At 40.0% G+C, this 136699-nt stretch overlaps 1 protein-coding gene and 1 long non-coding RNA gene across 17 annotated transcripts; one reads left to right on the top strand and one right to left on the bottom strand.

Annotated features, from left to right (window-relative positions):
- Positions 1–16533: 16533 nt before the first annotated feature.
- IKZF1 (IKAROS family zinc finger 1) lies at positions 16534–89827 on the bottom strand. 16 transcript variants are annotated; one of them, XM_082753790.1, is made up of 9 exons: positions 89584–89824; positions 88912–89098; positions 76485–76538; positions 68853–68972; positions 39011–39271; positions 32672–32839; positions 30616–30741; positions 25294–25428; positions 16536–20928 (listed from the first exon to the last, which is right to left on the bottom strand). In XM_082753790.1, exons 3-9 carry the CDS (start codon positions 76522–76524, stop codon positions 20222–20224), a joined length of 1557 nt encoding a protein of 518 aa, XP_082609916.1. In that variant the 5' UTR covers positions 76525–76538; positions 88912–89098; positions 89584–89824; the 3' UTR covers positions 16536–20221. The 16 variants fall into 16 exon arrangements, with proteins under 16 accessions (XP_082609922.1, XP_082609921.1, XP_082609923.1 ...); XM_082753804.1 differs by having other exon boundaries at positions 25324–25428; XM_082753800.1 differs by having other exon boundaries at positions 89670–89815.
- Positions 89828–97958: 8131 nt separating this feature from the next.
- Positions 97959–112053, top strand: LOC309875648. The gene is made up of 3 exons (XR_014317064.1): positions 97959–98028; positions 99748–99839; positions 111935–112053. It is a non-coding gene; the product is annotated as an uncharacterized lncRNA (long non-coding RNA).
- Positions 112054–136699: the final 24646 nt, after the last annotated feature.

The following is a 136699-nucleotide window of genomic DNA, read 5'->3' as shown; positions in this document are numbered from 1 at the left end:
CCTCTGAATGAAAATGGACCACAAGCTCTCACCAGAATGCTTCTGGCAGCCTGGAAGGGCTGGCTGCACTGGAGTCCAGTTTGTCTCCAGTTCCTCTAAAGCACTTCTATTAGGGAACATGCAGAGCTTAAAAACTGGTCTTAGATTTTTCTGAAATTGGGTAAATTATAGATGCTGTTTAGCTAACGTTTTTTTTTAAAGCCATTTAAAAAGAGGCTGTGAGACTATAGTGAACCTGGACTTTGGGATGATTTAGGAGTTTTAGCATTTCTTAGATTCATCCTGATTTGAACACAAAAAGTCTGTTCTCCTAGTTTGAGGTATGGTCTGTATTAGAGATCGTTTTGCAGAGGCTTAAAAATTGAGGTATGTGAATTTACCTTAACTTTTGAAAGAGTGGAAATAGAATTATTAGATTATTTTGTAAGAATAAATGTGTCATAGTCCAAACTGATCAACTTTTGTGCCAGCTGGGTAAAGATGTTGTGGTTGAATCTGTGTCAGTGATGTTAGATGCAGTTTTCAAAGGAGACTCAGCTCCTACAACTTCAACATCACAGAGCTATAAATATACGTTAGCCACTGCTCTCTCCAAAGATCTTAAATCCTGATGAAAACATGTTCTTAAAATCTTTTCTCAGGCAAATGAATGAAAACCCTGGAGATTTTTAATTTTTCAGTAAAACTCCAGGGTAATAAAACTATGTGTGTTTAAAGAATTGCCATATTTATGCAGGGAATTAATCTGGTGTGCTCTGTAAGCGTGTATTTCATGTATTCATCTTAATATTTGTATTTTTTATGGAAACAGGACTCTACTGAAAGGACCAGCAAGACCGCACATGATGGTAGAGTAAAATGCCTCCTAAGATAACGAGGAGGGGGAGAGAAATGCTGTGCTGCTGCATTTATTTTCTGTAAAATGGAACTTGTGAAGGAGACAAAAGGTGGAACCGTAGCTCCAGATAGGAGTATTCATCCTCCAGCTTCTTGCATTATTCATTACTTTGTACTCTTGAATTACATGAATATGCTTCGGTGTTAGAAAACTTGCAGAGAAAGGAAACATTAGGTAAATTTTATTCTTTCTGTTGTTGTTTTGGTAATGATGCAGCTAATATGGCCATCTCTTCGGCCATCTTGCAATGGTCAGGCTTTGCTGCAGGCCTCAAGTCAGCAGGACTTCCGACATTAGCCCAATATATATTTCATAACCCAAAAATGCGAGATTAGATCGCCAGTAACATAATTTCACAAAATATAGAAAATTGCTCAGAAGTAAGGCATGATTGTAATTTAAGGGAAATGGTGCAGATAAATCCACTTTAATGGATCTGTTTAGTGTATGCAGAAACCTATGTACTTCATTATTTATTCTTTTTGGCTGGCTGAACTTAGAAATGCAGGACTCTCCTCTAGTTTTGTGGTTCAGTAACGTTTGGTGCACAATCTCTTAGTTTCTCTTAAATAAAGGTAAATAATTTCAGTCCTGGAAAGGTGAGCTCTTATTAATAATCAAGGCCATTCACACTCCTTTCATTTTCTCAGTGCATCTTGTATTTGAGTTAGCGAAATTGTCTCAGAGCATTCTGAAATCCCTAGATGAATTTTCATTTATAGAAAACTGTGCCAACACAGGTAGGTGAAAAGCTGATGAAGCAGCAATGATCATCATTTGCTAATGGCAAGCGGATGAGAAACAGGCTGGCCTCTAAGAGCATCAGTAAGATTGTCCTATTGAAATAAGGCAATATCTGTTTTTTCTAATGGAAATTACTACTCCAAACCAAAATGCCATTGGAGAAAAAAAAAAAAACACAAACAAACAGAAAAACATTGAACAAGCAAGCAGAAAACCTCTTCCTATTAAAATGATAATTTTGGTGGCAATAGGGTCTTGGTGAGCACTTTTACTAAGACTCAGCAGATGCTGAGAACTGTAGATGTACAAACAATGCTTAAAGTTGTCTTCAAACTCATTAGCACACATTCCTTTGAAATGAAGATGAAAGCTGAGGTTTGGGACGATTTTAAAAGAAGGCCTATGAGTAGTTCTCAACTGAAGAGTTGTTCTGGTGGGTTGCCTTGCCTAACAGCCAAACATCCCCCCTGCTGCTTGCTCAGTCCCCAGTGGGGTGGGGAGAAAGCAGGATGAGAGAGATTTGTGCTGAGATGAAGACAGGGAGATTACTTACCAGTTATTGTTGTAAGCACAACTGACTCCACTGGGGAAGAATAATTTAATTTATTGCCAATTAAAATAGATGTGGATAGTGAAAAACAAAGACAAATATTGTAATGACAGCTCTTTTTCCCTGCTGTCCTCCCAGACTCAGCTTCACTCCCACCTTCACTCTTCTCCCAGGCAGTGCACAGGAGATGGGGCGTTGAGGTCAGTATAGCAGCTTCTCTGCAGCTCCTTCCTGCTTAGGTTTTCCCTCTGCTCTGCCGTGGGCTCTCCATGGGCCACAGATATTCAGGAATATCCATCTGCTCCTGCATGGGCTTACCATGGGCAGCAGTGTGGATATCTACTCCACCACAGAGCAGCTCCTCCTGCTTTGAGCATTGTGGTCACTCCGTTGTTTCTCACCCTTTTGGTTCCCTCCTCCCTTGCTCTATCTTATATGTGTTTCCCCAGAGACCCCATACACGTGGCTGATGTGCTCAGCTGTGTCCCATGGTGGATTCATTGTGAAGATGGCCAGAACCAGTTGTGTCCAGCAAAGCTTTGACACCTAACACCCAATGTAGATGTCTTCAGGAGAGTAATTCACATAACTATAGTGATTAGTGAAAATACTGACATTGAATTCCCAAGGGCTAGATTTCTTAACCTTACGTTTTAATATTTTACTACTTTTCTTTACCTTACCTGCAGCAAAGCAGTCATGTACAGTGCTGTAGCTATAAGCAGATGCTGTAATCAATCAGTAAGAGCTGCTTTTGTCCTGTTAGGTCAAAAAGCTCCTATGTGAAGCCAAAATTGCATTATCATGAATTTATGGGTCTGGAAAATATTCTAAGAGTTCATCAAATTCTCATTTCATGTAGGATAAATTAGTTTTTTTGTGATGCCTGGTACAGGTTTTGCCTAGTTTATTCCTCAAAATACTCATTAATTCTAAAACTTTTGGTATCTTCTTGTACTTAAGCCATCTTTCCATACTTATATCCTCAACATATATAAGCCATACTTATATCCTCAACAGCGATTGTATGATGATATTTGAGACTTGCTCTGTACACTGTTTGCAAACACAACCTGATAAATACTTAATATTAACCATCCATAAAATGGTTTTGTTGCCTGGATTCTTCTTTAGCAAGATTAAAAAGGTAAAATTGTTCCCCAATGCCTCATCTTCATTAATATAACATATACATTCTGTATCTTATCATATCCTTATTGACAGGGGAAAGCTTTAATCATCACCTTTGTAGCCACAACACTTGAGATCTGTTGTGATTTGGCATTACAACGCTATCTAGATTAAACAGATGTCATTCTTTCACATCTTTTTAAAGATGTCCTGTTCATTAGACTGCTTCTGTGGGTTCATAATTCTCCTGCACTGTGATACCGCAGCCAGGACTGTGCTCATCAGTGGTAAGGGATGAAACTGGAGTAGAGTAGGAGGGCTGGACATAAGTGCCAATTTGTAAGACAGATGAAGTATTCACTGGAGTATGATGCTTGTTTTTTTTTTTTTTTTTTTTTTTTTTTTTTTTCCTCTTCAGTTAATAGGCCATCTTCAGCAAACTAGTTCAAAAGTTGCTGTATTTACTCACCTTTCCCGGCTTGCTGTCAACAGCAAAGTTATGCAGTGGAGCCTCTCTCCTCCATCACTGAAGTCACTAATGAAAATATTGACAGTGAGGCAGGAAAGACCTCTCTGACATCATCTTTGATGTAGTTAGTCTTGCAGTTTGGCTATAGCTGCACTTTAAAAATGGTTTTACAATTAACTGTGCACTGGTACTGCAACATTTTAATAATTTATTTGTAAGAGTTTTAAGGTAAGATATATCCTGTATTCTGATATTGCCAAGGCACATTACCTGTCCTAGAAGGATATTAGATTGTTCTGCTGTGGTGGAGGAAGGTGCAACAGCAAGCAAAAAGCAATATTGTCTTCTTTCAGGAGCCAAGCGTTGAGGAAAGTGAGTGACAGATGCAGGGATGTTGAAAAGAAATTGAATCTGCTTTTTGTCTGGTAGAGAGACGTTGCAGCACTTCCTCACTGTAGGTTAGTGGGGAAAGGGGGAACGATTGCCATTTCTCCATCTGGGCATGACTGGAGTCATTAGCAGGGCAGAGAGGAGGGCACCAGAAAAGGGGAACCGTCAGCTCTGCAGGCTTAAGCAGGGTAAGGCTGCTGCTATTTTGGATTTTGGTTGTAACATCAAAACCAAATAGTTCATCCTGACTCAGAGTAAGAGATGCGTGTGGTTTAGATGGTCTCATATTCTCTAACAGCACCAGAAACCTATGCACAGACAAGAGTGGGCCTTTTATCTGAGGTGAACTAGTTTGTGGACTTCAAGGTTAGCGTGGCATCCTGCACTGTGTAGTACTTCTGTAAATATAATGCATGCCTTTGGCTATCATTGTATGCAGGCATAACCAAACATCCAAGCAAGAAATACAGCTAGGCTCTTCTGAGGCTTTTCAGGAAAGCCATTTGAGAAAAAAATCCAGGAGCTGAGGCTGTCCTAAAGTGTAGAACTCCTTTTTTAAAAGAAGTTGATCAAAAAAAATCCCACCAGTGGCTTGTGAAAATTCCTACCATATTCTTATAGATTGAGTTCCATGCTGTGGGCTAAAATGTAACGAAAGATGAAATTTTCTAGGCTTCTGCTTTTCAACTTTGAATATGTTTTGTTATTTCTCTATTTACTGATACTAGTAAAAATTTCTTCTGATAACTTTTCAGAGGAAAGGATGTCTCTTTCATTTGGGGGTGATCCTCCACTTAAGCCTGTTACCCAGAATCATTTTGATTAATAAATGTCACCAGTTAGAAATATTACTCAGTAGAGACTAAGACCTACAAGTCTATTTTCTCCTATTCCAAGTAAGTGTTATTTGGTACCTCTTTCAGCTAGTAACTGCTTATCCTTGCAAATGTGATATAGCCAATGAAATTTCTTACAAGAACTTTCATGAAACAGCTTGTGCTCATGTATTTGATTCAATATTCTGAAGAAGAACTTTTGACCTTATTTATTTCATCTGTGTTTTTTCCCCAAATAAAATAAATAAGAGATGTGAGATTGCCACAGGGAGTTTGAATGCTCTCAATATATCGCATTTATTACATACCAGTTATTTACAAGATATAGTGATTAATGCCAGAAGAAATTATTGCCCACAAGAGCCCTCCCAGCCTTCATCTGGAGGGGTTTGCAGCACACAGTCAGATTGTAACAAGCAGTCACAGTCTTTAGCGCCTTGGGTTTTGAACTGTGGAGGCTGACAGCTCCCATTTGTGGTTAGTTAGATGGAGACATCCAGTGTGTGGCTAGCCCTAGTGAAGTTACTGCTCTCAGCCATCCCAGTAAACCCAACAGGGAAGGATGGCAATTGGAGGTACTGGTGTGTCTTGCCCACAGCAGGATGGATATAAATCGGTTGTAGTGAAGAATATAGCCATGTAAGTAGATTAAGTTCCCCCCAGAGAGGGTGTGAACTCTAGAAGCTGGTTTCTGCAAGCTATTCTGATGCCAGGTACTCCAAAGATGCCATAACTTGGCATCTAACTAGAAAAAAAAAAAAAAAAAGGAGAAAACTCAAATCAACAAGGAAAATTATAAAGTGTAGTGGGGGAACTAATCATATATATATATATATATATTCAAATAAACACATATAAGTTGAAGAGCAATGATGATATCTTTTCATTATCTGCTTAGCATCATACAAAAGCATGCGTTTAGCATTGATGGCATAAGATTAGGAAAAAGAAGAACTTACTTTCAAGAAGGCCACAGAAACTTTGGGCTGGTATATCTACACCTACAGTGAAGGAGGAGGTAGAAAATATGCCTGTAGTGATAAGGAAGGTAACAGGTAATTTGTTCTCACGTTCTGTGATTAGTCCGTTATTTTCAGAACATCCTCTAGTGTTTTTTTTCAACAATTATAAATTTAAAAGGCTCCACGTTGTTTAATCTGGTGCTCTACTATCAAATGACAGTCTTATAGTGGACTAAAAAAAAGTAAATATAATTTACACTGTGATACCGGAAGGTGCTCTAAAATGAGATGTTTTGCATGAAAACAATGGAAGCAAACTCAAGATCAAGTTTTCAGAAAGTTGTACTGTTACCTGCAAAAAGTACATGCTAATACTCTATCTGTAAATGTCACAGAGCTTGCAAATTCTGGGGCCTGCTCTATCATAACTTAATTCTATTGAAAGTATTTCTCACGTGCCTTTAAAAGTAGTGATAGTACAACTCCCTAAATAGGTAGGATAGCACAAATCAGCTCTTTAGTGACCCTGAGGTAGGGATAAGTTGTACCAGTGAAGGTAACATTTTATCTGTAGAATATTATCCCTCCACATTGTGGGGAGAAATATCTGTTAGGAGTCTTACATACCAATCTTCTCTGCTTTGCATGATCCACAAACGGGGGGATGTCTTTCCCACAGCACTGCCAGCAGGGAGAGTTCTGCTGTCAGAAACGTTAACCAGGTCAGCTCAAATGCTTTTGCTATTTATTCGAAGTAAAGCAGCTCAATGCCTAAAACTGGTTATGAGCTGTCTGAAGTCCTTCCTCCTGGAGAGTGGTGAAAGTGCTAGCAGAGCCTTATGGGTGTCCCCAGGTGGGACAGCCACTCTCAAGGTACACCTGTGTTCTAAAAAAATTAAGGTAAAAAGCCTGGAGGGAGACAGGTTATATTAGATTTGTTTCACCTGGCCCAGAAACTATACAGATTGTCCCAAATAATTCCAAGCACTAATGGTATTCACAGGTTTTACCACAAATTCTTGTCTGTTTTCCTCATTCCCTTACCCACCTGCTCTGGCTGGTTGGTTGTGTTAAATGTGTGGAGAGAGAGGAAGAATTTAACAGTGCTTAGCAGAGTGCCTTGTACGGGAGAGGATGAATATTTAATAGTAAGACACGCAACTAGGACAGGCTTGACAAGACTAAAAGGAGCCTTTCTCAGTGTATCCCATGTGAGGTTTAGAACTTCATGGAGAAAAATATATCCACAATAAATCCACTCCATTTCTAGTAACTTCAGTCTTTTCAAGGGAAAGTAATGCACCTGTAGTGTTGACTTGATCTTTTTATAGTCTGCCACCAGATGGAGATCTTTTCCCAAACAAGTCCACCCAGTTTCTTAAGGAAAGCCCAAGGGTAGTCAAAGTGGTTTCCTTCCTTTGTCACTTAAAATCATCTAATATTAATGACTTGGTACTGGCATTTTATTAAGGAAAACTGTTGATTCATTTGGTGGACTTTGATTTTTACAGTGTTTTTATTTATTTCTTTTTAACTGGGAGCTGTGAAAACCAGCCTGACACCTTTAGAACTACCTGACAACAAAGGCAGGATTTTTAAAAATTAATTTCAGCTTGTGTTAATTAATTATAGCCTGAGGGGTTTGGCAAAGAGGCGAGAATCCTGATACATTTTTGCGTTTGTGTTGAAACTCATGCTTGATCTTAGGACTTTAATAGTAGAACAAATGAACAGAAATGAGCAGCCTCCCAGGCTGGAGATCCTGAAGTGAATGCATTGAAGTTTAGATACATAACAGGTACATAGCAGGAGCTGAATCCAATTAATTCAACAGTCTCAATTCATTTGAGTTTTGGTTGATAGCAAGTGGCATTTGTTGCTCTCTTCATGTCTCGCAAGTGAAAATCATTAGTGCTATCGTAATAGGCTGACACTTCTGGCAACACCACTGCACCAGCAGCGCAGGGACCTTCTCTTGACCCACTTGACAGAAATCCCAGAAGGGCCAGCCCCTTCGTGTTGGGTAATTAATTAGCTTGCTGGATGATCCCTCCAATTAATGTATGATTGAGTTGTCTTGGCAGGGTAAGACGTGTCTGTTTGTGGTCGGCATTGTAGACCGTTTTCCTGACTAAAAAAACCACTTGTATGATTTGTGAGTGTTGGAATTGGGCAGGGTTCTCAGGAGCTGCTGAAAGTATCAGCCCCTTGAGCATATTTTAAGCTATCCACGCTGATGCAATCCAAGATCATTAATCAAAAAAATATATAAAGCATATATTTAAAAATAGGTGGCTAATATTGCTCTGTCTTCCAGAGTCCTGCAGTTTCTCACTTCCCTGCTTTGTGGGTCAGATGCTTTGCAGCCAATTTACATCAATTCCTGGCACTGTTTTTAAAGGAAGCAAGGGGGAACAGTGAGAAGTCTCACTTTCTGCCAACAACAGGAAGTGCATGCTCTTTGAGTCAGACAGCTTGTTTCAGCGATGCCTTTTGTTGAACCAACAAGTTACTGGACGGCGCATTCAATCTGAGGTGTAGTGCTGCTTGACAAATCCCTGGAAAGGCAACAGCAGAGGTGTGGGTGGTCAGGCGGAAGGCAGCACGCCATTGCAATGCTCCTTTTTTGAAGGCAGCATTCACTTTAAAGACCAGTCATCCGAGGGAAGAGAGGAAATGGTAACAATACCTCTCTCATGATATGTCCTATGGGTCTGAATGTGCAGTGACTGAACTCTTGCTAGGGGTGACCACTGGAGGTTAGCACCTGGAGGTAAGCAGACTTCCATAGGTAAACTTTTTTTCATGATACATAGTTAAAAATGAAATTAATATGGGGCCAGCTGTACAAAAGAAAAGGAAAAGGATCCCTTCTCCGTAATGTGCATCTTCACAGGACTCATTTCCAAGCCTACCTTTTGTATGCTGATTATACATTGCACTTGTTCCATGTTTTTTTGTTTGTTTTTTCCATAGAATCATGGAATGGTTTGAGTTGGAAGGGACCTTAAAATCACCCAGTTCCAATTCCAACCCCCTGCCGTGGGCAGGGACACCTTCCCCCAGACCAGGTTGCCCAAAGCCCCATCCCACCTGGCCTTGAACACCTCCAGGGGAGGGGACAACCACAGCTTCTCTGGGCAAAACAAAGGTTTTTCCTTATCACTGAAAAAACACTTTCTAAAAAGCTAACTGCAAAAGCCACTCTCTTGCAATTACCATTTACCTTCATTCCTTACAGTGTTTTCCAGATGCACAGGCAGGCTTAGTCTGAAGAAAACAAGAATGAGCAAAGTACATATCTGAAGACATTAGTTTTAGTATTTTACTGTCCCTAATTTATCTTTATATTGTGTAAATCTACCATCCTCTCTCCACTGCCACCAACCCTCTGTGTATGTGTTTCTCCTAGGTATATGTTTTGTAGCCACATGCTAGTGAACTTGCCAAGGAGTGCTGTGGAAGCACGTGCCCCATACATGAGGAAATGGGGTGTCCTGAGGCACGCGGTTGAGACTGGCAGCAGATGGATGGTGTGGTACCGAGCAGCAGAGACTTGGCCCTCCATTCCTGTGTGCCTTTTGGAGAGGCTCTTCTCAGAGCTGCTAAATGACATGATCCTGCCAGCAGCTTTAGCTTTCTAAAGATCAGTACAACCTACATATTGACTTCAGAGAAAAAGTAGGTTAAGGATATAATGTTCCAAATTGTCTAAGTGGCCAGAGGCTTAGTAGCAAATACATATGGCCAGTAGCATATAGAAAGGATGACTTTTTGACTCAAATATTTCTCTAATTACAAAGGAAATTAGGCAAGCAGTTTATTTAGGAGAAGCAGAAGCAAAAGGAAAGCTCTCAGCTTTCCCCATGTGTAGTACTGTTTCTCCAGAGAAGCTGTGGTGATCCTGCAAAATTTGACAAGGAGGGTGTAACAAGTCCTTCCCTATTTTCTGGAAATCCCACCCTCTTTCCACATCTTATCTGAAGTTTCTATTTTGCACGTTGGTATTTGTGCAAAGTTTCCAGCAAGACTTCTGTTTTCTGCTGTAAAACTAGCCTGCTAAACTAAATCCATCATTTGCTTCCTTTTGTTTGGAGCATGATATTTTTCTTCACTTGACTATTCCCCTGTTGGCTGTTTGTTGCTTTATTTGGCCTGAGATCATTGGGAGGCTAAATAGAGTGGTTTGGCTTTGTTTTTCCCCTTATTTATTTATTTATTTATTTATTTATTTATTTATTTCCTTAGCTTAGAAAAGCATCCCAACTGTTAAACTGGTTAATTGCTACAAATCTCTTTTTTGAGCAGCTCATTATAACTCTTTAGTAAAGTTCATTACGTGTCTATAGGAATGCTGAGAAGAGGTCTGAAGTTCCATATGTCAGGCAGAGAACCTCTTTTCCACTGTTGTTTTCCTCTTCATCTATGTATGCATCATTTAAAGACATTTGCAAAGCTGATGTTGTCTGACTTCAGCAGTTGATCACGGAAAGGATTATATATCTTTGTATATCTGGGCAAAATATTCTGTAAATGTAGGTAGTGTAAGAACTGTCAGTAACAGAGAAGTGGAAAGAAAACTGACCACTGTTGGTTAAAAATTAACTATTTTGAATTAGATGCACATACAGTACAGATATACACACACATTTTGACATAATTAACGCCTGATTTGGATTCTTAAATTTAGGTCCTTTTTACAGCTCTTAAGAGTTTAGTGCAAGGGCTTGCAAATACAGATTCCTGAATTTTCTACCCACGGAAAGGAAGCCTACTTTGTGGCTGGAGAATAAGCAAGTGATAGAAGACCTGGCTGCCAATCCTGATTTTGTCACTAACTCATTGCATGATCTTGCGTAAGGAATCTAGGCTTTCTTTGCCACAATTTCCCTTTCAGAAAAGGGGGAAGGATTTAATAGTTTTAGAGTAAAGCTTCCTTTTACCAACTTTTCATAAATTTTATCTTGGATTCTGGAAACTAGAGCATAAGCTTAAAGATAATAGGATGAAATGGTATTCCTTTTTGCTTCTGAGTCATTAAAGAAAACTCCACTTATTTTAATTCCCCCTTCCAGTAAATTGGGCTAAATACCTCCTTTATTTGAAGCAAAAATTGATATTCTCCGCAACTGCGTGTCTCCAGAGACCAGGATATTAAGAAATATCAATAGCAAATATTTTAAGGTTAATGACAAACTGAAAAGGATTGTTAAAAAGGATTTACACTATCTGACTCTCTGCTTTGTCAGGTATTGCAGAAAAAAAGGAAGTATGAATGTATTATGAGAACACCTGCATTGGCTGAGTGGATTTTTTTTTTTTATTTTTTTTTATTTTTTATTTTTTATTTTTACAAAGGGAGGTTGAGAAGTTGCTAATATCCAAACAAAATGTAATTTTACTTCACAAACTGATTTCACGTTTAAGAGTGATGAAGGCAAGAGGCCAACTGTTCCATAGTATAAAAGACGTGCAACTATTAAGTATGGTAGAATTTCCTGAAATGCACTGGTTTGGGCCTTTCTTAATTCTCTGGTAATAACCCTTATGGTAGAGAGTAATTTCTTTCTTCATCACTGCTGAACTAGATGTGTTAATTTTTCCACCTGATCTTCTACCACCCTTCATTTCCCTTCTGGTCTTCCTATCACTTCTGGTACATTTGTCCCTATCTTCAATGACCAAATTGTGATTCAGCCATCGAGAACTGTTATACAAAACTCAAACAGATGCCAACAGTCTCTTTTCTTCTGTCCTGGGCTTTGGGATTTTGTTGAAAATCCTCAATTTTACATTTCTCAGTCTATTGATAAGTGTATTTCATTTTCTTCCTAAAACCACATTAGCTTTTCTTGTCTGCTGATCTGTACTCTATGCTGATCAGGATCCAGTCTTTTTTTAAAGGTCAGTGCAGTGTAGTTGTGGCTTAGGGAGAAGCAGAAAGCTCAGATGCATGAACTGCAGGGTGTTTTAGTAGGGTGTACTCTGCATCAGCTTGATTATTTTCCCTTATTCAAGTTTACTACTCCGGCTACTTCAACAGAATTCTCTGACAGGTACTAGCATAATATTAGGCGGTTTAAAACTGTTTTGTATCTCAGAGAGCTCACAAAAGGCATGGTGAGACAGATGTTTCCAAAGCAGAAGTAATCATTCTAATTTGTACTAATATTTGATGAGTCCAAAAAAAAAAAACCCCACATACATGTGGAAGCGTGTCAAGTGCTTTTGCTACAGACTATGCAAATAAAATACCATACAGATTATTAGGCTCTGTGTCAGCCTCGTGACTGGATGCAGTGCAAAAATAGAGCTTGTTGGTGGTTCAGAGTAGGACTTCTGAGATGGAAAGGTGAATCTTTAATGTGCTGCCCTAAAAAAAATGTGAAATTCGTGTAACAGTGCATCTGTTAGCACCTGCAAGCATGTTTTTCAGCAAGTATTTACTTTGTCTTTTTCTCCAGCACAAAGGAGAAGGATCCTGTAGTCTTTCCTTTGGCTAAGCACAGGAATCTCTGTAAGATGATGAAGGTACTTTTCATTCTGCTGCTATCACTGAAACAAATCTGTAATGTTTGAATCCATATTTGAACATCCTTGAATTTTAAGAGCTCTTTGGATCTCTAATTTTGATGGTGTACAAAGACTGCAGTATTTAGTCTTTATCTATGCAACAGGAACACTAAAGTAAAAGCTGTGGTCAAATAGACATTACTGCAGCCTTTCAAAGAGAGGAAGAGGGGAAAAACATAAAAAAGAAAACCCTCCTTCAATTATAGTATATCATAGATATATGTTAAGCTGCCGCCCAAATATTTATGTTGTGTTCTGAGTTGTTTTGGCTGCCAGGAGGCAAGGAGAGGAGAGGAGCTCACACATCTGGGGCTCTGGGCTCCATTCTTCACAGTAAGGAGCTTGCAAAGCAGGGGCTGCACCTTGGGCTTGCACCATGCTCGCCTCTGGTCACGATGAAGTTCAGTGTGTGCAAAGAGGGGATGCCAGCTTGGGAGGTTTTACTCTTTGTTCGTGGGGTGGCGTGAAGTTTACAGGCTTTAAAGTGAAAACGGGAGCCCGCTGAAATTAGTCACTAAAATTTTCACTGACTTAAGAGAGATGAGTGTTTTGGCCCTGAAAGCTTCAGTACAGACTTGATGAGTCCCCCCTGCCCGCATCATAGTTTCCCTAGAAAATAGCTAAAAGCAACCTCGGGCAGACACTAGGTTCAAAATTAAAATTTAATCTGGTTGAACACTGAGTGGGAAACAAGAAGTGAAAACTGTCAACTGTGCCCAGATCCATTCAGATCACTTCTAGGGACAGTTTTGATACCAAATTATCCTTGTTATGCAAATTTCCTCACCAACCGGCTGGTTCCCAGTTATGCATGGGGAGAAGCGGTGGCCACATCTGCTTCCCGTTTTGCCGTTTCAGAGACGAGCCATCTGTTTGGCCTCATCCCGAACAGCCTGCTCGGTGCTGATTAACTTCCTCACCCTGCCAGCCCTGGGCTCACTGTCTGCTGCAAGGTGTAGATTTTTTTTATTTTTTTTTTCACTAACTGCTTATAAACCAGAACCTTCACTTCTCTCCCAAGGGACAGGAAGGCGTTGGTTTGTGTGATTTGCAGCCACCACCCGCGGCAGAAACAGCGGCAGCTGCCCTCTATCACTCACATGCTTCATACGTGTGGTCGGGACAGATAAAATGGGAATTGTTCTGTGACCTGGGACCTTCTTTAAAGCAGTGAGGCCTTACTTTAAATAAATTAACAACCTGTAATGCTAACGGCTGAATTCAGCCAAATTCTCACTGCAATTAATAGGAATCTCTCTGTTTTGGTGTGAGTGCAATTCCAGCCACACTCGCTGCAGTCCATCTTTCTGTTGAGATGTGATTAACTCCTCCTCTCTGAGGCCTGGCTTTGTAATTCTTACTGCCATCCACCTCATTTTTGGGGAAACTGCTAATTTTTTTTTTTTTTATACCCATCTTCTGGCAGCAGTGGCAGGATTTTAGGAACGCGCATGTGCACAGCCTTCAGTGATTTAGTTGAGAATTGTGCATTCAGCAGCCCTGAAATTTTGGAGAAAAATTGGAAAAAAAAAAAAAAAAAAAAGATGGGCCGAAAATTAAATCTGGGAAACTGTGATCATGGACCTCATTCAAAAATGAAGACTCCTATTGGCTTTTACAGGCCAGGTCTCATGGATTTGGGTCTTTCTTGATACATGAGAACAAGTCCTACGAGGAGCGGCTGAGGGAGCTGGGCTTGTTCAGCCTGGAGAAGAAGAGGCTCAGGGGTGACCTTATCGCTCTTTATAGGTACCTCAAGGGAGGCTGTAGCGAGGTGGGGGTTGGCCTGTTCTCCCACGTGCCTGGTGACAGGACGAGGGGGAATGGGCTTAAGTTGAGCCACGGGAGTTTTAGGTTAGATGTTAGGAAGAACTTCTTCACTGAAAGGGTTGTGAGGCACTGGAACAGGCTGCCCAGGGAAGTGGTGGAGTCACCATCCCTGGAAGTCTTCAAAAGAGGTTTAGATGTAGAGCTGAGGGAAATGGTTTAGTGGGGACTGTTAGCGTTAGCTCAGAGGTTGGACTCGATGACCTTGAGGTCTCTTCCAACCTAGAAAATTCTGTGATTCTGTGATTAGGACCACAAGGCGATCTCACGCACACCATTTTCCTTCCAGGCAGCAGATTGTGTTTCGTGATTGCGGATGCAACCCTGTTAGCTCGAGCAGGGGAGGATGCCCTTGAGCTTTGACCCACAAGGCACAGGGGAACAGATTTTTCAGAAATCAAACACTTTGGTTTTCCAGTCACAACACTTCCAGCTTTCAAATTGCTGCTGCTGAAAGTTTGAAGCTTTCAGTGGGAAACCTTCTCTCCTTCATTTTTGATCAGCTCTGTTCACAAGCTGGCAAAAATGGTGCAATACTTTCTGTCTGTTGGGAAAGTCAGGAGCATTTCTAAGCACTTTTCCTCAAATAAAGTTTTTTTTTTTTTTTTTTTTTTTTTCCTCCCTACCCCCCAAATAATTAGGAAATTGTTTCATTATCACATCTATGTGCTCCAGGTCTGGCTCTGAGTTCTCATTTTGACATCTATGGGAAAAACTTTGAATGTTTTTGTTTATTTCATGATTTTAAAGACTGACTAGAAAGCATTGGTGAGCGAGCACATTTGAACACTGTTTTGATGTTTAGATGTTTTTGATGTTTAGATGGATTGGGAAGCCTAGCTGGGGGCTCACAGCTGAAAATGTTCACCCCTGGTTGTTCTGTGTTTGGATCTGTGTAATACTTCATCTCTTTGCACCTACAGCAGTTACTGATGTAATCTAATCAAGCTACAGGAGTAAGAAAAATATAAGATGATTGGAAAGAGAGTCTTTGCAACATAATAGATAGTACGGATCTTTAGTTACACAAACTTTCATTTATCTGTGGATGTCTCTACTTAAGTTCAAAGATTTAGTCACTTTGATGGGAAATATTACATTTGGTTTATTTCTGTGATTTATTATTAACAGCCCCTGTTTAATTTGCCAGAGAGTTACCTGCTGAAACAGAAATTTGTAGTTCAGCTCATTTACTGAGAACTGGCTGTGGTGGTGAACAAAAGAATCAGAGCATCAGAAGCTTCCTTCTTGTAGAAAAGTAGTAGCAGTTTTTGATGAAAACCTATCACAGTAATTTGAAAAGTCTAGATTTTGGGAACCTGTAAAAGAGTACAATATCATTAGTTTTTTTTTTTTTAAATCTCATTTTGTTTATAATAATACAGTTTTACAAGTGGAAATATTTCTAAAACTTTATAAACTACACTTTTCCTAAACCAGCCAATGATTCTTGTTTGCATTAAATATGTGATGTGAAATTTACTGTGCTGGAATCCGAGGGAACCAGAGACACCCACAGAGAAATCACCTTTGTTATGGTAAATAGTAGAAATAATTCCTCAGTGTTTTATTTTGAATTACCATGGCTCTACATGCAGAAGTAATTGTGTTCGGTAATGGCTTAGCCTTGCTGATGGGAGGAAAGGGTGAGGGACAGCTGGAAGGGAAGAAACCTCCTTGAAGTCAGGCGCTCGAAGCAGCTGCCCAAGTTTTTGTGGCGGGGGGCACTGCAGGTAGGATGTAGCAAGTCTATGGGTTTGATCTTCAGCTGGAAGTGGCCTGATAGGGCTGCTTCAGGTGGCTTGGAGGAGGTGCAGGGTGGTTGAAACAGCGCCACTTTTTTGGCCACAGAGGATGGGTTGGGAGGGCAGCAAGGTCAGCCTCGCTGTGAGGTGAGCTGTGGGTGCAGCAGCAGAGGCTGAGGCTGTGCCTGATGCTTTCCCCTTTCAGCATCACATGGGACCACACGTTGCCCACGCATGCAGATGAGCACAACTACTTTGTCTCCTACCAGGACAGCAACAGAAATGTCCTGGGTTTTGGTGTTTTTTTCTTTTTTTTTTTTTTCTTTCCTTTTTTTTTTTTTTTTTAAACTACTTTCTCTTCTCTTACAAGATACATCTCACTTTGCAGACATAACTTAATAACATTTCAAATTTTTATGAAATTTGCTTTTTTTTTTTTTTTTTAAATACAATGTTCTCAAAGATAAAACAAAGTTACAATAGAAAAACACAGAAAAGAAGTGTGTAAATACAACGTTTCTGTTGGAAAAGGCAGTGCCTGGGGAGGGCTGGGAAGTGGTTCTTTTTCACTTTTTTCAAACAGGTCTAAACTTAAAGCCATTCACCATGTTTATTTTTTTAGGGTTCAGCTAAACCATCTTAGGCTATTGCACCAAAAGCAAAGGAGAGAAAAGGGAGATTATGCTAAACTAGTTTTCTGAGGGCACAGTTTGTTTAGATGTACACACACAACATCCTACTTTCATGTCTTCCCTGCATGTTCATCAATAAAATTATTGAAACACTTGGTTCTAAACAAATGGAAGGTGATTTTGTGCAAAATCCAAACAAAAAACAACCCCAAAAAGCCCCTTCATGAAAGGGAATGCTGTTTGCTCCTGCATTTTGACTATGCCCTCTGATACACTGTATCTTAATATTACTTACTTATACCACTGTACTTCTTAATATACAACATCAACATATTCTGTGATACTATAAATAAGAAAGCTCCAGACCCAGGAAACAAACCCACTGTGACTGACAGTGCATCGTCATGTGATACAAACCATTTTAGATGTATATATATATATACACACACTTATATATGTATATAAAATATTTATGTTACACAAAACTTTTGTTAGGGCATGTGCATGTTGAAGAGAAAAGCGACATGGAAAGTCATACACATGCATGTGAGCACACAAATGTTGCAAAGGCAATGAACCTTGCCAGAAATCAGAAATTGTATTTAAAAGTGGAGTCTGAGGCAGTTTTGAACTCGATTGGAACTATGCTTGCTTACAAGGTAGAGGAATGTGGCTTTATTTGTATTGTATTTTCATAAAAAGAAATAAACAAAATCACCTGAGTAAACTTTTGCCACCCCCTTCCCCTATTTTATAGATTTGTGTGTCTTAAAATGGAGCATTAAAAAAAAAAAAAAAAGATTATAGCATGGGGTGTATAGAGACCTAAGTCTAAGAACAGTGGAAAAGTGGTGGAAGAGTAATAAAAGCAGAGTGACTACACAAATGACATTGAAAAGGGGCTAAGAAACTACTTTGTCCCTTCTTGGTCTGAATCAATTGGAAATTGAGAGGGGTAAGGACAGGTGAACGTATTCCTACCAACTATGAAAAAATGAACTCACTTAAACTTTACTTAGAACACCCAAACAAAATTTTAAGCTCCTCCCTTGAAGATCTCTTCCAGGTCATCCCTCTACAGAGCAGTACTGCCTCATTGTCACATACAGGCTGTCCGGAAGCTGAATATGTAACAAACATCGCTGACCAAACCATAATTGCAGGCCTGTGAGGCAACAGAGCTAAAATGGGGGAGCAGGAGGAGCTCAGCTCTGGGTCTGTGGTGTGTTGTACCAATGTCTGGGGGTCTCTGGCCACTCCGTGTGCTCTGCCCTACCTGGTGTGTGTTACCGATCTGTTTTCACTAATGTAGTAGGTACATGAAGCAGTCTGCAGAGAAGTATGCAAGGCATCTGGTGACAAAGCTGCTCACCGTGCACGCCCACGTGCACTTGCAGGGTAACAGCACTGCTGTGCACACGTTTATCAAGTAAGTGTCCTGCCAGTGGCATAAAAAGCTAAGAAAGGTAAGACTGTAAAAGCTTCTATTCTGCACAGTTTTATAATTCACTATTTCATCAGTATCTTTCCTCTGACTTCCGTGTTGTTGCTCCTGGCTTACACCTGCAAAAGTGAAAGCAGAAGAAGGAACTGGGTGTCTGTACTAGAACTGTGCATTAAATATAACTACGCCTACCAAGCAGAATTGCCCTAGGTACAAGTGTTCGCGGTTCCCTCAAATCTCTTATAACACATATCTGTCCTTGCATGCACTAGGGGATGGAGAACATGTAACTGTATTACAAAACTGTTCCCCTTGTTGGTTACATGATCTTGTTTATTGGAGAACATCCATTTGTTATTCTGAGTGAAAGTATTTACTCATTAAGTTAATTGGGAGGCTTGTTTTTATGAATGCTGACCAGGAAATGCTGCAGCACCAATGAGAGTTTTTTTTGTGTAGCTGCAAGATTTCTTTTTAGACCCATCTTACACTATGGGGGTGTTCAGGGAAAGGAATGATCTATTTGGAAGAGGAAGTCAAGAAGAAGTTTTTAAAAAATACTTTTTTATATCAGATGTGTTTGGGGATAAAAAGTATGTGTCATAGAAGTTTTTATTCTAACCGAAGTTACAATATCTGCAGCAGAAGCTGCCATGGAGAAAGCTCTTGACAGATTTTACTGTGCTCTGCAAAGCACTGCATTCTCTGGTCTCTGTTCAGCAATACACCATTTTTTTTTAACCTTAAAATTAGCTCTGCTAAAATAAAATTAACTTAAAGTACATAGTAAGTGTTTTGTTGAATAGGAAGCCAGGGTGCTCAGCACCTTTGCCAAGGAACCCACCTTTGAGGGACTGGTCCCTCGTTAAATAGCAAGTGTAAGGAAAGAGGGAGAGGGCTACAGATTTTGACTGGGTGGTTTAATTCAGCTCGGTGTTTTACAAGTAATTAAGTGCAACACAAGTAGAGCCACAAAATCTACAAGAGGACATCTTCTGTGGAAGCAGAGTGAGAATTTCTCACAGACAAAATATAGGGATATTTGGGTATTTTCCAGGCAGTGTAAAAAGATGAGAAATGTGCATAAGGAGACTTTTGCCACACATATTTCTAGCTAGTGCTTTTCTCAACTGTACATCATACTTCTCTAACTAACTAAAACTTAAAAGAGAAAGAAAAATTAAATACACTGTAACTTGTTTATGCAGCAAGAGGAGGGGTTTCTTAATGAAAAGTGGGGTTTTATTGGATAGGGAGAGAAAACATTTATTTAAAGAAGAGCCATCGATACTCTTTTCTATACATTAAATGCAATCCGTACTTCACAGAGTATATTACAGGGGTGTGCCTTGTATCTGTCACACACCTGCTCGCTTGCCTAGAGACACAAACAAGGCATGCCATGATGTCAATCCCAGAAGCACCCTTGCACGTGGAAATACTCTACATATTACTGCCAAAGTAACCCTGGACCCTCTGGCTGGGTTCCAGTCCCACCCCAGCTGTCTGTGAAGTCATCTGCGATGGGCCCCTACAATCTTTAGTTGAGTTTAAATTCTTCCCAAATGAGTCAAATAATACCAGAAAGTCAAAAAATATGCATCTGGTGGAAGAGCCCTATGCTCAGGGTGTTAAGAGAGCAAGCTAGGCCATTCCTGTCTATCATGTTCTCATCACTGTTGCGCATTCTGCGCATGGTTAACAGTTTTGGCAAGGGAGGTTTGCAAGAAGCATCACTTAAGGGAAGGGCTTTCAGCTATCTGACTACAAAAGCTCCTACTTACATTACTAAAGGTTTTTGGTGATCAAATACTTTCAGTAAAAACTTTAATATTCACTTTAGAAAACTGAGTTGCAATGCATGCTACCAAAAGAAAACTCTTTTCTTGTGGGAGAAGATCTCTGGATTTTGGATTTTCTTGTTCCTTTTGCTGTCCAGTAGACTTGTGCTTTGCTGCTGTTGTTGCTCGTGCAGCTCCAGTAATGCAGCTGTTGAGGCTGGATCCGTGCCGGAGGAGTTTTAACTCATGTGGAAACGGTGCTCCCCTCGAGTTATGTGGGAAGAGAATTCATACCTGTCCTGGCTGTGGTAGCCACACATGTTGCACTCGAAAGGATCGCGGAACCCGTGGCAGCCCATATGGATTGTGTACATCACATGATCCAAGAAAAGGACTCGACAGTGTTCACACTTGTAAACTTTCACTTGCTCCCCATTGCTGCTGATCACTTTGAAAGCATCCTGGGAATTGTCAGTACCTGCCCTCAAGACGTCATATTGCCTGCTTTCTTCTTTTATGGATATGCCATTTCTTGCATGGGGACCTATGTGATTTGTCAGGTAAATTAAACCACTGCGTTCCTCGTTATTGCTCTCGGTATCTGTTGAGTCTTGGCAGCTGTTGCTGGGAGAGGCATCCCGTTCAGAGGAGACAGATTTGGCTTTGGAAAGCAGCAACAAGTTTTCCACTGCGCTGTCCTGAGCTGTGTGGTTGGAGCGAGCCTGATTGTCCCCGAGAGGTTTGTGGAGCTGATACATGGGGCTGATGACGGGCACCACTTCAGAGCCACCTGGCGGTGTCTGGACGAGGGGGCGCAAGGACTCTGCCCCCAGGTAGCTGATGGCATTGTTAATGGCCTGGTCTATGACGTGCGTCTGCATTATCTCATTCTCCTTCTCATAGTTGGTGGTGGCATCATATGGAAGATCAGACAGGCATTTCTCACCTGCGGTGGAAAACAGTCAGGAGTTAGACCATTCATTCCTACATAATTAAGGAGATGATTACCATGGACTAATCAAACAACAGAAAAGAACTGATCAAATCCACATGTGAAATTCACCTGTGGTATTCACAGATCTCTAATATAGCTGGTCAGAAAACTGGTAGCTTGGTGCTCTTTTAACCTGAAAAATAATCTGAGCTCTTTGGAAAACCAAAATGGAAGAAAACAGATTTTTTAAAATAATTCTGTGGGGACTTGTGGAAGCTATAGATTGAGTGCTTCATCCTTGCCTTATCCTGTCTAACTGAACTCCCTCATCTGACTGCTGCAGTGAACTGGGGCATACCTTTGTGGCTAGTGTACCAGCACAGTTACAGGGAGCCTGGGCTTTATACTTCAGAGAATGAAACACATTACCAATTTTTCCCTAAAACATTACACTTTTTTAATTGTAATTACAATGTTTTAGTTTTAAACTTTCGGTTTCTTACAACTAACCCATATCACTAACGTGGTCATATGTAATTTCTGAAAGAAACCAACAAAAACTTAACTTTCCATATTGCAACCTTCCTCCCACGCATTGTTTTTTAAACAAGCCATACATTAGACACTTTCTGAGAAGGTTCACATGCTCTTAGAAATTTTGTGTCAAAAACATTATAACCTACAAGAGCAGGGAAGAACCATATATTTTTCCTATCAGGTAGAAAGGCATGCACAGAGCAAGATTCTTACTGCTTCTAACCTTGACTCTGATTTGCAATGCCAAAGCTAAGGGGTACTCTTTATTTCTTAAAATCAGATTGCACTAATATATCTCTGGCTGGATCCCCGCATATTGAATGTTGAACGTCACTATAATTTCTCAAAATATGGTCTGAATTTTTGGGTAGACCTGTGTGGTGCTGGGAGTTGGACTTGGTGATCCTGGTGGGTCCCTTCCAACTCGGGATATTCTGTGATATACTATGATTCTATGATTGAAAATTTCTGGACAGAAAGGATTAAGAAAAACATAGAAGGTAAAAGTTAATAAGTGGGAGAAACTATTTAAAGGCACAGACACTGATTTTATGAACCTGAACAGTATTCTCAAATGGTGTTTGTAAACCATCAACGTTATTAGGCCCCTAACAAATCTGCACAGATAAAAAAGGATGAAAAATCCCAATATATTCCTAGGGACTACCAGTACCACATCATGTACCATCTGGATAGCTTTCCTAGCTCTGCAGGAAATCTTTGGAAATGCAATGAGAGCCACAAACATCTCTATGAAGTCTGTAGTGCTGTCACCATTTCCTAGTCAACATGACATTTAATTGCAGACCTTAGAAGATTCCCCTGTCCTTTTCCTTGAAGACCCCAATATATAAATGACACGATAAAATGTATCTTCATTTGCCTAATAAATGCTAATAGGAGCATGGAAAAATTACCAGAAGTTCCCCAAATTAATTCCTCAACGATTTCCCACCCAGTTTCTACTCAAATTGAACATTCAAAGCCAGTGAAGAGCAAAACCACAGACTAGAAAACTTCTGGCATGACCTATTGCAATGACAGGCCTCAAGTATAGAAAGTCCTACTGTCTGCCTTTCCCATGAGGTGCAGTTCCATACCAGTTTGTCCATGCTCTGCAAGCAGAGAAAGAAACACTCCTGGCACAGCATAAGTTTCTATAAGGGATGCAGAGTATGGGCACTTTCTAACTGTACTGCACAAGCTTCTGCTTCCTCGTTTCCCCACTACTGTGGTGCATATATGTTTTTTTCAGATTTACTCATTCTAGTGGTATAGTTTTCAGGCAGAGTTTGAGGCTCAAGATTCAAAATAGGAGTTGTGAAAGACTCTTGATTGATATACAGAAAAACTCTCCCAATAAGAACATATACCCTTGACTCACAGGGGAAAAAATGAGGTCAAGATCATTTGTATTCAATGGACACTGTATATCACTGAAAATTTGGACTGGTTTTCATTATACACAAAATTTTGGGCATCTGGAAACCATAATTTTAATAGCCATTTCTTGGGTAGTATTTGCTTTATGTAGCATAACTAGCTGGTACTTGGACTGAAAGGATCAAATACTCATAAGAAAAATTTGCTTCCACACAGAACTGTCTGAAAATACACAAACTTGAGGTAGGCAGGTATCATTTATACATCTGGGCAAAGCCGATAATACTTGCATTCATTAAAAATAATAGCTCATTTCTGTGGTTATTAGAGCATAAGTAAATTAAACTACTAATGGTTTGATGCACTTCAAGCTTTGCACTGTTCAGAGTTCTGCAGCAAGTACTTAAACAGTAACACAGATGCACTCAGCGCATGTGGACATTTTATTTTATTTTTTTACCACTCAGTTTTCTTTGCCGCCTATTGTTTTAATGTGATAAACATGTGTCAATCTCACCTGTCGTTCCCACTCTCTAGTTTGGAAGGCCCAGTTCTGTTTTCAGGTCTGGGAACTATTCCAGTTTGGAATACATAGAGGGCATCGTGAACACTTTTGCTGTCAAAGAATTTTACAGATAACTGGCTTAATTTGGTGAACGATCTCACTTTGGATAGATAATGGATTTAGCTGTGAGAACAACAAGGGAAGCGGCAGACAATCATTCTCTTATGCAAAGGATGCCATTTGCTCCTTCTCCTGTATTTCAGCATGGGGATTGGGATGACACAGTAATCTACAGGAACAATAAATATGTTTTATTACACAAAGGTCTCCTGACCAGCTGCCCTGACCTCGTGTTAATCAGGAATTTACCTATTACATGAGGCAGCAGGTGAGAATGGGAAAGGAAAGGATTTGAGGGCATTTCCCAGCCAGAAAAGTTTATACTTTTGAAGGTTATCAATTTTCCATAAATATCTCCTGTCAGTACACTGTCTTCCTACATTGCACCCTGAATAACTAACTGACAGAAAACTCTGCTCTCTTAATACTCATAGTTAAACTGGCTGCCTTTACCATTTCTCAGGGTGAAGAGAAAAAAAGAGAATGAAAAAGCTTGTCCACACCCACAGTTAAATTGCATGTAAGATGCTTGCTAATACCTTTTAGATTTTAACCCTTCTGGTCTTCCTGGAGCTTTCATAGAATTAATATATTTGCCTAATACAGTCAGTTACCGGGGAGTCTAAAGGAATCTGGTTTGCCTCATATGGTGGCTATATTTTTTAGTAACTAACTCTACTACAAATTTTGTCCTTCATTTTCTGAGCGTAAGCATTTTTTATCCTTGACGACCTCCTGCAATTTTTGCTTTGGGACTTGAACACAATCTTGGACTTTGACTGCAAACTTTTTGTTCCAGCTGTAGCTGAGATTCTCCTTCCCTTGTCTCAAAAATACTAATTTTCTGTTCATTCTTGTGTCCTCACTGAAGAATGTTTATTTGCAATTTCTGTCACATAAACTGGTCTAGTTTTGCCTTGACTTTTGACTGAAGACCTTTATAATGTGTGTTTTTATAAAGACTTCAATTTTCTCTGTCTCTTATAGAATAATTATAAATGAATGTACAGAGAATTATAAAAGAATCTGAGTAGATAGGAGTATATGCTATCATCAAATTTCACATGTTATTACTCATTTAAGACTAATTCAATATAGCTGATAAAATATTGTCTGTGTCTGACTGCTACAGAACTGATCTAACCATCATTTAGCAGAAGGCTTAACAAGCAGAATAAAATAGGTGTAGCCTCTGTTTTTTCATTAAGACAAAAAATATGTCTACTAGGTGCAAACAGCCATGATTTTTTTGCACTATACTTAGAATTTACCCAACGTTATTTTCATTTAGATATTATTCTCAGAACTATGTACATTTATTTCCACAATCATTTTGGGCTGTAGAAATATACAGACTTTGTGAAGGGGTGAAGAGCGTTATCCAGGCTATGCTCAACTATTCATGAATGAATTCACATATACCAGCATGCCCAGATCTGGATCTCATCTAATAAGATAATAAAATAATCCTGAAATTGTGGTCAAATACTTCCCCAACAGAAGACATTCATAAAGCTGTTTTCAGGTTCTTAAGGCAACCTCAGGAACCTGGGTAGATCTTGTAAAGATCTGGCTCATAAGCATTAAAAAAAGAAAGACTTAAAATAGATCTCCAGATACGGGAATTTAAACTTGCAGAAATGTATAGTGTATAGCCAGCTTGGCTGGCTTTTTCTTCCCCAACACATTGCTGTATCTGTTTCTATAGAAGTAAATATTGCTAATTTAGTTAAACAATTAAAATCATAAAGCAAAAATAAAAATCCTGTGAGTTTTGTTGGGGTTTTTGTTTTGTTTCATTTTTTAGGAGACAGCAAACGTTTAACTCTTACCAACAAATTTCTGAGGCATAGAGCTCTTACGTTTGGCGACGTTACTTGCTAGTCTATCCAGCACGAGGGATCTTTCTGACCCTATCTTGCACAGGTCTTCAGCCATTTCACTCTGGTTAGTTTCCTCTTTTATGACTGAAATCAAATGACATCAGAAGGGTTAGGCACGCTTGTTCCATGTTAATGGAACCATCGTCTTCAGGTTAAAGTTTCTTAGCTAATGTCTTCCAGCTCTCAACCAGTTCGAACACGGAGCTCACCACTGCAGACACAGGTCAGTTCTGACTGTAACAAAGTCCCTTACGCTGATTAACCTCTATATACATGTTCATGTTTCCCTTGTTCAGGATACAGAAACGAGACTGCAACTGCAAGGCATCTGTCTGTATGTAGCACAATCACTCTGCCCTTGATATACAGCCACTCTGCACTGCTCTGTGAGGCTCTGACGTTATACTGGACGTGAAGCAGCTCGTCTTTTCGCCCTCCCGCTGTCACCCCCACCTCTCACAGTCGAACAGCCTACGTGATTACCACTTCTTTAGCAGGAACAATGGACAAACTTCTCAGCTCCAGTAGTGGAAAATGTAGTTGCAAGTTACATCACCACGCCCCCTATCTTTTCCCCTACTTTTTTTTTTTTTTTTCCCCACTAGTAAATATTGCCATATTTCCTCAATGCAATTTTCGACTTTAAATCACAATTTCAGCTAAATTGCTAAAGTCACATCTGTAGTGGAGCGCTGATTTCTGATACTCAAACCTGTTTTATAACTTTCTGCAGCTGCTAAGACACTGTAGAATTAGAAAGGAACTTGGCTGTGAGGCTCTAGAGCAGGGAGACTGTTTCACTACATTTCACTTCAGTATTTTCCTGCAGAAACAGAAGGGATATATGAAAATGAACCTGCGAAACAACGGCTAAAAAATACATGGAAAAGTGTTTCTGACTTCCAGCAAATAATGAAAAGGTAATGTGTTGTGAGATCACAGCACTTTTTTTTTTTTTTTTTTTTTTTTTTTCAGAGAAAGGTGGGAAAGCAGTTAATTTTATTTTTATGTGCTACTAGGATATTTATATTGTTCCTGAACTTGTGAGTTACTATAAAAGGGAGAAGCAAAACGTGGTTTTTAGACTTAGATTCCACACACTATTTCAACTAGGTGAGGCACTTTGCTACATTTTGCCTTCTGTGCTTGCTGAGAATTTATTATGGATTTATTCCATTTAGCTGTGAGAAAGGTTCCCAGAACCATTAGTCTGGTACTTGTCTGTTTCCTAGTAGTTGGGAAAATGCAGGTCCTGTGCAATATTATTTCGATGATATAGAACTGCCATAAAAGCAAAAACTGCAGAAGTTTCATTGCTCCTGAAAGATTTAAACATCAGGCCCTGGTGGATAACTGGAAAGAGCAGGAGAAGTGCCCCAGACAGCAATGGCTCACATTACCAAGCAGAAGAGCACACGGCTGGCTCTTGATTCACTGCTGCCATGACAGGGAGTCAGATGTAATGATGCCCCAGCTCATGAAGATGCAAAAGCCTGTGACTGACACAAGATGTGAATTAACAGCATTTGGTCATGAGGGTGCAGGATAGTAAAGGACATTGAAGCTATCTCATCAACACTGAATAACCATGTGCTAGCATCTTGCACTGGCTAAGGCTTCCAGTTACTACTTAGGAAGAGACTTACCAAGAATGTTTAAAGCAGATAGTTTAGCAGTGAAACAGGAGATTGGATTTCTAGTTATAAAAGTGAAAGGATTGAGAAATATCTGTTTAGGACGTTACAATGGTTCATTTCTCATAGTTCAAAAGAGGGTAAATTATATCTTCAACTTCATTCAAACTTTCAATATTACAACTTTTAAAATTGTTAATATATATAAACTTGGACAAGTTAAATCAAATACTAATTTGCAGCCTTTGCAACTGACCCTTCTGACATTTGCAACCAACCTGTTAACTTTCTGTAATTCTTTGTTTATGAACTGAAAAAAGAAAAAAAAAAAACAACACAAAAAACAAAAATTGTGTTTCCAAGTCAAAATCCACAGATGATTCAAGAGCTGTAATTGACCCTTTTTAAGCTTCATAAACTATTTTTTCTCTGTTATATATGGTTTTCCAGCTGTATCCCAGGCTGCATCAAAAGAAGTATGGCCAGCAGGTCGAGGGACATGATTCTCCCCCTCTACTCCACTCTCCTAAGACCCCACCTGGAGCACTGCTTTCAGCTCTGGGGGTCCCATCTCAAGAAGGACATGGACCTGTCGGAGTGCATACAGAGGAGGGCCGCAAAGATGATCAGAGGGCTGGAGCACCTCTCCTATGGAGACAGGCTGAGGAACTTGGGGTTGTTAAGCCTGGAGATGAAAAGGCGCAGAGGGGAAACCTTAGGTATTGGAAGCCCTCTCTAAAGGAGACCTACAGGAAGGCTGGGGAAGGAGTCTTTGTCAGGGAGTGGATGGACAGGACAAGGGAAAATGTCTTTAAACTAAAAGAGGGGAGATTTAGATTGAATATTCAGAAGAAATTCTTTACTCAGAGGTTAGTGGGGCACTGGCACAGATTGCCCAGAGAAGCTGTGGATGCCCCATCTCCAGAAGTGCTCAAGGCCAGGCTGGATGGGGCTTTGGGCAACCTGGTCTGGTGGGAGGTGTCCCTGCCCATGGCAGGGGGGTTGGAACTAGATGTTTTTTAACCCAAACAATTCTGTGATTCCATGATTTTACATAGGCCTGATAGGACTTCAGCACACTTCCACTCAAGTAAAATGCAAAACTCCAATGAATACCTCCAAGAGAAGAGCTTCACATGGACACTGATCTCTAAAGAATTTTTCCATTAATTTCAACAGGTTCCTAATTTCATGCTGAATCTCCTTCTCTTAAAGAAAGCAATCAAAAAATAAAATATGAATACAATCTCTTGTTTGCCTTCTTACTCTTATTTGCTGGATCTTTCCCTTATATAAGTACTTTCCCAATTACATTTGTTAGATTTACAAGCTGATGGAAACCTTTTACCAGTTTAGTTCCTTTCAACCAATTTATTTTTTTAATTTATTCTGCATGAGGTATTTTAAAAATACTGTAAAAAGTCAACCTGCTGTAGCAGAATGTCAAATCAGATGCCCTAGAAAATATTTGTACCAACTTTTCTGAGTCTGGAAAAAGAAAGGCCTTCATAGCTCTGTATCACACCCTGACATATCGTAAGAATAGTGGCAGTATAATTACTTCATTTTCTAGATATAAGAAGAAATATAAGAAAAAATCCAGAAGGACGCTCACTCATTCTGAACTGTTTCATTGCACATTTTCATCTTTGAGTTTATATGGGAAATAATGTAAACATTGCAAAATGGTATGTTGGTATGTATACCCAGAACTACCCTGTTTGCAGTGAAAAAAAAAAGATTGTTACAATGCAATATACTGGAAAAAAATAAAAGTGGGCAAGATTTATTTTTAGAAAAATAAAGGATTGATTTATTAACTGCGTAGTAATATTTAAAATTTTATTTTTAAGAGTGAAATCTTGGGCAGAATAAAAGGGCTAAACCCAGAAGTTAATCCTGTATTTTTTTTTCCTAAATTGCAAAATCACTCCTATTATATCCAATGTGGATTTATGTGATGTTTTCAGTATATGCTAGGAAGGTAATTCTTCCAAAGCATTCATCAATATCCCAGGTTTTCACCCCTATCAGATATTAGACATTCAATCCTAAATTACTGTAAACTCTTTTCTGTCATGATTTGCTATAAACAAAGTTCTATCTCTAAAACTATAATATTTCTAATTATAGTTTCTGATTACTGGCATTAATTTCATATGGACATTTCTGCTTACTAAGTAAGTCTTTAGAAGTAGTTCAGCTACTAATTCATGCTGATTTTCATGTGTTGCATGCAGGCATTTCAAATCCAGTGCCAGACACTTGAAAAGTTGAATTCCAAGACAGAATATTTGCTTCTAAATCCGATCACCTTTTTGAGGAATAAGTATTGCTGCCTACTGTATGTATATTACATAGAAACAGAATATCCTGAGTTGGAAGGGACCCATAAGGATCATATTACTTTGAGCTTTTCTTTATTTATACTTTCTCCATCCCCTCAATAAAATTAGAAGAGGCACTGCTCTCACACACCGTCTACCAGACAGTTGCCAGTCACATTATGCCAGTTACCATTATGTGCATATACTTTACATTATTTGATGGCATGTAAAAACATATTCAGGTTCTGTCCAGATGTAATATGAGGCACCATTGAAAATGGGTCAGAGAGAACCTTCCACTTTGTCATTTGACAAACTGAATAATATATACTGACAGGATCAAAAGGTGTGCAAGAAACTTACTCAATGAGCTATAACCTGAAGCTCAGATGCTAGATCTTAGAATTAGCTAAAATTATGTGTGGGTACTTTCTGCAAACAATCCCATACAGATCCTAATGATCTTTGTTAAAAAAAAAAAAAAAAAAAAAAAAAGATCTAAGCCCCAACATATGCTTGCTTGCTGTATTTCTGGGCATAGTTTTAGATTCTATATTCTTCAAGAGATGGCCTTTACTTGGCCTTTACATCATTACAAAATGATGGCATTCCACATAAGACCAGTTTCTCAAAGAAGAGCAACAGTTCCTATTAAAACTGGTGGGACATGGGAAGGCGTTGATGTAGGCTGTCAACATATTCTTACCCTTTCTGGACTTAGTAAGATTGGCTAAGTTAAATCCCTCTGGCTAGTTGTCCTCTTGTTTGGAAGACTGAAATGAAAGACAGATAGCTCATTCTTGCCATATGCATTGGTCCCAGTCATCAAGAGAGCCCATTAAGATCCTGGGAATGGCAGGAGATAAGAAATGCTGCAGGAGGTCCTCCAGTCCTACCTAAACCATTGATATTAACTAACTCATTATTAAGAACACACCCACAGATGTACTGTGATATAGGTCTCCAAGCAAAAGGAAGAAGTGTTGAGATGATGTAGTTACATTTTGGTCTTGAGATAGTGAATTGGAATGTTCTAGGTCTTGCAAATGTCTTAATATGTATCTGACTTTCACTTTGGCTTTTTTTTTTTTTTTTGAGCTAAACAAAATAAGACAAAAGCCAAATATTTATCAAATATAGAATAAATTCAAATGCAATATTATAAATATGGTAGTGCTTGGGTGTATGTGTAACATTCTGCCTCTCCGACAAAGAAAAGATGCCACAAATGGTACTACTGTTCCTTTTAAACTCCTTTTTCTGAGTATGCGACAGTACACTGCTAACCCTCAAATGGATGCTTTTATTACCTGAATAAAGGTTGCTTGAGATACTCATGGTTTGAAGGTAGTTATGACAGCGTTCTTTATGTTCTTCCAAAGAGCTGCGCTGCTTATAGCTGCGACCACAGTATCCACACTTATGGGGTTTGCCAACTGGAGAAAATAAAATTAATTGAAAAGTTCAGATGAGGTATTCAACAGCATGTTAATACTGGTAAGAACAAAAACAAACAAAAAAAAAAACACCCCAAAAGAAACCCACGAGGTGAATTGAAGAAAGATTTTGTCAATTTTTAGAAAATAATGGAAAACTAATTGTATATCTTTGCATCAACAAGCCAATTCTGTGGGTGCTGCAAACTTATTTCAGATGATTCACATCAGATAAGGACTGTAACACTAAATCTTCCAAAATGACATCTATGCAAGCTAGAAACTGAGACACCTTCAAAGATCTGAGTAAAGTTATCCTAAAGCCTAGCTCCCACGAAGACTGTGAACAAGGAAGACCTGTTCATAGGTCTGTTTTTGTACCTGCCCATGACTGTATATTAATTCTGCTGTAACAAGAATCAGCTCAACTCTTTTAGGACAATGATTGGTAGATTGTTAGATTTCACGTGTTTCCTTGCTCTCTGCTTCTGGAAATTCAAGAGAAAGGACATGACAAAAAGTGTTGTTTTACACCAATGCAGATCTAGGAAGTTCCAGGAATTTCACAATGATAGTTGGGTTTCATGGACTTCTGGACCTGAATTTCCTGTCTTAGTGTGAAAAGACTGTCACCTCATAAGTGATTTAACAATTTTAGGTGGTTATACAGCTGAACTTTTGAATTTTATTTACAAATTCTCAGGTGAATATCAGACTCAGGCATCTAACTCATTTTATAATGTCTTGGTGTCAATTTTCTAATTAAAAGGAACCAATCCAAATCTATATTTTATGCATTTTCTTTTAGCTATGGAATCCTAAGCATTTGCTGAAAGTGTTGAGGTGTAGTTTCACGTATGTATGAAAAATCATGGTTTAAATTCCACAGCCACTAAAATCAGTAAGGGGGAGAGAGGAAAAATAGAATTTTAAACATGAATTTATTTTGGATACGTGGGACCAACCCTAGGGTTCTTATCATTTAATGTGTGTTAGAAGAATTTCCTTAGTTCTGTACAACACAAAAATGTCCCTTTGAGAGCCTCCTTCTACTAGTCAAAGCAACTGTCCCAAAGTCACCTTTCACAAGTAAAGTTACCAGTGTCAGTTCCAGCAATTTGTCTTGGAGGTGTCGTATTCAATCTGTATTTCCAGCTTAGCTTGTGAAACTTGGTGAGACTACACTCTGCTTTTTAAGGTACTTTATAAAGTTGCTAAATTGTTTTTTCTTCACAGAAGGAATGTGACTAGGGCTTTTGTAAATCAATGAGATCAATGGCATTGGAAAAATGCAACTATTCAAAAATATTCATTCATATCTCTATATTACTATTGAGGGAAAATGCAGAAAACCTCTAGCAGAATCCTCATTTTTGGAATATTCTTATCTTTCTCTCTCCCTCCCTCTCACTTGTCCCCACTATTCTCTTTCAATGTACTTGTAATAACCAGATGCAACAAATTACTGCTGCTAAATGCTGTAGGTGGTATTCACGCCTTACACTGAGAATGACTACCAGACTGAAGGTTTTTGAGACTTCATGACTTAAAACCTACTGTGCTTAGACTCTGTGTTATCTCTGTATGCGGATAAATGACATCTAAGCCTTAAAGCATTCAACAGCTTTCATTCATGTTGGTAGTTCCATGAAATGAATTACTCACACAAGGCTTGTAAGATGAAACCCTAATACAGAAACTTCTAATTGGCCAAGAAGTATGGGAAAAAGATCAGCTCAGCTGAAGGATCATGAGTGCAAGCAGAGATTAGTCATTTCTTTGCTGCTAAAACACTGTAGCCAGTTCACAGCTTGGTTAACACTGCCATGAGACTACTCGCCTTCCCAGGGTGAGAAGACCTCTCAGGCTTGGTGGCCATCAAAGCCCCCACCTCTTCGGTGCCCCTGAGTGGTCCCGCACCTTCACTTACCTGAGTGAGTCCTCAGGTGGCCTGTGAGGGCATCCCTGCGTCGGCAGGCATAGTTACACAAGTGACATTTGAAGGGCTTTTCACCTGAGTGCAACTTTATGTGGCGCAGAAGGTTGCCTTTCTGGGTAAAAGAGGCCCCACACTGATTGCACTGGAAAGGGCGTTCTCCTAAGGGGAGAAGGAGAAAATATGTGAGAACAAAAAATCTTACGCAGTAACAAGAGAAAGATTTCAGCGAAAAAAGTTGTTTTCTCACTGCTGCTCTGTGACTTCCACCGGCTGCAGGTTTGATATAACATGAGGCTTTCAGACTAAACCTGCCAGTTTCTTAATGCTTCACTGGCTGGGTCAATTTGATCTGAAAATCTAATTTTTTTTTTCTAAATCAGAATGGCACATCACAATGCAAATTCAAACTCATTTAAATAAAGTGACTGCAACATTTTGTGTTGAAGAGCCACTCTTCCTGATCAGCAGTTTTGGAATAAACCAATATCCAATTTTGCATGTTGTGGCATTTGGTGGGGTTTTTAATGTGGCTTTTTTCAAAGGGTCTTTAAAATATGCCACTGAAGCAGCAAAATAAAAAGGAAACTCATTAAAAATGCATTTCAGGATCACAAGTTCATTTCAGCGTTACATTCTTATATTTAAATGAAAGGCACTTCATTATAACAGTTATAATAACTTCTTTTCATTTACATTTTCCCTGTATTTTCCCTTTCAATTTCTTCTCCATTACCTGTCTGTCCCTAAGCAGCCAAATCAGGAAAGAGACAGAGAAAGAGAGAGAAAGAGAGAGTAAAATCACATAAGTTAAGACAGTGCAAAGAGAGCCCTGTACTTCCATACAGGAGTCCCAACTCTTCTCTCAGCAAGGTATTAGCAGAGGAGTTGTATAAATGGGTTCTCCTGGTTCATGCTTTGGAAAGACACAGGGCAAAACCTGAAGTGACACAGCCTTGCTTATTCTAAATGGGTACCTGCTATCAAGCAAGCAAATCAGGCAGCCTTTGCAAAAATTAGTATGGCTGTTGTTTACTCGTTAATGCTGTTTACAAATGGTCATTTATTCACTTAGCTATTTATTTTTTAATTTAAGTTGCATGAGGCCAAAGTCAGCAGAAAATAAAATCTCTTATGTTTCCAGTTGTACCAGATAGGAATAGAGGAAAATCTATATGAGAGCACTTCATAAACATGAACTGCTCCTGCATACCCACTTATAAGACGTAGCCCTTGACTAAGTCAAACCAGCCTTTGAAACTCATTTGCTGAATTCTGTTTTTCTTAGGCACCGATGTAATCTGCTTTAGTAATTGTAATGCATTCACAATATTAGAAGCAGCTCAGAGATGACCTGCTCTTAGCTTTGATTTTCTTTATATAGCAATAAAACTGAATATATAGTTCCAGCGCTGATGTTAAAACATGTAAAAAATAAATACAAGTTAAATAATTTATTTCTTCTCTGTCACTTAATCATCATTTACTACTTTGGACATCTAGGAGCAACTTGTATGTCCACACATGTGCATTTATGTGCAGCATGATCATTTTTTACTTTTGGGTAACACTGTAGAAAAGCTTCAAAGCAATTAGATAGCAGCACAGTCCCAACACAAAAATCTGCAAGCTCTGCAATCAAGACTAGAAACTGTAGCATTTAGTTAACAGTGAAATAAACCTACATTATGGCAAGATATTTTCACTGGTCAAATAACTCCAAGCAGGTCAGCCTACTCCCTGACCAGCCAAATGAACCCACTTTTTCTGACCGTCTAGTAACTGTATTCATCTCATCTACATCTGCAGCTGGTACAACTGGGGGCCTACAGAAATGCAAGCATTAAGCTTGCAGGATTTTGCAATATACTTAATAAGCCATGCACAGCAGTTCTTAGGGGAAAAAGAAAATGGGTACGAGTGTACCGGCTCTACCTCCTCGTCTCCGTGACAGCACTCAGTGTGGCAAGTATTTTTCAGAAATGGACTGAAACAGTAATGAAGCCAGTTTGCAATGAGGAACACAGATTCAGAAGGAATGGCTAATTTTTACTAGACAGTTTTTCCTAGCATTCATCTCTGTTATTTTTACTTAGAGGGGAAAATGAAGATTGTAAAAGTACTCTGGGAGATATGTGTAAAGTAAGAACGAAATGTAGCTCCAGCCTACAACTCTCATAATTACAGGGTGAAACCTTGCATTGGTGGAAAGGACAGATGGATGGAGCATTTCCAGCGTGGCTGATGCATAGCAAGTATTTCTACAAAACCTACAATGGGATGACACGCAAGGGATCCCAGGCTTGCACGGCTGTACACGTCAAACTACATCAGCATTAAAGAACCTGGTACAACATGTAGGTTTGCCAGCCCTTGGTTGTTCGTGCTACAGTTACTGGAGTGGGGATCTCCTGCATTTTGTGTGGTTTCTGTCATCCCATACACCCAGCACAGCTCCCAGCCATGTTAGGAGGGAGCTGGTCCCTGACAGAAGGTCGCTGGCTGTGGCAGCATCCCCTGGCAATGGGGAAGAGAGAGAATGAAAGGTAAAAACGCATAATGCATCTTCTGCCTGCTTTGTGTGTTATTTTCTTGTCCCTACTGAACAGCACTTGTCTGCCTTGTGTGGATTTCACTTCACAACATGCAGCTATGGAGGAACAGGGGCCCCAGAACAAAACTGGAGTGGGGCCCTGAATTGAATCAACCAACACCATGGTGCACTGCAAGTCTTAGTGGGACCCAGGCCCTGGATTACTTATTCTGGGAAGAATATTTATCATCTTAATTGAAATATTTCTCAGTTATTAAGCAATGTAATGACAAAGTAACCTAACACTCAGCTGCTCATAGCTCTTCTCCTTCACATGCTCAGAAACACTGTTTCTTCAGCAAGCACTCACTTTCTAAACAAATTTGAGACATTCAGATCCAATCGAGATGTAACTGAACTAACTTAGACTTAAGCTAAAGGAGTGTGTGCATAAAGAGGGAATACATACAGATATATGCACACACATATATGTACATATCTGCACACATGCACACCCATATGTGCACACTAAGAAAGGGAAGCCTGATGTGATTCCCTGAGCTCTTGTTTTCAGGGGGCAGGAGGAGGTTTCTCTCTCCCTTTTCATAAACCCCGAGCAAGAAAGCAGTGGCAGGCTGGAGAAAATAAACTCACTAAAAACCTCAGGGAAAGGGAGTGACTGGAGTTGGACACCTGTGAGCTGGATTCACTCCACAGCTGGAAGCAACAGGTGAAGTCCTGGGAAGCAGTCAGGGTTTTACAGCTGCTTGCAGGCAGAAGGGGCTAGACATATCAGGTGCTCCTCTGCATATCTGCACTTGGCAGGTGTATTCATTAAAAGTAATTATGGCTTTTATCAGGTCAGGCAGTCATTTTATTTTGGCAGTTCAGTGTGCTAGAGTTTTGTTCACCTATCAAATATTTATTTAAGGAAACCTCACTGCATATGCAGGTTTTACATGAATTAGCAGCAAAGTAATTCATTTGCGAGGCTTATTCCCTCATCAGGCATGTATTGAAACGGGCGTCAGCATAGTCAGTTAAATGTCTGTAATTGTATACCCCATTTCTACTTTAATTTTCACAGCACAACGGAGAGGAAAAGCAGTCACTGCTATCTCCCCGTGACATCCCTTTTGACTACCAGCTCTGAGCTCCTGGTACCTCCAGTCCCTGAAAGTGCACAGCTCCCCTACAAGGTCTGCTTGCAATTGGGCTTGGGGGCGAGACAGGAGAGAAAGCGAAGGCTTTATTTCCATGGAAAGATACAGGGATTTGACTTGATAGCCTTCAGTTTTATTACTGATAACAGGAGGAGGTTCTGTTGAGCCACGTACAGCTCATGAGGCTTTAGCTGTGTTCCCTGACTAAATAGAGGACTCTGTTGTCATGGGATGGGCACCACAAGGGGCCAAGAAATCATGTAGGCCCTGCACCTACAGGCTGACAGGGCTTGCGAAGCAGTGCCTGGGGGTGTTTGGAACCGACTGCTCTGCCCGGCACAGTTCTGTGGAAGCTGAAGTCTTCCCTAGGATGCAAGGATGGAGCCTTTGGAGAGGCTGGCAGAGGGGGAGTTGTGGCAGAGTTCCCCCCGCCAAGGCACGGCTGGTGTGGCATGGCTGCCCGGATGCTAACTGGCGTGCTGGAAATGAACGCTACTCTGCCCACAGCCCCACAAAAGCCAGGCGTGTCCCCACGGAAGCCATTCAGCCTTGGTGTAAACACCGTTTCTGATCTTTGGGAACCCAAAATAGCTCCTTCTCAGCTGCAGCAGGCGATGTGTTAGCCACGGCTGTGGCTGCTCTGCTGCCACCACCCTGCGATTTTCAGAGGTGCTCACCATGGCCATAACCCACCGTGAAGGACTGGGCCATGCAAACAATTCATCTCTACAAGATGAATTATGGACAAATTCACATGGTTAAGCCACTTTCTTCTCTCTCTCTCTCTCTCTCTTTTTTTTTTTTTTTTTTTTTTTTTTTTTAAATACTGGAACAGGCACAGCTGTAGTTTGGTTGCTTTGTTCTCACTCCCATTTCCACGTGCACGTGTCTGCACATAAACATGTCTACTATTTCTCTGTTTCTCTTTCTCATTTTGTCATCTTTTTATCAAGTTATTAATTGACTTAGTATTTTAACTGCACTGAATCGAACAGTAGCTCCTTCTGTTCCTCCTCAACTTACAGTTAATAAAGCAGCAGCCTCCTTAATCAAGCACAAAGCCTGCCTCTGAATGCATTTTAAGTTACAGCATTTTATTTCAAGTGCTACTAAACTTCCTTAAACCCATGGGCCTCTTGTAAAGGCCTCAGGTCCAAGTCGTTTTCCATACACAATTTATCAGCTTTTGAAGGATCCTGCTAAAATTCAATGCTATGATAGCATTCTGTTATATCTAGGAAGTGCATTGCAGCCTCCCTTCTAGGAACAAATTGTGGCTTTTCCAATAAAGATATGTATCTGCTCTTCCCTGGCTGAAGGATTCATCACACTGAACTGCAGAGTACTGTGAAGCAGGCAAACACAGCACTGCTACCTGTGAATTGCTTCTGAACATGGCTAATCCATGTTAACCCAGGGACGGCACACTTTGACATCTTGAGCAGTCATAGGTAAAATTGCAGACATCATCACTGGGGGGCTTCAGGGTTCCTCAAGAATCCTCTCCACCAACCTCTGAAGGCTCTTTGCTAATCTCATTCCTTAGCAATTCTGGGGAAATCATTTAAGCATGTTTAGGGGAGATATGGAGGAAGAAAATAGCTGTTTGCTCAACTATTTCAGTGGAATCTAAGCATGCAAAACTGCTGAATAAATAATTATTTGTTTTCAAAGTAACTTGAGCAGCACAAAAGTACAGTGCAGCTCTTCTCCTTTGTCTACAGAAGACCTTACAGTTTAAATTGGAAGCCTTGTTTTTATATAGCTTATATCAGGTAAGCTGAGACTCACCCTGGTCTTTTCGTCTTCATTTGTTTCAGCCTCTTCATTTTTTGCACTCTTTGAGACTATTTAGAATTGGAAAATTTAAGCAAGATTCACAGCACTTTGATAATGGAAAGCTATCACTGCAGAGCACAACCTCTTTACATGTCTATTTTAGTGTCCCAATGGAGACCTTTTAGTCCAGATCTGACCAGTGACAATACTTGCTTTTACTTCATGAAAAGTTTGACAGAAAATTAACTCCTTTTTCCCTAAGACTGCCAGTGTAGTTCACTTAAAACTTTATTCTACTTATTCATTTTGCCAATCACTTTCATAATCACCTATCCGTAATGAACTTTGTTGCATTATTGGAAACATCAGAACTGTGTCAATTTCAGAGTTGTTCACAATATTTGTCAGCAATTCTTAGAAATTAAACAAGAATTATTTCATTAAAAAAAAAAAAAAATCTTGATTTTTTTTCATATAGCTTCAAACCAAAGAAACTGTCCTTAAGACATCAATTTTGGTATCAGCATACTGTACAACTGTAAAATTGAATAAATGAAATTATGCCCATTTTCTGTTCTGCTGACAAATCTTGGTTAGTGGTTTTGTTTGTTTGTTTGTTTGTTTGTTTTGTTGTTATTGTTTTCCAATTCTAACCCAATAGATGGACTTCCATCAAGAAGAAATCTCGGTCTCTGTGCTGTCCAGAATACAATAACAAAATAACCAATTTCCAAATGCCCACCGATGCTGCATTATCTTACAAGAGGAAACATGTGCATGATACTCAAAGAAAAAGTCTTAGTTCCTAATATGTGGCCAATTCTTGACAACTAAAGGAAAAACTATGCCAGGCCTTACCAGTGTGGCTTCGTTTGTGAACCATGAGCACATTGGGACCGATGCAAATTATCCCACAGATATCACATTTTAGCTTTCCGTTAGGAAGTCGAATGCCTCCAACTCCTGACATAGCCTTGCTGCCTGGGCCATTGTGTGAGCCATTCATTTTCTCTCCCGAGGTATCAAGCATTCGTAAATCCTCCGCACATTCTTCCCCATTCATTTCACAGGCACGCCCATTCTCTTCATCACTCTGAGTCTCTATTTTAATATTACCGGCTGAAAAAAACAATAGAGGATGCCACTCAGTTTTGTTACAGAACAAATATAGTGGCCAAGAAACAGTCACATCAAAGGAGATAACTTCTACACAGAATGTACAATATACCTGAATAACAACAGCTACAAACATGACTACATTTCTATGTGCCATGCGATGAATTTGCAACACATGGAGCAATGAACAATGAGTATCATCAGTAAGACAAATACAAGACATCCGGGGAGCTGGGAACCCAAATAACATTACAAGTCTGTTCCTAGGTCACTTTGAGATTTCTGCATTTGTAATATTCATTTTGACAATTCAGGCTAATTGGAATTAAATTTATAACGAATCCACATCTCATGGAATTGTCCCAAACAATTGTGAAAATATGTAACATATCAAAGACAATGGATGAAAATGAATTGAAAATGCAACATAATCCATTTGGCAGGAAGGTCCTGAGGGCTGTGCTAAATTCAAATACTTGGTTTGTATGTTTTTATAGGGTAAGCAAGGACAATGTTCACACTGAGGAAAGAGTACAAATACTGATAAAGAAATTAGAGTGCAAAAACTATGAAAGGACTTTAATGGCAAGGATTGGCATTACAGGAAATTATAGGAGTAATAATTGTGTTTTAGGATAGCAAGATTAGTGTCACAAAGTAAAAGGAGAGAATCAGCTACAGCCATCAGTTGCTCTGAAAAACCAGCCAAATCAACAAAGATGGGTGGGAGAACTGTTTTGACTTTATTGGACAACTCCTTTGTATTAGAATTCCATAAATGACAATTGGTTACAACTAGAAGAAAAAGGCAAGTGTAAATTTGGCATAGCCTGACTACATGTGATAGCACATAGGTTGGTAAACTTTATCTGATATAAACATAGTCAAGACTCAAACCTAAATCTTACAGAAAAGGGCCAAGATTTAGATCAGTTAATGGTGTTATTTGTTCCTCTTCTTGCTGCAGGACTGTGTTATCTCTTGTGTAAAATAAACCATCTTTACAGTTAATTCCTTGTTTTTTGATCTGATGATTTCAGTGGAAAAACAGTTCTTCGTTAAGCTCCAAAAGAGCAGTTCATTGCCCCAAATCTTACTTTCCTTTTAGTGAAAAAAAACCATCCTTCACTGAACCTCCAAAAAGGAAAGCATTTGCTGTAGTGGCTAGCTGAGTACATAAGGGGTCTATTTCACCCCATAAAGAACCAGGTCTTTGTCTTTTGTACAGCAGTAGTTACATGGTAGCTTTATTCATAAGTGTTGCTGTAGCAATGACATAACTAAGATATGGGCACTAATTACATCAAAGGTTGAAAGATCTTGAGATTTATTGGAAAATGTAATGTTTGCCAAACTGTCCTCTGTTACACCCTGCAGCCGCCCAGGTCTTCCAGTTGGATTGCATGGAAGTGACTGACAATAGTACCTGAATCAAAGTCTTACCAGGAAACATGCTGGGAATAAAAGTGTGCACATTTCTGAGCACTGCTTGACTGGACACCTTTTATAATGTCTGCCATTGTAGGCATTTGAATTTTTTTTTTATTTTTTATTTTTTTTTCAAATACTGCATTTTGAGTAGAAATCATATGCCAGATAGAATGTGCATATCCTAAATAGAAGGATGTCCTTTAAAACTTATGTTCTAAAAAGGGCAATAATTTAGAGGTACATAATAAAATAAAAAATCATTGACAAAACAATGTTGTACAATGACAGCATAAGTGGCTAATCAGAAGCGGTCTGTAGTATTCCACCAAATTAATAGAATACTACCCCATAATGATGTTTTCACTGTAGTGAGCAGAAGCAATAGAACTATTCACCTTAAGGATATGACAGATTTTCCATAAATCATACACCAATTCTTTTAAGATTCATAATTAGTATGCAAACATGTACATAATAATTTGTGTGTAAATATAATTACAGATGCCTTGCCTGCCAGGAATTTGGAGAAGGTGACTTTTAAAGTAGGCTTTATGTTAAGTTAAAACAGAACATATATGAACAAATCAAAAAAATCATACTCCTTAAGCCCTTTGATAGCATATGCAGACAAATGTACATTACTGAGAAGTGAAATGACACACAAAATATCATAAAAGTAGGAACTTGATGGAAATGCTCTCTGTAGTAAGCTGAATTTGCAGTATACTTACGGGAAAAAGATTTGGGAATTATTGCATGAAAGTCCCTAAAGCCTTCTGCCCCATATGCAGCTGCAACAAAGAAGGCAAACAGGATGCTGGTTTGTGGTACTGCTAGCAGTAAATGTAAAAGAAGATGGCATTATTGCTATACGAGAAATACCTAGGAGAAAGACAGAGCTATCAGCACAGAAGTAACACAGGTAGTTCAGGACAAAGCAGGAGCAGCATTAGGGCAGCAAGCAGGGGAATTCTGACCTGCCTACAACAACTCTGGTTTGTAAAAATGCCACATTTTCCAAAGTATCCAACAAGTTTTATCATGTTTTCTAAAAGCATAACTTTTCCTGGGCATTCCCCTTGCTCACAGGTTAACTTCTGCTTACGTTAAGAGGAATTTTGGCTGAAGTGTCTGGAAAGGGTCAACACAGGAGCAGAGCAACTAACCCAGTCTTCTCCTGGTCCCCAAAGGAACCACAGGCCCCTACAATGTGAGCTTCCTCTCAGGATTTTTTTTTTCCCCATCACGCCCTCTTTGTATGCCAGAGATCTCTTTCTTATACGTGCTTCTTTCTAGTTACCACAGTTGTAAAAAGTTAAATTGTATTGTTTTTGTTTTTGTTTGCCTGATGTTCTTATGTAATGGAAGAAGAGGGAGTTGGATTATATATGTATTATTAGGTAGTGGTATATTTGTTTGTTTGTATTTCTGAGGCTTTTCCTCTCATTGTATCTACAGAAAAGTAGCTGCACATATACACTATACAGTGCATATTATGAGTGCCAAGTGCAAATTAACATGCCCCAGAGCACACTGATACAGGTCATTACTTGACAGTGACAGAGAGATATTGATCCAATAAAACCTTGCTGAAGCTCTCTTGCAGCAGTGCCCCAGGAGCAGCACAGCTACACTGTGCAGCACAGTAATCTGTGTAGACTAGACCTGGCATGCAGGATGTCCCTACAGTTGCACTTGTTTTGGCAGCACATTTTACAAACTTGTTTCTTCAAAGGAGAATTATTGACAAAAGCTCCACCAATGCAGGAGATGGAATGGGAGAGAGAAAGCACTCCAGCAGAAACACTCAGGATTTTTGTCAAGCCTGACTGAGAAATGGGAAAACAGGCTGCACAGCTTTGTCTGGAGACTTAGACTGAGAACAAACCAAACCAAACCAAACCAAAACAAAAATTATTTCTTTTGTGAGAGAGGTTCTGTCTCTCCCTTGTTATCATGGGCAGAATCATTTCCGGGGCACTGATAATGTGACAAATAACTGGGAATCAGATATTTTCAGATGCACGTTCAGCATTTGTACAGGTTTCTCAAACAGTTACTCAATATAGTCTTTGCAGAAATCATTTCTGGCACATTCATGACTATCTACACATACATGCAGACATTAATTAGCTCTACAATAAATCATGGTAATATAATTTCTCATTGGCTCTGCTAACACCATTAAGGTATTACTTATCAATTAATCTACATTAATTTTGTTGGAGATTACCTTAGAAGGCTCTGTGTTTTATTCTCTTGGTACACACTTGGTGCAATTCAGGAGAGTTTAATATGAACACTGTTTTTGTGCAACGAACGTAGAGTATCACTGCAGTGTCACTGAACTGACAGGTCTGCCCTCACCTGCCTTTTTACCCATCCATATTGTGGAAAAGTAACCCAAAACCTGGGCATTGGGTGGGTCTCTTGCACTCTCTGGTGTCTCTTGGGAGCTTCATGTGGGACTTTCTGAAGAACATTTGAACTTTATGTTACAAAGAATGTCCTGCATTGTGTGATTAAAGGTGGTTTATGCAGAAGTCCTTGGAAATGGAACTAAAAAAAAAAAAGACGTATCAAGGGGAAGAGGAGTGACAATACGATTAATCTCCCTTTCCAGTTCCAGGCACCTTTTTCTGGGGAAGGGCACTTTAATGGGCTCTGCAGAGGACTCAGGCTGAGACACTCGGGTGGGCATGGAAGAGGGCAAGGAGCCTGAGTCGCGCTTCCCTGGAAAGAGCTGAGCAATGTCAAGAGGGAAGGGGGGCATTTTGCAATGTGTGAAAGAGTCTGGTATCAAGGAGAAAGGAGAAACCAAATTGACTTCCCAAGAAACAGGAAGGTTTGGAGGGCAGCTTTTAAAGGACAGAGTAGCAGGCAACTATAGTTATACTACACTGTAATAAGGCATGTGAAGGACTAAAGATTTGTTTCCAGCTGACTGACATTTTACCTTCTCTTGTAGTTACAAGACTCCCTCCCAGATGTAAAAGACTTGCAAAGTTTTGTGAGACGAGTTTTAAGCACCTGGGCCAAAATCCCCCTTTAAAGGGGTCATTTACATCCCAGTTTATATTCTTCTCAGCTGGGATTTTTAAAGAAAAAAAAATCATAATACCTGGCTATCAAAGGAATTCAGGGAGTAACAAAAAAATAAAAATAAAATAGATCATACTGAAGTTTCTGGGGCATCTGAAAAATAAAGGTACTGAACTCCCTTTTATTTTAATGGGATTTAAGTATCTTTAGTACTTTTATCCCAGCTAAGTACTTAACTGCATCCTGTGGCATATAAATGCCTTGAAGAAGTCGTCCTTTAGCCTTTCTTTAAAAATAACCATGATAATCTAATTTTTGGTTATGACATTAGTCCATACAACGTCCTTCACATACTTTGCAGCCAATAGCAGAGAAAATGCCTCTTCAAGTTGTTTCAAATAATTTAGGTGCATGTAATTTTTTGTTTGGATGGCTCATTTTTTATTCCAAGACAAGTCAGAAGTATTTTGTTGATGTTAGTTGATGCTTCACGGTAGCTTTAAAGTCCAGCAAGAGTTTTGCATGAAGGCACCACAGCTATTCAAGCAGTAGAAAGGTGAAGCTGCAACAATATTCGGTTGATTTGAACAGTGGATTAGCAATGTTATGGTGAGAAGGAGAAAACCTTTTAACACCATCTTTGCTAGCAAATTATAAAAAATGTTGCTAAAAAGGTATAACAAGTTTAAAAAAGCCTATTAAACCAAAATAAACCACCCCAACACACCAATGTGTCAGCAAAGCAACCAGGATCTCTTCCTGTTTACATAAATGCAAAATATAGATATAAAAGTATATTGCAAGCAATTCCACCTGTTATTTCTACTATAAAGCATAACAGCTACTCTGCTTTGTTTCGGAGCACCAAACCCTAGTATGTAGCTATGACCTGAAATCCAAACCTTCCCCTTTTCTTTTCACATCATGGTCATTTTCTGTGGCATCAGTTCCGTTCTCACAACCAAAAGGCTCTGCAGGTGGAGGATGCCATTCTCAGAAATACAAGACACACAAGCAGGTTGTTTGTCCTCAGAATATTTAAGGATTCCGTTCTTACTAGCTAGGCTTGACAACCAAAAAGACAGATTCTTTAACTTAAATTGTGTTTCCATTAATAGTATCTTTCCCTGATGAGCCTCTGAAGTGACACGAAGAATCATGTAGCTGTATAAAATGACAACGAAAGGCCTGAGCAGAGCAATCACAATGAGCTATGTAATGGTCTCAGCCCTTCTTCAGTGAAATTCAGAAGACACAGCATAGCTGGGACTGATCATAAGTAACTAGATATTCAACTTCAGGAAAAGGGGATATATCCAGGTGCTGTTAGAAATGACTGTTTTGCCCAGTCCTTTGTACATAGGGCACTGCACCGCCCAGTTTTATCAGGCATTTGTGGTACCTGCACATGAGAAACCAGCTCAGAAAAGCCTAAAAGGTTAGAGCCTACGATGCGACGTAATTGCTATGTACAAGAAGAAACTAATCAGTAAATAAAACAGGCTGCATGCAGCCCATGTTGCATGTCTCATGTTGCAGGGTGTCCATTAAAAAAGGATCGAGCATTTGTGGTGTCATGAGACATGAGACCACTAAGACAGGGAGGCGAACGCCCAAGGCCGGTGAGGAAGCCCAGCAATACGGTATTGCAGGAACCTTATCGCTTTGCTTGAGAGCGCCGCGTTCTTTACCACAGGCTGCGAGGGGGAGACAGATAAAAATGATGGCTTTTTTAATGAGAAGCTCTCAGCTGGATTTTTAAAGAGAAAGAAAAATAACAGAAAGAAGTGTAACAGCATGAACTGCTGGGGCACACCTGTACGCATGGCAGACTGGGCACAGCGGATAAGAAGCTTGCCCTGGCGGGGTCAGAGCTGCCCCTCCTTTGACACCAAGTGCCAATCTGCTGCTGGCAGCCTATTTCTCCCCTACTCTAATTTTGGCTTTCAATCAAACATATATTATTCCAGAAAGACAGGCGCCCTCAGATAAGCTATCTCCTTCAGGACAACCAGCGTGAGGCGCTCCACCCACCTCATGCCTGCTGCGGCCATTTTCCTCTCAGGGCTGCATGGTGGGAGGCTCCCAGCCTGCCCGTGCCAGCACCCATGCACATGCCCGTCTGTCTGTGTGGCTTGGCTGCAGCAGCACAACAAGCAGATCGATCCAGTACTCTGGAGCTGAAAGGAATGCAAGCAAGCAAACAAAATAACCGACAAATATTTCCTCTCTAGGTTCACAAAGAAGCAACTCTTGCTCCGCGGTGCAGACTCACAGTAATCACCAGTTGGTTACCTATGGGAATCCTCTAACGTACCAGCAAAGATGGAGAGATTGAAGGCAGATTCAAGTAGTGATCCTGAAATCTACTCACACACTTGAAGCTAGCTGCTTTTGAAAGTGAACTGGTGTTTCAGCAGGAAACGATCTGTAACCAGTCCAAGGCTCTGATCTAGTCCATATTCATGGTCTTTATCATGCTACTTGCTGGTACATTTTGTACTGGCTTCAAGCTGTTTTTTCAAAGAACTGGTTACAACTACCTAACTACCTGGCTGCTTGGTGTTTGTCTGAATTACCAGTGAAATGAAGTTAAGAGAGAAAGAGCATTATCAAGAAAAGACATGCTAAACCTATTTCTCAAGTTCCACACATAGCGTAACCCATGCTTCCTCTACAGGGACTGCTCCTTGTCTTTTGCTGGCCGCGTGATAGAGAAGCTAAGGGAACTGCTAGAGGCTTGCTGGTAACAGAATTTCTTGACACTTTTCTGTTTTGAGAAGTAAGCTGGGAAGATTTTCAAACTGGAGAGAAAGGTTTGCCGACAAATTACAGCAAGAACAGAGCTTCTCATCCTCAAGAACTTTGTGTCTTCTGCTTCCATCAGACTTTTTTATGTGGGCATTAAAGGATGAGGAAGTAGCAAAAGGGCATTTAGCAAGAAATTTTTAAAAAGCCAAGTAACCTCAAGTAACTATACACAACAGTGAGGTAAAAACACTGCCTTATATGAAAATATTCCTGGCTCACATGGGTATATTTGTGCGGAAACTCATGCTTATGTGCTGAGTCTGGCACTGTCAAAGGCTGCATTCACCAGAAACCCTATAAACATTGCAGCTTGCGCTCTTCCCAACACAGCAGCAGCCGTCCAGGGGAAGCAAAGCCAAAGACATTTGATAATTTAGTATTTGCAAGGTATCCCCCTTCTCTAATCCTTCCACAAGGCATGTTTTTGTAAAATTCATGAGTGTTAACCTGCCCTCAACTGATGCAACAAAACTCTAGCTGATGGAAGTTGCACGTGGTAGAGTGGGAGAAGGTGAAAACAAGAGTTTTGCAATCACAGGCCCCTTATAGCTCATGCAGAGTGTGCACCTGCAAATAACAGCATTTTGGAGGAGTGGCTAAGACAAGATTCAACAAGGAGACTGAAGAAACTACTTTCAGATGGTTAGAGTCTTACATGAAGCCATACGGTCATCACTGGAATTTATCCTTACTGTGCTACAAAGCTGGGTGTTACTGTGTGGATCCCTAGCCAAAGCACAGGGCTTAAATGCAGAAATACAGTGATCAAAGTGTGGGTACACACTTATGGGGTCAGTTATGTACAAGTGATGTGAACACCAGTCAGAGGGGGAATTTTAAGCCTGTCCAAGCAAGAGAAAACTTTTTGAAACCTGAACGTGTACAGAGGATATTGGTCAGACCTATGCCAGATGAAGATGGCAGTTGCTACCCTGCAGAAGAAAGCTACTGCTTAGAAGCAAATAGGTGTCCTTGGATCTGTGGTAGCAATGGAAGGACACAGCTCATGGGCTTGCTGTACAGCTGGTGTGGTGTGCGGGTGCACAGGGATGGGGAAGGAGAACTGTTTTGTATATTGCTTCAGAGCACCTACATTTGCCTTGCCCTACATGCAAAACTGGCCCTTGCAAACCTTCCCCTTTTCATGCTCCAGCTCAGTGAACTGAATCTACAATCTTTCATGCTGTCCCTGGAGTGGCGCAGATCCACACTGGCTCGGGATCTGGCCATGTAAGTCCATCCATTTGAACATTTATGCTATGCCTTCTCGGCCAGAGAGACAGACACAGGGACTTTTACCAGGGACTATTTAGGTACCATGATGATGCCCTGAGCACTATTTTACCAAGTGTTGATAGTTCCTCAGCTGTCAAAGGGTTAGTAGATCTAAAATTAGACCAAGCAGCTGTGTTTAGGTTTGGGGAGGTGCCTATGGGTGCTCTGCCAATGCTGTGCATTGTCAGTCTCCTCTTTCGAGAAGAGGTCCGAGGTTGAAATGGAGAAGAATCTTGCCATTTCAGCACTTGAGACACATTTTATGACAATTTTATTGAATGATCAACTGTCAAAATAAATTCCAGAACAGGTTCCTCTGTATCTCCCTCACCAGACAGTGAAAAAAGCAGGGATACTAGTATTTTATTCTAGATTAAAGATAATTAAATGTAGTTATCACAATCCAGTAGTAAAGCAGATGATCATGACTCTAAAAAGAAGGTAATACTGAGGTGGCCTACTTTAGACCTGCTGATCCTGAGAGCTCAGTTACTTTTCTAGAAGTATTTATTTGATGCTGTTTTTTCTTTTCTTGTTGTAGAAATATTGCCAGAAGGTTTTACAATGTAGACTGCTGTTTACCTGATCACTGTGTGCTCATCAATCCACTAAAATAAAATCCTAGTCTATGTCTGGGGAAGAAGCATGAACTGTTCTGTAGAAATCCTAAAGAACTTATCTGAATATCTAATGAAAGAAGTTATCTGAATATGTAATGGTGAATCACACCAGATAGATATTGAGGAGAAAAATGTCAGGACGAAATTGACTCTTTCTCATCACATATTACAGTGAATGCTTTGTCACTGGATCTGTGGTGAGTCCCCTCCAGGCAATCAGTCCTCCATGCTGACTGGTAAGGAACTCCCAATGATGTGGGGAGACTCTGAAGAGTTGACATATCTGGATCATTCTGGAAGTCTGCAGACTCTGTTCAGTCCAATTTTCTTTGAAAGATTTCTTGTCTTTCCTCATTTCCTCGGCCATTTTTCATGTCTGCTGTTTAGTTGCTTTTACCTCAGCAAAAACAGCCTCCTTGCCTTCCTTCTCTGAACAGAATCCAACCTTAACCACATTAGCACTGTGATAAGTTATCCTTGACATAATTTTCCCTTTTGTGAGACATCCAACAATTGCAATGTTGTATACTGTTTCCTGGGGTCTCTGAACACAGTGCTAAGAGGAAAACCTAAATTTCATTAGCTTTCTGTAACAACTGACTCAAAAAGAAGGACAGATTTTTCCAAAAATCCCAGTTTCTTGGGAAAAAAAAAGAAAAAAAGAAAAAAAAATACACATGCAAATGAGATCAGAAGGAATTCTCACAACTACAGCATTTAGATACAGGGGGGCATAACTTCATTTATGGTAAGTGCCTATAATTCCACTGAAGTCAATAGTGCTGGAGGTACGTAATTAATGCTCTCAGATGGCAAAAAGTCCTGTGAAACTCTTCTAATTTCACTGAGGCCATAAGTAAGCCATGAGGAGTTTAGTGAGGCTGCTCTGCCCTAAAAATGGTTCAGGAAGGAAATCAGACTCAAAGTGGGCCAAGCTTGTGGCAACTTTCTAGCTCTCATCTCCAAGTGCACCTCAGCTGCCATTTGAAACTACTGAACTTAGAGGAGTCCCTATTCCTGTCCTGATGGGTATTTCCAAAATCAGAAGGAAATCATGCTACAGAAGGGTGCTCCAAGCTGAGGTAGGGTGCAGGTATTATCGTACCTCCAGATGAGAAAGGCCATGTGGTCCAGCTTCCTCAAACCCTGAACAAATCTTTAGCAATGCTTAAGGCTGATGAATGTAGAAAAAATGTTTTAAAAATATTTTCTGTTCTCTTGAACGAGTAATCTGACATTTGAAACTCACTGGAAATACAGTCAAGATCACAATCTTCAAACAGTCAGAAACAATCACCATACTGAGTGTCAGTATCTTACATCAAAATGCAGCCGTTTTCTTCACATGGATAGATCAGCAAAGCATCTAAGCCAACATGTTGCTGGCAGAGCTTCAAGGGAAAAGGCTTACAAAATAATAGTTGTTGAATTAAATGGTCTTAAGGAGAACCACTCTTAACACTACATTTTCATAAATAGCTCCAAACAGCCTACTATGGTCAGGTGAAACCTACATAACAGACCACAGAATTCTTTCAAGGCCTTCACTTCTGGCTGTAATACAGAGTAACCTATTATGATTTAAATGTTGCTTGGATTTCTCCAAACTCTTCCACTCATTTCAATACACCTACTTTTTTTTTTTTTTTTTTTTTTTAACAAAATAAAACAAACAAACAAAAATAAACATTTGCCCATCAACAAAAGATTTTTACAAGAGCAACTAATGCTTTGAGGCTCTCTGAATTGAGGCATTAACAAAATGAGATTATCAGAAGACACAGATCAGCCTGGAAAACACTGTTCACTGAGAAGTAAGACCACTATCTCAAGTTCCATATCTAAATTCTGGGCACCTAGTCACCTCTGAAAACCAGACCACACTCTGTTTAGCATGCATGTGCAGGCAGGCATGTGTTAGCCTCTCACAAACTCTTTGCCATGACCTCTAAGTTGATCAATGAAGAAGTAGTTAACAAAAGGGACATTATTGACATATCCTGGTTTCAGAGCTCCAGAGCTGGCTTAGGCCTTGCTTCCTAATCTGCAGCAGAAGGAGGCCATCAAACCCCTATTCTACCACAGCACCCTACAGAGTGCAAGCAACTGTGCAGCAGTGGGGAGCAATTTGGAAGTATCTAAATTATTTGGGAGTTCAAGTCTCCTTGACTTATAGTAGTATTTAGAGTTTTAAGACAACCTGAGCTTTTCATGGGGCGTGGAGAAATAAGAAACCCACACTAAGAATGCTGTTGAACTTGAGTCCAATCGTAGCCATAGATGAGAAACATCACAGCTTCCCCCTTGTCCGGCTTAACAGGAAACCTCTATCTGCTGTTCCTCTAACTCCTTCCACAAACACACTGAGCAGTCTGGACATATTACCCATTTCCTCCCAACCCACAGTTGTTTATCTCCCTAGCATCTGTCATGGCCTAGAAGTTTGGAGCAAGTCCTACACCAGTTGCTATGATGCAAAATTATAACAACCAAGCTGAAAGGCTTCTAGAAAATTCCAGAATAAATAAACAAATAAATAAAAACAAAGAAGAAATACATACTTCTGATTGATGGCTGCCCTAGGAAGTAGCTGGAGCAAAGACTGAGGGAATATTTTCCCAGTTGCGTGATGTCTCAAGAGAGCTACAGCACCTCCTCATTCTCACCCATGGCATCTTCCAAAGCCTTATTTCACACATACATGCACAGGTACTAATATGATTTTTTCCTGTGGGGTTCTGTTATTTTTGTTGTTGTTGAAAGGGCAAGGCTATGAGTTCTGTACACAAGAGGCCTAGAGGTCTGCTAAGCTTTTGTTTCTTACTCCACACCAAAGTTCAGAAACACATCAGGGCTTTAACTTTTCTATTGCAGCAGTATCATGGGAGACCCTTAAACTGGGACAGACAGCCATCTTTTCTTTCATTCAAGGAAACGGTGATTATTCAGTTTGGGATTATCTTAAACTATATGGAAAGCCATTATCCCAAGTTCCTGAGCCAGCAGCCTCATGACTTTCTGTCATTTCTCTTGCCTATTTATAGATCTTTCCCTTCTTTCCCTCGGCCCCCACTCCTCCCTCTCCACCCTGACCTGCTTCTGCACACTCCCAGAGGTGAAACCAAATAGCTGCAATTGTGACACTGCAGTTTGTGTGTCATATTGTAACTGGGTTTCCACATCCTCCTTGCTCTGTTGTAAAAGAGCTTGAAGAGGAAGAAGTGCAAATAATGAAATATAGGAAAGCAGGAAAAGAGGAAGCAGCCGAGAGACAGCAGCCCAACTGAAATGCTAAGAATTATGGAGAAGTGACAGAAAGGGAAGCACAGACCAGGAATTATACTTGGTGGCTTAGCAGAAAATAAATAAATAATAAAATACATAGGCTTAGCTTTTTCTGCCTCTCCAGCAATCTTCTAGATTACTACTCCCCTCTGACTTTCACTCACTTGACCTGTATTCCCCTTTCCACCTACTTTAAGACTGTTACTGAAGTGCGCTACTCTCTGTGCAGCAAGGCTGCTCCAACCCTTAACCTAGAAACCCCTCCTTGCCTTCATATAAAGCAGGCGGATGGACTCAAATCCTTCTAAGGAAGAAAAGAGGTAAATCAAACATGAGCATCTCAGGATGCTTCAGGGTGAGCGTGCTTGATTAGGCAATGGTCTTATTTGCTGAAGGTAGCCACGCAGGACAGAGTGATGGAAGAGTACAGAAGGAAATTAGCTAAAGAAGAGTATGAATTGCCTAACCGGGCAATCCTGCACGATTGCCAGTGGATGGAGCTTCCAGCTTAGGAAGTCCTTCCACTGAGAGCATGTACCGTTCTGTCCTGCTGATTCAGAATGAAACTCGTCTGGAGCAGAATGCGTTTAAAATTCACATGAAGAATTTTCTCTTCTCCATTCGCAGGCAAAAGAGACACAAAGCAGAATGTGAACCTCTTTAAGAAAAGAGCAGGACCAAGCTTTATACACTCCCTCACTCTCAGTGCTTTTTCAGTGAGAATTAGTCTGATAAAGGGCTGAGTAAAAAGTAAAATTTGAGAAATGACCCTCTATAAATATCACAGCCCTTATAGTTACGCATCCCTTTTGAGTCAAGCTCCACTCTTTATGTTATCCGGTGGCTAACTGAATTTTGTAGTTTCTCAGGAAGATAGTGGTGAAATCCTGTATGTAAATGAAGACAGGAGTGTTACACAAAGGTGTACTGCGGTATAATTATTTGTTCATCGCTGCATGAAAGCTACCCTGTTGGAAGAGCTCGTTCAAAACCATTTGTGGCTATTCCCCCACAAAGGAGGCTGTCAGGAGGTGATAAGAAATGGGTATTAGTGAGGCTTCACTTTCTTTGAAACACTCTTGCACAGAGAGCACCAGCAGGCTCTGATATTTTCCCTACTGTTTATCTGTGAATTAGGAAATACATTCTGGGCCACTCAATCAGTATTGAGTTCCTCAGCTAACGTTAATATATTTTGGGATGTGCAGGAAAGAGAAGAGAGGAATTTAACCGTGTATGAAGGAGTTAGCTTCTGAAGAATGGCAGCATTTCCTGAGATGTTATGGGAGAGAAGTACAAGCATTGTGAAGGTTTTGCCTGCCTTGTCTTATCTGTTACAGGGAAGGGCTGATGCGTATTTTGGGTGTGAGGGCCATGACCTGACTGCTCCTGGCTTTAGTCTGGTTTTAACTTCAGTGGAGATCTTTACTCTTGATTTAGTTCGGCATTTCCAAAGACAAAAATCAGTCATGCAGCTGTGCAAGAATCAAGACCCTGCCAAGTCAAAAGAGTACTGTGAGAGAGAACGTAGCTATGGATGTTCTCCACAACAAATGGATGCCATTTTTCTGTTTGATTTTGGATGAGAAGCGGCAAGTGAAAGAGGGAGAAGCATGATTATTTTCCTGTCAGAACAGTCATAATGCTACTAACTGTTAAATCAGGACAGTGGGAAACAGCTAAGCATTAGCTTCTACTGCAGTTCTAGCCATAAGGAAAGGCATGAGCAGTTTGCTTGGTTAAGGAGCAATACCACAAGGGGATTTTTATGCTGATGTAAACTTGGAAAAAAAGAGAACATTAAGTAGCAACAGAAATGGGCAATACTTGGTCCAGAACTATTCTCAGTTTCTCATTGAATATAAATAGTACCTTTAATAATTACCTTCCTCACAAGCAACAAGTTTCTGCTTCAGCCTACAGAAAATGTGATAAGAAACAAAATAGTATGTCCCCAAAGATGGACAGGGCACTGGATTGAGACTCAGGAAATCTAGGTTTAATTCCTAGCTCAGCCACAGACTTCCTGTGTGGCCATAGGAAAGGCACTTAATCCATCATGTGCCCTTACTTCCCTATCTGGACATTTTTCAACTCTTTTTTAATGGCGATGCGACTTTTTTTTTTTTTTAATAATGGTGAAACACAAAAGTTATATTACAGTCTGGAGTGATTCCTATATCTGGGTACATGCCTTACAAGTGTCCTAACACGTGAGGCTGAAATCTGTCCACGCACCAGTCACCCTCCTGACATGTGTCCCGCGGGAGGCAACTAGGGACCACAGGACAGACAGCAGGGGTAGCTAGACAGGCTGTACCACTTAGGTATTGCGAAAATGCACTGATAATCTGTGACATGTCCCACAGAATTACACTTCAGTAGGAAGCTTATTATTGTCCAGCCTAATAAACCTTGGTTATATCTATAAAAAACTGGAGATCCTCTTACCTGGGATTGCTCCAGGTCAAAAAGCAGGGTTTTTCTTCCCTAGACTATTGATACAGGAGCAGGTAAGGAACTGTAACTTTCCTCAGCTGGCCTGTTCCTATGCTATCTCTCTGTTCAGAGAGAGATGTGAAAGTCCCAAAGTCTACTTCAGGAAAAAAATGGTGCAAGCTGTTTAAAATATCCAGAACAGTTTAAAATTTCCCACTACCCTGCAACCAGCATGGCAGAAGATACAAGTGGCTTGAGAAAAGACATGAGAGGGGCTCAGCCTGGGCCTTTATTGTAGGAAATGACTAAATACTGAAAACTGTGTCATCTCCAGTTCAGATTTGTAGTGCTTCTCATACATCTTCAGTTACGAAGTGTGAAATCTCACTCCAAAAACAAACTGCTGGAGTACTTTTCTGTAATGCAAAAGATCTTCAGAAGTATCTCAGCAAAAAGAAAAGCCTGGATAAGAGTATGGATTTGAACCCCTGAAAGTTAAGTTTGGGCATATATCCAAGATTTACCTTCACCTGCTCATCCTACAGAATTGGCCTCATTCACTCTCCTCTCACATCAGCATTAGACTGCAATTCCATTCACTGCCCTGCCATAGACTCTTGCCCATACAGATCAGACACAGAGCTGGAAATCACCCCCCCTTTTTTTCCAGAAGTTCAAGTGATGTTGTATGTTGTTCTTCTGCACTAAATTCTAGATCAGTCAGGAGTCAGGAAATTAATGATTTCATGATTTCCAAAACAATCTAATCATTTGCTGCCAATATATATTTTTGCCCTCGTGTAACATCACAAAATCCTTAATTTATTTATATTTACCTGTTTTATACTTTTTGATCTCACTTTCCAAGTTAAGGAGACATTGTTAAAATGAATCTGAGTACTTTGAACACTTTATGCCAAACCAATTCCACTGCACACTGGAAGAAGACACTAAACTATTTTTCTGCAACTAACAAAAACAAACAAATTTGCTCTGTGGTCTCCAGAATACTCTTTATGTTATATATTCTACAGCACAGTTTATTATATTTTATTGTGTCCTGCTCCTAGGAAATAGGAGACTTAATTAGTCACTGATGATAGCCTTAACTAGATTGTTGCAAGCTCTTTGGGGCATGCTGTTTGTGTTTGTGCGGTGTCTAGAGAAGCATAGCACTGATTCCTTTTCTAGAAACCCTATGCTACAACGCAAATTCATAGATAAAAGCAAAACAATCAGAGAATACCAGTAGAAACACTCAAAGATTAATTCATCCCCTGTTCCCTTTTCTTGGATAAAAAATAAGAGTGATTTTTTCCAGCTAATATGAACACAGGACAAGCAATTATACACAATTAGAACAAGATCTGTGCTGTGAAAATTGGTGCCAGGCATTCAGCAAGTGTTCAAAATTTTGCCTCCTGTAAGTGTTTGTGATCTTCTCAGACTATCAGCCTTGGCATTTCTTGCCCTCTCAGCATTTAGAGTTATTTGAAAGTATCTAGCAGGCAGAGTTTTGTCAAACTTACTCTCTGCTTTTGGTTGCATGTCCTAGACAGTATAAGTGCCCTTTACTTGGAGGACTCTGCCTCTTTTGAAAGCACCTGCTCAGTTTATGCTTAAAAGTCTTTCCAAATATTTCAAAAGAACACACATTGTTCTGCATTTTTTACCAAACACAAAAGCTTCTAAGAGTATCTGTTACAAGTTTTCTGCTGTGCACCTGTATATTTCATGCAGCCACATTTATCTGCTGGTGACGGAGCCTATTAAAGTGCCAAATAGGGATGGTTTTTAGACAGGCAAAACTCTGCAGTTCTGACTCTGCAAGCATCTAAATGTATGTGTGTGTATGTGTGTGTCTGTGTGTTTAAGGGAACAACACTGAACTCAAAACCTAAGAACTGGTAAGACTCAAAATTATATTCTTGCTGAATATAATTTACACAGAATTTGATCATTCTGATAGCACTACTCACACAGTGACTAGTTTCTCTCTAAAGCTGTGTCTCTAAGTTCATTCCCATGTTTAGTGTCAATAAAATAGAAATCCTAGGCTGTTTAGGCATGTGAAAAATCACCTAATGTGCTACTACACACTAGGAAACCTCCTTCTTTCCCATAGACTACCATATTGCAACTACTTGTTGCTGCCAAGCTGGTGAGACTGCTCCAATACTACTCAGTCCAGGTTTCACAATGTACCTAAATTTCATGCTAACACCCAGACTGTGTGGCCAGACTAAGAGTGAGGCAAATGGAAAAGGTGAAAAACCTGTTCACCTCTAAGGTGCAAAGCACCTCTAGAGAAGCTGTTATTTCTTATTAGCTAAAGCATACTTTGATAGCTGTGTTCTGTCTGCGCTGCACTGTGGAGTACAGTGTGAGGTCCAGAAAGGAAACTTAATCCTGCAAACTCCACCGCCTGTGAACACATACATCTGAAACTATAAGATGGCTTACTGGGTCATACAGGCTAAACCAGGTCACTGCCAGGCAAGTGTGCAGGCTTGGCCTTTAGAAAATAAGTCATTAACTGGTAAACTGGTCAGCAAGCAGAAACAAAATATTGGACCGACCAGTTCATTTGGTTGCCCCTTGTCTCAGCAGTACTGAGAACTTTCCTGGCCACCAGGACACATGCAGCTGGCCTCATCCACAGCTGCATGTTCCCTTTACTGAAAGGTTCCATTGAGTCCCAGAAGAGCTGATGTGAGCCATGGGCTCATGCCTCCAGGGTGACATGCTTCTTGAGTGCTTGTAGAAGAGAACGTTAAAAGTTTCATTTTCTGTTGTCATCTTTTTATCGAATGAATGCACAGTGGCTGTTAGCAGCACAGGACTGTGGCATGCTGCGGCAAACCTTCCCAGCAAGTCTTGTGAAATTTGTTTCTGCTGATGCAAATGTGCTACTTGCTAGAGCTCCACGTTGCTATCTGATGAACTCCCATCCCAGGCCCGAACATGAAAAACGCAACCCACAGCCCAGAACGTGTGGATCACTGTGTTCTCAGGAAGTATGCAAGTAACATAACTATCTGTGCTCTGTCTCACTGAGGGTAAAAGAGAGGGGTGAAAAAACAACAAACATTGTATGGCAAACAGCAGTCCTCACTGAGGAAGGCTTGAGGCTGCATTTTGCTCAACCAGCCTAGCCCTTGTGAGGAGGGGTCATGTTCTCCCCAAAACGTGCATAAGGAGATTCCCTGAACATCATTTGCTTTCTGGGATGGGAGAGTGGAAGGGTCCATCACTACATCTGTTACAGTTGTTCTTTTAATCGTGCTTTCATACTCATTTGCTCAATTAGCTACTGAAACATCTCTAAGAAAGTTATTGAGTTAGGCATGCATCAGCTTTTAGTGGAAAGCTGTATCTCAAACAAGAGATAAGAGATACTATATCAGCTTTTTCCATGTAATTGTTTCAACATGTCAGTCTATCCTTCTGTTGTGAGGACCAGATGTCTCCCAAAGCTTCACTGTGCAAAGCTAAATTTAGGACTGTAAAAGAATCTTCTGAGGAAACCACTTCATCAGCTTAGTCCTCACTCTCCATTACAGACTCTGTCTGATGGACACTGGTGGAAATTAAGTGAATAAAATATCTTAACAAGTGAATGAACAGCACTTAAACTGATGCCAACCAGAGGTGACTGAACTGGTGAATGACTATTCACATCAGGAGAGCTTGCAGGGCTTGAGGGGGTTTATGGGGACAGGGCTCTGTACTTTGCCTTTTCCTCAGAGAGGAAGCCCAGGAAAACTCCTTGGCCTCTTCTCAGGAGAGATGAGGAGCCCTCTGTCTCTTGGAGCAACGTTACCTGCAGGAAACTCTCTCCCAGGACTGTGGAGCCTTTGGTTACTTCCCACTGCGTGTCCCCTTGTGAGCATCAGCATGACAGGGCAGCTGCCAGCCTCCTGTCATGACCTCCTGTGCTGCAAGGAGACAACCCCAAAAGCCTATGTATGCCTTCACCTGCTGAGCCAGGAGCACAGTATGGAAAGACGAAAAGCCACCTCCTTCATCTTAACCTCACTGGGCTCAGCCGTGTTGTGCACATGCTCTGCAGGGCACCACCTGCAAGGCGAGGAGCGGAGAGAAAAGATGAAGATGGAGCACGACTCTCCCTCTCCTCTTCCCAGCTCCTCCTTTCTTCATTAACTTCTTGGTGGCCCAAAACATTCACCTCCACAGTAGAGAGGCTCCTAGGCTCTATAGAGACTGCAAAAGCCACAATGGGTACAAAAGTATCTTCCTCAGCTGCTGCCCACTTCCCGAGTGGAATTTACACTTGGGTTTCTTACAGGGATACAGACAAGTTAGTAGGAACTAACATATTCCTCTTTTTTTGTTACATGCATTTATTTTTTTTTTTCAGAGTGTATGTTTGATATTTTTTTTTCATTTTCCCTGTAAAAAGAATGAAAAGCTCAGCTTTCAGGAGAAATGCTCTTTTGTGTACGTGTGCTCTCTCAGTTTTTTACACACATACATACACACAGGAGAATTTGGCTTTGCGGGCACAAAATTATGAGTGCAGACAGACAAATCTTTGTACATACATGTGTGCATGCCCTTTCACATGTAAAAGAGAGAAAGTGGAATAAATGCCTCCCTTTGGCTGGAAAATACACAGTAATTTCAAACTACAAAGGGATTATGAAAGAAGCAATGAATTACAAAAAATTGTAGGAATGAAAAATATTTTTGCACTGTCTCTTTAACACAAAGGGCTAAATCGTGTATTGTATAAATCAGTCTCTCTCAGCACAGAGGAAAAGAGCTTATTAGCAATGGTTACAGTGTATAGCAAATGTACAGACTCATTAATGTGTAATTACAGAACAAACAATATGAGACTTCTCAAGACTGTTTTGCAGGGAGAAAAAAAATCCACTTAACACTGCAATAAGCCCATGATAGCATACCAATTCTACTAGGATCTACTAGCAACAAAGGGTAAGATTAAACAAATGTGTTGCTACCAGAGGTAATGCCTCATTACCATTACTCATTCCTTGTCTTTTGCACGTGTTAGGCTCCAAAGCCACTGAAGTTTTCCGCTAGCACATTATCATTTCTCATTTTTATTTCTACTTGCCGTTATGTGGACAAATGGGAAGGAAGCTCAACCTCTTGCCAGAAAAGTCTAGTTCCTAAATGACTTCTAGATAAATTGTTGTAGATTCACACCTGCAGTAGGACAAAGTCCCAGCAAGCACGCTGGCCCACAGGACTTCCCTACCTCCCCTCCAGCTTTTAGCAATGTGAGGTGGCAGTTACAGAATTATTTGGGCTCAGGAAGGAAAACTGAGTAGTCGTAATTCAAAAAGGATGGTGCCTCTGTAGCAAAGTCATTTTGATGTTGAGGGGATATTTTCAGCTCTTTGCTCATGGCTTCAGCCAGGGGAAACCAGTGCTGAGCACTTCCATACTGGCAAGACAATGAGCAGGGAAGCAGGGGGAACAACTGGGTGGTTTGCTCAGAAGAAACAGTGAAATTCACAGCCCAAACTGTAAATCCAGCCTGCTGGTGGGTTGGGAGGGATCACGGACAATTTGACACTTTCCTTGGCCACCTAGGTGTTTCTTTCCATTTGTGAATCTTGGCACAAAAGGCGTGCAGCAGGTCTCAGTCTGTCCCACTGACCCCACAGTATGGCTAATCAATTTTTTTTGTGGCAAGTTCTTTATGTGCATGTGTGCATGTGTTGGTCTCCCCTGAAAAGAAATTCTCATATGGAAAGACCTGGGAAGATATCTCCAAAACACAGATGCAGCATGAGGGAGGCAGAAATGGCAGGGTTCCCTAGCTGGCAGGAGCCATTTCAGTGCTAGTGAAACCATCCCACTTCAACACCAACCACTGCCACCACTTCCGAATGTTGCAACACATATTCAGAGCAGGAAAAAATAGGCTCAGAACTCAGTCCATGTAATGCTGAGGTGCACAGTACTGTGAATGAGAAGGGACTGATCTCCTCCCCAAAATACCCTAAGCCGTCATTAAAAATCACAACACAAAGCTCTCAGCTCAGACAAAAAAAAAAAAAAAAAAAAAAAAAACCACCAAAGATTCAGGAAGTTCAAATCCATAGTGGGGATGCTGGCTGATCACAGTTTCTTAAAAGCACAGGATGCTTTTAAGTGATGAAATATGGAGAATGAATATTTCCTCTTCTATTAATTGCAAAACAAGCTGGAAGTGTCACCAACCCACTAGTTAAAACCCACCTTTCCTTTGCACTAAACATTTCTGTTACATTACTTAATCAGCAAGGAGGGTTAAAATCATGTGCAGATGCTGTGTTATATGAAGGACTAAACAATCCCTTTTAGACCTCTCATTTTTATTTTTATTTTTTTTTTATAGGAGGGATCAGAAAGCAAGCAAGTTCTTACGTTGTTCTATAAAATAATCTAGAAGTTACTGAAAACTCTGGTGAGAGTTACTTCTTCCTCAGAAGTTACATTTCCAGGGTAAAAAAACAAACCAAAACAAAAACAGGCTTATGTGAAAGTTCTCCTTACTCTTTAGTACAGGGGATACTTGGTACTTTATTTTTTTCTTTTTTTTTTTTTTTTTTTTTTTTGTTAATTTTTATTTTATTTTTCTTTTCAACATCAAACTAATTTGTAGCTTGGAACAGTGGAAGTCAACTCATTCAGCTGTTTCTCCACCTTTGTTATATTTATTAAAATTCCCAAATTAGATACTTTCAGACTATCTTCAGGGGAGGGGAAACAGGGGAAATGGAAGGTGAAAACCAAAGAGCAAAACATGGAGTTTTACTTTCATTTCTGGAGCAGCCTTCTTCTGGTTTTAAACTGGCAGTAATTCTGTGTTATCTCTGCATTTACTAATCCTCTACAAATCTTCAATGGGATTCTTAATTCCACTTTTAGATATGAATTTTGGCATGTTACAGTTGAAATTTAATTGACATCAAAGGAGCAGGTGTTACTTCCAAAAATCCCATTTGGTGCCTGTGGTGCTCCTATGGCTGATGGTGGAAGGATAGATTAGACACCTTCTTGGGATCTTATGCCTATAACTTAGACACCTAAGAGTGTTTTTTGAGAAACATGTCCCCAGTGAATAGAAGAACTAGGCACTACCTCCAACTTAAAAATGTGTAAAAAACAGGGAAAGAGAAACACACACCAAATTGATTACTTTTCTAGGATACACACTTTTACAATGCTGAATTCACCTATTTAGGAGGGTGGGAACAGCAGAAAGTGTCTCAAATTGCATGTTGTAGGTCTAACCTGCTCTTGGGCTGCTGCTCTGCTGGCTTGCTTATTCAGGAAGGCAGCTGGATGACGCAAGATAATTTCCAACAAGTCGTCTCTGGGGACAAAAAGCCTGGGGTCCCAGCTGCTTCACATTTGCAGTTCAGCTTGCTGTGGTCACACTTCTTCCCCATAAATGACACATTGAGAGAGAGCCTGTGCTGGCTGCTATGCTGCTATGGCATTCCTACCCTACTGCAGATGTGGCAATGTGTTTTTTTGTTTTTTTTTTTCTGGAGACACCATCTTTTGAGGCTTCAAGCAGTCTCACCTAGTGAGCTCAGTGAGAATGGTTCAGGGACAAACCTCTGCCCTGCTGCAATAAGGGGTGTTGGTTCCTGGCTTTAGGACTACAGCTCCAGAAGGGAGATCCCTCCATGAAAGGGTTTGTTCTACACTGCAGAACTGTGGTAGGACAGGAATGCTGCAAATCTCTAATGCAGGGATGCAGCCACGGGGACACTTCATTTGCACGTTTTGCTGTGGGACAGTGCTTGGGAGGCTTGCACTTTGGGGAAGGCATGCCTCTGCAGGTCAGCTGCAGCCAGAAACAGCCTCCTCCCTGCGAGGCACCACAGCAAGAGCTGAAATTACAGAAATGTGAGGAGAGTTTGAACTAAATCAAAACAGAAGCTTGTTCCAAAACAGTGCCTCTGTGGAGGCAGGTGGCTCTTATGCTGTGCCTCAGCCCAGCAGTTAACCTTTCCACTTGGGGTAGGCTCCTGAGGAGCACTCGGGTTGAACGAGAAGTTGCTCAAGACGAAAAGCAAGCAAACCTACAAAAAAGAGTAAACAAGAAATAGTACGAAATAGAGGGATGGGTGGTGCTGGGAGGTCCATCCAGATTCATGGTGCAGTCATTCCCCTAAAATAACCTGAGGCTTAGCAAACTGCAGTTAAAGAGGTCCTCCTCAGCTTAAAATATGCCCCACTTCCAGCCAAAGCCCTGTGCTTCTGAGTCGTGCTGCAGCCACGGCTGAGATCCTGCTAGATAATTTTAACTCCCGAGCTAGAAAGGGGCTTATCTCTGAGGCACATCTCTTTTGCTGAGATAAAGACAACTTCCTCTAACTGCAGATTAGATCAGCAGGCTCAGTATCCGTACTTAAAAGCCACACTGCTAAACATACTGCATGTCTCCAGTTCAAACGATGCTCGCTGCTTTCTCAACAGTGAAGAAATACAACTTTCATGGCTTTGAGGCTCTCCCTGCCTTTTGCACTGATCTGCCCCTCTGAAACCCAGCAGGCACTCATGGAATTGGCTGCAGCTCCACAAACTACTCAGCTGTGGAGAAATAGGGAAAAATAGGTAGCTCCATCACCTGCTGCGACATTATGTTGCCACACAGTGGCAACAGAAGCCACGCTTCTACCAAAGGGGCGAGGAGCGGAAAAACTCCTTGCAAAATGAATTGAAAATTGTTGGAAAGTGCAACCATTTTTTTTTTTTTCCTAGGATCAGTTCTGTTCTGAAGGATTTGATTTTATCATGTGCTCTGGTTTTACAAGGTTTTACAAAGTTTTATGTGACAGGTTACACAGCGGTCTGGCTGTGCTTTGCATGGATTGAGTTAATTGAGCTACTAGAGTGCACACACACTAGGACTATGGAAGTTCTCCTCATGGGCCCTTCAAAAAACTACCTGCAAGTTGGTTTTCAAAATGTTCAGCCTCCACCATTGCAGCAAGCATTTTTAAATTTGACAAAGGAATTTGCTTTCAATAAGAGGTCTGTTTTTTCACTGGCCTTTTGAAAATCCATGCGATTTTGCTAAGCTTTAAGTCATGACGTTGGGCAGAGCTTGGCTCTGGTAGCGTGGTGAATACCTCAGCTTTCCTATGGCCCCATCTACCTGTATATTCTGCACCTCACTCTAACAGATTGTTTCACACTTTGCACAAGCATAACATATCTTTGAAGACTGACATACACTGTACACCACATACAGCATATATAAGGACATTCCTGAAACCTGTCATGTGCCTTCTCCCACTAGACCACTCCATCCTCCTCTATGCAAATTCCCAGAGGAATTTTGCATACAACTTGAAAATAATCCTGACAAAAGTATCTCCTGTGTTCCCCTTCTGGGAACACAGACCCCAACAGAATCTCAGAGCTCGCAAGTGGGGGACTTGTTTGGGGCTAGAATTAGGGGCTTCAGACCAAGCGAGAGGGGAGATTCCCAACTTCCCTATTTCGAAAAGTTCCTAAAATATTTCACTTACAAGTTTTTCAATTCCTTAAGAAGTCTCCTCAGTTGGACTTTCAAGCCCTGTTTCATTGTGGAGGGTTATGTGAGTACTCTAAAGACAATTCTTAAAGCTCCCTGAAACATCTGGAAACAAATTTTCTCTCTGCTCTCAGGGCTGGTAGAACCACATTAAATAAGGTTTCATCACCAATTACTTACAAAGGCTAATTGGCTTCTGTTGAAAAGATATGAAAAGGTTCATACCTTTGAACAACAGAGATATACATCTGAAATCTGAGCAGGCAAAACATGTTACATGGCCCTCCCAGTTATGTTAGCTCTCTGAATAACAACATATCCACGTGCATACATGTCACATGCATTTTATTACTCACACACAACATACTACCATCAGAGCAATTGAACTCCTACAGGAGGAGCGTTTTGGCTCTGGCAGTCTTTTTCCTCAACCCCTTTCCCTGCCCTACAAGAGTGCCAGGGCAGCAGCGAGCCAGACCTGTCTCAAGCAGCGGGACTGATTTTGCAAGCCGGGGTGGGGCACTTCCCCTTTTGGCTTTTCTCCCTTCTCCCCTCCGCCTGCAGCCTTTCCACACTTTTGCTCTGCCTCCACCCAGCTCTGCATGGGTTGCAGCAGTTTGATGTAATGGCACGCTGCTGTGGTTGGCCTGGCGGCCCCTCAGCTCTCCTCGTGTCCTGGCTCTCGAGCGCCTGAGCTCCTTTTAAGGAAATAAAGCACTTCTGTCCGTTGTCCCATGTTTTAACACAGCTTTGTGAGATGAGGTCTCCCCACTACCCCTTCTCATAAAGAAGAATATCTGTATGCGTTGTATATTTCAGGCCCATAAAGTAATCCACGACTAAGGTATGATCACTTTTTTTCAGAGAAAAACCCATGAATTAGGTGTTGGAAGTCTAAATGGTCATCTTCAGCATCAGGCAGCTGCCAGTACAGAAACGCTGAGCCCCTGAGCCCACAGTCTCTTCCTAAAGCCATTGAAACTGTGAGATGACTTTGTGTTTTTCACCCATGGCCAGCTATAGTATGGGCAGTTAATGATAAAGAAATGCTCTAGTTGCCTTTTTAGGCACTACCACTGCTACAAGTGGCTTTTTTCTGTGAGAGGCAGGGCCTGACCTACAGCTCACTGAATCATTAGCTTCCTACACATGGCTTGAATTAGGATGCAGTCCCCATGCAGAAACAGTCCTAAATTGCAACCGTCTACCACACACAGGATGTTCAGTACTGATTATCCACAAAAGGTGCACGCAACATTTAACTTGAAACTTGAACGGAGGCAGTAAAAATCATCAGAAGATACTTCAAATCAGCTTCTGTGTTACAGGTTAGCATGGGAAATATGGCAGCCCTTCTAAAATAGGCTACAAAGCACTAATTTTTAATGAAATGGAATTTCAGTGGCATATGTACTTCCAAATAACTTAGATTAGAAGTTCCAAAAGTATTTAGGAACTTCATGGACCAATATGGATGGTGAAAGAGAGTCTCTTGTGCCTTAAATTTCCATCTCTTTGCTTGCCTGAAAGTGTTCGCAGTGTTTTCTAGAACAACTAAGTCCTGCAATGTAGAGCAGGTGGGTGAGCAGATTAAAATAAATAAATAAATAAAAAGCCATATGGACCAGATCAGCCTGAGAAGGAAATCTGGGGTGGAGAAGAAGACAAAGAAGGGTGAAGACTTAGTGGTCAGAGCAGCAGAAATAAAATTTGCTCAACACGTGACGGCATTCTGGGATTTGTAACATTAAAAAGATAGCAAGCTCATGAAGGAAATGAAGAGATGTTGCAGTAACCAGGACACGTTTTTTTTTTTTTTTTTTTTTTTTTTTTTTTAACATGCTTCAGCTTTTACGTCAAGCTGTTGACGACTTCCACAAATGATCTTTTCACACCCATTTATTTTTGCATCGGTCAGAAGCAACCCATTGCTTGAGTTCCTCTGTCTGAGAATACAACTCAGAGCATACATTTCACAAACATCTGAACATCTCCCTTTGAAATGTGTACCCTCTCTAGTCATTTTAATTGAGACACTCAGAAACTGAGGGCACCAATGAAAATCTGGCAGGTGAATTTAATACTTTAATTTATGAAGTCTACTTCACCTTCACTCAGAGGGGGAAAGATGTTTCAAATGGTTCTTTCTAACAGGTCTATAGCACCAAGTTCAAATCTCAGCCTAGAGTTTGAAGAAGAAAGAAAGGAGACTTTTAAAAATATACAAAGGAGCTAGAGCCTATCTTTCTCTTCTAAAAATAACTTATTTCCCCTAATCTTTGACCTTTAAAATGCTAAATTGATGAAGAAGGTAATTAAACTTTTGACACCGGGGTTAAAGGTTTCATGAAGTGTTACTACAAATCTGAGTAAGCAAACGGTCATTTGAACATTTCTATCTCACAGGCTGATTAAAATTAACAACAGATTTCTCACCTTATTTTAGTAAGATGCGGTAAATAGTTGCTCTCTTAATTTAAGAAAATTGCAATTTCCATTGTCACATCTATAACACTACATGTACAAAAAGTTCTCCAGAGCCCAGTGGCTCTCTTTGATAAATGCCTGACTCAAATTAACATTCCTCAGTGCATGCAGTGAGGGCAGCTGATCTTTCAGGGTGCCACGGATCAAGTAGAATGCACATGCAGTAAAGTGCACAGGGGATTCCCTCGTCATGACAGAAGCAGATGGAACATTAGGAAAGTCATATAGAGAAAAAGTGTTGCCTGGTTGTATCTGCTCATGTGCATTGCCTGTCGGTTATCATAGACCACAGTCTATCTCCCAGATGTAAGATATATATAACATCACTGGTTCTTTACAACCTGCTTATCTACCAAACTACATTTTCAGAGCATCCTTTTCTACCTAAGTTTTGTCATAAATAGAGGTGAGAAACAGATCCTAGAACTTAGAGATGACAGCAATGAACTGAACGCTAAGCCTGCCTATGCTGCCAGACCAACATAAGAAAATGGTCCCCTTCATCCCTAGTAGATCTATGGGATCATATAAGCCAAACACCCCTCTTAAGGCATTGCTTTATCACTAACAGACTGATCTGAAAATGATCCAGAATGTGCAGAACAATCATTCAGATCATGACACATTTGGTGCATGTGTTCAGATCTTTTTTTTTTTTTTTTTTTTTTGAATAAGGGGAATATGTATATATTTTTAAAAAGTATACTCTTTCAAAAAGTCAGGTTAGGGCTAGAAAAGGAAGCAGACAAGGCGAAAGTATGAGCACTTTTACAGAAAAGACAAACATGGCAGAAGTTGGAGTTGAAACCTACAGTTAAGATTATCTGTAAAACAGAATGCTATGAATTGTCTTTCTGTCTGTTGGCTATGGTAAACACCTCTCTATAAAATGTATTCTATTCTTCTAAACCAAAGCACTACAGCTAGAGAAAGTGGCTGTAGAAAAAAAATGTTGAAGTCAGGACAAGTAAAATCTGTTTTATTGCTGAGTGCACAAAGTTAAACTAAAGAGAACAACAGATGGAATTTGTATTTCAGACATCAAAAATAACATTTTCTCCTTCATTTATTACAGTAACTTTTAATATGTGCTTATATTGATAAATAATTGAACTACTGGGAAAATCATTACATCATCAGCAAACATAAATTTCATCATTGCTGATTCTGTGTGATATTTGTGAGGTGAAGTATATTCAATACATACAAAATCCTGTGTGATTATTCAGTTTTAGACAAGGGACTTTTAAAAGTATTATTCTTCTTTATTGAGTCTGGAATATTTTGTAGGATTTTGTTACCGTGGGAGAAAGGAGGCTTAACTTGTTTTACTGAGTTAACAGACAAGCAGTAAAGGCAGGATTTTGTCTAAAGAGCTACAGATTGAGGAAAAAAAAAAAAAAAAAAAAAAAAGCACTAGTTAAGCAATCAGTTTATTAAAATGCTTTCTTGAAAATTAACTATGTTTGTTAGGTGAATGTAGGAGCTGAATTTTACATGCACATTTTTGGGAAGAGGGGATCAAATGGTCAAGTGAAGCTGCAAAAGATGCTCTATTACCTACTAGCTAGTGCTGGCGTTTGGAAGTAGACTGTATTCCTAATGCTGACACCATCCTGCTGTATTATCTTGGCTTGGTTATTTTGACTTCTCAATCTCCCATTATACCTACCATCCTTTACTGGACTTCCTTAGACTATAAACATTAAAAGGCAACAGTCTCCCACCCTGATCCTCATTCTTACAATGGGAATGTAAAAATAAAAATGAAGAGTGGTATTTTTTATTTGCAGATAAACATATTTTGATAGACACTCCTGTCCTTAAATATTTTTTATCGTATAGGGCACTGATCAAAGCATTCTGGTATGCTGGGAGTCATTGTGATTTATTTATTTATTTATTTTCCCCTCCTGGCAAATAAGCATCACGCTCAAGTAATACTGTAAATTATTTTTTTAGCAGCCTACATGTGAGCTGATGCATCCAGCACTCAGCAGCATCACTAGTCCTTCTTGCAGACCTTGGGATTCCTAAAAAGAATCAAAATTTTGCAAAATCATCTCTTGAAAATAATCTTAATCCAATAGGCTATTGATGGTGGACTTTTACCTAGAAGAACAAAATTTGAATGTATTTTAAAGTTCTTCCAGGTTAAAAATGCAAGGAAAAATGAAGATCAGATGGCAGAATCTGAAACACAAATAATGTATGTTTTCTACTATGACATTTCAGGAAAAATCTTAATAGCAGTTAACATTCAAAATAGCATTCAAATAATAATAAAAATATCTGAGAGTCTCCTGAATTTGTATCAAATCTGAGTTCAGGTAGTTTTGACCCGGTACCACATATTTCTTTCCATTTCCTACACAGAATGAAAACAGTCTTTCCTGGGGGGAATTTCATGCAATCAGTCATGCTTTAGAAATAAGATAAATAGTTGGATCTTTTTAACTTCTCTGCAGATGAAAAGGCTTGGTGTCCTTCAAAATGCCTTTCCCCAAGAGACGATTGCACAAAACACACTAAGCACCTGAGTAATCCTTTGCTGAACGAGATGAAAAAGCACAGGACCTACTTGTATACCAGCATGCTACAAAGGACTTTAACATTATACTGCGTAATACTTCCCATCAGAGTGGACTAGTCATCTTACCCAAGACTCTTTCATTCTTAGCACTCTGTTGTCCTCCAGTACTAGTTGAAAGGTCCTCTGGTACAGGCATAGGTTCATCTGCATCATCTGGGACATCACTAATTGGAGGACTTTCCTTTCCTAGTAGTGAAGAAAGCAGCATCAGTGAGTCATCAGAATAGCCTCATTTTCAAATAATACCATAAGAGGAACCACAAACCAAATAAAACTTAACAAAAAAGAAGTTGTCAATTAATAACGCTACTAAAAGTATGACATTCTTCAGGACCAAAACCTGCTGTCTTGCAGAGAAAGCTTCATTAGAATACAGAGGAATTGTATCTGTGAGATGAATGTGTGGCCATTGTTTCTTCCAAATTTACCGAAGTCTGGATACATGGTTACAAATCTTAACCTTTTGTGTGTTCATAGCACACAGATGCTTTTCAGCTGCTGTGCTCAGAAGATCCAGTTCAGCCAACATAGACTGACAGAGCATAAAGGGTATAAAATAGTCTTTGTTTTAAATACTCTTCTTTCTTCTGCAAAAGCTTCTTGAGAGCATGTCATTTTTTTTTCTTCAAAAACATAATGAAGTCTAACCCACAAGTATTCTGAGGCTCTAACAGAACTACCCAAAGAATAAAATTTTATCTTCAGCTAAAAATTCAACTAAATCTTCAGCAAGGTTCACTAATACCCACAGATCAAGCTTTGGCTGGTCCTTGTACCCACAAGTAATTAAGTGCCTGCAGCTCCTGGGACCTCCTAAAAACATGTACAATTAGGAGGGGTCAGTCAAAGCATGACTTCAAGGGTTCACTTATTTGTAGATAGGAAACAAACCCCAGTATCCTTCATACACAAGGTTTTGCAGAACAAACCAGTCTAGTGCTTTAGCCTATTTTAAATATAATGGAACTATTTTAGTGCCAAATGCAATACAGTAAGGAAAATAACTCCTGCTAAGCAGTGCGCTTCCAGGAATAGTTTCTTGGTTAGATCTCAGTCATAGCATACATGTACTGCTCACAGTAATCCCTGTCTTGAAGAACTTCTTTTAAAATTATTTCACATATCTGCTAGCAAAACATGCCATGGAAGCAACTACCAAAAGAATTATTATGCAATTAATTTCCTTGATTATTACAAAGAGACTAGTCTTTGGATTAATAGCAAAGAGTAATAGCCCAGATAAGTATCTGAACTCAGTAATATTGACATAAGACCTTTGTCTCCAAAATGGAGATGTTACCAATTTACAGTAATGCAATCTATTAGACATCCTATGGCTATCAGCACAGCATCAGGGGCAGCAATTTCATGGCACAGAGGCCTAGCCAATTAGTGTTTTTCTAATGAGCATTCCTGCATTAACAAACAAACATTTATTAATTCTGAAATTAGTTCTCAGAAAAGGAAAAAATAAAACAGACTTTGCTTACTTAAGTGATAACAGTCTTTATGGATTTGCTCTAGATGGGACTTGGGAAAAAAAGAAAATGCTTTTCAATCTCCAACCTCCAGGTCAGAGCAAAGCATCATGCTTTCTGAGCTGTTTACTGATCACAGCAGGAAAGCCAGGTAGGTTTAAGTCGTCTTACACAACATTTTGCTCTCTTCCAGGAGCCTGGCAAACTTTGGGCTGCTCCTATCTATGACAGTCCCAGTCATGGCTTCCTCCTCAGGCCAAGGGAAAGGCTGCCCTGCTGTGCAATATCCTCCTGTGCACTGAGGGTCATGCAACTGAAGCCCTCTCACACTGGGATAATCTGCGTTTTCTCATTTGCAGGAGAAGAGTATAGGTGCCTCAAATTCCCACAAGAAATATTGTTAAAAATATGTATTTGTATGTCCTTGAAAGAAGGACAACAAACCACTTTGATCTCTTTGATCCTTAACTGCCTTGAATGACTAATCCTCTAGTGAAGATCAGCTCAAACTATTTGAAAATAGAGTAACAGTGGGGTAAATTTGCTGGTTTGGGTTGTATTCATGCACAAATCTAAGTTTAAATTAATGAAATGAACATTTCTTAATGATGCACCTATCAAACTGTGGAATAATCTCTGAAAAGAGATGGTGGGAGCAGCACTAGGTGAACCATCTAAAACTGTCCAGCCAGAGGACCTGAGGACAGCTAAAGGCCAGGGCTGCGCAGGCAGTGGCACGGACTAGTTGATTTCATAAGGCTTCAGCTTCTGTGCTATGTTCTTCATTGGACAAAGTCACGCCCACCACATGCGAGTGCAACAGCGAGAGTGGATTGTGTAAATGGAAAAGGACTATGAATTTCACAGCAGAGGAAAGTAAAAACATTTATTTATGGGATTTAAGGAACTTAAAGAACTTCCAGAAGCTTTTCTGATGCAAATTCCATGCATGCCGAGCTGAGATATATCTTACAGATAGGAGGCATGGATGAAGAGTGACAGCTGAAATATTCCAGCTTTTACAATTTCTACCCCTCCAAAAAAAAAAAAAAAAAAAAGAAAGAAAGAAAAAAAAAAAGAAAAACAACAACAGAAACCAAAACAAAAACAATCAAAAAATAAATGAAAAAGCAGAAGGTTAATCTGAGGGCAAGAGATAGTCTGGTCAGAACCAGATCTCTTGACACTACATATAGCTTAAGGGCATTTGTTAAAAATAACTGAAAGCCACGTGCAACTTCCAAGGTTCAAAGTATGCTCCCAGTTACCCAAATGGAAGTTGATGCATTGCCTTGCTCTAGATTCAGAAGTACAGTTAACCTAAAAAAGCTGAAGGCTTTTATGGCTACCCATGTGGCTAACCCGTACAAACACACAGTATCAGAGCTCTGAGATAACAAACAGCAAACTAAAACTTTCTTAACATGCAGTTAGGCATCCTAAAATAAGTAGGCAAAGTAGGATGTTTTGAAGACAAGTCAATGCACTCTTTTGGAAAAGAAACCTTTTAGTAGGTCAGTACTTTCACAGTTTATGTTGAACAGTTTGAGTTTACTAAACTGATATGGACCTTCTACATCTTAAATTAATAACCATTTGTCCAGGTGGCATGAATCAGACCAGCCTCACGGACTTGGTGGAGGTCTGGTATGCTTTCCTCTTCACAGGAGACTGCAGCTAAGAAAACTTTACTAAGTAAGTTTGGCTTTACTGACTCATCTCACATCATTTGATTTCTCCATGTTACATATGATAGAGAAATCCCTGCATGCAAAAGGCAGGGTAAAAATAGTTGATTTAAATAGATGCATTTGTTGAGTTCTGTGTTTTGGATTCCAGAGCATGATATTCGTATTTCATGCCTTAACTACATCTAAATTGTTACACCATGATAAGTTCACCACTGCATGGTAATCTTACAGATATGCAATCTCACTAACATCCTTTTGCCAATGAATTTAGAAATGGAAAGGGGGCAAAGGAGGAACAGTTTCCCATTTACTTTCTAACAGGTGTGTCTAGAATAATGACTGATCAAAAGGACAGAGATAAAACATAAGCTAGTGCAAATACTGGCGTAAAGTATTAAAATGTCATATAACAGAGCGAAGTATCATAGAGTTATTCCATTCTTATTTTATATTTTTCTCAAAGACAATAAAGAGGCATAAATTAATCTCTGGAGTTGTTTTTGTCTTATGATTAATATTATTACTTTTATATAGAGCCATGTGAGATACCAAATGAAGAAGACAATTGAGCTGTAGAGCTGAATTTCTATTTCTGGCACTGACACTGACTGATGGTGCCCTTAGCTAAGTCATAAACACAAGTGACTTCAAATGAAGGCTGTGTGACACATTAACCCTGATTTCTACTGAAGCTCTGAAAGACGGCCTTAGATTTTTGAACATTGCCATCTCTGTATGAAAATTTTCACAGAATGGCCTAACCTATCAGTGGTGTCTGGTAAGATCTTCAGTACTTCAGTATTCTCATCTGTGCCCTACCAGTTTAATAAAGATATGAGGAAAGAGAGGAAGGGAATAAAGTACCCAGCCCTGTAATTTATTCCTGTCAAAGTTTGTGTGCCTCGTGGTGCTTTAATATCTCCACTCAGTTCTGGAAGCTCTTCCATTCACATGCCATAACGGTGTTCCTAAAGCTACGGCTGTTGAAAAGAAAGCCAGAACAGGATTTCTTACAGAAATTTAGCTCACTACTCTTTCACAAAGGAATGTTGGATGTATTTAATACCTGAGGGTTGTTTTGTATGGGAATATTGGAACCACTGATGAAGTTAAGCAAGAACAGCAATATTCAGGTTTTCTAGATGACAGTCACAACCCAGTTCATGTTCCATTTTCATTAGCAGAACCTCTGGTCCCAGGTGAATGAAGAGAGTCACGCTGAGACAGCACGCAGGCTCTCAGGTGGTAGAAATCAGCCCAGGATACACTCATTTACGCCTCCCCAGAATCTAGCAAGAATTTCAAATGCAAAACTCTTCTTCCTGCTTTTGCAGAGCATTGGCACGGCCTGTAGGTGCTGGGGGGATCTTTTTATGTTAGATGTGGAAACATTTGCACTGTTTTTTCATCTTCCTTAACTGTTAGGCCCTAGAACTGAGAGAGAAAAAAAGGCAGGAAAAATACTGCTTGTTAAGTGAGATATTATCTGTGTTTTCTGACTCTCTTGTATGGGTGCCGGATACCGTTTGGTTAAATGTATGTCAGCTCTCTCCTCATTTCAGAACTGCAACTGCTTGCCTCATGAAATACCACTTTCAGGAGAAGAATAAAAAGCGTGAACTCTGAGCTGGTCTCACAGTATTTCAGTTCCTCCAGGAGCAAGCAATGCCTGGATTCCCAGACATGGGAATGCCTGCACACACACGGGGTCTGGCTCACTTTTGCAAGTTTCATACTCTAGTAGCCTGGCTCACCCCTGCCACACCTGAGTCAGCTACAGCTGCATAGGGCAAATGGTTATAAAACACTGCCTTTGAGCTGGAAGACTGTTTGTGGAGAACTATTTTATTTCTGGTGGTTAAAAACAAAACAAAACAATCCCCCCCCCACTATATTTTTTGAAAGCACAGCCCAGTGTGCTGGTGAACCAAGTCATCTAATTCCAAAGACTCAGAGTATTCTACATCTGATGAGCATTAGTCACAGAGCAGGAGAAACAAATAGAAGTACTTTTCAACTGGCATGACAATCCCACATTCCTGAAACTGTGCAACTGTCTAACTGGTTCTCAATATAGAGCAGAGCTCCCTCACCATGCAAGGATGCATCCAAGAAGAATGTAGAATCCCAGGAAGAGGACAAGAGAGGAAGAATGCCTTTCTGGATCTGCCAGCCCATGAGAAAGGAGTAATATCCCTGTACCTTCAGGTCCTCTACTTCTAAGGTCTAGTAAGAGCTGATGAAGAGCCAATATCTATGGAAGGTTATCTGACAAACATCTGTGTGCAGAAGGCTGCATTCACAATCAACTCACATCATAAATGAAAGTACATTTGCAAGTTCTTTTTTTTGACCACTTGTTCACAAATCCAGTTAACAATCCAGTACAACCCATACCCTCTGCTCACAGAAAGTACCAGATGAAATTATCAGCAGCTTGGGGACAGGAAGAACAGGAAGAGTTCAGTGCAAAACATTTTTTTTTGTTTTCCTTTTTTTTTTCTTTTCTTTTTTTTTTTTTTTTTTTCTGTAATCTGTTTGTGTAGGTCTATGTCTTTTTCAGAGGTAAAATTCCTCTTACACTGATATATTTACTAGGAAACCCTCCCTCATCACAGAAGATTACTATACTCATCAGCATGAGTTGCTAGAAATGCTAAAAGTCACTGGAAAGTACTGCAGACCCTGAAAACTTTGAGAGCTACAAATTAGCTACATGTATTCATATTTAAATGCACAGTTATGTTCACAATATTAGTTTCCTGCAAATCTCCCCTCTTAGAGGCAGACCATAAAGAAGGCAAAGTGTGTGACCTTCTAATCCATTTCTTGACTCAAGGTAGCATCTTCCACATTTCTCCTCCTTACATCCAGAGAAAAATATCAGTGCCCTTGTAAGAAGCAACAGGTGTGAACTTGAGTTAATGCCACTGTGAAAATACCACAAAGGCTAGGTGTGGGCATCCAGGGCAATATGTGACGCCATGCAGGAAGAGGAGGTCAGAGATCCTGCCCCCTGGAGCTCATGCAATCAGGAAAGGGCTTCTGCAGCATGCAGAATAGCTGGGCTCAAATCATTGCCCTTCTCAGTGCCCTGAGCAGATCCACAGTGTTTTGTCAGCACAGAATTGCAGGAGTAAAAGCCCACTGCCTTTTCTGTTGGAGCCACACATGCTCCAAACACAGCAGGTACAGGACATGTTTTATTTCATTTACAAATTGTTTCAGCATGCAGCAAAACATTGCTGTTAAGCACACCCACTTGCAATTTTAAAATTGTAAACTGAGGAGGGGAGTGCAACATGCCACCATAGTGCTGACTAGGAATGACTTCCCTATACCAAACATGACTGAGAACCTTCGGTTAGCATGAAGAATTGTTATATTGGTGTTCTTTCAATTAGAAAGTGTCTCTGATTTTCAATTTTCAGATGACACTAAATGTCCTCAGTTGCAATTTTTGTGGAAACTCCTCAATATTTTTATAAAGGATTGAAAATATATATATAGAGAGAAAATTGTGTTCATATATGTCATGGAACACATAACTTGGCCAGCCACACTATACCAGGAGCTTACAATTGGCCTCCAGGTCTTGAACCTGCAGTGCCCAAGAGCTCTCTCTTGAAAATGAGCCATGTGCCCAGTACCTATGCCGGAAGGAGGCCCCAGTGAACAGGGCTGGCATGCTCCAGTCTGAACACTAAAAGTGAAAACTGAAAGCCATTAACCGTTGCAGCTGTCAACACATCAGGGAAACTAGGAAAGAGCTAACTTGTCCTTTTTCAACTGCTGAAGCACTGAAGTATTAATAAGCGTTGCTTTGCTAAGTTCCAGCACCAGTTTGCTTAAGAACCAATTTCCACGGAAATTAAGAATTGAACTCCCCATAGGAATATCAATAGGTGATAAGACTGCAAAATCCTATCCATGCCACCACAGGGCACATTTTAGAAACCTACCTTCTCTATTGTTCAAACACTTTTCAAAATATTATCACCTTGGACAAAAGCAGTTACAAGCTTAAAGTCTCATGTCAATCAGTCCTTTTCTTTTTCTTTTTTTCTTTTTAAATGTTTGTAAGTAAAACCAAAAGCTTTGGAAAAAGTCAAATAATCCTATGTGGTAAATAAAGTTTGTTTGCTTTTAATTAGTATTTGCCCCCCTCCTCTCTGGTGAACTTTGTTCTGTATTTATTTTGTAACAATCAGAATTTTGCTCCCAAAAGAAAGAGTGTGTACGTGCACCTGACCATTCTTCAGGGATACGCTACCACGGGTTTAATGCAAAATTACTTCTATGCTGCTATATTCCCTTGACTTCTTTATTTACCCAGTTCCTTTTAGAAAATCCATGCACTGTTGAGCTTGATATTAAGTGGTATCATTAATTATATCTCAATTCCCATTCTGATTTTTAAAAAAGACCCAAAGCAATTTTATTGACAACAAGAAAAACATTGTACTGTGCTCGAAAGATGAGCAGGAATTTAGGATTTTCTTTATAGATGTATTTGTTAAGGACCTCACCTGAAACCTGGGACATATCTTGAGCCTCATCTGTTTCCATTTTCCTCAAGTTATCTGAGAAGAGAGGAAAAGCTTTAAGTTAATGCAAAATAACACACATATACACACAGAAAAAGAACCCCCCCACACACACACGCACATAGAAGGAGAAAGAAGGGGAAAGAATAAAAGCCCTTTGCTATTTAACTATAAGATTATCTGGGAAGAATAATGTATTTTTCTCTTTATTTCCTTCCTGCATACTTGCTGGAGTATCAGACTGGCACAGACCTTGATCCTTTTAAAAACAGCATTACAAAGATTTATAAAAATATCATTACAAGCACAGGAGGACCAAATTTGTTATTTATTGTTAATTTCCTACTGCATAATAACCCAAAATGCAAACTGACTGCAACAAAATTAAGCAGAAAATTAAATGGCCCTGGGTCATTGTAGGCACAGAATTCATTCTCTTGGTTGATCCATAGTTATGTTCTTTCTAATTTACTGAGCATGCATCGATGAACCTTGAGTCAGCTTGGTGACACGCGTACAATCAGCAATCAAAAAACGAAGCAATTTGCTGAAGAATGTCTCATTTACCCAGGCAGGGCTGCATATCTGAGCAGCCACCGCCACTACCTCCATTAATAATGAATACACCTCAAGCAGCAGCAGATGGGCAGAACAGCAGCCTCAGGCTTTGGCCCCTCACTCGTTCAGGAGTCCTTCCTCCAGACCACACCGGCCTTGCGCTACGCGGGGAGAAGTACAGCTCCCTAAAATAGCGAAACGAGCCCAGGAGAGAAAGGGAACCCAGGCCTTCCTGTTTTGCTGACAGATGGCTGGCTCCGCCGCCTGGTAAGTCATACTGGGAAGCTCCTGCCCTCCTCTTGCGACACACCATGTTCCGAAGAGCAAGCGACCACTGACCACAAACACCAGGGAGAAGCAGGCAGAGGGTTAGTGAGGTAGAAATAAAGCTCAGGTTCTCAGCCAGCACAGGAGCCAGCAGGCTTGGGCCCCATGTACAAGCTGCAGACAGCTGGTAGCCCTGTAAGCCCTGTAGATGATATGCGTGTTGCCAGAGCAGGTAGTCCCAGCACAACCTGCTCTGGCCTCAAAGTCTGGCGTGGGAGGCTGAGGTGGCCTCAGGTGGGGAGGGGAAAAGGCCTGTGAGCTCTCTGTTCAGCTATGGCACACTAGGTCACGTCTCCAGTGGGACGTGACTGACTTCACATCCCTCCAGAAAGGGAGCTAGCTCTTTGCTGTTAGCTAAATGTTCCTTAAAACTGAGAGACTTCTCCCATCAACCCTGCTTCCTGGGATTAAAGAAGATGCATTTTCTCGAGGGTTAGAAGTGGATGAGGATGTGGCCTGGGTTCTTACAGAAAGGGTACCAATGATAGCCTTGCCTTTTTAGCCCAACTTGCATAATTTTTTTAATTTTTTATTTTTTTTCCAAGTCTTCAGCCTGCTACCCAGAAAACTGCAGTGGAGAAGTATAATAGCAGTGGTCACAGATATTCATCTCATAAGTTTGATGGCCTCCTTTCTTCTGTATGCCAGCAGTATATCTGAGATCCAATACGCTGCTGCCCCACCTTGCAAAAGCCGGCTTCCATCATCAGGTCTGTGCAAGACTTGCAGAAAGTGAGTGGAGACTGCAGAACTGCAGACAGATTGGTTGGGGAACAGGTTTTTGCCTATGCAGCTTGCAAAAAAATATAAGATTTGAATTCTTACAGAAGGTTCTGCCTGTTGCACACCTACCATGATACTACTTTATGTTCACTAATGTTTTGTCTTGCATTATTCTGTCTTAAACTTTTAATTCCAGACAAAAGAATTTGTGTAACTTTTATCTGTAATTCTCAGAAATGATTACAGCTATGCAAAACACAGAAAGTCACCTACCACCCAACAATTTGCATCTGTTCCTATGGGACTGAAGAGCATTCAATTGGTCCATTTTTAAATAAGTAGTCAGTGGGAAATGCAGCTTCTCTTGCAAGAGGGAAAACCCAACACCTTTCTATAATGGTAGCCTGCTCAGTGACTGCAAATGAGGTGCAGTTATGGCAGGTGGTATAGTGCAACATTGCTCAGTCCCTGATTTCTCCTGCAAGCATGACTGAACACAAAGGAAGAAAAGAAAAAAAAAAAAAAAAAAAAGACATACCCATGCATTTATTACTGCCTGCGTGGGTTACCTGGCTGCTATTAATCAGTTGATTACTACACATTTTTCCACAGAATACAGTGAACCTCAGCCAACCACAGAAAGCATCCTAAGAAAATGTCCACAAGAAAGGATCACATTCATGAAGGGTACTTCATTCCTACTGCACCCGCTTTTTCACAATTGCTTAGGGCTTCGTCAGGATTGGGAATGACAATGGGAAGAGGAAGTGACAAAGGAGAAAATACCTTCTTTAGGGAAATTGATGGTGTTTGCCACTTTTATTTTGTTTGTTTTTGCAGACAAGAGTATTTAAAAGCCATGCTTCCATTTCAGTATTCCTGAATTTACCTGCACTTAACATGACAAGCTTTGAATTCTGCATTTGTGCAATTTTGGCATCACACTTCTGTTGTACTCCTTCCTGCCTTTGGCTGCCATCAGACAGAATTTAATTTGAAAACACTCCCCAGTTATCAAATGGGGAGGTAAACTAGAGTACAATTATTATTATTTTTATTATCATCTGTGGAATGGCTTATCATCTGGCTTACTTTCTGTGAGAGTAGACTACTGTCTGTCCTAAAACTGATGCTCTCCCTTATCAGAGATGAATTCTCTTCCATTTCCTGGGGATGAAACACCGAAAGAAAAATAGAGACAGTGGAAAATTGAGGAAGGAAAGATTTTTTTCCTCTAACGATTACTTAGAACAAATAAACGTGGTTCCTAAATGTAGCTGAAGATCCACAAGCACTAAGCGAATGGATAAAACAGCAACAAGGAAAAAAGAACTTAAAAAAAATCCTAAAGATGTTCTGAACCACTCACAGGGGAACATTACACTCCTACACTATATTACGTTATGGTATCTGGTAAATACCAATGAAATCACAGCTAACTTCAGTGTAGGCTCCGTATCATCAAAATAAACATGTCAGGGCATCCCTCCACCCCCAATTCTGCAATGGCAACAGTGTGTTGGTTTGGGCTCTGTTATCGTTACCTTTTTTTTTTCAAACAGCACTTGGGCATAACGTGGCCTGGGCTAAATTTTAAGTGCTAAAAGTGGAATTCATCTCTTTGGCTTTGGCATAGTAAATCTATGAATAGGAAGCTATGACCTATGTTTGCCTCCCTTTTCTCCTCTGCTCTAGCAGAAACATTGACACCAGGTTCCAGGAAAGCACAAGAGAGCCCTATGTATGGATATCAGGATTTATACCAAAGTATCTATTTGATATCAATTTGTCAACGACCTTTACAGACTTTTTTTTTTCTTATAAGAAGTGTTTATGACATGGGACCCTGTTTGTTTTGTCAAGCAAAAACTGTTTTACAACTTTTCATTGCAAGTCGTGTCTACAGAATCCAATTTATCACTAGCATAGGAAGCATGTTTGACTTCACTGTCTTCAATGCACTTTCATCTACTTACATTAGCAGATAACTTAGGAGTCTACATTAGAAATCAAAAGATGGGTGGGCAGCTCACCAAAGCTATCTCACTCTCAAACAGTGAATACGTGTAGCTCTCATTTATAGCAGTAAATGGACCAGCACCTAGGTGATGCCAGATCTTTGTGTTTAGGAATCCAAGGAGCTTCAAAGTTTGCTCCCTTACTGAAAGGGCTCCCACATTCCCACCAAAAATATATAACCATTTCTTCAAGTCTTTTCAGATGCAGAACTCAAACCTGCATATTTTCCTCTTCACAATTTAAATACCAGATCACAAATAAAGCTACTCTAATGTTTTGGAAAAAGAATCAAATGTTGCAGTCCTAAGGTATTGAGCTAATTAATAATAAACACACACTAAAGCTGAAAGGCTGTGCTGATTTTGTTTCAAAAAATTAAGTGCCTTACTGACCATGATCACAAATGCCAGCTAATTTAAATCCAAAGTTTTGGATTTAAATTAGCTGGCATTTGTCCAGGTTGTGCAGCATCCTGAGCCCAAAGGAAAATTTATACTTGACTGTTTTCTCTCCTTGCAACTCTCTGCAACACAACTTGTGCTATGTCTTAAGCATACATCAGAGCAGGTCCCATGAAACACTGAGGCACTGCTTTGCTTACTCCAAATGTAAATTACAGCTGGAAGTGAATTTGGGACTTTTTAGGATTCTGTGTGTAAATAGGATAAAGTCATTGCAAGGTCAAGATTTTCCAATCTATCAGAATACAGCAAATTAATAATTTGCAAGTCTTAGTTTATTATTTCATCTCCTGCTTTATGATGCAAATTCAAAAGTAAACTTTTCTGGGAAAATGAATGCTTAGCATTTATGCAGTGTATTATCAATTCAAACAAATATGTAAGCATATCAGTCCTTCTACAAACACTACTCTCTTAAGGCCAACAAAATAATTCAATGAGATGACCTAATCCAATGCCAAAGATGAAGTATTATGTTTTCTTCTTTGTTTAACAGCTGTGCAGAAGCTACTGACTTCTCTGCAAAAAGATGTGATTGACACTCTGCCCAGTGCCATTATGGTATGGACATGAAGTCACAAATTTAGTCATTTGTGGACTTTGTTTGGACTTACAACAGCACACCTAAACTCAGAGCTGTCCTTCCATCTATATATAGCTCTACTTCTGGTGCTGCAAAAAGTACATAAATGCACACCATGTCCTGCTGCATGTTTCCCACTTGTAGGTGTAGCCTTCGAGTAAACAGAAAGGTCCCTGAAGGAACACTTCTGTCCTGAATACAACTTTCAGGTGCACGTACGATTTTCCACAAAGTCTTAGAGCAGAGAACAGGAGCTTTTGAGAAGTTTGGAGGGGGGGTGAGAACTTTGTGCTGAGGACCTGTGTTCTCCAGGTCCTTTGAAAGCACAGAATGTGAGCGGAACATACACTCTCCAGCCGCGCTAGCTCTGGGTTAACTGTGATAAAACAAAAGAGCAACCTGGCCAACCCAAGCCTTGCTTCCACAGCCCTGGTGGGGAAATGGTCGATTTCGCAACCCCAACTTGTGCAAGCAGCCTGGCGGCAGGAAAAGGGACCGCTTGCACAGGTCGCTGGAGTGGCTGGCCCTGGCCGAGTGCTTGTGTGAGAGCGCGTCTCCTCTTTGTGGTCTCTGACGCATCTTATTGGCTCCTAGTCATGTAGGCCATGGCTTTGGCAAACAAAAATCCAAACCAGCAAGCAAAAACGTAAAACCCCAACCCACTTTACAACCTAAACTGAAGCAAAGCACCCAAGACGGGTCCTAGATTCAACCTCCTATGGCAGGTGAAGAAGTTGAAAAAATAAGTAAATAAAGCAAAACCAGGCTGCAGCCTGGAAAACTCAGCACCAGCTGAACACCTATAGCAGATAGTGTACCCCATGGGAGAATTTGCACATTAACAACAGGTGATAAGGGCTATATACACTGCGTCATCAGCCTTTTTCTTTTTAAGCTGGGAGTTGCATCTACCTGAATACCTGTAATACAGCTGCATTTCTCACTGCATGATCAGATGGCCTTGAAACAAGCCCCTTTCATCCACTGGAGTTGATGAGTTTAAAGCAATAACCAAGAGAAAGGATGCATAAAGACAGGCCTGTAGAAGTATTTAATCTTGAGCTTCCTTTCTTTTTTTTTCTTTCTTTCTTTTTTTTTTTTTTTTTTTAAATATATATTATTAATATATATGTATTATTTTTTTAAAGACATAACTTTTTTTTTTTCTTTTTTTTTTTTTCCATAGACTTTTACCTTCACATATGACTTTTACCTACTACAAATGACTGAGCACAAAACAGGAAGGCTGTCAAATGTGGGTAAAAAGTAGTACGTATTGTACAACCAGTGGAAATACTTGAAGAAAATTGCTAGAATCCTACAAACTAGTTTTAATTAAAAGTGTTCAATATCTCAGCAAGCAGCTGATAATTAGCTTTATTATTGTAATTTAATATGCTAGACTTCACAATCTCTGTGAATGACTCTACTTTAGAACCATTTTAATTCTATTTTTAATTTCCGCCTCATCACACTGCTCAATGTAAATAATAACTACAAAGATGGGGGGTGGTCCTTTTCTGAAAACTAAAACCAGAGAGTCACAATTAGCATTTCAGTGTCCTTCCAATGCTGTTTTAAAAACACCCCCCAGGTCTTTTAAAAGATTGCATTAAAAATAAAAAAGGTTAAAACTAAGTGGATCATTTTTTCTCCCTTTATTCCTCTCTCTCCATTAATTTTATATTCAGAGTTTTCTATGAAGTCTAGGGAGATGTTTAGTTTATTCAATCACTTCTCTATTCCTGCCTAGTGTAAATTCTGGTTAACTACATGAACTGACAATACAATTATAAGCATACAGTCAAATTTCAATGGAGAGCTCCTGTCTGCAGAATGAAGGAAGCTCTGTAATTCAACACATGAGATTAAGAAAAGAACTCTGCTAACAGTACAGATTTGAAACATTTGTATGTCTGGCACATGTAAAATTAATTTCCATGTTAGTGAACAATTGTGAGGGTGTAAAAAAAGTTGTCTCAGAGATCCTACATAATTCTCAGTTCTTTGGGAATTCTTTGTACAAGCGCTGACAAATGATAAAGAGTGTATCTTGTATGCATGTATGTGTTTTCCATATGTACTCCTTCTAACATTCTACTGTACTGACCCATATTTTTGGTACAATTTATAGTTAGAGGGGATCTTTAAAAGGTCTTTCAGTGACTGTATGCAAATGGCTGGACTCGATATCCTTGCAAATATGAAAAAGGTTCTTCCTTCTAGTTTTTGAACTGTAACCAATCATTAAAATTAGTTGCACAATATGAGAAAAATATGAAGGTAATTTTCCTAATTAAGGCCACGTTTTATTAACTCATTAAACTCTGTCACCTTTTTGCTTGATTTTTAGTGAAGAAAAGAGAAATAAATTTGCCATGACAGGGAAAATGCACACATTTCCATCATACAAATAAACTGACTAAAAAGGTGAGATGTGTAAATTGAGGCACTCAATCTAAGAAGAGTGCACTTTCTCCAGTGACCAAACGGAGCTCTTGGATATTATTCCAGAGCTCTCACTCGAGAGAAAACAAGTAGCAGATGCAAACCTGAACTTTTTGTATCCATGTATATACATACGGCTTAAATGCAGAGGATGTCTTTAGCAATGCATATCTAAATATGCAACTGAGAAAAAATAAAAGGATCTCTTTATGTCTCGAATTGTTATTGCCAAGTATCCCCAACAATTTATCAGTAGTCGATTTGTCCAAATTATAGGAGGTTTCAATAACTCTGCTTCACGATCTCAGAATTGCTTCCTAATTTCTCTCCAAACTGTTCAAGCTGTTATGGATTATTAAAGGACATTATCAGCCTGAATAAGCATATTAAAGATCTGTGTGATTTTTTTTTTCCCAAATAAACCTAAAAATAACTCCTAAAATTACTATAATTGAAATGAATTAGCAAGTTTCTCCACACTACATTTTTCAGTTAACTCATTTTGCTTTTGCAAATATTTTGGACCCAATCCACTACTGACAATTCCAGCTTCATATTGCAATTACTCCACTGTTCTCAGTGAGTTGACACAAGTGGAAAAATGAAGCAATGCAGCAGGGAATCAAACCTATCATAGAGAACAAGTTTTTCTTTTACTGAGAAAACTAGAGCAACTGGGATCAGAAGAAGAAATTTAAATCATTCGGATGTAATATATTTCAAAATAAGCTAAAGAAGTAGTAGACACTTCCCATATTAAAAAAAAAAAAAAAAAAAAAAAGACAATTCCAGTGTGAATGCTTTTCATAACTGCGAGCTGAATGGCCCTTTGAGCTTTGAGACATTTATACCAGAAGCATGAGTGTGCCATGCAGGTCCCAAACCTGCATTGTCCCATCTACATGAATTTTCAGTGGTACAAATAAAGTTAAGAACATGCACATATCTTTCCAGAACTCCAGAACTAGGACCTACCTTTGCAGTCACCACACTGCCTTGGCAGTGACCTGCCCAGTGCAAAAAACCTGCAGCCTCTTCTTGTCCACGAGCTTAAAGCATCGAGGAAGGTGAGTCTTAAAGGAAAAGGGTGAGGCAAACGTTGTTGGGTTTTTAATAAAGATTCATCACAGCAAAGCCTCTGGGGCTAACATAATGCTGTTTAAGTTCAGGAAGCAAACAAAACTCTTGCTGACTCTGAGCTGATGTTATGTTTATGTATAGATTACAGTCTTAGGGACAACGCACCGCGGCTGACCTTGGAAGCATGGAGTTTCCCAGCTGAAGTCAGTTTTGCTGGATAGCCACTAGGGAGGTGAAACTTGTGCAGCCTCCTTGGATGAGTGGAAGGTACTTAAAGTATCCTCCTGTTTAAAAACTGACATAAAACCGAGAAGACCAAGGCTGCCTGTCTTGCTTCAAATTGAATTAAAACTTTTCTCTAAATGCTATAGCTCTCCAACAGGAAAATAGATTAAAAATATATATATAAATCTTTGGATTAAAGAAAAAATGCCAATGAGGAGTAAGTTTTTCCTCTTTTGACTCCTGCGTTGTGTGGCAGGCACTGAAAAAAAAAATAAATCCCAAAGAATCATATTCCCAGAAAAACTGACAAGAGTCCTCACCTCCCACTTTTCAGCTGATACAATAGATTCCTGGTATTCTACCGAATGTATCTAGAAAACGCATTTAACCATCTGATGTTTTTCCAGCAGTGCAACCTCATCCACTCCCCCTTCTTTTTTGATTCTGCGAAGAAAATGTTCCCAAACCTTTCATCTGGGTGATCTTATACTTCCTAGAAAAGTGGGGTTTGTCGATTTGAAAGGGGAATTCCACGGGAGTCCATTACAATGTCGGCAACATATCCCTCTCTATGCACGTAAAGATGACAACTTTTTCTAAAGACCCCATTGTTGCTGCACTGCATTTTACTACTTTATTATGTTTTCTTTGGTCTAATTCTATTACTTTTAATAATGGTAGAACATAATGACTGGTCAAAATGTAATCAAATACATATGTGAATCTTGACTGTAAAACAATAAAATTCACTGTGGACCCAGCTCTTTTTACACATAAAACATATAAATAAAATCCCACAAGTCCTCAGTGGAAGTTTTTCCTGATGAGAAGCCACACAATTAGGCTGTGATCCATGACTTTTGATATCCTCTGGACTTTAAGAAAAAAAAAGTTTCCAAAAATGATCTGCCAGATCTAGCATACAATTCATTATGCCCTTCCTCATTTTCTGTTGCTTAAATACAAACTGGACCCATTTCCTTGTTTTCTGTAAGATTGCACTGTTAGTGTGAGAAGTACCTAAGCTCAAATAAAATGTCTGGAAATATTTTTGGCTTTGTTTTGCACTTATCTAATTTTAACAATGAGAAACAAGTTTTGCATTGTTGTAAAACTCTGTGGATTGATTCTGCACTTACATTTCTGCATAGCTATGCAGTGGAAGTGGCAAGCAAACCAGGATTTCGGTATTAACCTCCACAAGGGAAAGAAAAACTGCTACGGTAACGCGGGGATGGAGACTATTGCATTTTTATTGCATGCTGCGTGTAACACAAATGACAAAGACATCATTCGTGCTTGCATAATGGGACATGCCACCAGACTATTCCCAGGGAGATCACGGGCAGCTGGGAGCCCAAGTGGGAAGTCACAGGTATACGACCGGCTTCTCTCCGCTGCTACCCCCGCATGTGACCTACAAAAACCCGTCAGTTCATGATGCTCAGGGGGACAGCCTGAGATGTACTCGGCCGGGACAAATGATGTGTATAGGAGAAATGCCTAAGCTCCTCCAAGTTATCGTGGACACAAAGGGCAAGGAGATAAGCCAGCCCCACACCTTGTCTTCCCATCGCTGTGTTGGGTCAGAGAGATCCATGATCACTCGTTCCTCACTGGGGTCCACTGGTCCTTCTGACCTGAGTTAGGACAGTAACAAAATCCCACATTATGCCTCTGCCTGTCTGCTACTTCCCCTGGAAGTCATACCCAGAAAGTGGGTGACTCTCACAGATAAACAGAGAGCATTAGCTTTGAAACCCTGGCTCCTGAGGATGACCAGCACTGGGCTGCCACCGACCTCTTTATGGATTGCTTGGATATTCTCAGCGGATAAGCCTGCTTTCTCCTGGCTTTTTGTTTTAAATTCACCTCCTCTTAAGGCATATCATCTCTATTCCTTTTTTTTTTTTTTTTTCTTTTTTTTTTTCCAGACTTGCAGTATATCGAGTGTTCTGGGTTTAGGTTAACGTACTTCTCCCCACCCCACCCCCCTTCAAGAACATATGGATAGTCACTAATTTCAACATTTGTGAGAAAATCTTTAGGGCTGGAAGTGAGTCTGGGATAATAGAAACATGAACTAAGGAAAGTGCAGAGCTCTGCAGTATTTTGGACACTTCCCCATGCAGTTCTGCTAAGGACAGCTATCAGTTTAAGAGTACTTGTACATGGTCTATGCTTGGTTTCTCATGCCCACATGCAGCAGTTTCAGAGGCTTTAATACAGCAATAAGGCAAAAAGCCCATCAAACTGCAGCTTGGAAGAGCTTTGTTCAGAACTGGGGTGCCCTTCGGGGTGGGGGGGCGGTAGGGAGGAAGGAGCAAGTGGAGATATATTGCAGTCTTGGCAGTATGTCCTGTGTGTTTCATTCAGTTTTAAAACAAACATTTATGAGTTAAAAATCAAAGGAAAGCATGTCAACATTAAACAGAAGCTCCTACATGGGAGAGGTGACACCTTTTGGAAAAGGCACATAGCACAAACTACTATATGCTGCTGTTATATTAACCCACAAAGAGGAATATTGGGCCTTTGTGTGGTAACTTAAAACTATTCTCACTTTTTTTATCTTAAAATTTCCCTCATTAGAGAATAGAAGAATAGTAAGAATTAACAAAGTTAGTTAAGGGTAAAACTGTGGTTTGTGAAATTCAGGAGCAACTTCCCTTTCATATAAGCAAGCCACTCCATCCTCAAATTTCTCCATTTCAGTAAAACTCCCAGCCCCATAAACTATGCAATTCACCAGCAAGGTGAGAACAGCGCAGTAAGCTGGTCACAACATCCGCCTGTAGAGCTGATTCAGATAAAGTCTTTCAAAGTATTTGGAAGAATTCTCACTGCAATATATTAACAGTTTTCACTACATTTCAATGATCATTTATAATGTTTAACAGACAGCCATACTATTTGGTACTCCCTTGTGCATGCGAGTAACTACTGATGTGAGCAGTCAACTGAAAGCTAGCAGAGTGCGTCTTTTAAAGGATTTGACCCTTACAATGCACTGCAGCCTTTAATTTTAAAACTGGATTATTAAAGTCTAGCAAATGGGTTGTAAAGGTAAAGGCATGAGTTATTATCAGGATTAGATACCTTTTTGTTTCAGACTGCTGGACAATAAATGCATACGCACGCAACCTCTGTGGTGTCTACTTATTTGAAAGAAAACTATCTGGTCAGGAAGGTCTCTCCCTCTAACTTCTAATCCCTGCACAAAATCCTGTGAAAATGCTATTTGCACTTTTATGTGTATGCAGATCTAATGTAAGGAAAGGAAAAGAAAAGGAAGGAAAAGGAAAAGAAAAGAAAAGAAAAGAAAAGAAAAGAAAAGAAAAGAAAAGAAAAGAAAAGAAAAGAAAAGAAAAGAAAAGAAAAGAAAAGAAAAGAAAAGAAAAGAAAAGAAAAGAAAAGAAAAGAAAAGAAAAGAAAAGAAAAGAAAAGGAAGGAAAAGAAAAGGAAGGAAAAGAAAAGGAAGGAAAAGAAAAGGAAGGAAAAGAAAAGAAAAGAAAAGAAAAGAAAAGAAAAGAAAAGAAAAGAAAAGAAAAGAAAAGAAAAGAAAAGAAAAGAAAAGAAAAGAAAAGAAAAGAAAAGAAAAGAAAAGAAAAGGAAGGAAAAGAAAAGAAAAGAAAAGAAAAGAAAAGAAAAGAAGAAAAGAAAAGAAAAGAAAAGAAAAGAAAAGAAAAGAAAAGAAAAGAAAAGAAAAGAAAAGAAAAGAAAAGAAAAGAAAAGAAAAGAAAAGAAAAGAAAAGAAAAGAAAAGAAAAGAAAAGAAAAGAAAAAAGAAACAGTACCGTCCTTTACAGTCATTCACAGAGTTGAAGCTAGTGGCCATGCTAGTCTAGGAACTGTTGCATTCCACAAAACATCACTTTCCTGAGAACATTTGCGAACCTAAGGCACAAATGTTTCCCGACACAGTACTCTCGCCATCCCAATTTGTAAAAACCGTGGGCGCAGAGCGTCTGGCAGCGCTACCCTACCTTCTGGACCACGGCAGGAAAGTAATCCAAGAAGCAGTCCGGTTCTTGAGGCGCAAAATTAAAAGTTTCCTCGGAAGCAAGTGCCGCGGCGGGCAGGGCTCGCACACCGGGTGCCTGCGCGCATCTTCTCCAGCAGCGCAGCCGCTGCCCGGGCCGGGGGGGGGGACCCCGCGGCGGAGCCCCCTGGCTGGGCGACAAGGGACAAAACTTGTGGCAGGCAGCCGCTCCGCCCGCAGCTGCGCTTCCCTGAAACGCCCCGCTAATTTGGCAGGTCCCCGGGATGAGGCTGCCGGAGCAGAGCCACGGGGGCTGAAAGGCGGGGAGAGGGGAGATGATGGGAGATGGGAAATGGGGAGATGGAGATGGGGAAATTGAGATGGGAGATGATGGGAGATGGGGAGATGATTGGAGATGATGGGAACAGGGGCACCTCCGCTCGGCTCCGTGAAGGCAGTGCTCCCGGAGCCAGCGCCTCCGCTCCCCGACGGCGTTTTAAGCCAAAAAAAAAAAAAAAAAAAAAAAAAGCCGGGATGGGGGAGGCAAGGAAGGAAAGCGGAGGGAGGGAGGAAAGGAGGACAGACAGACGGACGGACGGACCTGCCTACCGGGCTCCGCTGCCCCCCCAGCCTCCACTCCCCCGCCTTCACCCTCCCACCAACTTCTCCCCGGTACCTTTGGGGTCCCCGCTCCCCCGGTCCGGGTCGGGGCTGCGGGAGGCAGCGGGGAGTGATTCCGTCGCCGGATCCGAAGTAACTCACCGAAAAGCGGTGCGAGAGCCGGGCGCCGCGATGCAGACCCTGCAGGGCGCTCGGGGGGCACGGCGAGCCCGGGGGAAGCGGCTCACATGCTCGGCGGCTGAGCGCAGCTAGCGGCCGTGCAGGATCGGGCCCTCGTTTTGGCCGTGCCTCAGTTCCTCATCTGCGAGAGGAGGACAATAATACTTCCTTTCTCATATCCTATCCACCTCTGCGCTCTCATGGTACAGAACCCATCGGCGTGTGGGTAACTTTACGCGTGTGAGTAACCTCAGTGACTTGCAAGGGACAGGTCAGAGACGCAAAGTGAGGCAGTGTGTAAGCATCCGAAAGGTGAGGACCCTGTACTGTAAGCTTTTCTGAACAGCTCCCTTACTAAAATTTTATACTGTATGACAAAGTAACTTCTCCAACGCAAAGCCGGGCTACTTTCAGGACAGCAGTGGCAGGGCTGCACCTGGGGGTTTACAGCAAGCACTCCTTCCCCGTGAGAAGCTCTGCAGGCACCGCTGCTGTGTGTGCATGGAGCAGGTGATACCTGTGTGAGCTCCAGGAGAGCCAGGTATGCTCGGGTGCTTCTCAGTTTCTTAAGCAGTGGTTTCCTCACTGCATCTTGGCAAAAACGCAGAGCCCTCCTTTTGTCACTGCTCATGAGCAGACCTTATAGGTCTCATCAGGTTGAAACCCAGAGCCAAATTCTCCTCTTATTTATTCCAGAAGACCACCACATGTTTCAGCAGGTTTGTATATAGGGAAACAAGAGCTTTTGATCTGTAAATCACACCCAGCCATTTAAAAGGAAGAAAGAAAGAAAGAAACATAAAAATCCAGGAAAAGGTGCCACCATGCCCTAAGCAGTTAGTACCTTTCTCCAGGAAATCCAGGGGGCTCTGCCTTGGTGAGACCGGGGAACACGGGCAGGGAGAACTTGGCTGACCGCCCTCTTGGAAAGTGGAAGCTGGTTAACTTGAGGACGCAGCAGCTTTACCCAGATGCATGCGTCCTGCCCGGATATTCTGAAGTGGAAGGATTGACATCTCGCAGGAGAGCCGTGCTTTCAGAAGCTGTTTGAGGCTTTTCTGCCTTCCAGTTCCCACAGGGCCTGCAGGTCAGTGTTTCTGAGCCTGCCCCAGACGAAGGGGGGAAGCCAATTTGGCACGCACTCTTAAAGGCAGATTTCACACTACACAAGCCACAATTTCTCGTTAAGCATTTGATATTTAAGGTCAGAATCAAGCTGCTGGACATGGGCAAGCTGAGCCTGATGAAGTTATATCTTGCGAGATGTCTAGCATCTTCTGCATGTCACTGCGCTGAGGTTTGTTGTCGGCTCACAGGAGCCCTCGGGACTTGGAAGACCTTGTGAGGATCCCTTTATGGCTGAAGCCCGTGGGAGTTACTAGCTGCTGGCAGGCTCCTAGCTGGAACAGCAGTGGTGAATGCCTGAGGAGAACCACAATGTCCCAGTTCAAGCAGGTCTGCTAAATTATAGGTGCAGATATACACTCAGACCCTTGCCTTAGGAGCCAGTCATCTTTGCTGCAGTCATTTTTCCTGCAGTATTTCCACTGACATCACTGGGAATTTTGTATGAGCCAAAATGGGTTGCAAAGGATATAAGGTAATCAATTCATAGGGAAAAGGACAACTGGCCTTACGGTCATCTAATGCGTTACCGGCTAAAAATTCTCAGACCAAACCTACTACAGATATTTTCCCATTGCTATCAGTTCTATTGTAGAAAATATCTAACATGGTTGTACAGTCAAAGCTTTTCTTCAGATTCTTTCCTAATTACAAATAGTAATTGTTATTGCAGGAGGTACAATGTTTCTATTGAAGTGTATTACCATTCTCCATTCATTGCTTTATTAAAGGAGTCTTACCAAACAGTCCTCAAAATGGACAGCATGTTGCATTCATGCTGCTTCAGTTCATTGTCAGGCTGGTGATGAGGAGGAGGAAGCAGAAAAATAAACCAGAAAAGTGTTATAAATGGAGAATCAGCAGAGAAGCTTTATGCACAGATCATTCACATTCTTTATAACAACTGGAATGCAGCAGACAGGTGCTCCTGCTCCTGTTGCTGCTCCACTGCAAGATTTATGTTCCAGTCCTAATTTTTCAGAGGATGGCCTGGGCACAGTGTGCATAGGATTTGCTTGCAGGATTGTAAACTTGTTGGGTGAGTAGTTCTTATTAAGTTCAGAAAACAGAAGTTCTAGTCAAGATGAGCATGGTGAAGGTTTATCACCTGAAACGCGCTAAATTTCCAGAGGCACAAATGGGTAATGGATGATGTTTTTTACAGTCATAAATCTCCCCCAAACAATGAATTCTACCATAATACTAAGTGTGACCAGCTTTGTTCCACAGTCTTTACCGTACATAGTGCCCAGAGACTCTAGTTAATAGGTGTCACTGTTTCCATTCTGCATAATATCTAACATTTCATAGATCTTCCTATGTTTATAGATTTTTAATCCATTATACCACAGTCTCAGATTTTTGAATTCAGCAAAGTACTCCTTCACCTTTTAGCAAAGCTGTAATGCTTTTACCTCACTAGCATCTCAAAGGTCCACAATTTCCTCTCCTTGCACACCATGGGAAATACCACCTCTGCTACTGACACGTAAATATGAAATGTCAGAACCAAAGTTTTCTTCCTTTTGCATCAATTTGATTTTGTCATTTTCCTCCTTGCATTGCTGTGCCAATTCTTCACTGTACTGCTTACTGACCTCTCTCTTAAGCCACCTTATATTGGATTCCACCTGTCCTTTTCTTGATCTCTCACATCATTCTGGTTTTATTATGTACATATAGGCATTTTGAGCAATTGCCTCTAGGCCTTTTTTCCACAAAACCTTTTCTTCACAGACTTCCTCAAACTCAGCTACAAGTCCCTGTCTCTGTATTTTCCACTGACTTCTACCATAACATTTTTTTGGGGAATCACCTGCATACAATTAGAAAGCCCCTCTACTGCTGTACCTGGGCCTCTCTTTCAATTTGTTCTCTTCGAGCTTCTCATCTAGAGGACAGAGGAACTCTTAGTGCCATATGGACACTACCAAAAACACAGAATAAATAATTGTTGTAATAATGCAAGGGAAATATGAATGACAGTTGATCAGATAGGTGAGATTTTAATCTGCATGAATTAGAAGGTGAAAAGACAGAAAAATTAACACTTTTTCATCACTGGCCTTGTTAAATTCTTTCCATTTTAAGAATACGATATGCTAATAAATGAGTTTTTTCTATTAAAAAAAAAAAAAAGTTGAAAAATATGTTACAGCAAGGGAATGTACCAGGCTGAATATGACTGCACACATATTCTGGCATGAAGGACAGCCACATGTTGTATGACTACTGAGTGAATGAATGAAGTGGAACCATGAAGTTGAATGATGTTTGCTATTCATCAGAGTCTCAAGTTTACATACATTTATGACTATAGTGGAATTAAACACTTTATTAAACACATGCACACACAAGAAAAACACTTGAGAGGGACATACACAGGACATCATCAGTCCCACACATTGTATCACACAACTAGTTGAAAAGCATCCTCTCTAAAACTTGCTGCTTGTAGTCACATCTGGACCACAGCTCAATGCAGACCCAGTACTTCTCTGCGAGCTCCCACTAGCATCCATCCTGTTTTCTCCTCATTTTACAGGCTGAACTCTGGCATTTCCACACAGAACAGCCTTGACAAGTTGAACAGCCCATCTCTGGAACAAGTGGCTAGTGGGCCTGTCAATGGTGGCTATAGGAGCCAGTCACACCACCACTCCATTTTCTTACACAGGCACTCGGGAATTACTGCTGGCTATGTCCAGGTAGTACCCAGAGGCACTGGTTAACTGGTGTCACTTTCCTACGTGCTGTTCCAATTTGCTGTCTTCTCAGGGAATGTGAATTACCTAGCCTATCTAGCAAAGTGGGACATCCTCACTTACAGTCACCATCGATTACAGTCCTACCAGGGACTTGCTTGCAGCTGTAACACCCATGTGCTGGGGCAAGAGAGGAGGACTTGATTTATTTATACAGTAAGAAAGTGTTGGCTCCAGAAGTAGGAGCAGTTGGCAGTACTGTTACCAACAGCAATCTCAGCTAGGATACACGTGAAGAGTTGGCCAAACCACTCTTCCAGCTTCAAAGTTACTCTGCATGTTACCATGGCATGTAGGGTTTAATCTAACGTAACTGAAACCAAAATTCTGACTCTCTGTTCTAAAATGCCCCCAATGGCCTATGGAAGAAAAAATGTTTTCCCACTTCAACTATTTTAAATGATAGATCAAGTTTATACTTCTTTTCTGTAGTTCATATTACATAGAATATATAAACAATTCTACTTAGAGTTTCACCTGGAGACAGCTACTGAACCTGATAGTTGCCAGGGTTAAAAGTGAGATTTCCAAGGTTAAAAGTGAGAACAGAAATACTTTAGAACAGGACTGCAATCATTTCTGTACTAATACATATCAGCTCAGATTCCAGAACTCTCTAACCCTACATGAAGGAAAACATGCCCTGTCCAGCACAGAGCAACAAAGATGATTAAAGACTGGAGAATCTTTCACATGATGAGAGGCCGGGAGCAATGGGACTGTTCAGCCTGGAGCAGAGAAAGCTCAGGGGGAAACTTATTGGTGTATGCAAATACCTGAAGGGAGGGTGCAACGGAGACAGATCCAGGCTCTACTCAGTGGTGCTCACTGACAGGACAAGAAGCAACGGGCACAGAAAATTTTGCCTGAACACAAGACAATAATTTTTTTAACTGGTGGTCAGTTAAGGTGGTCAAACACTGGAACAGGTTTACCAGAGAGGTTGTGGAGTCTCCATCTGCAGAGATATTCAAAACCTAGCTGTATATGGTCTAGGGCAACCTGCTCTAGCTGAACAGGGGTGGTCAGACTAGATGATCTCAAGAGCTTCAATGATTCTGTGGTTACAAAAGGGCAATCACCTGCTTTCCAGATATCACTAAGCCTATGTATAAATTTAAGAAAATAAATGTTTTATCATGTTAGTTCTGCTGTTACTGGTCCCTTCGAAACTTGTGAATTCTTAAAGTATAGCTATAGCTGAACTTCAGTTAAAATGTCTTAAGTCATTGTCCTTTTACAAAAGAGGGGTAAAACATATACAAAAGGGGCTAAGAGGGATTATCACACTGCCTTTGCATTACTCACTGCATCTGATGTTCAACTAATTCGTTATTTTTTTCCCATGGATATTCTATCATGGAAAATGGAGGTGTTATGGTTGTCTGTTTACAACCATATAGAGTGGAAGATCACAGTGGTTAGGAACTCAGGCATGAGCTTAGTCAGACACTCAAAATTCGAAGATCCACATTGTTCATCAGGCATTTCTTCAGTAATAGAGTTGTAAAAGAGTTTGCAGCTGTTTCTCTTGAGAGACTACTGACAAAATTTAATCCTACCTGAGAAATTAGCTGGAAATAGGAAAAAGATAAAAGTCTTTTTATTATTATTATTATTATTATTATTATTATTATTATTATTATTATTATTATTATTATTATTATTATTATTATTATTATTTTATGGCTTTAGTATTGTTTAATAAGGAAGATATTAGAAATTCAGAATGATGGTTGACTGGCAAATGGAAAGTTCATCCTCTTCCTCAATGACTTTTATGATTACTACCTAAAAATTAATATGGACATATTTAAAAACTTAAAAGTACATATCTGTTGGATTTTCTGACAACTGTGAAATGAAACAAGCCTACTGTCATTTTATTGCTGTCTACTAAGGAGCAGGCAGACAGCAATGGAAAGTTGTGTTAATGTACAAGTATATTGGACATAGAGGTTTGTGTTTTCATTATTATTTTTTAAATCCATCTTTTAGAGTTTCTTGACTATATCTTCACATCACAAAGCTCTAATGAAGTCAGGTTAGAAAGATCCAAAACCATGTTGTGTTTGATTTCCAGAAAAAGTAAACTAATGGCATTGCTAATACTTGAAGGATTGACCCAACTTTACTGCTGAAGAAAGTCTCAATATCAAATCCTGATTGTTTCAAATTAATTTATTATGGGTAATTATTCAGTGAGTATCTCTGAACAGTTGCACTGCATGGTGGTTCAACATTAAGTTGCTTTTTTTGATTATGTGAATCATGTAACACCATTTCTGAACTGCCTGAAAGCGTCAAGAATATCTATGAGTGAATCTATAGTATTAAATAGTATTCATTCTGTGAGAGATCTTCCTTCACTAAACCTTTATATTACTAAAGTTTAATTCAGGTTTACAACAGGCATGCTCATTTGGCCCTAGAAAACAAAACTGGTCTCCATGAGGTCTGCCATCTTCTACAGGCCCCGCTTGCTCAGAAGACCGTCCATTATGCTCCCTGCATATAGTTAGTGGGGGATTACAGCTTTGGATTCTTGCTGCATAGATGTGCCAAACATCCTGGGTCTGGGGAAACAGACCCACCTTTGGGCCTTTCTGTTCCAAAGTATTTCAACATAGCTGAGAGTATATATCTCCTCTCTTGGTTATCTGTGTAGCTAATGAAGACAGGTATGTGGTCAGACTGCCGTTGTGGTCAGACTGCCGTTGTGATCTCTATCACTTGTTGGAAACCTTTTTTTTGTTTAATAGCAGTTAAAATTTTCTGTTAAGGGATCCAAGGGGGAGCTTTCTTCTATAACAAACAAGAGCGATAAGGAGAGCTGTAGAGATTGGGGCTCTGGTTTGCAAGCAAGAGGCTTGGACAGTGTTTGCTGTGCAGTTTTGGGTGAACCATAGCTCTCTGGAGAAAATGGCAACGTTAACACTTTTCTTATTTCACAAGGGGGTTCACAGGACACCACAAACATTTTGAAAAGTTCATGAAGCGTGGTAAAGGAGTCCATTATAAAGGCATGTTTACAGGGCAGGCTTGAGCTTCTCTGCTGTCACATTTTGCTCTCTGCTGACCAGCCAGGTGTGAGCTGGAAGCCCATAGCCACACGAATGCCAGCCTGAGGACACCAATGTGGCTATCTGAGTCCTGCTGTGCAGCTCCTTACCTCAGTGGATTCACGCCATACCTATTCCCTTCATCTAGGTTCACACTTGTCTGTTTGACAGGCAAGCAACCTTTTACAACTTGGGCTTTTAAAGAGCCATACTTAGGATTATTTATATTTTTTTTCACAACCTGAAAATGGGCAGGTATCACCCAGGGATTAGGACTTCATCATGTGGGAGAGTGTGCAGACAACTCACAACCTATAGATCAGGCAAGTGAGAACCAAAAGCTGCGCACAGCTCAGGGAACTAGAGGAAAACGTGAGATATTATCAGGCAAACCAATAGGCCAGGGCTTGAAGTGCAATGTCACTGCAGTTGTTATCAAGTTTTCTAGGAATAACAGCTATGAACAGGTTCAAGGAATAACATAAAGTAGCCAGGGTGGGACACACAGACACCTCCTTCCCACTCCCATAGGTAACCAGTGAGGAAAGAGAAAGTGCTGATTTGAAAAGTGAACAAGCAGGCTGCAGGGAGCAGTCAGGGATACAAGGGCTTCCAGGAAAAGTATGGGTAAGTAAAGAACATACATGTATTAAATTAACCAGAGGAGGGAAAGCCAGGAACAAATACAACCCCCCAAACCATGTGCTAAAGCAATGATGATTCCAGCACTATGAATGGTTACAAGCAGGACAAGATAGGCTTGGATCTGTCAAGGGCAAGAGATGAGGCAGAGGTGACTGAGACACAAGACGATGAGAATTTACACATGAATTTCAGCTATGTGGAGGCTTAAGAAAGGCTCCACATGGGTAAAGTCATGCAGAAAGAACCCAGAGCTTTCAGACTTATTTGCAGGAGGAGACTGTAAAGGTGGTTTAAAGAGAGTGCCATGTAATTTATTCTGGTCTGAAGCAACATGTATTATACATTTTTATTATGGAGTTGATCATGTCAAGAATAAATATTAACTATGTAGCTGTCACAGCTTCTCTTTGTCCCAAGCCTGCCCCTTCCCTGGGTGTGTCCTTCATAGCAAGTGCCTCAGGAGACTCAAGATGGAGACGAGTGATATCGGGGTGAAATTAGCCATAAAGAAAACATTTAAATAAAAATGATTAACCCAGTGTTAGAGCTATTATAGGACAGAAAAGAAATGTCAGAGAAAAAAAATGTGTACTGCAACTGCCCCATTACTCCATAATTAGTTTATCTTTGTATAATTTATGGTTAGTTCTATGCCAATGAATTCCAGCAAGAAGAAACTCCTGGTTTATGACGAGGCTGAAAGAAATGAAGCAGTGATGCCCGGATTGCTCAGAGTGTCTAAAGGTATTCTGGGAACCTAGATGCGCTTTATCTTTGAAAATTAAAAGGAAACAGTTCCTTTCCATACAAGCTGATATTGACATCAAACTAATTAAAAGTTAGGCACCTAAATATCTTCACACAGATATGCTTACATTCAAATTTTACCTTGGTACAGGTAAATACCAAGGTAATTACTTGGCAGAATTATAACTGTTTATATTAAATAATCAATCTGGTGGCTCTTGATAGGCATTAGCTGAGCTTAATGAAAAGTATTATTTATCTCAAGGGAGGTGAACAATAATTCTTTTTCTGGTCCTCTAACTCCTTCTTCCCTTTAGAGACCAATATTTGACTAGAAAAATAATCATTAAGAGAGTTTAGACCGTTAGATGGAAATCTAGCCCAGTTACCTGACTTAATGACACAAACATGCAGTAATATGTATATATTGATGCCCTGAAGTGAATATCAAGATGTTTTGTCCTACAAGTTAAGTATTGATCAACATGTACAGTGTATTTTCCCTTTGGATCGATATGTCTTTTTGTTCTTAAATCAATAAGTACTTATTGTTACATAGAGTAAAAGTTTGGCTCATAATTGAATAAAAGTAGGTATGTAGTAAATGAGAACATTTTTCTTGCTTCCCTCCAACAGTTGTGGGGCTCAGGGTTTAAAAAAAAAATCAGACTGAACATGTAGAATGTTGTGTTTGAAGTTCAGAAAATACTATCACTCATAATTGCTGAGCTAATAGAGTAAACATCCACAAATATGACCCAAGTTTCTAATCAGAGGACAATGGTGCTCTCTGAATTCAGCCAAAGCAGGCAATGTTCCACTTACACCTCTCTGCTTTTTGGTTACTTTTAACTTCTTGGAGTATTCTTTTGTGCATATGTTAAAATAATAGGCATGAACATTCATAGAGCAGATCCCATGGTTCTTTGATTATACACATTTGGTCTCTGCATCCTAACTATTGCTTGCTTGTAACTCATAGCCTGATTTTGAAATAAGAGGCATTTGAATTTGGCCATTATTTCAGAACCTCAGCATTTTCAGAACCCAGGATTTTTTGTCTTATATCGTTCCAAATGTATGCAGAAATCACACCTTCCATATTTTATTTACTATAAAATATTTTCCTGTCACTTTGTTGTTCTTGTGATTGCTGCTACAGCTAGTTAGTAAAGACCATCACCACCAAAGTCATCACTCACAAGCTCCATCACATAAAATAAAATCCACAGTTCAGTCGAGGCAAACTAACCAATTGTAAAAGTGCAAGTCTGATCTACCCCGAGTGAGAATTTGGCCTAGTAGATCTCAGTCTGAAAAAAATGTAATATTTCACGGAAAAGTACATAGGGAAACAGAGTCAAGAATACTGTTTAAATATACAAAATCTAACTAACACAAAAACTAACTAACAAAACCTCTTATGTTTATTCTGCCAGCTTCTTCTTCTTGTTCCATGAAGAATCAGGAAGATAAACATGTATTAGAAGCATTGCCACATTTTGCCATTTCTATAAATTAAAGAGCAGAAGTGCTTTACAGACAAAGTTATATGAGATTATTAACTATATTAAGGAAGGAGACTAAAAAGATTCTTGAACATACACACCTTGTAATATACCTTATAAGTAAATGCATAACTAAGTAAAATAATCAAAAGCTATTTTTATCCTCTTAAGAACCCAAATTAAAGTTCTCATTTCACTCCTATTTCAGCAAAATGCAACCAAAGTGAGAAGCTGTCTGCTGAGTCTGTCTCTTGGGGGGAATGCTGGATTTTCAGCTTCCACTGTTGCCGGGTACACATGGTATATGCATGTGGCTATGCCACAATTTGTATTCCCTGAGTTCAGAACTGGATGGATTTTGCATAGTTTTGATAGACTTCTTTGTGGCAAATTAAGGTACTCTTGTTAGGACCAGTGCAATACTAAGCTGCAGCTTTTTGCCAGGAAGGAATTTTCAGACCATCTAAAGCAATAGCAGTGTACAGTGGCACAAAATTGCTAAATTCCTTAGGTCATTTTGGGGAAAATAGTCCTCACAAATTTCATGATTTTTTTTTGTTTGTTTGTTTTTGTTTTACCAACAACGTGAAGCTGCTCCATGGAAGAGCTAAATATAACACATACCTTCCAGCCCTTGCCAGATGCCTTACTCCTTAGACCACATTGCTTCCTATGATCTCTCTGTGATCACATAAAATTTTCTTGATTTGACATCTCTAACATTTTATACCCTGGGTTTTTGAGCTCTTAGGCTGTGCAGGACTAAGCAAACTGTGCACCCAGTCTCCAACTGGCCAGGCAGGTGGGGACAGAGTGGAGGGAAAGCTGGCTGCTGCTGCTGCTACTGTTGCAGGAAGGATTTAAGATAAGGCAACCCCCCCCAGCAGTCCCCAGGGGTGAGTGGGCAAAACACTGAGGGAATCACATGTTATTTATGTATTTGGATGACTGCAAGCAATTGGCCACCTCTGTGTGTGGCTGTTTGGCCAAAGCACTACAAGGTGCTCGCAGTGTAAATTCCTCATATTGCATATATAATTTCATTGTTATTATATGAGCAAAAAGGGTGAGGACTAACAGTTGACATTTATTGCACTTTGCCCTGCTTTTCTAGTTCACAATTTACACAGATGCAACAATTGCAACTTGCCCAACATCTCCTGTACAATCCCAACAGCACCACTTTGTTTCCTTTGTGTTGTGCAACTCCCCTTCACCACTCCTACAGGCACAGGATTTTTTCAATTATTTTCCTCTAATACTTCCAGTTTCCCCTGTAGCTCCATCCACCTTATCATCTCTTGATCTCCCTCACCCCCATTTTCACTCCCTTCTTTACTTTTCTGTACAAACCATCTCCCCCATGGTTCCCATGCCAGTTCTGCAGTTCTCTCTCACCCTTGGCTTCCCTTGCCTGTCCAGCTACCTCCTACATTTCCCTTTCATATCTGAACACGCTGAGTGTACTGTCTGCAAGCACCGATAACATTTCCTGTATTCCATTTGCACCCCAGAACATCTAATCTAGTTTCTGCACCTTTTACTCCCACTGAAATTAAGAACAGATGAACTTGGTCAGACCAAAGGATCCTCTAACCCAAAATTCTGTCTTCCACAGTGGTCAAAACCAGATGAAGTGCTATCAGCATAGACAAGGATACAGTGATATTCTTCCCACCACCCCCAACTATTCTGGTCAAAATCTCTAATGATCATTTCCCAGCCAAGTTTCAGAGCCAGAACTCACTTATCCTTCTTGTTCTGTCCACATCCTTTTACATAAACTAGTTTTTCTTGATGACTTCAGAATCAGTGCTGATTCTTGGTTCTCCTCCTAGCTTTGTCACAGTTTTTGGAAGCCCCTCTTTCTCAGTTCTAGGCCTTTTTTTTTTTTTTTTTTTTTTTTTTTATTCCCTCCCAAATGTGAAGATGGAAGGTGTTCTTGCAATTACAAGTTCAGCTACCAATTATTTCCATGTTGATCATTGAGAGACTATGTCAGGCTAGTAATTTTCTGTCCAAAATGAAATTTCAGCCTCGTCTAACATGTTTTTGTGGATATTTCTCTAACCCAAGTTCAACAGTGCCAAAACAGGTGTAATTCCTTCCTCTGAATCATAGTAGACAAAACCAGCATCCTACCTCTTTACTCAGGCTGTCACCATGAAACTTCCCCCTCAACTCAAAACTCTCTTGTGTTTTTCACATTTAGACTACTGGCAGTCCTTGAAAACTCCTATTTTAGAACATTGCTAAAAAAGACCTTTGCTATACATCCAACATATAAAACAGCCGAATTCAAACCCCCTCCCTTTTTTCTTGATTATTGTAATATTCTTTCTTCTAAGGATGAGAAAAGACATCTATGTTTTGTTATATCCTTTGAGAATATGGCTTTAGAGTTCATTATCCTTGCCCACCCCTTTGACCAAATTAAATATTTTCCTAGATTCATTCACTAGCTATTCATTCTATCTATCAATTGATCATAAATAAATAAATAAACTTGCATTTTTATGGACTCTTTTCCAGCCTATAAACTCTCAATCTATCAAAATATAAGCCCTGACATTCAATGGACCTTTGCACTATGCCTTCACCAGCCTGCAGTTGCATTTTTCAAACATGAACCTTTCTTCTCTCCTCACTGAGAATGGCTCTCAAAATCCTCCATGTTCCTTGTGACTCTGTCAATAGGGATTTGTGCTCACCTTGGCAGATTATTTGACAATAGTTATATGCTGTGAGCAGGATGAGAGTGATACTGCACTAAACAGTTACTGTTTTATCACTTCTGAGTGCTCCCTTACCTGTTGGACTCTCAAAAAAAAACCTAAACCAAAAATCCCAAGTGCCCAAACTTAAATCACAAAACCTGTGAGAAAAAGGCCTTCTTTTCTAAGAAATTTAAGTTTGAGGTAGCCCTTAGAGTCTATAACAGATAGAATCTAAATGAGAAAAAAACATATTTGTTAAAGACATGTCTTTGATGAGTTGTTCTTCTAAATATTAAAATGTTTTGGTTAAAACTTTGGTTAACTTTGGTTAAAAACAATATCTTCTGCTACATTCCATATCAATCTTATATAACAAACATAACTCATTTAATGCTAGGGCACAGTATTTAATAAAGCTGTTTATTAGAGGGTTAGGAACAACGAGCCACATTTTAAAACAGACCTCATGAGTCAAGGCAGAATGAGTATGAGCAAGTTACCACTCATATAGCTACTTATACTCACAAAATACATTCTTCAGTATAAAACCAGATAACAGCATGTTTGCAAACACTTATTACCTGAGCATCTAGTTTCAAATACTGGAAGGTTTACATTGAAATACCTTAAGCAGGCAAAACCAAATCAGGGCTGGAGTACAATCCTTGCCCCCAAGAATCCAATGGGTTTTCTGCCCTTTCCTTCACTGTTTCCAGGTTCTCATCTACAGCTTTGTGTGAAACTCAGATTATTGTTTCTTAAAGTTAAAACCAACAGCCTGTTTGTAATAGGCACAAAAGCACTGGAATTTATAGCTACCATAGAAAAGGCTTCATGTGGACTACAAGACGGTTACCTGAAGAATAAACTATATGGGACTTCTGATCATAAGAAATAGGTATATGGATACTTCGTGTGATTAGTGTAACCTTAATTCCCTTGATATAAAATCTATTATTTACAACACTTATAGACATACAGGTAGCATTTTAGAGGTCCTCAGCAGAAAACACCGATGATAAATGAAGCAAATCTCTAAATTTGGGATTTTTTTCTTGTGGCATGGGAATGCTTTGCCTCCAAAAGTCAAATAGCAAAGATCTTATACTAGCCTGAAAACAGATTATATGGATTCCACTTCCTTTTTTCAGTTAGTAAGGGCACTACTTAGTAATGAGATGAAGGATAAAACCCAAAGCAAGCAAGAAAAATGCTAATGAGGACAACCATTCTACTTGGGCCAGAAGGTGTAGCCTCCAACCACTTGTCCCAGCACTGCAAGAATCACTTCAGGAGGATGAGAGGAGCCACTACTGTCCTGATTAACTGGGTGTGGAGAGTTTTGGGGGTTACTCTTCTTGAGGCACATGCACAAAACACAAGAGAGAGGAAATCATATCATTACCCACATGAGCCTGTGGTTTGGAAAGACGAGCGGCTGGCTTCCGGCAGCTGCAAGGAATGATGGGGAGTCAGATAGAGCCCAGATGTCACACACTCCATACACTTTTTCATAACACTTTTTCCCCCCATTTTTTTTAAATGCAGTAAGCATGCTGTCCAAGTCTGCCAGAAAAATGAATTACATAGGTGTCCCCTCATTCAGCTATCAAATCCTTCTCTTCCAACCTACTAAATAAAGAGAGGGGCTGTTGCATTCATGAAAAAAAAAAAAAAAAAGAAAGGTAAAATCGTTTTTATGCAAGCCCATACTAGAGAATCAGGAAGGTATTCATTTTATTTTGTGTATCTAGACAGTGATTTTAATGTTATGTAAATGCAGCAGGCAATTCCTAATCTATCCTGAAATGTATGTGTCAGAGCTCTTGTGTAGTACAGGTTACTGATGATAAAAACAAGATGTGTTTTTATACAAGGAAGGCACATGATTACCAGCTTTAGAATTTTTTTTCTTTCATTACAAATTTAAAATAGGACAAGCCAGTGCAATAGAAACTGAGGGGTACCACCACAGAAAAAGCTAGTGTCTTTTCAGAGAGTCAAGTTTGACAAGCATTGTTTGCCTCTGTCCTTGAAACCAGAATGGCTAGACATGGTAGCAGCCCTTTAGACTTGATTAGGTAGAAAATCTTCTATTAATCCTTAGAGCACCAATGTTCCTTTTTTTTTTTTTTTTCTTTTTTCTTTTTTCTTTCTTTTTCTTTTTTCTTTTTTTCTTTTTTTTTTCTTTTTTTTTTTTTTCCTTGTAAAAAGGAAACTTATCTCGCCTAAAGAACATTTCCAAACAGTTGAGTTGAGGTTGTCATGATAAGGCAATCTTCACATCAGAAGGTTTTTTCAGAGAGGAAGAAGTAGCACAGATACAAGTAGGGTCCAAGCCTCAGAGCCTCAGATCCAACTGTCAAGGAAGCTGATGCACAAAAGGTCTTAAACTGACATGTATGAAGTTACATGCTTAGGTTTCTCAGTAGGATAACGTGGAGTCTCAAACCGAACCTCATCTGCCACCTAAATGTGGCAGCCCCTCATTTTGTGCTTCCCCCAGAGAAGCCAGCACCCTTCTTTTATCCTAGAAGCCAGGAGTCAGAACACACACACACAGACCATGTATCCACATCCACATCCCTCCTCGGCCTGAGCAAACTCAAATTTACTTGTGCACCCTGCTGGCACTACTGTGAAAAATTTGTGAAAAGCACTCAGTTACAGAATCCAGCTTCAAGCCTCTTTCCCACTTGCATAAAGCTGTTTTAATAGGCAAGACAGACAGCATTGCCCTGCATGGTCAATATATCTGCCATTCAATCAACTGGCAAGGTCCTTTGATAGCAAGTATGGGCTCCGTCCTACAGGCAGATGGGGAATTTGAGCCTAGGTCTCCTATAGCTGGCTGTAACAAGGACTGTCAGATAAAAGGTTGTGTGGGAGAGCAGGAAGCAGGCTGAGAGGAGGAACTTCTGCTGTGTTTTGTCAGGGGAAAAAAAAAAAAAAAAAAAAAAAAAAAAGCAGACATCGTAATGTAAAAGTAAACTATCAAAGGAGATTTCAAGGGCTGCAACTATCAAGAACCAGCTTGTGTTCCCCACCTTCTCCACCTTGTTCAGCCTTCAAAGAGCCCTGTTGATACCAGAACATGGTGGACTTTTCCCTACTCCTGGGAATAAGGAAGCATTGCCCAGGGACAACAATAATTTCTCTACATGCAACAGTCTGAAGAAATCCAAGATTTTCATTTCAACTCAATGCTGCAATATCTTTGTCCAGGAGAGAATTTCCAGTGAGGGCACAGAAAGCCCAGGAACCAGATGTGGATCTCAAATCCAGATTCTGACTACATGAAAATCACACACTCAATTCTACTATCCTTTACTATGAGATAAGCTGGAGAAACTACACAGAAATACCAAGATAATCAAATCTTCACTTGTAAGTGATGCCAGTCAAAGGATTACCCTTTTGTGAGAACCAAAGGTAATTTTATTGGGCGGGTTGGAAAGAAAGTCTGTGATTCCGTACGAGTCCTGTAACTTCCACTATGGAGAGCAAAGACAAGACTTTGAATTTCTCCTGTGTCATGCCATTATTGCAAACCAGTAATTATTACTACATTCTTCTATTACCACTACATGTTTCAGTTGAGTTAGTACATAGAAATGCTATTGGGCACACAAACAGTAATGGATTCACTCTCCAAGAGTTTACATTACAAAGATACAAGTCAAATAAGAGGCTGGGCCAGTGAAGACGCTCAGTTTTCATCATTAAATTACACTGTATTTTATTATCTCAGCAACTACCTGCCTTCTGTTATCTCACCTCCCCATCCTTCCATCTTTTTATCATCTCAACTGCCAAACCTTGAGTACCAGTAAAGGGCAAAGAGGCAGTTCCTTTCTGCTGCTGACCACCCTAAAAACAGTTTCACTGGAAATGCTGCAAGTGCACACATCCCAGTCACCTCACAGCTGGGAGGTACTTGCTGTCTGCCAGGAAGCTGCAAGGCATGCACTTCTGCACTGGAAGACTAAATGCACCCTGTCTGTTGACTCTCAGGAGGAAAAAACAGCACAAACTCTAAAGCACAAACTCTTGTTAGCTATTTTTAACCATTCTTTCATGCACATGTAAGTTTAAATGCACATGTGTTTTACATGTATGTAAATTAACAAGTAGTGGAAATTCTCTCACATCTTGAGCTGCAAGTACACTCAGGTCCTCTCCTTTCATATTCTCACACTATTCCATATAGTAACAAATTCTCACTGAAAATTACTTTCTAAGCACTACTCTCCTGAAGTTCCCTATTTTCTTCAAAACTGTTTGCTGATGGTCAAAACTTGTGACAGAGAGCCACCGAACGACAGAACAGCTTAGGCTGGAAGGTCTCAGGAAGTCATCAAGTCCACCTGCTCTCAGAACAGGTCCAATTGCAAAGCTAGAGCTACACTGCTCACCAAACTGGGGGGAAAAAGCAGCACAGACAATCAAAGTTTATGAATACAAACAGGCATTCAAATGTTTGTATGATTTGCCTAATTACAGGGAGGGAAGCTAGTTTAACCATGGAATAATTCATTACAACATCAAATTAATTCTTGTAAAGGCAATGAAATTTTCATTGAGTTCCATGGGGCAAATCAAATTTTAAGTCGTGAAACTTAGGTGCTAACAAAGTAAATCAATGGAATAAGTGTAACCCCAGGCATTATCAGTGCATGTAGATGTTAAAGAATAAAGTATCATAGAATCAATACACAGACAAGAGCTTTGATACCAGTGAGTAACTCCTATAGCAGACTTTATATACTAATGTGGCTTTGCTTATCTGAATTTGGTCCTAAGTGTTGCTGAGGGCCAGGTCCTTATATGGAATGAGAATCAGCTTATTTCCACTGTTGCTTCCCTGACTCCATCTGACCTGATCTCCTGTTGTCATTACTGATGAGCAAGGGAGTATTTTTCCTTCCTTTAGCAAAGCAGGTTACATGCTTTGATGTACTCTTCTCAAATATGCGTGCAGGATCCAATTTGATGAGAAGGAATAGGCCTGATAACTTGGTTTAAGGCTAGAATCAGGCATATAAATTTGAAACAGGGTCCATAGTTGAGGAAATCGATTGATTAGGAAGTCAAAGAAGCACCAAAGCAAAAGGTAAAGGAAAACCATATTTGTGGCCAGACAAAATGCTGTGACTCCAGAGATTCTCCCAGGTAAGTTATACAATTGAAACAGAGAAGACTTGAGCAAAGTTATATGGGTTGGTGAGTCTGACCACCCAAGACTAGCTACAATGCATCCCAGGTCAAAGGAGAAAGGAATCAAGCCTAAGGAAAAAGGAAAATCTGTAGCACAAAGTCAAAGAAAATGTCTCCATTCTGCAAATTGCTTCATTTCTCTGATGTATAGACAAGTCACCCAATTAGCAGCCACAAGCCTGACCAGTCCCCAGCCAGATTGATCTAGTTCCCATGTTTTTTGAAAAGCTTAATTATCCACATTCTACTACCTGGATAAGTGCCCGTGGACTTTTTGTTTGTTTGTTTCTGTTCTCATAGTATAGAATGAGGTATACATGTGATCTAAGTTCACTCTCTTTTGAGCCCTGTAAGATCCATAAAAAAAAAAAAATAAAATAAATGTAGGTTTTTCACAAACTGGAGATCTTATCCCTGAAATTGTCATATAGTGAAAAAATATTTTAGAATTTTTCCAGAGGGAAGAACAATTTATTCTTTTCTTCAATTCCTTCATTCTTGTGTGTGAATGAAAACATTCACTTCAGAACAGAATGCACTTCTCATTTACAATCAAGTTTGAACACTTAGCCCACCTCAAACTTCTTTCAAAACTGAGTTTAAACTTATAAACAAGGAATTGCACACCACTGTTTACTGAGAAATGTCAACTGTTACACACTAGAATAATTCCATACAAGAGGTTTTAAGGAAAAGCTGGGACCACATGACATCCCTTATTTAGGGATGTCTCTCAGTGGCTAAATTGTCCTGGTGAAATTACATTGACTCTTGAACAGATACAATTTCAGGTATCTCAGGGACATATAACTGAAATTCCTAAAAATGACAATGGACTAAAATACAAGCTCATGTTTGAAACAGATTCTCGTAAGACAATTCGTGTTGCCATTTGTTACAGCCTCTAACCTGTACAGAAGAGCTAGGGAAGCAGTAGATAAGCACATGGAAGATGTATGCATTTACAGAACAAAATTACTGGTGAGCATATATTAGCAAAGGCTCACTAAAGCAGCTGGCACTGGGCAAGGAATCTCTAGGTCCCATGCTATCACCAGAATTCATACTTCTCTAGCCTAATTCCTATGCCAAAATTAGTCATAGTGGCTGATGTAATAGAGGATTTCATTTGTTCGTGTTCCACGTTAGTGAAAAGACAGCTGTCTGTTCTTGACTTGAATGTGAGTTTCAGTCTCAGGACAAGAGAAGAAACCATGCCAATATCTGAATTGTGAATGAGCAGGCACTCTGAAGATGCTGATTCTCATTCAAAGTTCATATAGAGGAAAAAAAAAAAAAGGCTTATGAAAGACACAAAAGAAAGACATTTTCTTTTAATCAGAATGATCATTACTATTTCATTCTTAGATCAACACTTAAAATATTTACTCAATGTTACATTAACATTCATAATGTTTTAACGGGTTTTATGCATGGCCAAATAGTATGTATATATTTGCAAAACAATCTGTCAACATTTTATCTGATGTTCATTTTCATGAAAATGTGAAATTCTATTTTAAAAAGTTTAAATGCAAGCTCTCCAGTGCAGTCAATAAGAAATTTACCTAAGCAAACCCAGTACATTTGAATTCAAACAAATTGTAAATACACAGTACCTAGGGGGAGGCTGCAAAAGCTATTAAATAGAATAAGCAATATTCTATCATGTATGTTGAAAATTACTTGTTTTGGAGAAGCTAAGGCATATGGAGCCTGTTATTTTATATGAACTCCCTACCAGGGAGACTTAGTTTGGCTGATGGTGTCAATGAAGTTATCAGAAATACAAGCATTCATCTAAGTAATTGCATGGGAGAAAACATTAAGAACTTGGCACATGTTAAAAATGATTCCTAATTAAAATGTTATTTAATAAACAGGCCTATTTTATTACTCATGAACCTAAAAAAAAAAAAAAAAAATTAATAAGTGACTGCTAAACAAGTAATTATAAGGGTAATAAAGCTCTCCATTCTGATTAGGGAAAATATTCATTTCATGACCATCCAGTGATCCATTTTCTACCACAGCTGTCAAAAGAAGCAATCTGCAACCATTCAGAGATGTACTATTGTTATTATGCTTATGTAATACTTCTATTACATTTTGTAACAGTAATAATGACCTCAAACTAGTTCTTAGGGTAATTATAGACCAGCTTGCTAATACATTAACTGCTCCTGAGCCTTCTTTAGGTCCAAGTAAATTGATGCTGTTTTGCTACTAGGGTTGCAAGGCACAGGGGTGAATTTATGGCTTTCTGCCCCCTATCAACATCACTCAAAACACTCCGCACTCCTAGTCAGGTTGTAGTGAAAACAGCCTCCACCTGCTCACTGTCTCCAGTTACTAAAGCCTTGGTAGAAGAGCCCCAGACTATTAGGTGCTGGTCATCCACACTTCTCACTGTTAGCTGATGCAACTCACCACCCCTGCAGGCACCCCTGCAATATGTCCCAACACTATGAGAGATTAAAAATAAAAAATTACAAAGGCATTACAGAACAGGATTGACAGCTGGTAAACTAACAGATTTTCAAGCTAACCAGAGCTCAGGGAGCTGCTAGGTTAACTTCCTGTCACTAGATTAAGAACAAGTTTCCTTTCAATTTTCCCTGTTCAGGACCAACCTTCCATAACTGCACATTTCTTTTAGCTTTCTTTCATTACATAGCTTGCATCAAGCTGTGGCAAAGGAGACTTACCAGGACTCCAAAACATTTTCTACCTTGCTTGTCCTATCTAGACTTGGAGTCACTGAGGAGACTGACTACTCACAAAAGGAAATACTTCTCCATAAATTTTTGAGACAGGCTATGAGTGAGACATCCATCTCATTTGTCTGCATTGGTGGAAACGAGTTTAATTTCAGCTATCAAAAGAGATTTCATAACTCAAATGACCAATAGAAATGTACTAAATGTACTACTATTGTCTCTCTATTTTTTTTTTTTCCCCTTCCCAGGAACTTGCTTATGTTTTGGTATATGACACAGGGAAGCAACAGCTCTTAAGATCTACTGATATCGATGCTGTACTCCTAAACAGGAGTAGTTGCCGCTCTTCTCCAAAACAGCATCACAGAAACAGGATACATTGCAGTGGGAGATGGCTTTTCTGATGACATTTTTAAAGAATATATTCACCTTACCTAGACTACATGGAGATTTTCTGCCTCTTTAGGTTTGGTTCATTTGAAAAATATTGCAGGATTTGCACTTAAAGGAATCTCAAAGAACTGAATCCAGACAGCACACATTAAGGCTTCCTCCCCAGCCAGTCCTCCCCCTAGAGGAGCCTCTGAAGGCCTCTGCCAGCCCCAGTATTTGGCCATTACCACGCAAAAGGCTCACTGTATGGAGGAAGACAACACAGCAGTTCTTACAACTCCTGTATGCTAAACAGCGGGGGCAATGGTTGTGCTCCATGCAGCACAAGGACGTTCCCAGCTCTGCATGGCTTTCAGACTGCAGGTTAAGAGATAAAGGCTGAACGTTTTACTGGACAAAACCAATGTTTTTCACTTACAAGTTTTCATGTCAGCTGAGAACCATGAGGCCTGTCAGTGAGCCATACTTCTGGAAAAAAAATGGGTGAACACTCAGTGTAAGACAGGATTGCTAGGAAGTCACTGTGGGATTTTCATTTAAAAATAAGGACTTTTAAAAGGACAGCTGTGTGAGCAAGTTAAAATTCTGGAAATAAGTCTTTTGTTCTCATGGTTTAATCCCACAGTTCTCAATTTTTACGTATCTTGAGTAGTAGGAAAAAGGGACATAAAAAAAAGAAAAGGTAGAAGGTGACGTCCTACAAAGCTTATTTGATATAGAAATGGTAGCATGTATAAGGTTAGTTCAGAATGTGGTTGCATGTAAGGAAAGTCTGTTTTTTAACTGAACTACCTTAGAGAAGATTATTAGTCCTGCAACCACACTTAGAAGGGAGATTGCAAGTGTTACAATCTTTGTTGTGAAGTACAAAAAAGGGAAGAAATTCTTAACTATAAAATGCAGGAGATGAATTCTCAGAATTAGTAACCTCTTAACCAATGTCCTGATTCCCAGTATTAGATAGTATTTAGGAAGTGACTCTTAAGTCAATATTTATATGATGATTTTTTTGTGTGTTTACCTGTGTTCCTCTACAGTGTTTGAAGTCAGTTTTGGCATTCTGAAAAAGTAACCTGGAGATCATCAGCATTAGAAATAAAAAAGGGATTTTAATAGCAAGATGCAAGAAATATGCTAGCTGCCTACACTTTTGAACGATACTCATACTTTTGGGTGAATTTTAAAAGCACTATCCCTTAAAAGCAATTTGAGAAGAGAAAACTTACAACAGAATTACTCAAATGCACTAGTTAATCAGGAAGTTTAAGCAATAAGACACTCTACATCATATTTTGTGGGATGGACTGTAAAAATAAAGGTATCCAGATTCTCGCTCTTCCTTTTTCAGTTGCCTTTTTTCAAGGAAAAATACCCCAGGTGATGAATATGCTCCCAAGCATTATTCCAGAGAAGACGAGCACAGGTGTTCCATTTCGCACTCCAGTGAGAGAACAGGACACGATTACTATTCTCCCCTGTACAAGAAGATTGTTTGTTCCTACTTTTTTTTTTTTTTTTTTTTTTCTCCATTACAAACCTGGAAGACAAACTCACCTTCTTTAAGAATTTTTAATTTAAGAATTTTTAATTATTGTTTAGAACATACTGTATTTTGCCAGGTAAGACTATAATGAGAAATTTATATCTCATTTCCAGGAGCATCTTGGAAACTAAAGCAATTATTTCTCTAAATAGCTTTCAGTTCTCAATTGTATATCAGCAGCAGCTGCTCACTGTTCAATACAATAGGTGCTCTAGCCAAAGATCCATGCTTATACAGTTCAAAAGGGACAAGAGAGGTTGTTTTATTCAGGACCCTTGCATTCCTGTCATTGCACTCAGCTGGTGTACTTTTATGGAATAAAAATTAAAAAAATAAAATAAAAAATAAATAAATAAAAATAAAAAAGCATATATAGCTACAGGCCTCCTCCACCCTTTATTGCCATGGTATTTCTCCCCCTCCAAGGTACTTGATGTTCCAGTTGAACAGGAGCCAAAGAGACAGAATCCTCCCGTGAACGATGAACGGGAATTTCTTGTTCTTCAGTCTCTGTTCTTAGGCCCAGTCATTTTGAACTCGCACCTACCTGATCCTTCTAGCACCAACAGGGGTCAAAGGCAGGAGGATTCACCCCTGAAAGTTGCCTGGCTGCAAGGCCTGGGCATATGCTTAGAGGGCCATTTCCATCACCCTTACTGTCTAGGCATAAAGCTCACTTAGCCAAAGTCCATGCATTCAAATTCTGCACATTTCATGCATGGCAGGATTATGAAAGGAATCTTAAAAATTGTATGTTCATAAGGTGGCAGAACTGTTTCTTTAGAAAATTTTTATCCAAGATGGTGTTAAAAAAAAAAAAAAAAAAAAAAAGCTTGCTCAGGTAAGCCACTTTAAAGTGGCATTTGATAGCTAGCTGATATGTAAAGTGATAAAATCTATGGATCTATGGAATATAACGTTTTTTTTTTTGCCTGGAAAACAGTCATGAACATAAGTCACTCTGCACATCCTCACACAAGCACTTCTCCCATCTAATCACTTTATTTAACAAGAAAAGTAAGTGAGAAAGTATCTATTAACACCTATGTAAGCAAAATAAAAGTATGAACTTACCCATATGAGTGTATACTGCATCTCTCCTTCCCCAGAAAGTAGCTTAAAAGAGGGAGAACTTGGGGGCTTTAGTAGAACCCACTATATATTAAGTGATGTTTAAGTTCCACCTCCTAGTAATTCATTAATCTTTCATAATTGAAAGATGTTCTGTACATTACAAAAAAATATCATTTTTTCTAGCTATGGGTACCACAGCTTCTTGTTCTCTGTAGTAGCATCTGATAGCCATATATTAATTCTTTAAAATATTTTTACAGGAAGTGTAATCTTCAGTAGCTCAGAACCTATGGGCAGTTACTTAAATAATCACCACAGCAGTTTTGTAGTGAGCACTACCAGGATTAGTGCCTGAAAAGCAGGAAATCCTGGTAGCTCCATTTGACCACTACAGTGACCACGGGCAGAATTAGACATCTGAGTCACAGGATTTTGGTTTTGTTATTTTTACCTGAAAACCAAAGCAAAAAGAGCAGACTAGATCCTTATGTCAGGTGCCTGAGGATGATACCATTCACACCACTCCCCACACAGAGATGTTAAAGAGTGTGTGATGATAGTCGTGTGTATATACTGTGGAACAAATGGTGAAAAATGGAAGGAAAAATGTCGACATAAGGCAGGAGTGGAAATGACAAAGAATATCTTTCAATTCATGGCCTTAACTGGAGCTCCTGCAGAATAAACTGCCAAAGCTGCCAAGAAATGTGTCACTGAACTCAGAAAACTTCTGTCAGTCAGCAAATACTATGTTGGTTATGGAACTACATTGACCCAAAATTTGATTATCAAAAAGATGTCACTGATTGTTACCCATGATAAGATACTTGTATCTACTCTGTAATGCCAAAGAAGATATCAAGCTGAGATGAGAGGGTGAGATACTGAGCACCTGCTAGGTGACACCTGAAAAATAGATAGAGAAAGGATAGATTTGGGCAATAGTTTCAGTCATCCTACTGTTGAGCTCAGAAGTGATGTCTGCCAGATGATTGCCTGTGAGAAAGGATCATGAAGAAGTCCCTGCTGCATAGACTCAAACAGTATCAATACATGGGTTTGAAACAAAAGTGCTCTGATACACAGTTGAGGCCATGCCTAGCTAAGCCAGTAGTGATGGCAGATACTGAGCAGGCACGCTTTCCAGGTTAAGAAACAGAGGGCTGTGGAAAACGAGAGTGGGTGTATTACCTTGCAACAGTGTCTGTCTGTGTCTCATGTAGGGGCCAGCAAAGAGCAAGCAAGTGCCAGGTGGGAGAGGAGAGCTGAGATGGCAAATCATCTGCAGGGCAGAAAGTGTGCCCTGCTGTCTGCTGGGCACAGAGCTGTGCCTGAGAGGGCACTGGGTCTACAAGGAGAGACAGAGCCACCCCCACGGGTTTGAAAGTGGATGTCGAAAAATGACTACAGTTTATCTTTACGTCTGGAAATGTGTCAGGCATGAGCTAGAGGACACGTCCCTTGGTCTCATATAAGCAACCTGTTCCAACTGCCCCTGAAACACTGAGATATGAAGAGCAATTGCAGGAGACCTTACATCTTGTAGAAGATCTGGTGATTAAAACTCATGCTTGGAAGATGTTGGCACAAAGTCATATCCTTGTGGTGCTGGGAACGGCACAGGCTGTCACGTGTACCTTTTGACTCCCCAAAGGAAAATGGCCAAGAATGGTAGCTTGGTCTGAGTGCACACATGGATCTGTGGCCCTAAAATTAGTTGCAGAGAAATTCTGCTGTTCTTAAATGTATAAAGCGTTGAAGGAAAGGGGGAGATGTGTTCTGCTCATAGGGTGGGCTATTTTGAAAAAGACCTGGTATCAAGTCATGTAAATAGCAGAGAATGTCAAATTGTCCCTGATTGCCAACAGACATGCAAGACATGTTCTGTAAAATGCTTGGGCAACAGGAAAAGAGAGGACATTACGCTATAGGCAGGAAATAGGAGGTAATGAAATAGATGCCAAATAAAGAATGCAAGTTGCAACCTAATAAAACAGTTCCTCTTTTCCACCCTATTTTTCCCTTTTTCTCTTGTAATTCCAAAACATAATGTTTTGTCCAGTATACCAACTCTTTCTTTTTTTTTTTTTTTTTCCATTCATTGGTTATGAAAGAAAAAATCATGCAATTAAGACACAGATATTCTTCTGAAATACAAATGATACCCACATTTTGCCTGTTTTCTATCTTAAAGATACTTAAGGTTCCTTGAGTTCAAAGTGGGTGCTATCCAACCCCATGGAGCCTGGTTGAAATATCAGCTCACAAACATTCCTTAATGCTAAAAGAAATCAGCAAAGAAACATTTTTCAGCTAAGAAAACCTGTCATTTCTCACTTAGCTGTTCTGTGATCACAAGCATTTTCCCATTGTAAAATTAAGATGATACACATTCCTTCCCCACAGAACGAATCTCATCTACCTGAGAAAAAGAATTTATTTCTGAATACCACATGCCAGGCTACATAGAATTTGCTTTAATTCTTGTTTAGTGGTCATGATTAGCCATTAAACTTCTCATCAACGGTGAGAATAAATTGCAGTTCCCATTCAAATTTGTGCTAGCTTTCCCCTGCAGCTTCACTGTTCAATGTATCTTTAATTCAAACCCCTTATTTAAAAAGTATTAACACACCACTGATTTTACAGTGGAATAGATGTATGGTTTGTCTGATCCTCAAAGGCAGTGAGATTTTCAGAGCAGGGATTCTTTCTCTGTACCTATGTGTGTGAAGCACTCATCCCTTCAAGCTAAGAGATACCCAGTTCAAATAAGAATCAACCATCAATGCAGGTAGAAAACTTTCAATTTAAAACTTTTATTTTGTTAAAAACAAAACAAAACAAAAAACAACAACCACAACCAACAACCACAAGCAAAACTCCAAACAAAAAACCTGTTCAGAAAGAAAAACATTCACTTGAAATTTGTGTCCGTCTCCACTATCAGATTTCAGCTTGAAGGGAGGGAATTTCTTAGAGCTGAGGAATATTGTCTGATCAACTCTTAAGATGACAATAACAACACTTATTACAAATGAAAGATTAGCCCAGCTATACATGTAACAAAGCTTTCAGGCATGGGAACTTTTCTATCACGTATAGGTAGTGGAATTTGTGACTCTTTTCTACATCATTCCCACACGGCCCGTATGGAGCTGGTCCCAGCGTGTGCTCTGCCAGCTCACAAAGCGAAGCTGCAACATATTCACAATTTCCTCTAACCCACCTCTTTCAGTCCCACCTTTCCCCTGCAGCTTCATTTGCACAGCTCAAGCTTCCCACCCAAAGCAAACACCCTACTCCACCTCCACACGAGCACTAGCTGCTTTTTCTTTGCATCACCTCCTTGCCTTCCACTCCCACCACGAGGTTTGCAGGAGGCTGACCCACCTCTTCCCAGTGCCTCCCAGCTTCAGGATGCACCACCTCGCTCCCACATGCCTCATTTCCTCCCCCATCTTGGTTTCAGCACCTCCCACTCACCTGGGCAGGAGAGAACCAAGCCTTGGCTAAATATAGCAAAGCACCCAAGCGGTTCTTGCATTGCCAGGGTGGGCAGTGAGTGGGAGCTGAGAACATTGCTCCCCGCTGGGTGGGAAGCACATTCAGATGTGCCTCATGAACACAGCTGCCCTTCCGAAGCACCGGCAGCCTTACCGTAAATACTTCTGAGTTCACCTCTCTGCTGAGCTACCGTTAAGCTGTAACCATTATGCTTCTCCATATGGCCTTTAATTACGAAGTCAATGTTTTATGGCCTCCAATGGGGAAAGGTACCTATGTGTGCCACGCATTGCTCTAAATTTGAAGTTGTTGTTTAGAGAGTATCTTAACCAGCATTTGCTAAACATATCACATAATACTAATTCTCTCAGTATCACACAAGTACAGACCTTTATTGGGAACTGTTTTTCTCCTGAGGAACTAGTGAGAAGACACACATATGCACAACCCAAAAGGCTTTTAATAACAGATTGCAAAATTTGGAGGGTTTCATATATTCTGTTTTTCCTTTTTCAGCCATCTTTGTCCCACCTCCTCCGTGCTCCCAGGTATTTACCAGAAACGGACATTTTGCAGAGGTAGTTTCTCTCAGAAACAGAAATTCACATTTTTCTTTTTAGCTGCCACTTTCTCCAAAATTCCTTTGATCACTTTGTAGATACTTCATCTGTACAACAAACGGCCTCTGCTGACGAAGTCCTAGCAATTCTAAACCACCTTCCTCAAATGCCACACAGGTCACCAGAAGAGGGATAGTGGTGGCTGTCTGCAGCACCCTGGCTTGTATCTGTGGCAGTGCTGTGGTTAGTTTCTTACTTTTAACTAATGTAGCAATACCAGCAAACTGTGGTGGTGACTGCTCTCATGGTCCAGACGTGCTCTTATTGAAATTAAGTTAGTTTTACCACCAACTTCACCAAATCCTTTCCCAGTCTGAGCTTCCTTCCGTCAGTGTTAAACAGAGAGCTTTAACACTTCATATGCACAGTGCTAGGGGAAGTGATGCTGAGGGAGAAGGAGGCCTAGCCTGGATCTTAAGAGGACCCTGCCCTTCTCTGACGCAGTCTGAGGTTGCACCCTTGTCTCTGAACATAAGTCATTTTCTTGAGGTAGAAAGCAAAAGCCTTTCCGGTGACCTGCAGACCAGAGCGAGGGTGCAGACGTTCTCAGAAGCATAGATATGCTATGTAAGTGTGTTAACCATGTCACCTCAGTAACCTGGGTGACAAAAGCAAGGCAATACGTGGATTCTGAAGACTCATTCTTTAAAATCACCAACTGCTGACTGCAACAGTGTTATGGCTTCTCTAAGAAAAAATGCAAGACATAAAATTGCACCTTTTTTTTTTTTTTTTTTTTTTTTTTTTTCAGAAATCATGATCAGCTACCCTGTTATAAGCTGATCTTATCAGGGTTGAGTCATACCAGCTATAAACTAATCTCCAGGAAACACCTCCCCTCATGCACCCCCCTGTTACTCTTACTCTGGAAACTCTTTGCGAGCTACACCTCATTTTTGCCTGCGTAAGTGTCACATAAAGACCATGTGAAACACTAGGGAAAGCAAAATTCAGCAGCAAGGCATTAGCCAAACAAGTTCAGTAGAGTGAGGTAAACTCTGAATTGTCACCACATTATTCCTCAAGCAGATATTCCTCCAACAAGACAAAGTCTAGCTGGATGATTCAACCATCTGCAGCCCCTGATACTGCATGCACAGCCCGAGGGAGCCATGAGTGCTAATGGATTCTCCCCAGAGAATCCCCCTCATTGTAGGGCCCCTCCATGACTGGGGCACCGGTGACAGCTTCTCCTGTTCCCACAGCAGCTTTACTGCCTCCTGCACTGGATCTGATGCTGCAAGACATAGTGGGAAAATATGGGCAAAGGACGTGGGGAGGAAGCACCTTGAGGAGGAAGCAGAGGCAGAAGCTGTTCAAAGGAAGAGAATGAAAAGGCTGAGTAGCAGACCATTAGAGGAGAAAATACGCTGTGCCTTTAGGTCTTCATATGATAAAAACAATGTGCAGAAGCCACAGGGCTGTAACTAACTGCTTTCAAAGCACATATGAAAGTTTTAGGCTTTAGCTGCTGTGTAGAGCAGTTCCTGACAACTAGCAGAATTAAAAGCACTGCAAGAGCCACAGCAGAACTCACATATTTAAAGAGACAATATTGAAACACTGCATGATGGGCAACAAAGTTAAAAAAAAAAAAAAAGTGTAAATTTGCCATAGGAAGAGACGGCCAGGAGCATGATAGCATAAGCTTTGTTATTGCCAGGCACCCAAGCAATATGTTACAGGTCAGATCCAAAAATCAGTGCTTAATAAGTTTTCTCAGAATAACTTCTGGAAAGAGGACATTGGTGCACCCCTAAACTGATCTTCTTTTTTCCCTCTCCTCAGAATAAAATACATTGTTATGCTATGAATTTAACACAGAATTAATTTTAATACTAAATTTATTAGTATATCTGTGACTCTTCTAAGGACTTGGAGCTGGACTATGATTCTCTTTTTTCTTGCCTCTTAAAAAATCCCATGAAAACCAAATGCAGAGAAGATCACAGCGTCTGGGACTTATCATATACATGAGCATGAAAGACTTTCAATGAGAGACTGTCCTCTGCTATATATATCTCTCATAGTGGATTAGTTGATTATGTTTTGTATTGTGTGGCTGTGTAATTCCATGCAGTTATACAAGTATAGTTATATAGCACATATATAGTTATATAGTTCTCATGGGAAAGTGCATTTTTATTTATTTTATTTTGGATTAAACTGATAAATAAATTTATTTATTTTATTTAATAATTACATTATTTTTGGATAAAATTGATGCTCCAATGCATTTGCTGTCCAAGTTCCTTCTGGAACTTTCAATGGAAAGTGGTTTTTTTTTTGTTTGTTTGTTTGATTTTCTTTTCTTCCAGTGATGTTCCTCATTTTTAGCTAGTACAAGTCTTTGGGAATGTGCAGTACAGGCAATTTTATTTTAATTGTTGGGTTCCAAAGGAGGACTTTGGGTGCATGTGGAAAGAAAACTCAATAGGCAAAGCAGAGCTGCCTTTAGTGTTAAGCCTCACTAAATGTGTGAATTTGGGCAAATATCTGCCTTTTTCCTTAGTTTCCCTATTTGTAAAACTAATGTTGGGCTCTATTGTCAAAAAGTACTGTAAACAGACCAAGCAGTTATTATTGCTATATACTAATTAACCCTTCAGGGAACAGTAAGAAAAAATTGTAAAAAGTGACCTAGCTTCTCATCTCTCAGTTGGTTAGACTTGAGGCATTTTGGCAGGGCAATGTGGAAAAGCTCTGGACTACACTCACAAGAGATGTGTGTGAATCCTGTATTTAGGTGCCAGTGGCATCCAATCCACGCAGCAGCCGCCTAAGCCTATGGGTACTTCTGATTCTTCCAGAAAAAAAACAGTCCTCCAGGCATACCATACAACTGCTAGGGTCCTGGTTCCTCTGAGCAGCTGAGCACTTCACTCCTGCCAAGTCATGGAAGGATTTATTTCACTTCTCAGTCAACAGCCCTTAGGACAGCGAGGCCTAAACAAAAGAAAAAAAATAAGGTAGTAAGATCCTTTTACACATATTAAATAAAATGGTCAGCTAGGATATGGGAAACTCAGGGTTGGGCCCTACTCCATGAGGTGCAAAGCAAGTACTGCTGAGGAGACAGTTTCCCTGTGTGTGAGGCACATACATTGGCCCAGAGGAATGCAATGTTTGCAAATTGCTCATTGCTCATGGTTTCCATACCTGCCCTGCCTTGGTTTAATTGATGAGAAATAGAAGTGATTTTGATGTAAATATCTTTTAGAGACTCTTGGTGAGGGAGCATTGAGACAACTGCACCATCTGTTCCCTTCTTGAGAGATCTGAGAAGGTTGTATCAATACTGGTTCAACCTGTGTCTTTGCACTCCAGATTCCTGGAGTGCTTTTAGAGGTAACCCTTTGGCTGAAACAAGCTTCTCTCTCTTCAAGGCATTTTTAGAGCTGGTTAGGTGACATTCTTGTACATGAAGTGAATAGCAGATGTCTCATGTAGACACAATGTTGATCTTAAGTGCCCTTACCAGCCCTACAAAGCCCAAAATGTTTAGCTACCATCTCTATGCAACGCTTCTCTGGCATCCATTTTACTAACTTCTCTACTTAAAGACAATGACACACAAAGACTCCAAAATTACTGAACAGGTATTTAATATGTGAGGAAATGTGAAATTAGGAAGCAGGGCATAGGTGACAGAGGATTCCCTAGAATTGCCTTCCAATTTGAATGCTGAACTCAAAACTTCCAGGAACACTGTGTTCACACAGCATCAGCCATATGCCATCTCATGTTACTGAAGCTGGAGTTAGTTTGGGTGTGTGGAAGTAACTGGAGGTTTGTACTATGGGTGTCTGGAAGTGCAGCATCACTTGTCCTGAATAGAATCAGAGCACATTGCTGAATATTACATCAGCTGGGACTGACTGTTTGGATACTAATGGCTGCTTAATTTGCATTTCCCTGCTTTTTGGTGCATGCACTGTTAGTAAATCTGAACAAAATAACACATATTTAGCAAGTTACTTTTGATGGAAAAGCATTAACCTCACATAAAAAAATTAAAAAATGCATCGGAATAGATATTTACTGAATTCAGTAGATCCCTTCAGGGACATACATTATCTTTCTTGCTGCTGTGAAAAAGAAAAAAATCTGATTGTTGATCTAAAGAATCAGTGTACCTTAAAAAACAACAACAAAAAAAATGAAGTATCAGGAATAACTCAAATCTGTCTCTGACTCTTTTCTTTCGTTGTCTCTAATGGTGCCTCAGGATGACATCCAAGAGTTGATCAATCTCAAATTAAAGACTTTCCTTACCACCCTGCAAGAAACCAAGCATCCAGAATCAAACAAATATTCTCCAGCACCCATCTTGTTAATGATTACTTTTGTTACTGAAAGCTGGCTGTAATTTCCAACATGGCCAATCAGTGTTGGAGAGTGCAGAATCATTTGCCTTCCTAAAAAACTTTTCTGACCTTTCTTTGCTAGTGATCACCACCAATAGCAATGTCTAAGTCTGTCTGGAGAAAAACAGTGACACTTTTCGATTGCCATTGACATACAATTAGTAAATGAGTCAGCAACTTCTTGTAAATCAGTAGTAACTTCAGTGTGCTGAGTCACAGTTTCAAAGGTACTCTGAGGTTCTCTTATCTGCACAGGCAACACATTTTCTGTTTGCTTCAGCAGTGAGGCTATTACTCTGCCGCTTAAAAAAAAAAAAGTTTTGTGGTCTCATGTCTTATTCTGAGATCAGCATTTAACTGTTTCACTTCATTGCATCTACACATGAGAGTTTAGACTTATTTTTTCAAATGATGGTTAAAGTCTTCCCAAGGAAAATGTACAGCCCACCCAAGCTGCTACCTACCTCCACTTTGTCACAGGCCTAGTTAATATGTGCAGGGAGGGAAAGGTCACGTAAAAAAGAAACTCTGAGGGGAGGTGGTATGTGTGGTGGCTGCCTCTGGGCGACTGGTGTCTGTGGCCTACCAATGCCAGGTGGTCATCTGCCCACTGCTGCAAGGCTAGGTGATGGCCTCCTTCTCTCCTCTTTTGGTTCAGTCTCTAATCTGGAGCACTTTTCTCTATGCAGGCATGAACTCTCTAGAAAGGTCTGGAGGAACTCAATATAATAGCGATTCCTACATCACGTCAAGTTTAGCTGATAGTCACCAAGTGGTCTACATGCTGCCTAAGGTCCTATAAGAGCACAGCTCCAGAATCCTCCTGTCCTTGAGAAGGGTGAAAAGAACAAAAGACCAATTATAAAATCTCTACAGATGAGGAGAAGATGGTGAATGTAGGTATTGGAAAAGTGATATTAAAGTGCAGCAAAATCTTACATTGGCTAAACTTAGAATCATAGGCTCCTAGAAACATGGAATATCCTGAGTTGGAAGGGATCCACAAGGTTCATCCAACCCAACTCTTGGGTCCACACAGGAACACACCAAAATTAAACCAAACATCTGAGAGCATTGTCCAAACACTTACTGAACTCCATCAGGTTCGGTGCTGTGACCACTGCCTGTCCCAGTGCCTGACCACCCTCTGGGTGCAGAACCTTTCCCTAACCCCCAGCCTGACCCTCCCCTGTCGCAGCTCCTTGCTGTTCCCTTGGGTCCTGTCACTGTCCCCAGAGAGCAGAGCTCAGCGCCTGCCCCTCTGCTCCCCTCCTGAGGGAGCTGCAGGCCACCATGAGGCCTCCCCTCTGTCTCCTCTTTTTTGGGCTGAAGAGAGTATTTTCTATAACCCTTGCATTTTATAAGCTTTCTGAATAGCTCTGTAGAGGAATCAAGAGGAATAATTGGACAGGGTGTTTTTTCTTCTCTCCCTACAAACTATCCTGTTCCAGAGGAAAACAAGTCCACTTTTTTTCACCCCACGGTGGGACTTCATTATATCATAACTTGTCCTTTCTGAGCCAAACCCCCTCTGTGTTGAAACCACTGGCAGAACTGACTTCTCTGGGAGCAAGAGGTTCTTAAATCCACACTGCCAAATATGTCCAGAGTTCGGGCTGTGAAGTCATTCTCAACATTAGGGCCCATTTCCAAACTCATGAAATCAATCCCATGTAATTTTCCCAGCATCCTGGTGTGTGGAAAGAACAAACATGTATTTCCCTGTAGAGGTAAAAGTATGCAATCACCCTATCTTCTTTTCAGGTATAATAAAGTTTGCACTTTAGCATTCATTCGATAATCCAATGCTTTGGTATTAATCATCATGTTGCCTGTTTTTACTCAGGGATTACTTTGGTAAAACCTTTCCTTCATATCCTCAAAGGAAACTGGAACAAATGATTGCCAAATGCCACATTTCCCATTGGGAAACAGCATTTTCAGCCATCTGAACACTTGGTATACCACTGAACAGCAAAGCTGTACTACAGATAGTATTTATAGTACATTTTATGAGGCCAAAAGTTGTCAGTTAAACCACCAGAAACTAATAAATGGACCTAGTGTCATTTGAGTTGTCAACAGGATATAAGCTGATGTAAGGGGAACACCTACATTCTGTAGACTTCTTTTGTATGAATAAATGTATGGTTGGTAGTCACGCTTGACTTTGTAGGAATGTTTTGAGTAAGGAATATAGTAATTTCCTCCATTGCAAGAGTAATGATCACTAAAAGCCATTTCTTATATAGCTATGTCTAATTCTTGAATATGATGATGCTCAACACAGTAACCTCTGTTTTACAGTAAGTGTTCTCACATGTAGCAGTTCTGTTGAAAGAGCTAAGAATAGGAAAATCACAATATTGAACCTTTGTGTGCTGCTAAGGCTGGATTTTAAAACACATGGAAGAGGGAAATATGACTCTTTCATAAACAGAAAAAGCTTTTGAATTAGATCACCTTTTCAGCGCATTAAGGTCAACAAATGTATTGTTGTACACAAACTGAAATGCATTTATAGTAGTTACTACAGTGTACTACTACTCTAGTAATACTATTTATAGTAGTTATAACAAGTATATATACAATATTTACATTCAACAACAAAGTCTTCTTTAAATAAATCAAATTCTCAATTGATAAGCTTTACTTTTTTTTTTTTTTTTTTTTTTTTCCTTCCAAAAAATCACATTGTGAGAGCATTTTAAATAGCCACTCTGCAGAAGTAGGGCAGTATCACAGACAGAGCTTCTGTCTCTAATAGCATCCTATCATAAAGAGAGCATCAACAATTTGGATGAAATGTAAATCTAACCAAAGACAAAAGTTGGATTGCAGGGTTTGAATCTGCTGGATTAAGATCAAGTACACTGAGTACCAAAATGAATCTTTTTCTTTGTTCAGTTCTATTTCTGTTTATCACTAATACCTATCTACATGATATAAAAAATAATAATCAAACTTGATTACATACCTCCAGGGTAAAATGCAGTTTTATTGGTTTGTGGGGGGAAAAAACAAAACAAAACAAAACAACAACAACAACAACAAAACCTCTATTTTTCAGTGACAGAACAGGCTACCACTCATATATTAAAATTTTGAAAGTTTAACACTAACATTTATATGTACCTCGTCACTTCCTGGAGTTATTAGATAAAGTGTCAATGGTACTCTGAAAGTGTAAATGACTATCTGCTCGAAGAGCATTTGCTTTTTAACAAAGGCAGGGATTTCCCTGAAAAGAAAGGCCAAAGAGCTTTCCTGTACACAAACTTATCAAGAAGTAATCTGTGCTGCATTCTTCGTGGTTTGGAATAGGAAGTATATATGAAAAATATGGTGGGAAAGATTTTTCTAGAAATATATCAGGCTGTCTGAAAGAAGGAAGTAGTGAGAATCTCAGTAGGTAGCAGGATTTTGAAAGATTTCTGCTATCAAAATGTAGACAGGGTTCAGATAAATGTCCTAGGAACCTCTTAACCACGCCTTTCCTTATCCTCTCCTGTTCAATAGAGACAAAACACTACACTACTCACTATCAACTCCAAACTTGTGCCTAGTTATCTTAAAAAGAGAGGCAGTTTGAGGTAATTCATATTTAACAACTAGAAATAGGACAAGGAAAATTCATCATCAAGAGCTTCTATTCATGTGATTTACCCAGAACAAGCATTACAACAAAAAGAAGTCTGATCTCAGAGATAAAACAAATATATAATGAGCACACCTCATTCTGATACAGCAGTACGTTTCCAACTCAGCTGACATTCTGTAATACAGGCTCTGGACTTGGGTCTGATCATGCTAGAGTATGTCTAGAAGGAATGAATGACAGTAAGCCAGATCTGCTGTCATACGGGGGCTCATCAGCCCTTCTAACAACTCACAGGGTATGTTAGCATTTGCAGGTGGAAACACAACCCTCTAGCATGGGCTGAGCCAACCAAAGCACCTTCAGCTCAGCCGTGCAGCAACAATGGCAGGACTCCAACACAGGCTTCCTTTGGCTGCCTCTGGCACTGGAGGCAGACCTGTACAGCCCATGTCAAATGAAGCCCATACTGACTTGGTTTTGTTGGTATTGGGTGACTGAATCAAGGGACAGCTGGGGCTGCAGTCATGCACAGCACATCCCAAGTGCTGTGCACAGGGTCCATTCAACTTGCACCAGGCTTGACTTACTCTACTAGTAGGAAGAAACCTACTCTACACAGTACTTCTCAGCCTGCTTTCCCTGGCTGATGCACTCCAACCTGTCTCCTTTGATGTAAAGATTTTGGGCTTTCTTTGGCACTCTGGTGCAGAGGGATGCAAACCAGCTTGATCACATGGGATGCAAGAATGGATCATATGGGAAGGCAAAGTGCATATCAAAACAGCTTCATGGGAAGCCCCAGCAGTTTAAGTCAGTAGTGAAGCTAGGAGGCCCTGGGTATTTGTGCTTTGCATAAATATGTAATTTTTTCGTAGTCAAATTAAGAGAAATGAGTTACTGCTAAATATATCTTTTTTTTTTTTTTTTTTTCCTTTCTCTTGTTCTTTTATATTACTTTGATTCTCTTTGCTCTAGAATGAAACACAGATGCCCTTATGTCAGTAATCTTGAAACTAGATGTATTCATTACTAGACAAAAATGACTAATCTTTAAAATTTCATGCTACTCCTTATTGTGTACCCAACTGAAATGAGTCACTATCTAGGACATTTATCCAACATCTGTAGTCTAGTTTCAGTCTGCAAGTCCCCAGGAAGGAATTAGGATCTCTGCAAAAAACGTCCAATACCAGGAAGTACTTCTCTCACCAGATGGAGTATTAGGGCACACGGATGAAGAGACAGAATTACAGAACAATGGTGCTGCAATGCTCATATTTCAGTCTAGCAGAGTTTACTGTTATGACTTTACCACCCAAAATCACTACACCATTCATGCAGAGAAATAAGGTGCTTTTGCACAGGACTCCACAGAAAGCATCAGCTGTCTAGAACATGTAAAAACTGCCAAGGAGGGGAGTTCAGCTACAACCTCAAGGTAGAAGAGCATAAGGCATTTTTTCTACAAGGAGAAACCACTCTTTCAGCCAACCCCCTTTCCTGCCCTCCAGAGTACACTCCCTAGCTCCAAATCAGGGGTCTTAGTGAAGCTTCTCTGCAGAATTTGAGCAACCTTCTTGCTAACTAAATACTTACAGGACTCTGCCAGAACACAAAACCTTTCTTCCACCTGTGAGGACTTGATTCCACTTCCCAGGTTTAAGTCCCTTAATGATCAGTCTCTTATTTGCTTCAAAAGCTGCTTAATCACGTTTCATTTTCAATGGGCTAGGGAAATATTGGTGGACTAAAAAGAGATATGTCAATGGCTACTCGATATACGTTCATTGACATGATCTTTCTCGTCAAGCTCTAAGCTATTTACTTGAGTTCACATGAAAAACCTTTCTGTGTGCTGCAAACAGAAGACGATGTTTAACATCTTTACTTGAAGGGCATTTCTTTGAAAATAAAAGACATCTAAGATCACTAAGACGTCAAATTTCAGTATGACAATTAACTCACATATTCATATTCACTTTCTTCCTCTTTTGAAGAGAAGTAGTAGGATAAATAGAAAGCAAGGAGATTTTAGCACATTTTTTATTTTTTCCCTTGAATTTACTTAGATATGAAGGCATACTAACTTAAAAAAATAGCTGAGTTTTCCATGGAAGAACTATTCCATGCAGTTTTCGATCTGTTACCTAACGTCTAGCTATCAATCACCTGTTTGATTCTTTTTTCCCTTCCCAGTATCAAACAACTGCACTTATTTGCACGGCTTGAACAGAATGACTGCTCCAGTGATTTCACTGCTTGAAAGAAGCAGTGATTTCACTGCTTCTTTAGTGAGAAACTAATTGGGCAGTCTTCCTTATCAATTGGTATCATAGCATGATATTATAACTTTGGCTCCAATTTTAGTGCAGACTTGCATGCTAGTGAATGGGCCTGTTCCAAGCCCTATAAAAGTAACAACAGCCTTTCTATTGGTTGGCCACATCACAATTAGATCACGTCCTAACTTAAATAAATCAGAATATATAACCAGATATCAGAATGCTAAATAAGGACAGGCATCTCTCTCTTCAGGAACTTTTTTTTCAGCATGATCTTGATCATGTCTTTGGATGAGGAAGAGGTAAGGCTTTAGGCCACAACAATGTAAGCCTACATTACATCAAAGTATTTGTCATACACTTTATCTGAGCAATTCTTTTTCCAGCTCCTACCTACAGAGCTTAAAAATAGCAAGGTGGTAATCAAATAACCCACTGCTTGTATCGTCTGCTGGAGTTCAAAACACTATGCATACAGTTCATTATAGGTGGTCATACCAAGGAATATAGTGGCTACTGGGACAGAAGCAGTCTTCTTCAGTTTTAGTTCCTAGATATTCCTTTCCTCCACTTCTTGAGCCTAATATCCAAAGACAAAAAGAAACCAGACTCTCAGACCAATTTCTGTGCCCAGCTGCATTACATTTCAGATAGCTTAGTGATTCCCTGCCCCTCTCCCCCCCTCCATTTTTTTGGTGATTGTCTCTAGAAAACATATGTGGGATTTTCAGGTGGTTAGTATTTACCCAGCTCTGCACTCATTGATTATTAATGTATTCAGTAGTAGCAAAGTTTCTATGTACATTTTTTTTTTCTACAAATCCAAGACCATCTACTAATAAAACCATTGAATTTTTGTCTTTGACCTTAGTAGAATAAAACTTATACCTTATACCCCCATACAGCCATCTTCTCCTACCCATTTATACACCCAGGCACTTACTCCTCTTTGAGGAAGGTACGTTTGCGCTCTATCCCTTAACTCACATGCACCTCTACATCCCCTTCCTTTACTGTTCCACTGCTGTCACCAGCCCTTTTATCCTCATCTCCACTTCTTCCTCCAGTCATTTTACTTTCCAACCACATCTGCATCTTTCTCAAAGTTGTCAAGGTCCCCAGTTTTGGTTACAATCTCTCCCACAATGTCAGCATGCTCATTTCCTGTCCTGCCCAAAACCTTGATCTTCCCTTACTGCTTCTTCCTGGAGCAGGGAATTTTCAGACAATTAATTACAAATTGGGGAGGAAGGCCATGTCAAATATTGGGCATAGCCGAATTCCCCCCCTCTGGGGGTTTTCCTGGATCAGCTGTGGGGCATGAGAAGGCTTGTCAGCCTGGCTGTGCTGATAATGTCATGGAGGAAAGCAGCAATGGTTCCCAGTGAGTAACATTATCACAATTACCAGAAACATCTAATGTGTTGAAGTTTAGCACATGTATAATTATTTGTGGAGTTAGGGCCAGTGACTGCAATTGTTTTTGAAAAGGACCACTGTGTTATCCTGTGCTTCTCCAATACCATCACTGCTGAAATACTGACAGCAGAAGGCTCTGGGAAGAAATGCAGATTTCCCAGTTGAACTTCTAAGAGGAATTAAAAAAAAAAAAATAATCCCATGCTCTATCACTCTAGACAGCCTCAGCTATAATAAAACAATTATTAAACTAAAAAAACTCCATTTCATTTACGTAATGACATGAAAAACAGAATTGAAATATGAATTTAACTCAGAGAAAGCCTTAAGGATAAATCTGTTATAGGCTTTTTTTTTTTTTTTCCTAGGACTAACTTAATATTCACTTTTAAGCAACATTTTTTACAGGCTGATACTTAAAACAATATAACACATACATTCAGAGAGCATGAAGATCTGTGCCATCTGCAGTGTTTACCTAGTGGAAGAAGCCCTCCACCCTCTCTCTGCTTGCACCTGAGCCAGACCTGCAGAGCCTCATTTGCTGCACCCATACCATGCTCTGTTTTGCCCAACTGGGGAGGAGGAGGCCTTAGGCCAAGTCCCAGCACCCTGACCTCTTGACACAGACCTGGCAGCTGGGCACAGACCTAGGCTGGTGCTGCCTTTCCTTGTGCTGTGCCCTTGACCTGGCTCAGTGACAAGGCGACATGCAGGAAAGAGGGGACCCCCGAGGCGGTTCTCAATTTTTGTTTTTTTCCACAGTCTCAAAAGTGGAATTTGGCTGAAGTAAATAAAAATTATGTTCATCCTCTATGATTCATAGGTCAAAAAAGAAAGAAAACTGAAGAGAAGAAAACCTTCCTTTCCCTGTCTCTTTCCTTTGCCTAAAACAGGTGTTTAGGAGGCCCCAAGTGAAGATACTCTGGGCCGTTAAGACCATTAGTGCTCTCAGTGCCCAGACACCATTTAACAGAGACTTCCCCAAGGGGTGAATGTAAGCAAGGGGTTTGCAAGTGCTGCCAAATGCCCCCCTCTATGGCAGGAGTGGTTGTGTGGTGTCTCTGGTTGAAATGCCACTGACACAGCAGTGCCCTCAGCTCTGATACCTCCGTGGGGCCAGGTGAGGTGTATTGCTGCAGCCTGGTGGAACAGCTGGAGGAAGGCTTGCTAATGCCCCAGAGGGAGGCAGCTCATCCTACAGCCAGAACTTTTGCTGCCTTCTTCAAAACTAAGATCACAAGCTGTTTGCCCTTTCCCCTGAGCAGGAGACAACTCTTACAGTTTCCAAATCTGCCTTTACTATCTCCCTCACATGGCTCTAACTAGACAGCATCCTGGACTATAGAAAGAATAGAAAGAAGGCAAGAGCACTCACCAGGTTAAAACATGACCTGTGATTATCGTTCAGTCAAAGTTAGGGTTTTTGTTAGCTGCTAAAAGGGTATGGCATACTGTGTTACATATTTTCATTAATAAATCCGTCTATTACTTCAGTGGTATCCCCCTTCATGTCTCTGTTAATGTTGCGTAATAATTTCCATCTTAACCCACTCTTCTCAGTCAGTCACCCACCTAAACCACTCTCAAACTTTTAGCATTCAGGTTAAAAATTTCCACACCTGGCCTTTATATGAAGCTTCAACTTTTTGGAAGTGTGTGGTAAAACTGTCTTCTGAGTATACGGGGAAAGGAAAACACATTTCTCTGTGTTAAAAAAAAAAAAAAACAAAAAAAAAAAACAAAAAAAAAAAAGAAACAAAGAAAATAAATCACTTTTTTTTTTTTTTTTTTTTTTTTTTTCACAGCTATGGGGTTGGTTTAAGACAAAAAAAAAATCATAAAAGGAGGTCTCATAAAAGAGCAGAATGTTTCCTATGTTCCAAGGTTACTGGTTTAGATTCGACAGTAACATACCTCTGAGCAGGCTTTAGTAAACAACTGAAACGAGTGTTTGTAGGTATATACTTTTATGTATTTATTGCATTAAGTATCTATATTTTATATTATATATGATATATATGCTTATACATATATAGTTAAAATGAGTGTTATTTCTATAAATATGCACCATGTTCCATACAGATACTTTATACACAAGTTTATTAAGTGCCTAGGATGAATTACAGGTTTGAGAGAGGGCAACGCCCAGCAAAGGCACAGCTAGGATGTCATGGGCTAGGCAAATTTGTGTCCGGACTGTCTAAGGTGGAACATGATTCAGAAAGTACAGTTATGACTACTGATTTAGAGCCCATTGAATTTTACAATTTTCTTCCTACTTATTTTGAAAGTTTTAGAATGGGATTTTTTTAAAAAGCTGTGAACACCTGTGGTAGAGAAGCCTTGGTGTACTTGCACAGATCATAAATGTACCTCCCTCAGTCACTAAACTCCTTCAGCTGCTAAGACTGAAGTACAGACAAGTCAAACTCAGTGTTAGGCAAATAATTATTAGGTAGGATCTCTCCTCAGAGCAAGGGATTTTTGTCTGGTATTGGACTTTTGGCAAGCTTTGGAAAGTGAAGCCCGATCCAGCCTGGCCTTGAACACTTCCAGGTATGGGGCATCCACAGCTTCTCTGTGCAACCTGTGCCAGTGCCTCACCACCATCATCATGAAAATTTCTTCCTTATATCCAATCTAAATCTGCCCTCTTTCAGCGTACATTTGCCCCTTGTCCTACCACCACAAGCCCTGGTAAAAAAAGTCTTTCTGTCTTTCTTATAAGTCATCTTTACATTTAAAGGCTGCAATAAGGTCTCCCCAGAGTCTTCTCTTCTCCACACTGAACTCAACCTCCAACTCTCTCAACCTTTTTTTTTCACAAGACAGGTGTTCCAGCCTTCTGATCATTTTTATGGCTCTCCTCTGGATCTGTTCAAAGAGGTCAATGGATGTCAATGTCCTTCTTGTGCTGGGGACTCCAGAACTGAGGAGAAAATATTTTCCAGTGTAAATGGATCTACTTACTTTGAAAGGAAAGAGCCTAAGGAAAGTATTGCAGCAGGCAGTGTCTGTTATAGCCATGCACCCTTCCTCTTTCCTTCTCTTTCTTGGTTCATTGTCCCCTTATGGTAAGCTGTGACCTGTGAGGGATGTTGACTCAAGTGATGTGCAGTCCCTTCAGACCGTGTAAGAGCATGGCTTCACACACTCTGTGCTTTTGCTGTTATCAGCTGGCCCTTTTCTACATTCTGGGTCATTCTTATAACACAGTTGTAAAAAACAACTGCTTCGAAGCAAGCACTGATGTCATTGCTGACATTATGATATGGCATGGCTTTACCTTTTTTTTAGAAATAATACTGAGTCATATAATTCCTTCCTCCTATTTACAGTTTCTTACCTTCTTTTCTGCAGATATGAAAAGTGCACCTTTGACAAAGCTGTTTTAAGAAAGGACAGAAGCTATTTTAGAGTTGATTATCTGGGGCACCAATGTCTGGCCTTAATCTATCCCTACCGAAGTAATTATTATTATTATTTTTAATTATTATTTATTTATTTAAATAAACACTACCTGATCAGAAGTCCTCTGTGGGCCACCTAGAAAAACTTAGTAGTCAGACTAGCTGTGGTCAGGAGCCAGTTGGAGACTAAAGCAAAGACTCGGATGCTGACAGTGCTGCTCATGGTGTGTCAGTCAAGATTCTGGCCAGCATAAAATCTAAAATGTCATGTGGTGATGGCCTCTTATCCTTTGGGAGGGCACTTGAATCCAGAATGGAAAATATGCCACATAAAAATATTTAAAATTGGTATTAGCTCTGTTTGTGCAACAATTATGAGGATATGGTAGCCGCAGATGGTATTTAAATTCTAGTGACAGATCCTGCAACTTGCAGATACTTGTCAAACACCTGACAGTTTTGTATTTTGTGTTCTCTGTCTGTACAACCTGATAACAAAAGGAAAAGGGGGGAAAAAAATGTATTAAAATGTTTAGCAAAACTTCAGAGAAGAAAAAGGAGCAGGCTTACAAAATTCAGTTGCTCTAATTTTCTGGCTGAAGTATCAAAGAGCAAGTTCAGTGATCAAGGTAAAGCTGCTAGACTTCATAGAAGAAGGTTTTTCAGGACTTTAAAATTTTATTTTTCAAAAGACTCAATATTTTGGGACTTTGTTGTGCTCTATGCTACCTGCTTTTAAGGCATATATTCTGTAGGTTAGAAGGAAAGTTTTCTCACGGAGAGTAAACAGTTTTATAGAGATTAAATGAATTAATCTAATGCTAAATCCCATGGATTTCTCTGGAAGTAATTAAATGACACAAATTAAACATAAGTTACTCATCTTGCTTAATTGGGATCTCAGCAACTCCTTCATGGTTCTATCATTTTTGAAATGTTCTAAGCAATTTGTGTTTGTGAATAGGACTAAAGAAGCTTTCCTGACCAATGGAGGTGAAGTGGAATAGGCTGATAACAAAGGATCTATTAAAACATCATTGGAAAAAGCTCTATAGTTCAAGCATTGGCTCAGTTAATCTCTATAGATTTTTTAATGCTGTTACTGGAAGGCTGGTGTTGGAGAGGGGGAGAGAAAGAACGCAACCTTCTTTTTTATACTTCATGGATCCTTAACCCTTATTTAAAGATGACTTTGGATTTTAGACCAAATAACTGTTCTTGTAATTATATCAAACAGTTAAAAAAAAAGCTAGTTAATGATGTTCAACATAAGTAATCATGTTAAATAGTGAAATTTAATTTCTTAAAAACTTAAATCCTCATATCTTTTGGAATGCATTGTACTGTAGGATGTCTGAGTAAATTAAATTCTCCCCTGCACACTAAAGCATCAATTTCCTTATGGTAATTATCTGCTAGATTGGATCTGTCAGTAGCAGGGAAGCATGCCTGACATTATACCCTCTTTACAAAAAATGATTACAAAAAATTAAGACGAATGAGTAAAATTAAGGCTGCGGCTGGTAAGCCTATATAAAGCTCTCATAGATCACTTTACATAAGCTACCATTGTACTGGATACTAAGCTTTTAATGACTAGTTGCATAATGAGGTGAAGGCCATTAAAGAACAGCAGAGGTAACCGATCACAGAGATAAGAGCTAAAAATGATTTTCAGCCAACTAGAAGCAATTTATTATACACAAAAACACAGCTCTAACTGAAATGTCTGGATAGATGAGGAACTTTTGAAAGTTGACAGGATTTTCTTCCTGGGAAAGTTTCACAGATATGAAAGAAGCCTGTCTCTGTCACGAGATTCTTTTTTTCTGCTATTCAGTACTCTAGATTTGTTTTTTTTTTTTTTTTTTTTTTTTTTTTTTTCTGTTTGCTTGTGTGCTTTTTTTTTTTTTGTTGTTTTATTTTGAATTTTTTTTTTTGTTTGTTTAATAAAGCTGGATTGTAACACTGCATTTCATTAAATCCTTTAAAAGATAAATTAGGGTGAGCTGTAGCTCATAGGAAGGAAATTCATGGCACACTGCCAGTGAGTGGTGTATGGATACAGGTTAGTCCTTGCAAGTCAACTGATACTCTGTCATGGGCTGAAAAATAGCAGCCATGCAACAGAACTGCCTCTCAGGAGAGGGGTTTAGGATTGCAAAGAATGTATTGCTCCTGGGGCAGTACGAAGATGAGTATGTAAATAATTTCTCTTATAATGAGCACTCTGGGTCACATCAGAAAAAAGAGTGTAAGTGCCTTAAGCTGCAGGGTCAAATTTTGAGGTACCTCATCTCATAGTGTGTAGCACTTTAACCAAGTCAGTAGGAGAGACACATGCACATATATATATGCATATTTATAAACACGCACAAGCACACATATATATATATGTGTATATGTGTAGATATAGACACATACATGCCTGAATAAAACCCTGTTGTTTACCAAGGAATGTAGCCTTTAAGACAAAAGAATACAAGAGACTTTCCAATTAAAAACAACCTGGGGAAGCAACTTTTCCTTTTCCCTCTTTCCCACCTTCACCTTATGTGCTAGGGAATTTTGTTAGTCTCTTGGCTAAAAGGATTCAGTAGGACAAACCATATGCTACCTGAGGATACAGGAGGCTACTAACAACAAACAGGAGAAGATCCAGAGGAGGGCCACAGAGGTGTTTGGGGGCCTGGAGCACATCATCTGAGGACTAAGAACCTGGTTTAATTCAGCTCAAAGAAAAGGAATCAGAATGGAGGGTGTAACTGCATTCTTCCACCAACCAAAGAAAGGCCATAGAAGAGCCAGCACCAGACTTTTCTGTGAGGTGCAAAGCCAAGGGACAGCAGGTGATAGTCACAAACTACAACAAAGTACAAGGAGAAGGAGTTCACAGAAGGAATTGGGAAGAATTGGAAGACGTTTCCCATAGAGGTTGTGGAAACTTCATTCTTGGAGATTTTTCAAAATGCAGCTGTGCAAAGCTCTGAGCAACTAGCTTTTCCTTCACCATTGGCCTCGCTTTGCAAAGGGAATTATAAGGATGATCTCCAGACCTCCACTCCAAACTACAGTTTTCTATGATTCCATGATTCTTTTCTGAGGTTTATGGCCCTCTCATTCCCATTTGTGAATCCTACCCAATATCTCTTCTTTCTGAGGACATACCCTAATTTTCCAGGGGACAGGCTGTTTTGGGCATCTGTTTCTTTACTGTTTTTGATGGTTTCTGGAACCTGATCTGGATTATGTATGTACTGTATCTTTTTATGGTTTTCTATCTTTTTTGTTTGTTTGTTTGTTTATGTATGCACTGTATCTTTTCTATCTAATTATGTGCAATCTCTGAGGCAAATTTCTCTAGTTATGTCTGCATAAGCAAACAAAATACTGTTGGGGAATGTTCTTGACTGTACCACTGGTCCAGCTAAATGTTTAGCATGGTTGGTGGCATATTTTCAGTTCATGCCTAACAGCATCCCCCTCCATCCAACCAAAAACATCTCAGACATAAATTTGGAAATTGAAAAGAGTCACAGATTCCTCTTACACGTGGTGTCCTTATTTTGGAGTCCTCTAGAGATAATAGTACAGATTTTTGCTGTTCCGTGACCCTTAGCCCAAGTGCCATTAAGTGATCCTTGATATGTTTTAATTCAACAGGATGGGGACAGCCTCCGTGTCTTGCAGCCCAAACTTGCAGCCCAAAGAGTCAACTTCAGGATGCACTGTCAGTTGTGCAGACTGGTCTGTATCGTGGGGAGGAAAGTTAATACCAGTTTTTGATTTGAATAATTACATCCTACCTGACTTCTGCATTAGGTATATATACACCTCCATACTCCTAATCCTTAGCCTTTATGAAGTTGCAGCCTGGTCTACATAGCACTAAACTCAGTGGACAATTTTGCTTTTTTTGTTTTGTTTTGATTTTCTTGGCACTTGTCCAGTTTACCAACAAAGTAAATAGTTTAATTCAAGTTACCTTGTATTTAGGCAGCTTTATCAAGGCTTTAATTAAGACTTTTCTTTTTAATCACTTACATTCATGATGTGACTTGCCTTTTAAGAAATCTTCAGTCATTCCAGTCATTTCTCCTTTATTCTGTAATTATTTTAAGTATAAATTAGTCAGATTTACAGCCTGCTGACTGTGTCATTATTTTTTGTCATTATTTGAGAAGTGTACATACTAGCATATTTACTGTGTCAAACTGATGGTGGATAATAAAATTATATGCTTTTTTCACTGATATCTGATCTGCTAATTAACTGGAAAATATTTTG

Source organism: Aythya marila (assembly GCF_965140915.1).
Source record: "Aythya marila genome assembly, chromosome: 2".
Taxonomy (NCBI): domain Eukaryota; kingdom Metazoa; phylum Chordata; class Aves; order Anseriformes; family Anatidae; genus Aythya; species Aythya marila.
The sequence above is the reverse complement of the archived record's forward strand: the minus strand, read 5'-3'. Positions and strand labels throughout refer to the sequence as shown.

Bases quoted from the DNA above. Each gene is read 5' to 3' on its own strand.
- IKZF1 (XM_082753790.1), bottom strand. From the start codon at position 76,524: ATGGAAACAGATGAGGCTCAAGATATGTCCCAGGTTTCAG. The intron at 68,973-76,484 runs GTGAGGTCCTTA...CTTCACTACTAG, and splicing joins AGATATGTCCCAGGTTTCAG to GAAAGGAAAGTCCTCCAATT. The intron at 32,840-39,010 runs GTAAGGCCTGGC...TTCTCCCCTTAG, and splicing joins TCACAAACGAAGCCACACTG to GAGAACGCCCTTTCCAGTGC.